General features: G+C 40.2%; 4 protein-coding genes across 7 annotated transcripts in view; all 4 read right to left on the bottom strand.

Annotated features, from left to right (window-relative positions):
* The window catches only part of abcf3 (ATP-binding cassette, sub-family F (GCN20), member 3), a 19721-nt gene extending 15722 nt beyond the window's left edge, over nucleotides 1-3999 (bottom strand). Inside the window, exons 1-2 of the mRNA XM_017713603.2 lie at nucleotides 3823-3999; nucleotides 377-521 (exon numbers count right to left, since the gene is read on the bottom strand). Coding sequence (XP_017569092.1) covers nucleotides 377-521; nucleotides 3823-3958 — 281 coding nt within the window. The 5' untranslated portion in view covers nucleotides 3959-3999. The remainder of the gene's footprint in view (nucleotides 1-376; nucleotides 522-3822) is intronic.
* A 3701-nt stretch (nucleotides 4000-7700) lies between these two features.
* polr2d (RNA polymerase II subunit D) lies at nucleotides 7701-15591 on the bottom strand. Its single transcript, XM_017713574.2, has 4 exons — nucleotides 15361-15591; nucleotides 11409-11589; nucleotides 9518-9613; nucleotides 7701-7990 (listed from the first exon to the last, which is right to left on the bottom strand). The coding sequence occupies exons 1-4, from the start codon at nucleotides 15434-15436 to the stop codon at nucleotides 7912-7914; spliced, it is 432 nt and encodes a 143-aa protein (XP_017569063.1). The 5' UTR covers nucleotides 15437-15591; the 3' UTR covers nucleotides 7701-7911.
* A 7343-nt stretch (nucleotides 15592-22934) lies between these two features.
* LOC108436858 (leukocyte immunoglobulin-like receptor subfamily A member 3) lies at nucleotides 22935-42085 on the bottom strand. The gene is made up of 11 exons (XM_017713576.2): nucleotides 41932-42085; nucleotides 37278-37387; nucleotides 31999-32034; nucleotides 29225-29521; nucleotides 28280-28579; nucleotides 27796-28062; nucleotides 26823-27098; nucleotides 26430-26702; nucleotides 24484-24762; nucleotides 23666-23899; nucleotides 22935-23508 (listed from the first exon to the last, which is right to left on the bottom strand). Exons 2-11 carry the CDS (start codon nucleotides 37306-37308, stop codon nucleotides 23381-23383), a joined length of 2121 nt encoding a protein of 706 aa, XP_017569065.1. The 5' UTR covers nucleotides 37309-37387; nucleotides 41932-42085; the 3' UTR covers nucleotides 22935-23380.
* Nucleotides 42086-46550: 4465 nt separating this feature from the next.
* cacna1eb (calcium channel, voltage-dependent, R type, alpha 1E subunit b) lies at nucleotides 46551-137325 on the bottom strand. Of its 4 annotated transcripts, none has more exons than XM_037546842.1 (46): nucleotides 136572-137325; nucleotides 131945-132050; nucleotides 127400-127539; nucleotides 104619-104722; nucleotides 103011-103169; nucleotides 102239-102429; nucleotides 100829-100932; nucleotides 99375-99490; nucleotides 97398-97451; nucleotides 96661-96735; nucleotides 94838-95047; nucleotides 93012-93124; nucleotides 92498-92610; nucleotides 92252-92383; nucleotides 90977-91046; nucleotides 90744-90861; nucleotides 90368-90441; nucleotides 90188-90252; nucleotides 85513-86241; nucleotides 83549-83829; nucleotides 83073-83211; nucleotides 82537-82666; nucleotides 79204-79263; nucleotides 79001-79107; nucleotides 76068-76079; nucleotides 74361-74457; nucleotides 73808-73968; nucleotides 72348-72485; nucleotides 71026-71227; nucleotides 69767-69931; nucleotides 68216-68326; nucleotides 65862-65942; nucleotides 65341-65460; nucleotides 65050-65115; nucleotides 64705-64796; nucleotides 62965-63139; nucleotides 62339-62466; nucleotides 59530-59626; nucleotides 59187-59292; nucleotides 57901-58008; nucleotides 57564-57664; nucleotides 55417-55466; nucleotides 51074-51179; nucleotides 49736-49826; nucleotides 49398-49564; nucleotides 46551-47847 (listed from the first exon to the last, which is right to left on the bottom strand). In XM_037546842.1, the coding sequence occupies exons 1-46, from the start codon at nucleotides 136802-136804 to the stop codon at nucleotides 47239-47241; spliced, it is 6606 nt and encodes a 2201-aa protein (XP_037402739.1). In that variant the 5' UTR covers nucleotides 136805-137325; the 3' UTR covers nucleotides 46551-47238. The 4 variants fall into 4 exon arrangements, with proteins under 4 accessions (XP_037402739.1, XP_037402745.1, XP_037402748.1 ...); XM_037546846.1 differs by having other exon boundaries at nucleotides 47239-47847; nucleotides 90374-90441; XM_037546848.1 differs by lacking the exon at nucleotides 76068-76079.
* Between the last annotated feature and the right edge of the window lie 6854 nt (nucleotides 137326-144179).

Here is a 144179-nt window from a genome sequence, read left to right as displayed (position 1 = left end):
AGGGAGCTACCAAAATTTCTTTTTACAGGATGCAACAGGATCCAAGACATCTCCCTGCATTTTTACCTGCATAAGTAAAACACCACTCGTTACGGAGGACAATTTGCGAGTTACACAAAAAGCAACCCGTTATTTGTGTATCCAGGGGCTTTATCGCTGAATCTCTCCTGAAATTTGAAAATTTGTACACTTGATTTTAATACAAGCATAGCATAGTGTATTAATATGAAAAGTATATATTTGCACTGTGATTTCTGAAAACTATTTAAAGTCCTATTTAGCAGACGTATTAGTTTTGTCTTGGCGTTTCACTTCGCTGTACATGCATCTGCGCGTCACTATGTTTTAACAAACCTAAAAGGTGAACACCACTTACAGCTTGAGTGTGTTAAACAACTGGAGACAGATACTTCGGACGTCATCTTCATTTTTGTCAGCGGCTACCTCCTGGAGAACCCCACCGACGGCATCGAACACTTCCTCTCCGTCTTCAAAATCCGAACCGCCACTGTCCAGCACTCCTGCGGCACAGCAAGACACACAGTAATCACAAGGCGCCCAGTAGGATGCACTGCCTGTAGAGTACATGAGGGCTACCTTCTGGTCCTTATGTTCTTACAAGCACAACAGACAACGAGAGTCAGGCAGTCTTGTGCTCACAAAGCAATGATGGCCCTACGGTCGTTGAGAAGTGAGGATGTTATTGAACCTTGGAGTTTCTTCTGTCAGTTAGAAAGACCTTTAAATTGTATAAACTGACTTTTGCCAGAAGAAGCCATTCATGTTCCTCAATTCTCAGTCAGTGAAGACCAGAGACAAGCTCCTCACCGGTGCCCTTTTCTTGAGAAACTCATTTAAATCGAGAAATTCAATTAAAGGAAAACCGATCCCATCAGGGTGGGCGGAGAAATCAAGAGGAAAAGGTCATGGATGTTGTTAGATCTACTGCTTGTACTCCGGACTTCCTTTATTAGCTCTTTTAAATAACTTGAATGCCACACTGTGGCCCACTGGTGACCTGATATTTGTGACCATCAGGAGCAGAACAATCGTGACATTTCACTGCAATTTCCACATCTGCCCACACTAATTTCAGTTCTGTTAATCATCCATAAATTACATAAATTCCTCACAGTGCATGGTGGATTAATCACGGTGAACTTTCAGGCACACAAACACAGCGGAGAAGAACTCAGCGCAGTTTTCATCATCAGCCATTCAAAGCTAAAAAATATTTTAATATGTAATGACGGACTTAGAGGTCCAGCTGAAAAGAATGAGTCACCAGAAAACATTGAATTACCCTAAACATAATCAATCAGCCAAGATATACTTGGTGTCTTGACATCTGCCTCTTTAGCTTCACGCTGAGGCTACAACTGTAATAAAACAGGAGTCTAATCAGATCAAAACAAGTTTACCATTAGTACAAAACTGAAAAAGCAACTTTGGATATGCTTTTTTTTTTTTAAGACATGGATTAATAAGAATAAACTTTACATTTTTTTATTTCCTTTTTTGGGGGCTAAACTGTTCCTTTAAGTTAACATACAACCCCAGTTCCAATGAAGTTGGGACGTTGTGTAAAACATAAATAAAAACAGAATACGATGATTTGTAAATCCTTTTCAACCTATATTCAATTGAATACACTACAAAGACGAGATATTTAATGTTCAAATGGATAAACTTTATTGTTTTTTGCAAATATTCACTCATTTTGAATTTGGTGCCTGCAACACGTTCCAAAGAAGTTGGGACAGGGGCGTGTTTACCACTGTGTTACATCACCTTTCCTTTTAACAACACTCAATAAGCGTTTGGGAACTGAGGTCACTAATTGTTGAAGCTTTGTAGGTCGAATTCTTTCCCATTCTTGCTTGATGTACAACTTCAGTTGCTGAACAGTCCGGGGTCTCCGTCCTCGTATTTTGTGCTTCATAACGCGCCACACATTTTCAATGGGTGACAGGTCTGGACTGCAGGCAGGCCAGTCTAGTACCCACACTCTTTTACTACGAAGCCCCGCTGTTGTAACACGTGCAGAATGTGGCTTGGCGTTGTCTTGCTGAAATAAGCCGGTATTTCAGCAATAATATGCTTACTTGCAGAGATTTCTCCAGATTCTCTGAATCTTTTGATGATATTATGGACTGTAGATGATGAAATCCCTAAATTCCTTGCAATTGCCCATTGAGAAACATTGTTCTTAAACTGTTGGACTATTTGCTCACACAGTTGTTCACAGAGTGGTGAACCTCACCCCGACTGAGCCTTTCAGGGATGCTCCCTTTATACCCAATCATGACACTCACCTGTTTCCAATTAACCTGTTCACCTGTGGAATGTTCCAAACAGGTGTTTTTGAGCATTCCTCAACTTTCCCAGTCTTTTGTTGCCCCTGTCCCAACTTCTTTGGAACGTGTTGCAGGCATCAAATTCAAAATGAGTGAATATTTGCAAAAAACAATAAAGTTTATCCGTTTGAACATTAAGTATCTTGTCTTTGTAGTGTATTCAATTGAATGTAGGTTGAAAAGGACTTGCAAATCATCGTATTCTGTTTATATGTTTTACGCAACGTCCCAACTTCATTGGAATTGGTGTTGTACAATACCGACTCAATGAGAAGCAAACAACACTATATTTGAATACAAGTAAAAACTCCTCCAGTACTGAGCTCCATACAGAACTGCAGCGGAGCTTCTCAGCACATCCAGCATCTATACAGCTCATCAGTACAAGGGCTTGAGTTTGTTAGATGGTGGTGTTCTCCTTTTGGCCTATAAAAAACAGATAAACCTCCAGAGTGAGAAGCACAGGTAACAGTAAATTAGCCCTGTTTAATTAAACCCAAAAATGAATAAGACGCTGACTGAGGAGGACAGAATAAAGTTTAAGTGTAGTTTTACAGAATCTGACCGCTCGTCTTGTGGGAGGTAACGTAATATCTGATGAAATGGCCGGACGCTACTGTCTTAAAGAGGAACTCCTATGACTTTCTTTCTTTGAGATGTAAGCGGAGTCATTCAGGGTGGTTTGATGTAAAAGGCTTTGCTCTAGACCAACTTCCTGAGCCCAAACTGGCAGAACTCTTCACACTGGTGTTGATGTGAACCAGATGTCTGAAGAGTTCAGTGCTTCTGAAAACTCCCTCACAGAGTTACTTCATAGAGTATTTAGATATACGCTACTTGATGTCTGACACGCTGTTCTATGATAAAGCTCTGGCTGTTAAATGTACTGACATGTGTAGGTTCACTGGTGGTTTCTGACAGAAACTAATAGGGCTAATCTCGTGCTGTGGACTTCACAACCTCTGGTTCCCATCACCGCCACTGTAATGAAACCCGAGTCTGAACGTTTCTCTACTATTAATTACTTTACATCGAGCCACTGTGAGCGGCTTCGTTTCCATGTCAAGTACTGCATTATTCAGAAATTTGGGGAAAGTGGTGGAATTCCCCTTTAGTCTAGTCATAAAAACCCTGCCTGACTAACCTCGTCCGGCTGCCTGACGGCAGTTACTGGCCGTTAGCGCGCTAAGGAGCTAGCCAGCTGTCTGCCAGCGCAGTAACCATCTAACCAGGCACCTCCTGACCTGCACACAAGCCACACTCCGCGTGGATTCGGTGAAACGCCGATTTAAAGACCTCCGCGTCTCTCTCGAAGCGCCTGAACGCCCCGGCGCCGCTGACTAACGTTAATACGGCCATGTAGCTTAGCTTAGCCGGCTAATCCGCGCCCACAGACCGAACTGCTCTACCGAGCCGTGCAGACTTTCGCGGCGCGGCTGAGAGCGGCCCGCGGAGCGACGCTTACCGGTGATATAGTCAAATACTTCGGTGTCAATTTCGGGAAACTCGCTCTTCAGGATGTCCACGTATGTCGCCATGATACGAACCGGTCCCTGCCGCTGTGGAGCCTCACTCAGCTGCGCTCCCACACCGCGCCGCATTGTGGGAAATGTAGTATTACCGACAGCGCAGCCGTGCTAGCTAAGCTAGCTCTCCGAGGAGTGGCCAACACACATCCTCAAGCCAAAAGTGGTGAAATAAAGACTCAAAAGTAAAAAAATAACGCATTTCTGAGGAGGAAGGCAAAAGTACCGGGCCAGAAACACCCTTTAATCGGGGTAAAATAAAATGATAACCCAAACAAAAATCTGATCTATGGCAATATGTTTTTCAAATATGCGACTTACATTTGTTTACATGGATTTCCCTTATGTACAACTAATGTTAGTCGCTTATGGACGTATATATGACGAATATGCCAAATAATCTGGGATTAGGCATTTTCAAATAGGGGCCATATATTTCAGCCATATACAGACATAGACGTACCACACATATTTAACAATATATGATAGAAAGAGTTCATATGTAACAATCAATTATTCCTGAATAGATGGCAGCAGCAGTCTAAACTCGTATGTTTCCTGTTAAGTGAAATAATTCATCTTACTAATAAAACTCATACACACTATGTCACTCATACACACTATGTTACATAAGGTTTTTAAGCACCTTCTTTCTTTCCTCCACACTCCCTAATGAAGTGAAAATTAGCATAATGGCTACATAACACCACACACACACACACACACACACTAGTTCTGATATACTGTTAGTTGTCATCGCTTTTACACAGAAGTATTCATTCCTGCAGTGCCCTTCTCCCTCAGCAGGAGAACCAAGTTTGCCAGTAGAAGGAGCCACACACCCACTACATCAGGGATACTCCCAGACTGGGGGAGTTAGGAACCGCCGGCAATGATGATACAGGGTCTTGTTGAAAAATGTGTGGTCCTCATTCTTCTTTCTCAATGTTCAAGGGTGACATCAGCAGAGGAGACGATGGCAGGCAGGAACAAGGAGTCAGATTGAGTGCCAGAAGTCATCATGAGTGGAGTGGTTTCAAGAAAAAAAAAAAAAAAGCAGCAAACTACTTAAATTGAACTTTAATGGGTTTCTCCTAGAAAAAAAAAAAGCAGCAAACTACTTAAAGTGAACTTTAATGGGTTTCTCCTAGAAATGCAATACTCTTTCAAAAAATATACTAGACATATCTCCACTAATATAAATGTCTTGAAGCTTGTCATCTGCCCATTACTCAATATTTTGCACCAATTAAACTAATGGATATATACACTGCTCAAAAAAATAAAGGGAACACTCAAATAACACATCCTAGATCTGAATGAATGAAATATTCTTATTGAATACTTTGTTCTGTACAAAGTTGAATGTGCTGACAACAAAATCACACAAAAATCATCAATGGAAATCCAATTTTTTAACAAACGGAGGCCTGGATTTGGAGTCACACACACAATATATTGGAAAAACACACGACAGGCTGATCCAACTTTGATGTAATGTCCTTAAAACAAGTCAAAATGAGGCTCAGTGTTGTGTGTGGCCTCCACGTGCCTGTATGACCTCCCTACAACGCCTGGACATGCTCCTGATGAGGTGGCGGATGGTCTCCTGAGGGATCTCCTCCCAGACCTGGACTAAAGCATCCGCCAACTCCTGGACAGTCTGTGGTGCAACGTGGCTTTGGTGGATGGAGCGAGACATGATGTCCCAGATGTGCTCAATCGGATTCAGGTCTGGGGAACAGGCGGGCCAGTCCATAGCTTCAATGCCTTCATCTTGCAGGAACTGCTGACACACTCCAGCCACATGAGGTCTAGCATTGTCCTGCATTAAGAGGAGCCCAGGGCCAACCGCACCAGCATATGGTCTCACAAGGGGTCTGAGGATCTCATCTCAGTACCTATTGACAGTCAGGCTACCTCTGGTGAGCACATGGAGGGCTGTGCTGCTCTCCAAAGAAATGCCACCCCACACCATTACTGACCCACTGCCTAACCGGTCATGCTGAAGGATGTTGCAGGCAGCAGATCGCTCTCCCCGGCGTCTCCAGACTCTGTCACGTCTGTCACATGTACTCAGTGTGAACCTGCTTTCATCTGTGAAGAGCACAGGGCGCCAGTGGCGAAGTTGCCAATCCTGGTGTTCTCTGGCAAATGCCAAGCGTCCTGCACGGTGTTGGGCTGTGAGCACAACCCCCATCTGTGGACGTCGGGCCCTCATACCATCCTCATGGAGTCGGTTTCTAACCGTTTGTGCAGACACATGCACATTTGTGGCCTGCTGGAGGTCATTTTGCAGGGCTCTGGCAGTGCTCCTCCTGTTCCTCCTTGCACAAAGGCGGAGGTAGCGGTCCTGCTGCTGGGTTGTTGCCCTCCTACGGCCTCCTCCACGTCTCCTGGTGTGCTGGCCTGTCTCCTGGTAGGGCCTCCAGCCTCTGGACACTACGCTGACAGACACAGCAAACCTTCTTGCCACAGCTCGCATTGATGTGCCATCCTGGATGAGCTGCACTACCTGAGCCACTTGTGTGGGTTGTAGAGTCCGTCTCATGCTACCACGAGTGTGAAAGCACCTCCAACATTCAAAAGTGACCAAAACATCAGCCAGAAAACAGAAAGGTACTGAGAAGTGGTCTGTGGTCCCCACCTGCAGAACCACTCCTTTATTGAATGTGTCTTGCTAATTGCCAATAATTTCCACCTGTTGTCTTTTCCATTTACACTACAGCTGTGAAATTGATTGTCAGTCAGTGTTGCTTCCTAAGTGGACAGTTTGATTTCACAGAAGTTTGATTTACTTGGAGTTATATTGTGTTGTTTAAGTGTTCCCTTTATTTTTTGAGCAGTGTAAGTTATGGGTACCTGTCCTTTGTTTCTGTTTTCCATAAGATGCCTTACCTGTTTTAGAAATATGTGTTACGCATTATCTTTTTTGTTTGGTTTAGTGTTTCTTTATATGGACTATAGTGACTGATATAGTAATTTTCCTTGTATGTATCAAACTATATACTATGTCAAGGTATTTGTGACTAACTGGATTTGTAATCTAAGGGAAATTTTTAGCTTCCTCCACTTGCCTCTTGGTACTGTGACGGCACAACGCAGAAAAATATTTCCAGCTTTCAAGGAAAAAAAGAACTGAGTATTTCTGGCACCCAAAGTTTTGTCCATGGTAGCGTACCTCTACTTTTCCTAAAAAAACTCTTTTGTAATCAGTAAGGGCATTTACATGCACTCAGTAATCGGATTTCTGCAGTAATCTATAAATCTAGTTAAGAAATCTGATAAAGAGAGCTGGATTTTAGCTCAGTAATCAGATTTCTGAGTGCATGTTAACTCTCTGAGTCTGCGCATGTGCATGGGCAGACTGCTGTACCGGAAACAAACAAGCAGCGCTGTCACGAGACGCAGCAAAACACTTTTGGAGTGGTGCAGAGACCAACTACATTCTTGACGAAATTAAGGATTTAAATATTCTTCCTCTTCTAGATGATGTATGTTCATATTTTCAGGTAAAGTGGCACAATGTTTTTTTTTTTTTTTTTTAAAGCCGTGAGTTTTACATTGTTTTCATCACTTCTTCTTCTGTGAGTTTATTGGCTGATTGAAATCTGATTACCGCCTGACTCATGCAGATCCAGAGTTTTCCATTATCTGATTACTCAAGTGCACAAACACGTTGATTGGATTACTGAAAAAAATCAGATTTTCTGCAGTTATCAGATAATGATGTGCACTGTAAATCATGCATCACCAATACAAATCCCTTGTAAGGACAGCCAATGATAAATCGGCATAAAAGTGATCATGGAAGGACTCAAACTTTATGAAAACATTTATTTTGTTAGCTATGCAAGACAGCTACCACAAAGAATGTAGAATCCAGCACTAGGAAAGAAATGACCTCTGAATGGAGATCAGGGAGAACAGTCAGTCTCTAATGAAACAACACAAAATAATAATGTCTTGACACACTTTGTGGGTTATGGCCTTGACTATACAGCGTTGGGAAACAAAAAGGGAATGATTCAATACTGAAAGCTCCGCTTCGTCTGAATATCGTCCAGAATCTGCTGCAACTCCTCGTCCTCAAATCGGCCTTCCAAGCTAGAAAAGAATTAGAAGGACAGTGAGTGAAAGCTCAAAACATTGAATTAAAATCTTTAAGGTAAGAAACAAAATCAGCTTAAAATGAAGCTGGTTAAGTCGCATCACCTTGCCCAAATTGGCATTTTTTATTTATTCAGTTTACAAATGTTCTTATCCAGAGCAACCTCCAAAATGAGAAAATAGAGCGACAAAAAGTACCTGAAAACAATGCAAGCATCCAAAACCAAAGAGACAGGAGCTCAATTGTACACTTATTAGCTCCATTGACTTGGTTAAACAAATAAACCAGGTCAACCAGGGTTTTTTTTCTTTTAAGTAAGGAAAAAATAAATACAAAAACGCAGAAAGATCTTAATCTAGGTGAGTCTTCACCCCAGCAGAAGGAACTTTGGACTGTACAATGCAGAGTTCAGGAGGAAGAAGCAAAGCAAGACCTATAGACATGGCTATAGACTGGCTTACAGTCTCCGCTCTAATATATCCCAATGGTGTTCTATTGGGGTTGAGGCAAACTCGCTCATCCATGTCTTTATGGAGCTTGCTTTGTGCACTGGTGCACAGTCATGTTGGGAGCATGAAATTGTCCAAAATCTCTTGATCTGCTGAAGCATTAAGAACTCCTTTCACTGGAACTAAGGGGCCGAGCCCAACTCCTGAAAAACAACACCACACCAAAATCCCCCCTCCACCAAACTTTACTCTTGGCACAATGCAGTCAGACAAGTACCGTTCTCCTGGCAACCGCCAAACCCCAAAACTCCAAAAGACTTGTGCATCAGATTGCCAGATGAAGAAATGTGATTCGTCACTCCAGAGAACACGTCTCCACTGCTCTAGAGTCCAGTGCCGGTGCTTTACACCACTGCATTTGACGCTTTGCATTGCACTTGGTGATGTAAAGCTTGGATGCAGCTGCTCGGCCATGAAAACTCATTCCATGAAGCTCTCTACGCTGTTCTTGAGCTGATCTGAAGGCCACATGAAGTTTGGAGGTCTGTCGCAATTGACTCTGCGGAAAGTTGCCGACCTCTGCGGACTATGTGCCTCAGCATCTGCTGACCCCACTCTGTCATTTTATGTGGCCGACCACTTTGTGGCTGAGTTGCTGTCGTTCCCAATCACTTCCACTTTGTTACAGTACCACTGACAGTTGACTGTGGGATATTTAGTGAGGAAATCTCACGACTGGACTTGTTGCACAGGTGGCGTCTGATCACGGTACCACGCTGGAATTTGCTGAGCTCCTGAGAGCGACCCATTCTTTCACAAATGTTTGTAGAAGCAGTCTGCAGGCCTAGGTGCATGGTTTTATACACCTGTGGCCATGGAAGTGATTGGAACACCTGAATTCAATTATTCGGATGGGCGAGCAAATGCTTTCGGCCATATAGTGTATATGAAAATCACAACAATGGAAATATCTTTAGATCCTGATCTAAAAACGTCTCATGTCTAATAAAAAAAAACATAAGCACTTTAAATGACGATGCTTTCAATTGAAATAAGCAAATGAAAGTGACTCACCTTGGAATGAGTGCTTTTGCTTCTTCTGCAGCCTCCGGACACAGATTGGCTAAACTTGCCAATTCAAATTTATGTAGTTTCTTTTGCAAAAGTAAGCTGTAAAAGAAGAGAAAAACTGTGTTTAATAGATGGTTCTGAAGTGGCTTCACTGATAGAAGAGCATCAGTTGCTAGGCGTCAGTAACTGTCAATAATTTCTGTGATATTACTGTGTTATCAGGAAATTAGGAAAAACCAGAACATTATATTAATGCCTTAGTGTTTCCCAGTCATTGTGAAGGAGTCTCCCTGCTCTATCAAACACATCTTAACCACAGAAAATGACTGGTATTAACCTGTGCTGGGTTTCCAAAAGCATTTTCGTGTAAAAATCATTGTAACTGGCATACAGAGCACTCAATGTGACACTCGCTCCACCATTTAAGAATCAGCTTAGTATTAAGCTGACTGCTTTATACAAAGATATGTTCCAATGCAAAGAGATTTCATTTGGTAACTTTATTTCTTTTGAATAGCCCTATTTCATATTAAAGGGTGCTCTCAGAATTTCAGTTTTAACCATTTACAGACCACCCAAGATACTTTGCTGAATGAGTGTCAGTTATCGCCATTGACTACAACTTTATTATAATGGCTGGTTTTAACCTTCACAAAGTTAATAACATGTGAGGCCCCACACTGGATCTGTTTATTTCTAATGGTCTCAATATTTCTGCCATTACGGTTGGTTTGGTTCTTTCTGATCATTTCTGTTTCTTCTCTGACTTAATGATTTCTCCAGACATTCAAAGAAGCTCTGCTTCTGATAAAAAGGAACCTGAGTGAATGTACCAGTGCCCAGTTTATGGAGGCCATAACTGTCACCAAACATAATTGCTGAGTCAGTTTATGTACTTCTGAATACTTGTAAATTTTGTTGCACCAGTAAAGGCCAAGAAAACACCATGAAAAAAACACCACTGAAAAATGAATGATGGAAACAGCCCTGAAAAATTAATGAAGGAAAGTTGATTATGGCAAAAAACGAACCTCTGAACATATAATGACTTCCATAAACAACGTCTTTCTACTCCGAGTTATGTAGGGCTAGACAGTTACATTTCTCCAAGATGATTAAGAGTAAAATTAACAACACACTCTTATGAAGGTGGTACATGATAAGAATTAAACACTGACTCATGTGAAATATCAGTTCTGGTATTACCAAATCTTGCAGTATTTTACACTATAGATCAAAGAATATATTTAGACAGACTGGAAAATGAAGGTTTGACATATACACCGATAAGGCATAACATTATGACCACCTCCTTGTTTCTATGCTCAGAGAAACAGATGGACTACAGTCTGTAATAGGAGAACTACAAAGTGCACCTATATAGTAAGTGGAGCTGATAAAATGGATAATGAGCGTAGAAACAAGCAGGTGGTCATAATGTCATGCCTGATCGAAGTACTTTGATGTTAGTGAATCATTTTTGTGAGAGACTCATAATTGCTTCTCTGCTATGACAGCAGACTGGGAGCTAGCATGCTGATGGCATGGGATTGTTTAGCCAGGCTTGGCAGCACACAGAATGTAGTTCATGCTTGGGTTGTGTTGTAAATTTCGTCTTGACACATTTTAGAATGCAATGGCAGTGCGACACCCTGTGCATGGCTGGAAGCGTCTGCAATTACGTACTCGCATGAAGTAAGTTTCTGGTCTTAAGGTGCTGGAAAAGAGATGAGTAATACTGCCCATTTCACCTTTTATGTGTATTGTTTTAATCTCAAGCTTTTGGCTTTTTCTTCTTCTTCTTTTTTTTGCTCTTTAAATTTAGTTTAAATTTAACTTAAACCGTAACGTGAACTCAAATGCAACATCCCCGTAATAGAACTCGGCCCCTGACCTGCGCACACTGGCGATGGTCTCCCGGTTCTTGAAGCGGCTGAAGCGTGCTGTGTAGTTCAGCGTTTTCATGAAGACCTCTGAGAGCTCCTGCTCGTCCTCTGCACTCTCGTTCTGTTGCTTGCGGTGCTCGAGCAGCATGTGCACTTCCGAGTTCAGGAGTGTCTCTGCATTTTCAAATTCTGTCCAAACAAATGCGGAACACACCATCAGTACAGCAGTCCAACAATGCCAACATACAAGCCTGTGCAGACATTCAGAGAAGTGGCTCAGATTAAAGTGCAGAATACTTAGCGTAATTTTTATGTCACAATATGTTTTTCTTAACATATTGTGGATGCCTGCATGCTTGAAGAGCAGTGAACAACTGCATTTAAACCAATTAAAGCAGATGAATTATGCTATCTTTATGATGAAACATGCATTGTTCAGTGCTCTTTAAGCATGAAGACATCCACAATGTTTTTCTGAACTGCATGTTTCATCTTAAAGACTGCATACTTGGTCCAGTTCAATTGGTTTAAACTCAGTACAGCATGTAAAACACTGAATAAAATCACTGTATTCATAATTTCTGACAGTATTTTTTTAAATGCAGCATAACATATTCTGCATCGGACAAGACTGGAGTCAGCATACTGTGCAGATCTTTTTTGCTATTTTATGGCATGAACAATGTGAGGCACATAAGTGCTCTTGCACTGTATGTGAACACTGCTACACCTGCACTAAAACGTTTGAAGCACACTTATACAGGCCCACTGTACTGTCAATGTAGCACTTCATCTGATTCATGTTAACAAATTAAGCATGTGACTCCACACCGAGCAACTGAAAATGCTGGTTTGGCCCATCAAAGCAAATAATAAGGTTGTTCATATTACAAGGCTGGCCTATAAAATGTCCTGATATCATGCTAGTGTGTTTCATGTGTTCATTTACTCCACAGTGTGTATAAATTGGCCCATAAAAATTGGCCACTGGTCAACTTAGCTGTAAAGAAATCAAAATCAGCCATAAAAACCCATGGTCACTGAATCCAGGTTCATTTGCTCTTAATAACATGCAGGCTTTTTTCCTTTTTGATGTGCACTACTTATTTTTGATGATCCATGATTCCACCTTCTTAAACCACATTTTGCAATTTACAACATGTATAACTGTAAGGCAAATGAACTCTATTTCATAACGATGTTCATAGTCTTTTTTATTTGTTTTCAGACTTGCTAGAGCTTTGTTATGAAGCTGTAAACAGTGTTTTGAGGTGTTGTTCTCAGACCTTTGGGGAAGACTAGCTCTACAGTCAGACACAGCACTGTTATAAAGCTGTAAACAGTGTTTTGGGGTGTTGTTCTCAGACCTTTGGGGAAGACTAGCTCTACAGTCAGACACAGCACTGTTATAAAGCTGTAAACAGTGTTTTGGGGTGTTGTTCTCAGACCTTTGGGGAAGACTAGCTCTACAGTCAGACACAGCTCTGTTATAAAGCTGTAAACAGTGTTTTGGGGTGTTGTTCTCAGACCTTTGGGGAAGACTAGCTCTACAGTCAGACACAGCTCTGTTATGAAGCTGTAAACAGTGTTTTGAGGTGTTGTTCTCAGACCTTTGGGGAAGACTAGCTCTACAGTCAGACACAGCTCTGTTATGAAGCTGTAAACAGTGTTTTGAGGTGTTGTTCTCAGACCTTTGGGGAAGACTAGCTCTACAGTCAGACACAGCACTGTTATAAAGCTGTAAACAGTGTTTTGGGGTGTTGTTCTCAGACCTTTGGGGAAGACTAGCTCTACAGTCAGACACAGCTCTGTTATGAAGCTGTAAACAGTGTTTTGGGGTGTTGTTCTCAGACCTTTGGGGAAGACTAGCTCTACAGTCAGACACAGCACTGTTATAAAGCTGTAAACAGTGTTTTGGGGTGTTGTTCTCAGACCTTTGGGGAAGACTAGCTCTACAGTCAGACACAGCTCTGTTATAAAGCTGTAAACAGTGTTTTGGGGTGTTGTTCTCAGACCTTTGGGGAAGACTAGCTCTACAGTCAGACACAGCTCTGTTATGAAGCTGTAAACAGTGTTTTGAGGTGTTGTTCTCAGACCTTTGGGGAAGACTAGCTCTACAGTCAGACACAGCTCTGTTATGAAGCTGTAAACAGTGTTTTGAGGTGTTGTTCTCAGACCTTTGGGGAAGACTAGCTCTACAGTCAGACACAGCACTGTTATAAAGCTGTAAACAGTGTTTTGGGGTGTTGTTCTCAGACCTTTGGGGAAGACTAGCTCTACAGTCAGACACAGCTCTGTTATTAAGCTGTAAACAGTGTTTTGGGGTGTTGTTCTCAGACCTTTGGGGAAGACTAGCTCTACAGTCAGACACAGCTCTGTTATAAAGCTGTAAACAGTGTTTTGGGGTGTTGTTCTCAGACCTTTGGGGAAGACTAGCTCTACAGTCAGACACAGCACTGTTATAAAGCTGTAAACAGTGTTTTGAGGTGTTGTTCTCAGACCTTTGGGGAAGACTAGCTCTACAGTCAGACACAGCTCTGTTATGAAGCTGTAAACAGTGTTTTGAGGTGTTGTTCTCAGACCTTTGGGGAAGACTAGCTCTACAGTCAGACACAGCTCTGTTATAATGCTGTAAACAGTGTTTTGAGGTGTTGTTCTCAGACCTTTGGGGAAGACTAGCTCTACAGTCAGAGACAGCTCTGTTATGAAGCTGTAAACAGTGTTTTGGGGTGTTGTTCTCAGACCTTTGGGGAAGACTAGCTCTACAGTCAGACACAGCTCTGTTATAATGCTGTAAACAGTGTTTTGGGGTGTTGTTCTCAGACCTTTGGGGAAGACTAGCTCTACAGTCAGACACAGCTCTGTTATGAAGCTGTAAACAGTGTTTTGGGGTGTTGTTCTCAGACCTTTGGGGAAGACTAGCTCTACAGTCAGACACAGCTCTGTTATGAAGCTGTAAACAGTGTTTTGAGGTGTTGTTCTCAGACCTTTGGGGAAGACTAGCTCTACAGTCAGACACAGCTCTGTTATAAAGCTGTAAACAGTGTTTTGGGGTGTTGTTCTCAGACCTTTGGGGAAGACTAGCTCTACAGTCAGACACAGCACTGTTATAAAGCTGTAAACAGTGTTTTGGGGTGTTGTTCTCAGACCTTTGGGGAAGACTAGCTCTACAGTCAGACACAGCTCTGTTATTAAGCTGTAAACAGTGTTTTGGGGTGTTGTTCTCAGACCTTTGGGGAAGACTAGCTCTACAGTCAGACACAGCTCTGTTATAAAGCTGTAAACAGTGTTTTGGGGTGTTGTTCGCAGACCTTTGGGGAAGACTAGCTCCACAGTCAGATACAGCTCTGTTATAAAGCTGTAAACAGTGTTTTGAGGTGTTGTTCTCAGACCTTTGGGGAAGACTAGCTCTACAGTCAGATACAGCTCTGTTATAAAGCTGTAAACAGTGTTTTGGGGTGTTGTTCTCAGACCTTTGGGGAAGACTAGCTCTACAGTCAGACACAGCTCTGTTATGAAGCTGTAAACAGTGTTTTGGGGTGTTGTTCGCAGACCTTTGGGGAAGACTAGCTCCACAGTCAGACACAGCTCTGTTATGAAGCTGTAAACAGTGTTTTGGGGTGTTGTTCTCAGACCTTCGTGGAAGACTAGCTCTACAGTCAGACACAGCTCTGTTATGAAGCTGTAAACAGTGTTTTGGGGTGTTGTTCTCAGACCTTCGTGGAAGACTAGCTCTACAGTCAGACACAGCTCTGTTATAAAGCTGTAAACAGTGTTTTGAGGTGTTGTTCTCAGACCTTTGGGGAAGACTAGCTCTACAGTCAGACACAGCTCTGTTATAAAGCTGTAAACAAGTGTTTTGAGGTGTTGTTCTCAGACCTTTGGGGAAGACTAGCTCTACAGTCAGACACAGCTCTGTTATAAAGCTGTAAACAGTGTTTTGAGGTGTTGTTCTCAGACCTTTGGGGAAGAGCAGCTGAGACGCGTCCTCCTCCACATCTCCGACGCTCTGAGGTCCCGCCGAGCCGGTCGCCATCGCCGCTCTTCGGGGGCAGAGGAGAGGACCTGGCGGTGCCGAGTCCGCTGGACTTCTAACGCTGATTTTAAACCAGTTTTCGGTTCCGTTTCGGAGGAGACCAGTTCAACCGCAGCGCCCAAATCCAACAACGCACACAGGATCACGATGGACGTTTCCGTTTCCGCAATGGCTACAGACCTGATTTCAAATTAAAGGTCTCAGACTTAAAATGAAAATTCACGCTTGGGCAAAATTAGATTTGAAAAGGGTATTTATCTAGGCACTGCTAATAAAAATAAATAAATAAATAAAAACACTAATATAAAATGAATTTATTTATTATTGTAATAAATTATTTGCAAAAATAGAACATTATAGATAGATAGATAGATAGATAGATAGATAGATAGATAGATAGATAGATAGATAGATAGATAGATCACTTTATTAACCCCAGAGGGAAAGTCTTTCATTCCACAGTAAAAAGCAAAACAAAATGAACAGGAGGGCAAAGTATCATCTTACAATATTTATGCATGATAGAACATGAAGATAAATAATAGAGTAAAATACAATAAAATCTACTGTAAACGATAAAAAATGATGCGCAGTGCAGAAATAAGAGGTAAATTGTTAATAAATAGCATGCAGTTGACAATGCACTACATTGTCCCCTCCAGTGAATGAACAAGTGATGTACTGTAAATGATGACCAGTGTTAGCAGTGACAGCGCAATGTGTGATATCTGAGGAGAAATAAACACAGTGACAGCGCAATGTGTGATATCTGAGGAGAAATAAACACAGTGACAGCGCAATGTGTGAGATCTGAGGAGAAATAAACACAGTGACAGTGCAATGTGTGATATCTGAGGAGAAATAAACACAGTGACAGCGCAATGTGTGATATCTGAGGAGAAATAAACACAGTGACAGTGCAATGTGTGATATCTGAGGAGAAATAAACACAGTGACAGCGCAATGTGTGAGATCTGAGGAGAAATAAACACAGTGACAGTGCAATGTGTGATATCTGAGGAGAAATAAACACAGTGACAGCGCAATGTGTGATATCTGAGGAGAAATAAACACAGTGACAGTGCAATGTGTGATATCTGAGGAGAAATAAACACAGTGACAGCGCAATGTGTGATATCTGAGGAGAAATAAACACAGTGACAGCGCAATGTGTGAGATCTGAGGAGAAATAAACACAGTGACAGCGCAATGTGTGAGATCTGAGGAGAAATAAACACAGTGACAGTGCAATGTGTGAGATCTGAGGAGAAATAAACACAGTGAGAGCTCAATGTGTGATATCTGAGGAGAAATAAACACAGTGACAGCGCAATGTGTGATATCTGAGGAGAAATAAACACAGTGACAGCGCAATGTGTGATATCTGAGGAGAAATAAACACAGTGACAGTGCAATGTGTGATATCTGAGGAGAAATAAACACAGTGACAGCGCAATGTGTGAGATCTGAGGAGAAATAAACACAGTGACAGTGCAATGTGTGATATCTGAGGAGAAATAAACACAGTGACAGTGCAATGTGTGAGATCTGAGGAGAAATAAACACAGTGACAGCGCAATGTGTGAGATCTGAGGAGAAATAAACACAGTGAGAGCTCAATGTGTGATATCTGAGGAGAAATAAACACAATGACAGTGCAATGTGTGATATCTGAGGAGAAATAAACACAGTGACAGTGCAATGTGTGATATCTGAGGAGAAATAAACACAGTGACAGCGCAATGTGTGATATCTGAGGAGAAATAAACACAGTGACAGTGCAATGTGTGATATCTGAGGAGAAATAAACACAGTGACAACGCAATGTGTGAGATCTGAGGAGAAATAAACACAGTGACAGCGCAATGTGTGAGATCTGAGGAGAAATAAACACAGTGACAGTGCAATGTGTGAGATCTGAGGAGAAATAAACACAGTGAGAGCTCAATGTGTGATATCTGAGGAGAAATAAACACAGTGACAGCGCAATGTGTGATATCTGAGGAGAAATAAACACAGTGACAGCGCAATGTGTGATATCTGAGGAGAAATAAACACAGTGACAGTGCAATGTGTGATATCTGAGGAGAAATAAACACAGTGACAGCGCAATGTGTGAGATCTGAGGAGAAATAAACACAGTGACAGTGCAATGTGTGATATCTGAGGAGAAATAAACACAGTGACAGCGCAATGTGTGATATCTGAGGAGAAATAAACACAGTGACAGTGCAATGTGTGATATCTGAGGAGAAATAAACACAGTGACAGCGCAATGTGTGATATCTGAGGAGAAATAAACACAGTGACAGCGCAATGTGTGAGATCTGAGGAGAAATAAACACAGTGACAGCGCAATGTGTGAGATCTGAGGAGAAATAAACACAGTGACAGCGCAATGTGTGAGATCTGAGGAGAAATAAACACAGTGACAGTGCAATGTGTGAGATCTGAGGAGAAATAAACACAGTGAGAGCTCAATGTGTGATATCTGAGGAGAAATAAACACAGTGACAGCGCAATGTGTGATATCTGAGGAGAAATAAACACAGTGACAGCGCAATGTGTGATATCTGAGGAGAAATAAACACAGTGACAGTGCAATGTGTGATATCTGAGGAGAAATAAACACAGTGACAGCGCAATGTGTGAGATCTGAGGAGAAATAAACACAGTGACAGTGCAATGTGTGATATCTGAGGAGAAATAAACACAGTGACAGTGCAATGTGTGAGATCTGAGGAGAAATAAACACAGTGACAGCGCAATGTGTGAGATCTGAGGAGAAATAAACACAGTGAGAGCTCAATGTGTGATATCTGAGGAGAAATAAACACAATGACAGTGCAATGTGTGATATCTGAGGAGAAATAAACACAGTGACAGTGCAATGTGTGATATCTGAGGAGAAATAAACACAGTGACAGTGCAATGTGTGATATCTGAGGAGAAATAAACACAGTGACAGAGCAATGTGTGATATCTGAGGAGAAATAAACACAGTGACAGCGCAATGTGTGAGATCTGAGGAGAAATAAACACAGTGACAGTGCAATGTGTGATATCTGAGGAGAAATAAACACAGTGACAGTGCAATGTGTGAGATCTGAGGAGAAATAAACACAGTGACAGCGCAATGTGTGATATCTGAGGAGAAATAAACACAGTGACAGTGCAATGTGTGATATCTGAGGAGAAATAAACACAGTGACAGCGCAATGTGTGAGATCTGAGGAGAAATAAACACAGGGACAGAGCAATGTGGAGCAGTTTGGCCTCCAGATAAAAACGACCACATAAGACAATTGTTTGAAATGAACTGAGCTCTTAGGCGCCGTTAGTGTGGAAACATCGCTACCTAGCGTTTGATGGAGGAACCGCACCGGCTTTTTTTTTTTAGGGAAACTGAGTTTCATTCACTTCCAATTATTTAAATTCGCGACTGTGTTTTCACATTCATGATTTTTCTTGAGGATTTTATTATTTTGCTAATGTTAGATTACGTTTAATTATATATTTTAATGTTATTATTATAACTGTTGGCTTAAAATGAACTGGCCTAGAGCAGTGAATGAACACGTTGAACAAAAATATCATCTTAAAAAGCTTAAGTTCAAAAGCCACTTTAAAGTTTCAAGCAGAATCAAGCTGTAACAACTACTTATTTCAAACCATGACTTCATGTTTACTGTTGCTTTGGCTTCCCTGCCAACTGGTGTTACTATGTAGTGTTTGTTGTTTCAACTTAGCAACATGAGTGATTAAGTGACCCTCTGCATTTAACCCATCTGTGAAGTGAAACACCCACATACACACTAGTGAGCACACATACACTGGGGCAGTGAGCACACTTGCCCGGAGAGGTGGGCAGCCTTTTTCGCTGGAGTTAGTCAGTCATGTACTGTCGACTCTGGCGACCAAAACGATGACCCTCCAGTCACATAGCTGGTTCCCTAACCTCCAGCCCACGACTGCCCCCAAGTTTAGGAGGCAGGTGACTTATTAACATGAGTTTTGTTCACTCCTCCCAGTTATTGTCCACAACTTACTTATTTAAGTTAAAATGAAGACTTGACAAGTTAAGATCATGTAACCGCGCTAATATCTCACCATAACATCATGTTTTTTCCCCACAAACACTGTATCACTGTGTTGAAACGCTGTTGCTAAGCAACGACTTTGACAGTTGTAGGAGGCCAAAGTAAGACAGGAATTAGTGCAGCGAAAGTATAAATCATGGAAAGTATCAAGAATTAATGTAACAGCCCTGAGCAAGAACAGAAATCAGACCCGTCAGACACCGTTTTCAGGTACACCAAAGTGAGGTGAGAACCCAAATTATTAAACGATCTCATGTAGACAGATTAGATGGTCCCACGCAGACAGATCTTCATGGGACAGGCACATATTTTTTAACAGGACAATTAACAGGACAATTTTCAGGGGAAGACAAGTTGTTAGTGATTTGGCCAATTTCTGTGTCAATCTGCCACAACATGCAGGGCAGAGCATCAGCTTTAGTGTTGCGTGTACCAGGGCGATAGGTGACTGTGAACTAAGATCTGGAAAAGAATAAAGACCAGTGAGCTTAACGGGGGTTAAGTCATTTATCGAAGGGCAGGTATTCTAAATTCTTAAGGTCTGGCAGGATTACAAGGGGTGCACAGCTCCTTCGAGCCAATGACGCCATTCTTCATGAGCCAGTTTGACGGCGACTAGGTCTCAATCACCAATGCCATACTTACACTCTACAGGGGATAGCTCGTGTGAATAGGAAGCAACAGAGTGGAGCTTCCGAGCTGTGCCACAGTGTTGTGAGAGAGCAGCGCCCACTGCCACCTTGAAAGCATCCATTCAACCATAAAATGTTCAGACGAGTTGGTAAAGATGGTAAAGGAAACCTGCACTTCTCTTCCTTAACAAACAGTTGATGTTCTTACAAACGAGATAACACCTGACGGACATGCTGCATGTGGGTCTCCAGATTTGGGGAATACACAAGTATATCATCAATGTAAGCTATGACAAAATGACCAAGCCTGTCCCTGAAGACATTGTTACAGTTTTAAAGTATATTGTTCACTTCCCAGTCCATAAATCCGTATTTTGGGAAGTAAGCTGCGCTGATAGGCTGTTTTGAATAAAAACCTTATTTCTAAACAAGTTGTAACACTGTGCAAAATGAGAAACAGAATGCAGTGATGAGCAAATCATTTAAATCCAATATTCAATTAAGAATAGAACAAAGACAACAAATCCAACAAATCCAACGTTACAAATGAGAAATTTTATGTTTTAAAAATTTTTTTTTATATATATGTGCATTTTGAATTTAATAGCGTGTTTCAAAAAACAGTTGGGGGAGTGGCATGTGCTGTGCTGCATCACCTCTTCTTTTAACAACACTCTGTAAGCATTTAGGAACTGAGATCAATTGCAGTAGTGTTGAAAGTGAAAGGTTTTCAGGTTGATATGGGATTTCAGCTGCTCAATAGTTTGGGGTCTCCTTTTCATTTCATAATGATCCAACTGTTTTCAGTTGTGACCGGTCTGGACTGCAGGCAGGCCAGTCTATCACTCTTTTACTATGGAGATGTAATTACTATGCTGTTGTAATTGTGGTTTGGCATTGTCCTTTTGCAATAAGCAAGGCCTTCCCTAAAAAGATGTTGTCTGGATGGTACCCCTGTACCATCACAGACGCTGACTTTAGAGCTGTGCTCTGATAACAAGCCAGATGGTTCCCCTCCTCTTTAGCCTGGAGGATACCGCATTCATGATTTCCATAAAGAATTTCAAATTTTGATTCCTTAGAAAACAGAACACTTTTCCCCTTTCTTCAGTCCATCTTAAATGAACTCAGGCCCAGGGAAGGTGGATGTGGATACGTTTCTCGGTCCTATATTTGGTTTCTTCTTTGCATCATAGAGGTTTAACTTGCATTTGTGGATGCAGTGACAAACTGTGTTCACAGACAACGGTTTTCAGAAGTGTTTCTGAGCCCATTCAGCGATTTCTACTACAGAATTGAATCTGTTTTTAGCACCACCTGAGGGCCTGAAGATCAGGACCAGCCAATTTTGGTTTTTGGTCTTGTCCCTTGCATACAGAGAGTTCTCTGGATTCTCAGAATCTTTTAATGATATTATGTACTGGAGAAGATGAAATCCCCAAGTTCTTTGCACAAATGCGTGTGGTTGGTTAGTGTAGTGGTTAACACCTCTGCCTTCTATGCTGTAGACAGGGGTTCAATCCCTATCTGGGTAAAACACCCTACACTACACCAATAAGAGTCCTTGGGCAAGACTCCTAAGTGATCCAACTGTGAGTCGCTCAGGATAAAAGTGTCTGCCAAATGCCATAAATGTAAGGTTTCTTCTTTGGTATTTTACGTTGAGAACCATTATTTTTTAAATGTTACGAACCTGTTGCCAATTAACCTAATTAGTTATGAGATGTTCCATCAGATGTGTTTTTTTAGACTTTATCAGTCTTTTGTCAGCCCTGTAGCAACTTTTTTTTTAAAAGTGTCACTGGTATCAATTTTAAAAATGTGTACATATTTTTCAAAAAACAATAAAACAATTCAATTTCAACATTTGATGTTATGTCTTTGCATTATTTTCAATTAAATACAGGACTTTAGGTGTGCCAAACATCAAATATGTCGACATTTGCGGTAAAGGGAAATTCTTAATTTTCTGTCAAGCCATTCCTCTGTCTAATCAACACATCTGATAAAGTTGATTTCTTGCACCTCTGCTTGCAAAACTGTTAGCTAGATAAGCATTATGGGATGACTGAAAACCAAATGTCACGTGATGTTTGATTAGTCAGTCTCTGCTATGTTATCTTTAGGTCTAAAAGGCCTTTCTATAACATCTACATTAGTTTTATAGGTCTGTATGAACTGGGATATTCACAAACAGTAAAACACCCCAAAAAATTGGCCATCTACCCAAAACCAGTTTTTCCCAACCACTACAACAAAAAAAGCCCAATTGTGCAAGTTTGGCAACCCTGTTAGAAAACATATAGTGCTAAAATGTTCCTACAGGTGCTGGCAGGTAGCTCAGAATGACAGTACAGAAAGACAAATAAGAAACATGAAGAGAACTGTGACTTTATTGTTATTATCAAATAGCAGGACAAGGACATAGTAGATTACACCATCAGCCCTAAAAAAATCCATCTCGGAAAATAAATATTGCTATGCCAATTAGGCCCTTGAAGTCATTCTGTTGAAAATATATATGTACTGCAAAATATAATTATACTTTATTACTATAAACACACAAGTGGACTGAACAGAATCACACTTTGGTTATTGTTTAGTCTTTGAAAAAAACAGAGCCTAGGCTTGAATAAAGGACACTTGTGGAAATGAAGTAATAAGAGAAAATGCTATAAAAAGGGCCTTTCACCAGGTATGACGTCTAACAAAACAGATGTAAATAATGCAAAAAATGTAAATAATACTAAAATGAAAACATGTATTCCAAAATTAGAACCTTTATGTTTCAAGAATAAAATGTATTCAATAAAAATAAACAAAACTCTGATAATCAGTTGAATTTGAGTGCTGAAACAGCACCACGGATGCCTCATTTCTAGTACTGCAGTTCCTGACAGAGAGAATAAATTAACCTGATTGATGTTGGAGTGGAGCTGTAATTAAAACCTCCCTAATTGACCTGCACAATAAAGTAAACCCTAATTGAGGTTTCCAGACACACATGATTAGAATTACATTCAACACTCAGGAAGATTCCGCAGCTTCTGTTGCTGCTTCTGTTCTGTTAGTTTCCTCAGGTTTAGCTGCGAAATACACCGTAAAGATAATTTCAGATGATAATTTATGATTTAGACTATTGTTTATGTTTCAGACTAAAATAGAAACCTCTGTCTCAGTGAAGCTCCTCGAAGTCTCCCACAGGAAGACTATCAGTTCTCTCCTCGAGCTTTGTAGCATTTGAGTCCCAGTATGATGGACACCAGCAGATATGGAGATGCTGCCATTACTCTACTGAGCAAACTGAGAACTGAGAATGAAGCTTCTGACCTGAGCAGACCTGACACACACACACACACACACACACACACACACACACACACACACACACACACACACACACACACACACACACACAATACAACCATTGTTATCTGGTACAGAATGTTGGGTGCATAAAAATGGTTTTTAGATGCTTTCTTTTAAATTCAGCAAACCTTTGACTGAGATCCAGCTCTGTGGAGACTCTCCTCTCTCTGGGTGTTTACAGTGGTAGAGACCTTCATCTGACTTCGAGACAGTATGGATGGTCTGAGTCTGGAGGAGTGATCCATTCTTATAGAACTCAGCTGTGAGGTTTGAGGGCTTTGGGTCATGATATAAACAGCGCAGAGTCAGAGTATCTCCCTCAGTCATAGGATGAACAGGACTGTCCAGAATCACAGCACCATCTGTAAGAAAGAGTGAGAGAGTGGTCACCAACTCTGGTCCTGGAGGTCCATCTTCTGCTAATATCTAGTACAAACCACTGCCTGCCACACCTGCTCCAGCTAATGAACTTCTTTAGAAGTCGATTGGCTAATTCAGATGCATTAGGGACGCAACATCTTTGGTGCAAATTGGAACTAAACCCTGTAGGAAAGTAGATCTCCTGGAGGACGGCTGGTGACCACTGGTGTAAGACAATACTAATATTAATACTTCAGACCAGAGGAGGACGGGTTGCCCTTCTGAGTCTTGGTTCCTCTCAAGGTTTCTTTCTCTTTTAGGGAGTTTTCTTTGCCACTGTTGCCACTGGCGACGCTCATGGGGGCTTGGACCCAGATTTTTCTTTTCTTTCTTTCTGTAATACTGATTGTTCTGTAAAGCTGCTTTGTGACAACACCTGTTGTAAAAAGAACTATATAAATTATTAATTAATAATTAATATATATTGCTTGCTTGCTTGCTAAACGATAGTGTCCCTGTGTGCAGGGTGAAAATAGATACTAAATTGAGACTAAATTGTGCTTCATTTTGAATTGAAAGAACTCACTGGTCACTGAGATGTTAACAGGATTGCTGCTCTCTCCAGATTCAGACTCACACCAGTACACTCCAGTGTGGGATGTGCTGAGGGAGCTGATGCTGCATGTAGATCCTGTAACTGATCCCCAGCCTGATGAACAATCTGATACCTTCTCACTGTGTGTGTATCGTCTCACTCTCCGTCCAGTAGAGTCACTCTGTCCCTCACAGCTCAGTGAGAGAGAGTCAGTAATAAAGTGTTGAGCTCTGCTGGGACTGACCATCAGAGAGACTTCAGGAGAGGTATCTGAAAAGTATAGAGACACACTGTGGAGGATCGTGCTGCTAATGGTGGGCATAAACAAATTTACACAACTGAACTGTTTACTGAAAGAATGGGTTTAATTAATAATATATATTGTAGGGGATGTGATTAAAGGAACAAATACATGCTCGATTTAAGCCAGAGTGATGGACAATTCGCTGGCAATGTAGGGGACATCTATGAGCTGTAATGGGGGTCCTCCAGTGGGGTGGGACATGCAGCTGGAGATATATAACTGCCTGAGTTGGTGTGTAGAGAGCTTGACATAGGACAGTGCTAGTTAAACGAAGTAACCACTATAGAAGAAAACCCTCTGCCATAGAGAGTGTATGTAGAGAGTGTATAGAGACTGTGACTGGAACCAAAAAGCCAGTCTACCATCTCTCCCCCATTCTAATCTCACTCCACTGGTTAGCAGCAAAGTTCAGAGTGAATTTTAAGGTTATTTTGTTTGTTTTTATGGCATTACAAGGACTGCCATCATAATATTATGATGACACAGCGTTTTGGGGCACTGTTATTAAAAAAAATAGCTGACTTTCACAATGAAGTCAGAATATGAAATATTTCGAGAATAAAGTTGGAATATTTAGAGAAAAAAAAATCCCAATATTTTGAGGATAAAGTGGGCTAACTGCGGCGGTGCTGCCATAACCCGTTGGGGTCTCGGTTGCTGTACTGTGACGACACAGATTCCTGCTCAGCCGTTTCAGGCACTTCTTATACTAATAACAGTCTTGTGCTGATGTGTATTTTTCTTCAAATATGACGACTTTTTTTCTCAAAGTAGTACAACTTTTTTCTCTAAATATTCTGACAATTTCTTATTCGAAATATTACTACTTTATTCTTGAAGCCTATTTTTTTATTAATAGTGGCCCTAAAACACCATCATACATCACATTATTGACTTTCTTAATTCTACCTCTGGGACACTAAAGTCTTCTGAAAAAGTCTATTCCACAGTCCTGCTTAAAAGGAACGGGTGAGCACGCATCTTCTGAGGCTGCTCTTCGTGCAACAGCCTCTTGCTCTTCATTATGTTTTCCTAACAGTGACACTTTTAAATCCTACTTAAAGACTCTTAGAATCTTTGTTCACCTTTATATACAGTTCTGCCTCAATTTTATTGCAGTATTTTCAGTGTTGTGGTTTTTCCTGTTTATTTTTTATTTTACTGTAATTTATTTTTATTGTATAGATTTATTGTTGCATTGATTTCTGTTTCATTTGGTTGCACAGAACGTATGTCAACATCAGTTGTTTTAAACAAGCTTTATTACTAAATAAAACATTCCAGCAAATATCCCATCTTTGTCAGCAAAGTGTAACATTGTTATTAAAAGTATTCAAAGAGTAAATCAGACAACTGACTAGACTTGGTGGGTGTCTTCTTCACACTCTCTGTCTACTCTCACTTTGCTACATTCTAGCAAGATCTTACCCTGCTGCGATTTGATATTGGGGTTTTACTACCCTTATAACATACAAATTATACTACATTAAATAATATTTTCCCCAAAAAAACAGCACTGGCTATATGCTGTATTAAAAAATTGTATTTTATTAAAAATATTAAAAAATGTTGGTAATCTGATCATCTATCGTGATGAAACTTTACACTGAAGATATACAAGCACTGATCTTACCTTTCACTGTGAGAGTAACAGTGTTGCTGGGTTGTGATGATGTGGGTCTGTAATCTCTCTCTCCTCTACACCAGTACTGATCCTGATCCTGATCTGCTGCTGATCTGATGGTGAAGGTGTTTGTCTGAGACTGACTGACTGCAGTTCTCCTGCTGCCTTTATACCACTGATATCTCCAGTTACTGTGAGACTGTATCTCACACTTCAGAGTCACTGACTCTCCAGAGAACACAGGACCCTCTGGTTCTACAGTCAGTGTAGCTCTGGGTAGACCTACAGAAAGAAGCAAACAGCAACGCATATTCAGAGTCAAGTCCATTACTGAAAATTAAAACATCTGTTTTCATCTGTGATACAGAGATTGATGAACACTGAAGAGATGGTCCCACTCACCTGTTACAGTCAGTGTGACAGCATCACTGCTCTGAGAGTACCCCGAGTTTCCTATGTCTTCTCCACTGCAGGTATAATTACCACTGTGAGACTCTTCAGCAGGGCTGAATCTGAACTCCTGTGTTGTGCTGGATGAGTAGAGTGTGTTAGCTTCCTTATACCAACTGTATTTGCATTCAGTGTCTCTCCCCCACTGTATGTCACATCTGAGAGTGACAGCCTCTCCTCTGAACACATGTTTATCAGGCTTTATGGACAACACAGCTTTTGCTTCACCTGTGGGAGAAAAATCACCCTGACTAAATCATGCATATCCATCAGTTCCAGTCATATGACTATTCTGTCCTGACTGCCATGTTGACAATCTAGTTACACAGCAGATAATGGCAAACAAGCAAGATATAAACCAAAAAGACATTATTGGTGGATGCTACCCCTTTTCATTTCCACTGCTTTGTTGCAGCCAACAGCACAAACTGTAGCCCCACAAAAACACTATTTTTAAAAAAGGAATTAAGTGTTAAGTTCAGACCTTAGAACTCAGGGAATTTATTAAGATAATATTAAGTTGTATATATACAAATTCAACATTTGTAGGGTATTCTGTACTAGCTGGCGGCTATTGCAAACCCTTACCTCTATATTTATCTATATTATATATACTTGTGAAGGGTTTTATATATATATATATATTATATCTCCAAAACAGTAACTTTATAGGAGAAGGAAACAGCCTAATTCACTTGTAAGTCGATGGAACCAGACTTTTTTCCAAGCCATTGTGTCCTGTTTCTTGTCCATTTATATTGAAATTTGCACACAATGTAAAGGTCAACAGGTATTATCAGAACATGTCTCAAAAACTGAAAAACAACAAAAATGTTTTTATATTACTACTGAAACATTTGGTGTACACAGTAAAGTAAAGAATGTTTTCCCCTTCTATACAAAAGTAGTAGAACAGTGATCTTACCTTTCACTGTGAGAGTAACAGTGTTGCTGGGTTGTGAAGATGAGGGTCTGTCATCTCTCTCTCCTCTACACCAGTATTGATCCTGATCTGCTGCTGATCTGATGGTGAAGGTATTTGTTTCAGACTGACTGACTGCAGTTCTACTGCTGCCTTTATACCACTGATATCTCCAGTTACTGTGAGACTGTATCTCACACTTCAGAGTCACTGACCCTCCAGTGAACACAGGACCCTCTGGTTCTACAGTCAGTGTAGCTGTGGGTAAAGCTGTGAGAAAAGAGGAGAGGAGAGAAAATTACTCATACAGTGTTAATTACCCCACCAAAGATTAAGCATTTAATTGTAGAAAGCTTATTCAAAGATTTTTTGATTAACTTTTTTTAGAGCCATCACACTTCAAAATATACATCATTCGTATTTGTGTATATGTTGGTACTGATTATCAAATTTAGCAGAATGATTATTGATGATTTAAAGACCTCACCGTTTACAGGGAGTGCAACAGAGTTACTGTACTGTGATACTTTTGGTCTGTCGCGTCTCTCTCCTCTGCACAGATGCGGATCTCCATGAATCACAGCATGTTCCCTGATGGTGAGAGTATCTCTGTTTACAGTGTAATACTCAGCCTGAGACACTAGAATCCATCTATGCTGTTTATCCTGTTTATACCACTGAAACGTCCATTCATCATAAGTGTTAATCTCACACTTCAGGGTGACTGACCCTCCAGTGTACACTGGACTCTCTGGTTCTACAATGTAGAGTGTAGCTCTGGGTAAAGCTGTGGAAACAGCAGAAAGAAGTTGAATCACTTTCAGTGCACATTTTACAGTCAGAGACCAAACCTAAATTTCCTTCGGGATCAATAAAGTATCTATCTATCTATCTATCTATCTATCTATCTATCTATCTATCTATCTATCTATCTATCTATCTATCTATCTATCTATCTATCTATCTATCTATCTATCTATCTAACACATAACATTTAAAGTTACATTAACAATCTTTATGATTTATTATTAGCTGTCAATTGTTTGAGATTTCCCCCTAAATGGACACAAACAAGGACAAATCTATGCTATTTATAAATTAATCTAGTGAAAATAAAATCTTCTTGTCTCTTTCTAGATCAGTGGTTCCCAACCCTCGTCTAGCCCCGATCCCACTCGCCCTGCAGATTTCAATGTTTTCCCTACTCTGAATTATGTCAACTTAGGAAAGGCATGTTCATTACCTGATTACATAGATCAGGTGTGTTGGGAGCACAGAAAAAATATGCACAGATCAGGGGGTCTCCACGACCAGGGTTGGCAAACGCTGTTCTAAAATACTGAAAGTATTCTGATTAACTTCAGTATTTCTATGTGGATGGCAATGCTGATGCCAATATGAAAGAAGAAATAATCATTGTTAATGAGCTCACCATTTATAGTTAATGTAACAAAGTCACTGTACTGTGATGATGTTAGTCTGTCATGTCTCTCTCCGCTACACCGATACTGATCTCCGTGAATCACAGCGTCTGCTCTGATGGTGAGAGTGTCTCTGTTTACAGTGTAATACTCAGACTGAGACACTGCACTCCATCTACTCTGTTTATCCTGTTTATACCACTGATACGTCCATCCATCATAACCTTTAATCTCACACTTCAGAGTGACTGACTCTCCACTGAACACAGAGCTCTCTGGTTCTACAGTCAGTGTAGGTTTGGGTAGATCTACAGAAAGAAGAGAAACAAACATAGAGGTGGATGGGCTACAACAGCAGACACCACACTTCCACTTCTGTGAGCAGAGAACAGAAAGCTGAGGCTGCAGTGGGCACAGTTTCACCAAAACTGGACAGTTGAAGACTGGAAAAACATAGCCTGGTCTGATGAATCTCGATTTTGGTTGAGGCTCACTTATGGTAGGGTCAGAATTTGCTGCCAACAGCATGAATCCATGGACCCAACGTGCCTTGTGTTAACAGTCCAGGCTGGTGGAGGTTTAGCGGTAGGAAAGGTTTTTTGGTACACTTTGGCCATGTTAATACCAATCAAGCATGGCTTGAATAACACATCCTATTTGAGTATTGGTGCTGACCATGTGCTTCCTGACATGGCCACAATTTACAAATCTTACCCAATGGTGAAGTGTAACAGGAGGTTTGCACACGAGGAACTGTATGGATTCTTGCTTGCTTCATTAGATATTTCAGTACTGCCAATGCTATTTCAATGTTTGATTGCAAGCCAAATTTTCATTATCTGGCTGGATCAGTCATTTTAAATATGTGTGTGTGTCTGTTGGTTGGGGCAGGGGGGTGGTGGGGGGGGGTGTTATAGCTTGTTAAAGCTACAGGATGAAGGTTTGGTGACCACTGATTTACAAGTTCAACTAAACACAAGTTTCATGTAACACTTTACTGTGCGTAAAAATGACACTTTATAAATAGTGACTTTGATAATAATGACAATATTAGGTGCTTATGAATATAATTTTTATGTAGTTTCTGTGCCAGTCTCATACATACAATATGAAAGTAGTAAATCTTTCACTGTAAGAGTAACAGTATTGCTGTATTGTGGTCATGAGGGTCTGTAATCTTTCTCTCCTCTACTGTGGTACTGATCCTGATCTGTGGCTGTAATAAAACAATCTCTCTCTGATGTATTTGCCAAGGCCTTGGTGCTTGAGTCATGTGACTGTCGGTGGCAAAATATCAACAAAGCGTCATTTAACAAGACGTGCCCAGACTTTTGCATTTGAATGTATTCACTGTCCACTACCAAGTCTGGAAAAACTGATTTCAATAATATAAAAAGAGGACTAACAAAGTATGCAGAGAAACAGATGAAGTACAAAGTGCACCTTTATGGTAAGTAGAGCTGATAAAGAGGAAACGGAGTGTAGATGCAAGGATTATACATGAAATACATGAGATCCCATGTTATCCAATCCCAAGGTACAACCCATTCTTGGGTATATGCATGCAAAGAAGATTCGGGATAAATCTGAGGTTTTAACAGTGAGTTGATGACTAAGTTCTGTAAAGTGCCTTGATATGTCCTATAAAGCAATGTTTGAAAACCACTGGTCAAGACCAGCTGAGTACAACAACAGTGACCTAACCCCGTCATGACCTGTATGTGTACTTTCACTTCTTCATTTCTTTGTGTCTTATTTCAGTAATGTTCTCTCTGTTCCATTTCCTTATGCTTTTTAGGTGTTTCCTTTCCATCACTCTCTAGCTAGCCTTCACTCTCCTGGTTGTTTTCATTATGCTTTGTTTTGGGGGTGGCAGCACACTGAGAATGCAGAGGGCCACTGATGTGTCTAGATACAGTATTTGCCCAGAACACACCACTTGTCCCATTTCTCTCTTTCTCTCTCTCAGTGGTCCACTGGGAATTTTCCCTAGAGTGCCAGTAGTTCATCTCTTGATAAGTGTGAGTGAGTGAGTGAGTGAGTGAGTGAGTGAGTGAGTGAGTGAGTGAGTGAGTGAGTGAGTGAGTGAGTGAGTGAGTCAGTGAGTCAGTGAGTGAGTCAGTGAGTGAGTCAGTCAGTCAGTCAGTCACAAGCCAGCTCCATCAGGTGCTTCACATCTCAAAAGTCTTAATGGCAGAGTTTTATGTGTAAAAGCATTATGTGATTATTGACTAACTACACAAAGGGACATTACCATATAAAGCACTGGTTTGTCAAAGTCTGATAACGTTCAACCTAAAATAGAGAGTTGTTGGTTGGTTTTTGATTGTCTGAGTGTCTGAGTGATTTGTAAATCCCTGGCCCTGTATTTCCTTCATGACTTGCACTAAAAATGGAACCACAAATGCATGTGGTAAAGACCAAGACTCAGGTTGATATTTTTAAACAGGATAGGATCAGCTACATTCACACCTGATTGTCAACTAATTAATTGAATCTCCTGAGCCTAATTAGTCTCTTTACCAAAGCAACAATTCTAGGGGTTCACATTCCTTGCCAAAAAAAAATTTTGATAATTTATTAATAAATAGATGAAAAACTAGGTAACTGTTGTTTAATGTTTTATTGAGTTTTCTTTATCTACTGTTGTGACCTAACGATGTGATCATATTTGGGTCACATTTATGTAGATATTCGCAAAATGATGAAGGATTCATAAGCTTTCAAGCAGCACTGTATGCAAATATATCTAAATGCACATTACAAAATCATGTAAATGGTTTACCTTGAGTTTGTCCATAGTGGATGAACACAATCAGCCCTAAAAGAGACAGAAGAGGTCATGTAGTAATATGCGATACAGACCACAAGGTGGAGGTGTGTGTGTTAATATAAGAGCAGATGTCTAATTTAACAAAAGGGAAGATTTAAACAATGATCAAATTTGAAGTGATGTGGTTAGATATTTTGCTACCAAAGTGTAAGACTAAGCTCTTAGCAAAAGGGATTATTTGGCTTGTAACAATAGCGGAAACAATTTTCATCCAATACCCAATTTCCAAAAAAAAGAAAAAAAAAGGGATGCACATCAAATTTTGAAAGGGAGAAATTTTATTGAATATATTTTTTAAAATATTTGCCCATTTTGAATTTGATATCAGCAACATGTTCTAAAAAAAGTTGGGATGGGGCAGCAAAAGGCTGGTAAAGTTGTGTAATGCTAAAAAAAACACCTGGTGGTTAATTGGCAACAGGTCAGTAGCATCATTAGGTATAAAAAGTGAAAGTGAAAATCTCAGAGAGGCTGAGTCCTTCAGAAGTAAAGATGAGGAGGAGTTCACCACTGAAAGACTGCACGATCAAATAGTGCAACAATTCAAGAAAAATGTTTCTCAATGTAAAATAACAAAGAACTTTTGCTTTTTGTCATCTATTTTAGATAATATCATTAAAACATTCAAAGAATCTGGAGAAATTTCTGTACACAAGGTACAAGGCCAAAAACTAGTATTTGCTGGCCATGATCTCAGGTGGCACTGCATTGAAAACAGATATGATTCTGTAGAGGAAATCACTGCATGGGCCCAGAAACACTTCTGAAAACCACTGTCTGTGAAACAGTTCATTGTTGCATCCACAAATGCTAATTTAAACTCAACTCTAAAATGCAAAGTAGAAACCATAGATAGACAGGATCCAGAAATGCTGCCCCTTTCTCTGGGTCTGTGCTCACTTGTAGTGGACTGAGGAGAAGTGGAAAAGTGTCCTGTAGTCCGACAAATCAAAAGTTGAAGTTTTTTGGAAATCATGGACAATATGTCCTCCGGGCTAAAGACCACCCAGCTTGTTATTAGTTCACAGTTCAAAAGCCAGGATTTATGATGGTATAGGGGGCATTATTGCACATGACATGGGTGACCTGCACATCTGTGAAGGCACCATTAATGCTGAACAATCAATCAATCAATCAATCAATCAATCAATCAATCAATCAATCAATCAATCAACCTTTATTTTGACTCGGAAGTACATTGAGGGCAATCCTCATTTTCAATGTAGCCGAGAATTTACAAAAACAGGGATTGACATGACAAAGAAAATAATAACTACATTTAATCGTTTTAAATTAAAAGAAATTTTAAAATAACAGTGAATAAAAGATAAAAGTAGATAAAAAATAGAACTTGAGATTTAAATGGTAAGAAATTAAGATCAAAAATAGATAAGAAATTAGTAAAGTAATAGTACAATATCACAAATAAAAAAAAAAAAGTAATCATAAAAACTTAAAATAAAATGAGAGGAAATAAATAAATAAATAAAAAGAGATAAAAAAACTAAGGAGAACTAATACAAAAATAAAAGTTACGAATAAATATAATTAAGTAAAACAGGTACAGGCTGTCTGTAGGTGGTTTGATATTAAAAGTTTAAAATGACTGAGTGACACCAGTGACCTGAGTTTTAATGTTTCCTGAAGTGAATTCCAGCTCACTGGTGCTGTGACTAAAAGCAGATTTTCCCAGTTCAGTAAAAACTCTTGGTACCTGGCAGCTGATCCAATTACTAGAGCGAGTCTGATAATTACTGTTATTTGTAATCATCAATGAAATGATATATTCTGGCAAATGACCTGAGAGTGTCTTATAAATAAAAATCAACCAGTGTGTTTCCCTTCGTACCGTTAAAGAGGGCCACCCAACTTTCTCATACAGCTCCCAGTGGTGAGTTCTGTACGGATCTCCAGTGATGAACCTCAGGGCAGAGTGATACATGGGGTCCAGTAATTTGAGAGAGCTGGAGGGAGCATATTTATAGATAACGTCACCAAAGTCCAGCACTGATAGTAAAGTTGCTTCAACTAGTCTTTTTCTGGCATGCATAGGGAAACAGGACTTATGTCTATAAAAATAACCCAGCTTCTGTCGGCATTTACTGACTAGTTTATTTATGTGTGGTTTAAAACTGAGTTTATCATCCAGCCATATGTAGGTATTTATATTCCGTGACTCTCTCAATAGTGGATCCTGCCAGGGTAGTAATATTTACAGCACTAAAATCAGTATTAAAAGATCTGGAAAACAGCATGAACTTAGTTTTCATGGCATTTAAAACTAATTTGTTATATAACGCCACCTGCAGAGCATTAAATGAGCTCTGTAATTTTCTTGTTGCAGCATGAATAGAATCAGCTGAGCAATATAAAATCGTATCATCTGCATAAAGGTGAATTTTGCAGTCTGAGGCTGAAGCAGAGGTAGCAACGTCATTTATGTAGATATTAAATAAGACTGGACCCAAAATTGAACCTTGTGGTACACCTTTAGATACAGATACCAACTCTGATTTATAATTATTCAATGCCATGCATTGATTTCTGTCAGTGAAGTAGTTTTGGGTCCATTTCAGAGCAGTTGCATCAAAGCTAATCTTTTCTAAGTTCCGTAAAAGAAGAGTGTGATCAACTGTGTCGAATGCTTTTGTTAAGTCAATAAAAACAGCTGCACAATGTTTCTTCTTGTCTATGTCTGAATAAAGATTGTTTAAAACCAGTGTCGTAGCAGAGATAGTGCTGTGACCTTCTCTGAAACCAGACTGATATTTAGATACAACAGAATTTTCATAAGAAATGATTTCAATTGCTGGTTCACTAGAGATTCTAACATTTTTGCTAAACACGACAGTTTTGAGATTGGCCTATAATTATTCAGATCTGTTGTCTCACCACCTTTATGCAGAGGAATTACATGAGCTGTTTTCCAGACCCTGGGAATTCTGCAAGATAAGACTGAAAGATTAAAAATGTATAAAATGTATTCTAAAATAATCGGGGCTGCGAGACGCAATAAAAAGGGGTCCAGCCCATTTTCTCCAGTGGCTTTTCGTGGATTAATATTAGCCAGGGCATTAGCAACTAAATATGGAGAAAATGGCTGGAGTGAGAAAAGACCATGCGTTCTAGAAACAGTAGAGCTGAGATCAGTTTTATTCAATGGGTTTGTGCTGTTCTTATCAAAGATGTGATTTAAAGGCTTGACATATTTCCTTCTGGGCAGAAATCAGCTGATGTTGGAAAAAGGGGGGAATTATTTTTTAGAGAATTTACTATTTTCCAGAAGTTTTGAGGGTTTCTAGTGCTGGTGATTAAGCTGAGGTAATATTCTGATTTAGCTTTTCTAACAGCAGAAGTACATTTATTTCTCAGCTGTCTAAAGGTAAGCCAGTGGTCTCTCTCCCCTGAGCGTCTAGCATTTGACCAAGCTTTATTTCTGGCCTTAAACAATGAGGAAACCTCACCTGTAAACCAGGGACTTGATCTGTCTCTGATTCTTGACTTTTTGAATGGGGCATGTTTGTTTACCACTGTTAGAAAAGTTTTACTGAAGTGGTTTAGTGCCCCATCAACATCTGAGACTTCTAGTGTATGGATTTCACTCATTGCTAAGTCAGAAAGGAAAGCTTGCTCATTGAAATGATTAAAATTTCTTCTAACCACCAACCGAGAGCCTGTTTTGTTTGTGCAGCTGTTTCTAATGCATCCGATGGGACAATGATCACTTATGCCATGTTCAAAAACTCCTGAGGCAGTAATTTTGTCAGCTTTATTGGAGAGTATTAGATCTATCAGGGTTGACTTATATAACAATATATACGTGTCTTGGCAACATATGTTGCCATTCAGACATTGTCTTTCTGAGGGAAGTCCTTGCTTATTTCAGCAAGACAACGTCATTTTTCAGTTTTTGACAGAATTTCAAAGGACCTGTTGCCCTTTACATTGTGTGTAAATTTCATGATGAATGGAGCACAAGAAACAGCCCAAAATGACTTGGAATGATGTCTGGTTCCATTGATTTGCATTAAAACTACAGTATGTATTTTCTTTCTCCTGTAAAGTTCCAATTTTGGAGATATGAGGTTTTTTTCCGACAACAGCGATATATTAAAGCAGCATGGCTCCGTAGTAACGGCATCCAGGTGCTATCAGACCTGTCACCACTGATAATATTTGGTGCTTCATGACATGACAAATATGGCAACTCATATTTCTCGAACTGTTGAGAACCTGAAATCCTGAAATCCTATATCAAACAAGAATGAGAAAACATTTCACTTTCAAATCGACAGCAGTTGGTCTCCTCAGTTCCCAAACGCTTACAGAGTGTTATCATGGAAGAGGTGTAAAACTGAGTGGTTAACATGCCGCCCTCCAACTTTTTTGGAACATGTTGTTGGCATCAAATTCAAAATGGACCTATATTTTTCAAAAAACAATAGAATTTGCCAACGTTGTCTTTGTAGTATCATCCTTTAAAAATATGGTTTACATAATTTGCATGTCATTGCATTTTTATTTACATTCAGCACAGCATCCCAATTTTTTCTGGTTGTACAATCTCAACATTAACAGAGCCCAAATCAAATTTTATTATCTTAGAAAAATGTAACTTAATAAATAATCTTTACACTTTTGATGAAGTAGGCCTGGTCTACCTATGCCTGCTCTTCAAATGTAAAGAGAAATATAAATCAGTAGCTTAACAACTTGCAAACTATCCTTTCAGATGCAAAACTTATGTATGTTTGGCAAGTATTTAGTCTGCAGAATATCTGAGATTTTACTACTGAAATGGACCCCTTTTCAGTAAGGGATCCTTGTTGTATAAACACACCAGGACATAAGAAGAATGTCTGGCAAGAAAATTACTGAAAGAAATTACTGCTCCCCTGCAAAATTAAAATGTGTCTTAGCTGGCTGATGATTTTTGGGGTAAGGGAAAGAGTGTGAGAAACTGTGTAAATATGATCTTTGTCACTAGTGTTTAGCCTTACTCAAAACACGGCAGCATAACACACTGCAGAGTCTCATAAATAAAAGAAGGAACTTAGAAAAAACTCTGCACACTCTGAATTCAGCATAAATGAAAAGGTTGCAAACCATCTGAGCCACATTCTATTACTTAATCACACAGAAGCTGATCATCTCAGTGCCCTCAGACTGAATATTAACAACTTCATACAGCAGCTCTCACTCTAATGAAGACATAGAGAACATTTACTCACAGAGTATCACAGAGAGAGACCTGAACTCCATACTGTCCCCGTAATGACTCACTGACTGACTGACTGACTGACTGACTGAACGATGCTCTGTGTTCAACACTCATCACTTCCTGAGAGAGAAATGGAGAGAAAGAAACAGAGAGAGAGGGAGAGAGAGAGAGAAAGAGAGAGGGGATAGAGAGAGAGGGGGGGATAGAGAGCTAGAGAAAGAGAGAGTGAGGAAGCGAGAGAGAGAGAGCGAGAGAGAGAAAGAGAGAGAGAGGGGATAGAGAGAGAGAGATAGAGAGCGAGAGAGGGGGAGAGAGAAATGGAGAGAGTGAGAGAGGGGGAGAGAGAGACAGAGAGAAAGGGAGAGAGGGAGAGAGAGGGGATAGAGAGAGAGAGATAGAGAGCGAGAGAGGGGGAGAGAGAAATGGAGAGAGTGAGAGAGGGGGAGAGAGAGACAGAGAGAAAGGGAGAGAGGGAGAGAGAGGGGATAGAGAGAGAGAGATAGAGAGCGAGAGAGGGGGAGAGAGAAATGGAGAGAGTGAGAGAGGGGGAGAGAGAGACAGAGAGAAAGGGAGAGAGGGAGAGAGAGGGGATAGAGAGAGAGATAGAGAGCGAGAGAGGGGGAGAGAGAAAGGGAGAGAGCGAGAGAGGGAGGGATAGAGAGAGAGAGGGGGGAGAAAGAGAGAGAGAGAGAAAGCGAGAGAGAGGGGAGAGAGAAAGAGAGAGAGAGAGAGAGGGAGAGAGAGAGATAGAGAGCGAGAGGGGGAGAGAGAAAGAGAGAGAGAGAGCAAGAGGGGGAGAGAGAAAGAGAGAGAGAGAGAGAGAGAGAGAGAGAGAGAGAGAGAGAGAGAGAGAGAGAGAGAGAGAGAGAGAAATTCATACTTAAGCACTACACTAAATCTGTAGCCTCTTTACCTGAATGTTTCAGGTCAGACTCACCTGAATTTTGAAGGAAAAGTGAAACTGAACTGAAACTGAATTTCAATTGGACAATAAAAACATAATAAAAAGATAATAATAACATAATAACGACATAATCCTTAATGTGCTTATATTCAAATATGGGACCAATGAGTGTGTAACTGAGTGTAAGTACTGGGTGTAACTAAGTGTAACTGAGGAAGTACTGAGATAACTATATGGCTATGTGAGCAGTGCTATATATATTTTGATGACACTGACACTATTTCTGATGCCCAGAGAGAGAGATTGTCACATTACTTGAATCACAATGTGATTTTGTTATGATTTCTAAAGATTTGTGATATGATGTTGCAAATTTGCTTACTGTTCCTACAGATTTGTTGATGATGCTGTTTCCCTTGCTCTGCACATCAGTGCACCTGTAGAAGAAAATCATCTGTGCCACAATGTTCTTTATTGTTTGTACTTCAGCCTTCAGACCACAAATCTAATCTAATGTCTGGGGCTAGCCAAGTCCGTCTGTGCCTGGAGGCCACATAAAAAAGGTAATTTACCTTCTTTTCTTCTTCAAAGCTTTAACACACCTAGTAACAGCAAAAATAATGATAATAATAACATTAAGACCTTATGATGTCCTAAAATTAACACAGTACTGTAGGCAGCTTTTGTACAGATATGATCTCTGCAACATGCTGTGGATTCAAGCAAATCTTTTTGTCTATAATAGACTTGCCTGGTGAGGGTCAGGGTGAGAGTGAATTTCCACTGGCCACCATCTCTCAATAAGGGATGATTTGGACTAATGAGGCTATTTAAGTCTTGCCTGCTTTATTTTCTGTATAATCATTTTGCAATTCAATTTTACACAAAACATCCTGCACAGATGAAAACTAGGCCTATTAAAATTATTGCATAATCACCTGATTGCAATTATTTGAGATAAACACAATTATTTCATCTAAGCACAGTTAATTTCCATAGTCATTAGATTTCATCATCATACTGTATTGCACCAAGCAGGATGTTGGTCAGTTGTTTTCATTAATTGACAGCCAAATCTTTTTTCTAACTTATCTACAGAGCCCTGCTGGTGACGTCCATACAAACAAATATAATATGCGTGGCCATGCATTAGGATCTCGATCCCACGCGTTAATACGGTGTGGCCACGACTTAGTAAGGCATGGAAATGAGATAATTAAGTCGTGGCCATGACTTAGTAAGGTGTAGGAACAAGATCATGCCTAATTTTGCTGTAGTCGTGGCTTAATTATCTCATCCCCAAGCCTTTTTAAGTCATGGCCACGCATTATTTTTTTTTACACAGGATGTCATCAGCAGGGCTTAGAGTTCTATCTTTTAACTGTGGCAAAACTTTTGGGGGAATGTTTGTTTATTAGTTTGATAGATAGTTTTAGTGTATATGCTCACAAAACAAAAAGGGAAGCTTTAGTTGAGTCTGTGTAAGTGTAGAGACTTCACTCACAGTACAGCGCACTGTATCATCTCTTGTTAGCTTCAAAGTAAAGAGCTAGTTAAGCAAGATAGCTAATAAAAGCCAATCTACTGCTTTAGACTACAACTTAACTGGTTGCATGAAATGAACAAAACAGACCATCATAATCTTAATTGCAATTATTTATACAACAATTAATTGTCAGCTAAAATTTCATGGTCATGACAGACCTAATAACAAGATCATGACAGGCCTAATGAGCACTGCTCCATACATGAAACTTTTTACATCATCAAGTTTCAGTTTCTCGTCAGGTGAAAATGTCATTGCCACTCTTTCACTGGAAGTCACACCACAGCCTCCTAAATAACACCCCAGCTCTTACATCCTGTGTCATCTTGGTTTGACCGATAAAGTGCACAACAATTCTGCACAGGACCTATGAAGATGCAACCGGTTACATACCGATAGTTTTTCTTTATCCAGCTTTTGTTGGTGTGTTTTTCTCTTCCCTGTATGTTGCTCAATTATCAAATCATTTTGCTGTGTTTCATAAAAGATTATTCACCTGTAAACACACTTCATGTTCATTTTGCTGGTTTTGCAGGTCAGTTCAAGTAGGGAAGTGTGGGGAACTTGTGGTTAAACAAGGTCAAGCAGTGTGCTCTTCTGGCCACATCACCACATTGAAAATCAATTTTAGAAAACCTCGTCTGCATTTTAAAGAGATTTGTGCCAAATTGTGTTTTCAGGGGATGTAAGTCATTTTTTTCAACACAAGTTTTTCTGGTGACTGAGTTGTTTGTGTAAATCACAAAATCCAATCTTGTATTATTGTAATCTGCATCCTGTTGCTTACAGTCTAGCAGTGTTTTAGAGCATGTGACAAGCTCACAGTAGTGCTGGTTAGGCTTAAGTACAGCCTCCGTACTGCAGGGTTAGTTATTACATGGTATTGCAACTAAGCCACCTTTAGTAAACAAAGACAAATAAAATAAATGCGCGTATTTTTTTACTTGTATATCTAATAGATGTTATTGTTTTGGTTTTAAATAAGTTGTTTGAAGGCTGATTTCAGAACGATACATCTCACTTGTAAATCATTACAGAACAACGCAGTAAACTATAAAAGGTTTAAGTGAGCATGAAGTTTCTTATTTCCTTTTACAAGTTCTCAGTGTGAACCTCCTCCAGCTGTACAGACAACATCAATGCTATGGTCAAATTCATCCCATACTGGATTGAGCATATCGGGTGTCGCCACACTCACAGCTCTTTCAGTGCGATTTTGGAGATCATTCAATGTTGTGGAACCAACAACGAACGCTCTGAGCTGTTGGTGGTTCACTGGCCATGAAAATCACATTGCACAGTTATGATGAATTCACTCTTATTGAAGTGGAGAACGCAGAACGCTTTCTGTTCAGGGGTCGCATCTCCTCGCAGACTGAAGGGAGTCATGTTCCACTGACAGTCAGAAACTTTATGACCCGCTCTTTCAATTGGTATGTGATTGGTTCCTAGGTAACATGAACGGTAGGTGCTAGGGTTTGTTTGTAGCAGAGATGTATATGTTGCTTGTGTAAAAACATTATTTCAACTTAAATATTTTCTAAATTATTTAGCAAAAAACAAAATGTGTTGGGTTATGTCCCACTCTCCTCTACCTGTTGCACGAAACAGGCAATTTAACCAAAGTAATGCTATGCAAACACATCAATGTATGTAGCTGTGAAAGGCACAAACCATTTTCCAGTCGGATTTGATTGCAACTCTTGATTATTTATACATTCATTTGTGTCATTATACATTTAGCTGTTTGTCACGCGTTCCTCCAGCTCAGTATGTCTGAGCACTCAGACCACTGATCCTCTCCTGAACTCAAAGACCCAGAACTCCCTTGGAGATCTTGTATCAGGAATTCTAGTCAGGGGACTGTGTCTTGGTCCTCATTGCAACCACCACTTTTAAGTCTTTGGTGTCTGACAAGGTCCACATGCCATCAAGAAGCTAGCATGAAGTACAAAGTACATCAGCAAGGTAAGACTTTGGTTCTTGTGTTGACTGTTGCTGGATGTACTGAGAAGTTATGATGCAATTCTGTAAGGTACTTGAGGGACTTGAGAACTTTTCTGACCTGATACTTTTATACTTCTATTGAAGCTGTTTTCGGAAAGACACTTTTATATTTACCAAACTTATTTTTAAAAAGACATTTGTTCCAGTCTGGGTTTAAGCTACACTGCCCACCTCCAAGTTTCACTTATCAGAAAGTATTTTTCTCACCAGTGACGTTTATCCAGAGAGCATCACTGTAGTGAGTGTAGTAGACTGGGGTTCCTCTCCCAGCTCTGCACCAGTACTGTCCTCCATCAGAGACACTGACTGAGCTGATGGTGTAGGAGTGTGTTTCAGGCTTGGTCTCATTCTCAGGGCTCTGTGTGTGTTTGAACCAGAAACACCTTCATCCAGCAGACTGATCCAGCTCACGGTACAGAACCACTGGATTTCCTATCAGTGCAGCTCCTTTTTGGCTTGATGTGAGTTCAGGTTTAGGTGCTTCTGCTGTTGAATATGAAGTGCAAAGTTCAGGTCAAGAAGAGTTCACACACTGATCTCAGAGTCTTTACCACCGTAATTACTCACCTTTAACAGAGAAACCCAATATGTTGCTGTCTTGTGATGATGAGGGTCTGTAATCTCTCTCACCTCTACACCAGTACTGATCCTGATCTGCTGCTGATCTGATGGTGAAGCTGTTTGTCTTAGACTGACTGACTGCAGTTCTCCTGCTGCCTTTATACCACTGATATCTCCAGTTACTCTGAGACTGTATCTCACACTTCAGAGTTACTGACTCTCCAGTGAACACCGGACTCCATTTGGGCTCTACAGTCAGTGTAGCTGTGGGTAAAGCTGTGGGAGCAAAGGAGAGGAGAGAGAATACTGTCATTAGTCCTTAACCCTGGTCCTGCGGCCAGTGTAACAGGGCAGGATATTCTTCTTAGCCTAGTTTGTCGTATGATGGTGAATTACTTTTACTGGGATTGATCACTATGATAACTTGTGCTGGACAACCTAACCTTCTCCACTGTTGCTGTGAGTCAACTTTTCAGCAGAGGAAATCAGTCGTACTACATAGATATCAAGAATATGAAGCAATTATTACTCTAATTATTACTCTAGTGGGCACCAGCACAGTGGCAGTGGCAACAGTTAAAACTTTAATTTCTACATATGTATGTAGTGTGATTTCTTTCTCCTACACTGAAAATGAGCTGCTCGACTCTTCCTTATGTTTGAAGTGACTTAATTATAGCTTGGGTCTCTAAACCTGGGTTAACAAAGAAGGTTGTTGACCACCATCATGAAGTGAGTAAACCATGACTGCTTTTGGAACCCTGGGGAAGTTAATTGTGTTTTGTGAGACTGACCACTGGAGGCCCCTTGATCTGCACATTTTAGTGTTATCTCTGCGCTAACACAACTGATTCATTCCTGAGTCAAGTGTGTGGCAGAGAAGGAAAGCCCTAAAATGAGCAGGACAAGCAGGCCTTCAGGACCTGAATTGGAAACCAACTTCCAATTACACTTCCCCACTATTTATCCATCATTAACATTACTTCTAAAAACTCAAAAGACAGGTGTAGGTTCACTGGTGAGAAATCGGTATTGTTTAACATCACCTAAAAACCAAAAGTGTGTGATATTGTTAATAATCTGATTTGTGGAAATTAAAGTACATTTATAAACTCACCCTTCACAGTGAGAGTAACAGAGTCACTGTATTGTGATGTTGTTGGTTGGTAACGTCTGAAATGTCCATCCATCATGAGCGTTAATCTCACACTTCAGAGTGACTGACTCTCCAGTGAACACGGGGTTCTATCATCAGTGTAGCTCTCGATATAGATCTACATAAAGGAGGGAACAGCAGTGCAGTTTCAATGCATTTAGAGACAGAATCATGAAAGGACCAGTAGCATCAGTGGTTTTGTGTAACATGTAAATATGAATAACTTTCAGAATCTACTATTCACTGCCCAGTCCATATGGTCCATATATAAGCCATAGACATATTTCATATTTCATATGTCTACCTTCTCAGCCTACAGCACTTTAGCACCACTTAAGCAGTGTTTCAGCCTGCTTTGTGAATGATACACAATACAGAGCAGCCAATCAGAACAGAGATCATTTACATGTTTTAAAGGCACAATAACGAAAGCACAAGCCTGTTTAATTGTAAGGGATGAAGAGAGTTTGGAAAATGGTTATGTAGAAATGAATAATGACTATTTTGGTACATGCAACCATGTAAACATTGTAACTGGACTTCAAAGAAAAAAACAAAATACAAGAGAAATGTAAGATATTGGCCCTTTAATAGAAAACACAAATTAAATGTGATAACGGCTTCACTGGTGTGTGAGTAGCGTGATGTTCCTGTCTCTGTTCCTCTACAGGTGCATGTTCCTCTGTGAGACTCTGTAACAGAGCTGATACTGTACTGCTGTTCATTACTGACAGGAGTGGATGGATCGTCTTTAAACCAGCTGTACTGCCAGTTAGAGACTCCTCCTCCCTGTATGTCACATAACATTATTTTTATAATGTATTGTGATGCTTCTGTCTGAAAACATGAAGACGGGACCAAATGACCAAGTCAGATTAGCATTCACCTCAGAACTGTCTCCAATAAAGTCTTACAGAAGGCTGAAAAACTTTCTTACATTTCAGCGCAAAATGTTTAGTTCCATTTCCAGGAGTTATTTTTGACCATTTCACAAAGTAAAGGACAATTGGAATTTTTAAGTTATGCTAAAAAGCTACAAAAATGAAGATACAATGTTACAATCTTTTGTTCCGACAGCAACAGCAGGTTGGTTCTTGTGGCGATCAGCATAACAACCTTAGTGCTGCTGACCAGCACACCATCATCTGGAAAACCTGATCTGCTCAGCATAATTAAAAACTCCAGTCACCCTTTGCATTGTGTTAAAATTCTGTGACAAATGGATCAAATATAAGTGGTCCAAATTTACCTGGAAAACAATCTTGTCTTATATAACTTCCATTGTAGTTAGAATGTAGTTAGAAACCTTAGGATTTGCAATGACATGCTGGTCTTTGCTGTTTTTTTTTGACAGGTTAGTGTGTGCAAATCATGCGTTTAATAAGCTGAAACAAATCTATCATCTATCTTTTCACCTTGATCAATGTGTGACATGCTCACAATGTTTAAATAGATTCATATAGTGCACTTGGCCTTACCATTTCCTTGGCTTTAACCATTCTACAGTCTCTAACCTCTGTTTCAGATGATGGCTGCATCCTTTCTCCTTTGTCAAACTAATCAGCTTAATATATATGTTAAGGCTTATCATAGTGCAGAAGCATAGCATGACATCTGCCATTAACAGCAGATCAATAGCAGATTTGAGACACATGAAAGCATACAAACAGATTTTATTAGACAGCATCAGAGCGCAAGGAAGTAATGACATTGTATAGCCAAGCATTGCAGCTGACCATGAAGAAAAGCCCCAATCTAGTCACATGCGCTCTTGTCTCGGTCACAGTGGCTTCTGTACATGATGAAAGATGATGACAGATCTTGACCTTCAAGAGCCCACACACAGCTTGCATTCCCATCTTACATCAACATATTGTTTTAACAGTGTCACTCAGAGAAAGAAGAATTTGATTAGATTCTAGCTGCCCTGGACAGACTTCAGAGGAAGAATAAGGAATAAGGAAAGAAACAAGAGTCAAGAAGCCATATCAGTGTATCAGTGTAAAAGGGGAATTCCTGCCTAAAATGAGAGTTTCATATTCTATACACACACCCACACACTCACCCACACACTCACCCACCCACCCACACACACACACACACACACACACATATATATATATATATATATATATATATATATATATACTTCTTTGCTTTAGGTGGAAGGGTAAAAAATCTTGTCTCTGGCATATCAATAAAGATAAAATAGCTGATTTTAATTAACCACCTCGGTAAGAGTTACACTAAAGGAAGCTTGCTTGTATTTGTCAGCATGTAGATCAGTGGCAAGGATTTGAAGACAATTGCTTCAGTTGCATGGCTGCAATACGATATTCAAATTCCTAGTTAGCCATGCACCTTCCTTCACCTGCTGACTGAAGAAAAAGAAACAGTCCACCCCCCAAAAATTACCTCAAGAGCTCAAAACTCAAAAGTTCCTCTTCCCAAGGTACATCATTCGGTTTCCTAGTTATATCACTCGAGAGGCTACTAAGCAGGTGTAGCGATTAGATTTTTCATTTGTACCTTCAACACCAGCATTCATATCAGTGAAGCTCGACTCTCCTCCTGTTGAGACCAATGATCACAAGCAAGAGCATTGAGTAGAGACACTCCAGGCTTGTCATGCTGACAGTTTAATCTCTATAATAATCAATAAGCAATGGTTGTAAATGCTGGCTTCTTGATTTACATCAGAATAGAAAGTAATCTCCAATGTCAACTAGACCACTGTAGAAAATAAAGATGTTAAAAGATAGATGACTGGAAATGTTTCTCATTACCACATAAAATTGCATTATTTTGTGTACTTCTGTGATGAAGTTTTCATGAAAAAAGAGACCCAGATTGCTCTTTCATTAGGAAAACCTGTCTGTAGAACTCAAATCTATATCTGAAATTGGGACACATAAATTTTGTGATATTCCCTGAGGTCCTCACTGGTTATAATGTCAGTGCACAATGAAGGTCTGACTTAAAGGGATATGCATTAGTAGCTCCCCTGCACTCTTCTGTGCTCTATTGAAAATGCAAGTCTAAAGAAGCATCTTGACTTAGCTTGGCTTGCACAAGCCATCGGAATATTTTACCACAATAAACGCCAAACTGTTAGTTGGTTTCTTTTATTTCTCAGATTGTACAAATCTTTAGAAACTGAAATGAATCCAATACCGTGAATGCGTTTATGCTCTAATTCTCAAACCAATGAATGAGCTCACAAAAATATCTTGTTGCATGGTTTAAAGTGAAGTAAAACAATGCTCTGCACTTCTCTGTGCATCAGTGTGTCTTTAAATTAAGTAAACATTGTTGATAGAGAAAAGTAATGTGGCAGTAGAACTGAATTCATGGAACTGAATTTCATTTCCTTACATTCAAATTCTGCAACATATAGCCTACTTCAATTTAAACAGTTTACTGTGCAAAAGAAAATGAAATCAATCAGCAATTTTCAGTTTAAACAGAGATAATCTCGGCCAAATATCTCCCACAGACAGTGAAGCTCTTTAGTCTGGTTAACGCCGGGTTTTTTTTTTTCTTCGAATGTACAGGTTTCCCTCCTTGAACTTTCATTTTAGAAACAAGACAATACAACTGCTTAAATGTTTTAAAAAGGTTAAAATCTCAGCACTCCTCCTTTTTCACTTGAACACATTGGACTTGTACATTACAGTATATTCAATGACGCGGCTCCGGTTGCTGCCACACTTGTCTTTCCATGGGGATATCAGTGTCCTTCTCGATATCCTCCAATGTCCTTAAGTGATCTTCCTGTTGTCTCTACCTTGCAGTGTCTAGTATTTGTCATCCTCCGTGTCGCTCAGAGGCTCGCAGCCGGCGACGGAGATGCTCTGGGCCAGCCGCTTGCGGAAGTGTCCGTTGGGGACCTGCCAGCCCAGACGGGAACGGGTGCGCACAGAGGCAGTGATGGTATTGGAGCGTCCCAGGCTGGTGGCCACTGCCGCCTCAAAGGTCAGAGTCTCCATGGGGGCGGAGGAGTCAGGGCTGTGCTCCTCCTCCTGCAGGGCGAGGTAGGGTTCTGAAGGGTAACGGCGGGCGGCGGAGACAAGGAACTCGTCCTGTTCTGAGTGCGTGCCCTCTTCCTCCTCCTCCTCCTCCTCCTCCTCCGCCTCCGCCTCCGCCTCCTCCTCTACCCTCACCTCCTCCTCTTCCTCCGCATTTTCATCCCACAGGGCATTGCTGCAGCACCCTAGCATGGGTGGCGCACTCTGCTCCTCCTCCTCCTCCTCATCGTCGGCCTGTGAGGAAGGGTGAGTGTGGCACACCAGGGGTGAGTAGGAGATGTGGGGGTGCGTGCGGGTGGACGTCTGAGACAGCCGGCGCTTCCCACTCGGGGTGCTCGACTCTGAGGTGGAGGGAACGGGGCTGTCCGAGCTGTTGCCCTAAACAGACACCGACCAGATGTTTATATAAATAAATGTTTTCTTTTTACATTAAAGATATTCATTCAACTTTCCCTTTAGCCCAACTGTAGATATGTATAGTGTACAAAGTTTGCTTTACTGATTTACTGATCTTATATAACTATAAGTAATGGATGTTTATATACACTAATTAGCCTAATTAGTACACATAAACTTCCAATAATTAGCATAATGCAATCTGCATCCCATCAACACGTGTACTGAACTGTGCCAAGTTGTTAAGTCATTTTAATCAGACTTGCATAACAAAACAAAAAAAGGGCTGTGCGGAGGTGAAGACATCAAATGTTCAACATTTCGTCAGACATCATAAGATACTTAAATGAAAGAAGGAAAAAACTAAACATATGTGCTACATGGTGGGATGCTGGCATGTGGTGTGTCAAGAAGATGGTATTTGACATTATATTGTCAGGCCTGCATGTGAATGACACCATAAATAGGCTAGTCTTTTATACAGCTCTTGCAAACATCCTGGTTTCCACCAGCTTCTTAGACTAACTAAGAACAAAGTCTGCGCAAATATATGTAGTTATTCACTCCTTTCCACTGGCGTGATAAAGTGGGCTTGGTGGGCTTCTGTTCTGCATTATGTAATACAAATAAGTTAAGTGATACTTTTTTGATCCCACAACCGGGGAAATTCCACCTCTGCATTTAAACCATCCGTGAAGTGAAACACCACATACACACTAGTGAACACACACACTAGGGGGCAGTGAGCACACTTGCCCGGAGCGGTGGGCAGCCCTATCCACGGTGCCCGGGGAGCAGTTGGGGGTTAGGTGTCTTGCTCAAGGACACCTCAGTCATGGACTGTCGGCCCTGGGGATCGAACCAGCAACCTTCCGGTCACAGGGCCAGATCCCTAACCTCCAGCCCATGACTGCCCCAAATAAGGAGAGCATCACAGAACCGTGCTACTGAGGACCCACATTTCTCAGCTGTAGCCTAGCTTTTGGAACGCAGCTATAGTATTAAACACTGTTATCTGTTCCCACCCCTGGTCCTGGAAAATCCCTGCTCTGCGCTTTCTACTGTGCTCCCTGTTACCTGATTCAACTAATCAGCCAATTACCATGCAAGTTCAATTAAACCGAGTTAAATTGGGTGTGTAGGAGCAGAAAGACATGAAAACGCCCAGAACAGTGAGTATTACAGAGATGGTGTGGTATGGAATCCCATAACTTGTTGAGCACCAGCTCAAAACTAAAGAACTTTGCTAATCAACTACATTTGAGGACAGAGGAAAATATTACGAACTATAAATTGGATAAATTGGATTTTTTTCCGAGCTGTTGCCTTAATATTTACAAAACATTAATGGTAAAATATACTGTATGTGTTTTTTTTTGTTAGTATTATTAAGAGTGATACTTCCTTTCAAAGACATGCTCTTCTATATAATAAAAAATAATGATAATATCAGCAATAATCATGTTGCTGTAAATAGTATAAGACAGTTTTTCACCTTTTCCCACTCAAACCTGTTATTTTCACATCTTTACCTGCCGGGTGAGGCCATGTCTTCTTTCCTCACTGGGAGACCGCGAGCAAGACTTTGAACTTCTCTCATTTGAGTTAAAGCGCGAGCTGTTCGGGGACAGCAGGTGGCGCTGTTCCTTGGACCGGCCTCGCTCCCTTTCCGCCTGGTGGGATTGCTCTGAATGTGACACTAAAGAATATGAAGCAGATTGTGTCAGAGGGACCACAGCCAAAGTCATCTGAAGTGTGATAGATGGGATGTTCATGCAGTGCAGCAATCTTCCACACTGAAGCTCCAGATGGACCTTTTGTCCTGCAGGTGGTGCTGCTGAACCGTAGATCAGAATGCATAGAAACCCACCTGCAGCTTTGTAGCTCTTGTGTCTGGGTCGGTACAAACGCTCAGGAGGCTTCTCCTCTTCCCACAATCCATTCATTTCCTGCTCATCCGCCTGCTCAACACCAAAAAGTAAAGTTGGAAAACATACTGCACAGACTTTCCTCCTGTCTATGTACATTGTCTATAGAAGTGGTTCCAGATCCTGGTCCTGTAGTGTCACTGGTGGAAAACACTGAAGAATGGTGTTCTGAGGTCAGCTCAAGGCACTGTGCAAAAGTCAGAGGCCAGCTCATATGGAAGGACAAGGTCAGAAAAATAAGTGAACAAATAGGTGTTTCCATAACTGGAATTGAAGAAAAAAAAAAGACGTGTTTCTAAGACAACTAAACACTGTTAAGAAGCCCTAACTGAGAAAAGAAAAAGATTTCTGAGATGTAGAGTAAGATTTTCTGGATTATGATTAGTCTAAATTTGTAATTAGGATCATGAGAAACACAAAATGCAACCAACTACTACAACAAAACTTTGGAGGTGGGAAAAAATTTCAGCTTTTCAAGGAATCTAAGTTTCCTGAAAAGAAAGGAAGCTGCAATAAAGGGTAAGGTAAAGGGTACACATACATACCACTGAAAAAAAATATTATTGTAGTGTTTACTGTTATTAAAGAAAGCACAGCTGCTGCCCAAGTTGTTGTAGTTGGCCACAGCCACACTGTACACAAAGATAATTTTATCTACCGATTCACTCCAAGCCTCGCTGTTTTGGTTCTTCTGCCGTCAGCATCAGACCGACTAATGCTTTCAAATCTAACAGAACCTTGCTTTCACAATAAGAGTCCTTATAGAATAACAGAGTGAATACATGCTGCAGAACTAATAGTCCAAAATTAACATTAACAACACAGAAAAACTTGAACAGACTACATCATATTTAGCTGTTGATGCTTCTTCAGTCCATGCTTACAGATGCTCTTGCTATAAATCCTCCACTTCAAGACACGAATCAAAAGGTTAATCATTTTCAATAGTTCTTTTGGGGTTAAATACTAGATTGCTGAACAGTACGGGTGCTAGGACTCAAACTGGCAAAACTCAGGCATGTGTAACCCTAGCACTGTGATATTTTTCACAGAATTGGGTCATTACAATAATGAAACCTCACTTTTAGTCAATCTAACAAAGCATGCAGAAACTCAAGCATGCACCGCAGCTTGGTCGCATTGTGCATTAGGAGGAGTCCCAGCTATAAACCGGGAATTGGCTAAACTGACTAGACTGGGAGGAAAAAAAAACATAAGCATGCACATGCAGTGTTTTGGGGAAAGCTTGCTGTACTTTCATCCACAAAACAGATTCTTACAGCAGATCCTTGGTTTTCCTCACTGTCTTCATGATTATTTGTCGCTGGCTGCATTAATAGCTCTTGGGGTGATATTGGACTCAGAGCCACGAAGCCACCACTGGTTCTATAGAAGAGCACACAATAAAAAAGTAATAAACATCCAGAACATGAACGTGAACTGAATATGTACAACAAATATCTCTTTCACTTTCTGTCAGATGTAAATGATATGGAATCAAAATAAGAATTGTTCATTATATTTACAGAAATTGGTCATTTGTCTTTGGCAGTGGTTTATGAGAAAGTAAGCATGAAACTATTTATATAGGAGTATATAAATGACTATATAAACAAATGCCACCCATAGTGCTGATGAATTGTTATTGCACTAAGATATACAGAATGTTGCAACAGTAGAAGTGACAGATGACTCATGTTCTGGCATATAAGGCCAACACAAAGCACAGGTACACAATAATAATTAAGTCTACATTTCTGTAAAATTCAGAGTCCACCCTTCATTTACTTAATGTCTGGTCAAAATCAACATTATGTGGAATTTATGCATTTTTTCATGTCAGGGAAAGTAAAAGAAGGATTGACTTAACAGAAAATTGCACAAAAAGCTCAACATCTAAATATAAAACCCTGTTTTCCACTATTTATTTTGTCCACTCAGAAGACTTGCTTTCAGATAATTTGCCCTTATTATCCCTGTCCACAGCACCTGGGAAGCAGGTTATGTGGCTTGATCAAAGGTACTTTGGTCTTATGCTCTCGGCTCAGGGGACTGAGCCGGTGACCTTCCAGTCACAAGCTTGTTTTCCTAACCTCCAGCTCATGGCTGCCCTTATAATCAATATTCAGCATCACACAACGCTCTCCAGAAACTTCACCTGGCTTCAGCAAGGACAGCTTAACAGCTCAGGTGGGATTTGAACCAAGCACCTTCTGATGGGAAGGGAAATGTTTTCATGGTGTCCCACTAGCAGCCATCATAGCAGTTCATCAAAGAAACCTGCAGGGATGTTTTTCCACATCTCCAAAGTTCTGTCTTAGAAGTTGGTTGCATTTTCTGCTTCTCACGATCCAAGTAGATGATGAGGTCTGGACTCTGGGGTAGTCAGTACATTGTTCTCAACACCAGCAGCTTCTTTGTTTGATTTACATTTTTGTTCTTTTTTTTAATCTTTTTTCTTTTCTTAGTGAGAACTTCTTAACAGCTACACATCCTTTCAGACTCATTACATTGAGTTGTCTTCTCACAGTGGAAGGATGGACAGATTTCAGATCTGAAGCAGCGTGATTTTCTCCTCTCTGTCAGAGATGAAAGCTTTAAGTGCTGTTTATGTGAGGGGGACAGCACTGGCGATCTACTAGGTCTTGCATATTTGGCCATTTTGATTGGTAATTAAATAAATTAAGGGTGGTATTTAACTTTTGCACAGTAAAGTACAGTAACGGACTACATTTACTAGGAATAAATTTAAACAGATGCTTGCTGAGAATGCTCATGGCACATGGATGTTTCATTGACACTGTGATATAGTCTGAGTAGTTTCATATGTATCCCATGGCGTAGCAATTCTAATCATACTTCATGTACGGGCTATGACTGTATACTTTGTCATTGTTGTATTGGAATTGCTTTAATATTGTTTATTCAAGTCTTCATCTACAGATGTGATACTGACTCAAATAACTGAAGGAACAGCTGCCGTGTTCACTTAGCCCTGGCAATTTTAGTGTTTGTGGTTTAATACATACATCATCTAGCTGTGGAAGTGAGCGCGGTTTGATAGCCGGAACGAGGCCACCTGATGGAGACACTGTCCTGACCTCGTGTGGGCAGCAGGGTCACGAGTGAGAGGCGGAGATGGCACGCTTACTGCTGGTCTAATGTGGGCATGCTTGAAGCTTCTGCTGCGCTAACATAGCCTTTTCTCAACTCATGATGAAACTCACATACTCCACTCCCCCACACGGGGAGAGTGGTCTCTCATGCCTTCTGTTAGGTTTGGACTTTATGGTGCTCAGCTCTGAGGTAATGGTTGAAGTATGCACTTTGGGGTGCTCTTAGCTATTGTGCTTTGGGCTACAATGGAGGCTCACTTAGTAAGGAGAACCTACCTTATAAGTATTTAACAGTATAAAGTATTGTTCAAAAGTCAGGGACCACCCTTCATTTATAGACTTTCAAGTCTAAAATGGACATTAAATACAAGTTATTCATAATATATATATATATATAAACACTGCTCAAAACAATAAAGGGAACACTTAAACAACACAATATAACTCCAAGTAAATCAAACTTCTGTGAAATCAAACTGTCCACTTAGGAAGCAACACTGATTGACAATCAATTTCACAGCTGTTGTGCAAATGGAACAGACAACAAGTGGAAATTACTGGCAATTAGCAAGACACACTCAATAAAGGAGTGGTTCTGCAGGTGGGAACCACAGACCACTTCTCAGTACCTTTCTGCTTTCTGGCTGATGTTTTGGTCACTTTTGAATGTTGGAGGTGCTTTCACACTCGTGGTAGCATGAGACGGACTCTACAACACACACAAATGGCTCAGGTAGTGCAGCTCATTCAGGATGGCACATCAATGCGAGCTGTGGCAAGAAGGTTTGCTGTGTCTGTCAGCGTAGTGTCCAGAGGCTGGAGGCCCTACCAGGAGACAGGCCAGTACACCAGGAGACGTGGAGGAGGCCGTAGGAGGGCAACAACCCAGCAGCAGGACTGCTACCTCCACCTTTGTGCAAGGAGGAACAGGAGGAGCACTGCCAAAGCCCTGCAGAATGATCTCCAGCAGGCCACAAATGTGCATGTGTCTGCACAAATGGTTAGAAACGGACTCCATGAGGATGGTATGAGGGCCCGACGTCCACAGATGGGGGTTGTGCTCACAGCCCAACACCGTGCAGGACGCTTGGCATTTGCCAGAGAACACCAGGATTGGCAAATTCGCCACTGGTGCCCTGTGCTCTTCACAGATGTAAGCAGGTTCACACTGAGCACATGTGACAGACGTGACAGAGTCTGGAGACGCCGTGGAGAGCGATCTGCTGCCTGCAACATCCTTCAGCATGACATGGCAGTGGGTCAGTAATGGTGTGGGGTGGCATTTCTTTGGAGGGCCGCACAGCCCTCCATGTGCTCACCAGAGGTAGCCTGACTGCCATTAGGTCCTGGGATGAGATCCTCAGATCCCTTGTGAGACCATATGCTGGTGCGGTTGGCCCTGGGTTCCTCCTAATGCAGGACAATGCTAGACCTCATGTGGCTGGAGTGTGTCAGCAGTTCCTGCAAGATGAAGGCATCGAAGCTATGGACTGGCCCGCCCATTCCCCAGACCTGAATCCGATTGAGCACATCTGGGACATCATGTCTCGCTCCATCCACCAACGCCACGTTGCACCACAGACTGTCCAGGAGTTGGCGGATGCTTTAGTCCAGGTCTGGGAGGAGATCCCTCAGGAGACCATCCGCCACCTCATCAGGAGCATGCCCAGGCATTGTAGGGAGGTCATACAGGCACGTGGAGGCCACACACAATACTGAGCCTCATTTTGACTTGTTTTAAGGACATTACATCAAAGTTGGATCAGCCTGTCGTGTGTTTTTCCACTTTAATTTTGTGTGTGACTCCAAATCCAGGCCTCCATTGGTTAATAAATTTGATTTCCATTGATGATTTTTGTGAGATTTTGTTGTCAGCACATTCAGCTTTGTACAGAACAAAGTATTCAATGAGAATATTTCATTTTTCAGATCTGAAGCAGCTTGATTTTCTCCTCTCTCTGTAAGTTGGAAAGCTGTAAGTGCTGTATATCTGATGGGGACAGTTTTGGGGGTCTACCATGTGTTGTACAGCTGTTAGGAGTAATTTTCTCTGTGGCTTTTAATATTTTTTTTTTAACCTCAGTTTTGGAAAGTCTTGTTTTTTTCACTCATTTCTCTTTGATTTTCTCCTTCTTTATGCAAGTATATTATTTTTTCAACAACTAGCAGTTAAAGAACTGGGTTGACCTGAAATTAAATAAAAGAAGTGTGGTCTCGGACTCAGTCAGTGCTGTATATTCAGTGTATTACTTATTTAAGATAATTTTACTGTATATTAAAGTTGCCTGGCAGATACGTTTCCCTGAAAACAAGTAACCAAATTTTATAATGGCTCAATTTCCAAACGCGCACTAGTGCAATGATCATCATAAAACTGCAGATGGAGTATGAATTTGTGTATGAGTTCAGTCTCTGGCTCCAAGGGTGATTTTTAGTGTGTAAGACGAGCTTCATTGTGTCTTAGTGCTCAGCATGTAATACTGTAAGACACTGGAAGGCAGACTTACAAGGCTGAGCCTGCACTGTGAGATATTAAAGGAAGAGCGGGGCTGCTTGACTGTAGGAGAGAAAGAGAAAGAGAATGAAAGAGGGAGATTATTTTTCATTGCACTTTCAATGTTTGACCTTCTATAAAACATGCAATACTTTGTATTTACTGGACCATTTCTACTGCTATTACTATGTGTGTTTTTGTAAGCGCTATGTAATTGTGGTACAATGAGATGAGAATTTGATTCGAGAACAACGCCCTCCAGGCTGGCCAAATCAATAAGCATACATTCAGTATTCTGGACTAATCAGATGATGTGTTTGAAGTAGAAATATAACTAGATTTGGGTCCTACACTGGCAGTAATGGTTTGATTCAGAAAAAAAGAGTTTCATTGCATCACTATTTCATACCAATTAAAGTTAACCCAACCTAAACAAATATGGACCATTCTATTAGTTATTAGTTCAAACTGCAGTCCCATAAAAAGTTAAGTATTCAGACTTTAGATGTTTATAAGGATTATGTTATGATCTACTTAAATCCAAGGCATTAATTGAGATAGTAATTTAGCTAAATATACATCAAATCATCCTTTATAGAGTACTTTATATTGGGAGGCATCTTTCCCAAACAGCAACCCCTAAATTTACACTTGTGAAAATAATACTTACCTTTTTTTCAATTGTTAATAACTGTTCAAAGCTGTTTGCTAGTCATGTAGTGGCTAGTGTTTGTGAGTTCTGCTCAAAATGATCCAAACCAATGACTACTGAGACATTGGGTAAAGTTCGGGTAGTGTTACGGGTAGTTTGGGTAGTGTTACGGGTAGTTTGGGTAGTGTTACGGGTAGTTTGGGTAGTGTTACGGTTAGTTTGGGTAGTGTTACGGGTAGTTTGGGTAGTGTTACGGTTAGTTTGGGTAGTGTTACGGTTAGTTTGGGTAGTGTTATGGGTAGTTTGGGTAGTGTTACGGGTAGTTTGGGTAGTGTTACGGGTAGTTTGGGTAGTGTTACGGTTAGTTTGGGTAGTGTTACGGTTAGTTTGGGTAGTGTTATGGGTAGTTTGGGTAGTGTTACGGTTAGTTTGGGTAGTGTTACGGTTAGTTTGGGTAGTGTTATGGGTAGTTTGGGTAGTGTTACGGTTAGTTTGGGTAGTGTTACGGGTAGTTTGGGTAGTGTTACGGGTAGTTTGGGTAGTGTTACGGTTAGTTTGGGTAGTGTTACGGTTAGTTTGGGTAGTGTTATGGGTAGTTTGGGTAGTGTTACGGTTAGTTTGGGTAGTGTTACAGGTAGTTTGGGTAGTGTTACGGTTAGTTTGGGTAGTGTTACGGGTAGTTTGGGTAGTGTTATGATTGTTTTAGTAGTGATAAAATGGAACATTCAGTCATTTATTTTAATTAAATAAACATAATTAAGGTATAAGGTCTTTTTAATCAAAAGTCCAAGTCAGTTAAAAGTCCCAAATGTGTTTTCAACTCAAACTTTTAAAAAGTTTGGTAGAATGATCCATACAGATTTTGAATATTAAACTAAATACTTGCAATGGAAAACATTTTAAATCCACCTTATAAGTATTTAACAGTGTAAAGTCAGTATATCGAACGAGAGATTTGTAAGAATATTATCCAACTTATTTCTAGACATGTTTACTTGTTGCAAGTAGTTTTATCTAGTGTAGTGTAGTGAGTAATGGACTAGGGTTCGATTCCCCACCCAGGGAATTTACACATTGCTTTAACAATACGAATCCTTGCAAGACAAATGCTGCATGCGCCTGCCTCTATAAGACGATTAAATTGCAAGTTGCTCTGGATAAGAGTCAAATGCATAAATGTAGTGAAAGTGTCTTATTGCACTGGCAGATCATTTAGCTTTTTTTTTAAGCATTATTTCTTAAAACAAGAAAAAAAGGCACTTTCCCAAGCAAGTAAAACACATCAAGGAATATATTCATTAATCTTAATACTCTTCTTACAACAAACTCATAATGAGACAGTAGATATGTCACCAAATTTAGGATCTTGTAAAAATCAGCTTGTGCATTGACGAAGGACATAAATCCCCCCTGGACATTTGATTTTAGGTGCATCTATATTCTTAATTGTTTTATCATAAAGTTCAAACTAGACATGTGATAAACAGAAGGTTCATTCTGGAATCTACCTGCTTCTCAGCTTGCTGTCTCAGCTTCTTGGCTTTGCTCTGCTTAAAGTAATCCATAATCATCATGGAGGCATAGATTTTACCAACGGTCATGTCTGTGTCTATAGGGACAAAAAACACACACACACAGATACAGACAAGTATAATTAGAGAAGCTTCCCCTCTGTATCATGAAAATGCATCTCTCCATAAACACAGGCAGGAACAGGGACATGCTTTCTTATTGTACAATCGCATGTTTAGGCTACGGTATGTGTATAAATCACAGTATGAGATAAAACAGGATTTTTGCGCTCTTTATGGTTATCAGCCTAAGTGATGGGCACCTGAGCTTCACCTTTATTGATAGGCACCAGCAGGTCCAAGGTCTTCTGGGACAGATGTGGCCAGATCACACTGATCTCCTTCTGCAGCTCAGTGTCCAACTGCACCCGGTCTTCTCCACCTACAAAGGGCAGTAAACGGACTGCAATGTTTACACCTCCTCAGATATATGTGCACTACAAAGCCTCACACAGATATACACAGATTAATTAATATTCATTATAATCAATATTCAGACCTCAAACTTAAACATTGTAAAAAATAAACAAGGTCATTTCATTTTTTCCAACCATTAAATGAAATCAATTAAAAAATGCCTAATATTAGGACTGTTATCAACAAAGAGCATTTCCTATGCAATACAAATATAACAGTAAGTGCACAACTGAAAAAACAATAAAAGATTCTGGAAATCTTTTTAGATTAAATGAGAATAAATTATGCTGGTCAAATGATTAAAATTCATCATTAATTCAATTAAATTAAAATAATTAATCCTGAATAATTACATTATTTTGTGTTGTTATTCGTAATTAATTAGCTTTCCACAAAGGAAACGCAGTTTCCAATTTTCATCCACATGCATGTTCCAATGAATGAGTGTACATATCATATCATATATGCAGTCAGTAGTTGTAACTCGTCTGTGTTGTAGCCTCTCACTCTCATTCATACAGCTTGTCGATTGTTGTTACAGTAGAGGCTCTGGAGAGGAAGTGGAGTTTTCTACTTTGTTGTTGCTTTTGTTAGTTTGTTGCTTATTGATTTCTCCACAGGCCTCCCCCAAGCATTTTCCAGCATAGTCTGCTAAAAGTGCTGAAGGTTTTGCTTTAAAAGTCACTGAAAAACCTGTTTTTGAACAAGAAGGTCAATACAGTCAAATCTCTCATAGCAACTTAATCAGTACTTGCTTCCATACTTTGGGACTGTATAGTATTTTTATTTTCACACCTGCTTAAACTCATGCAGGGCTGATAAGAAGCTGCAGCTCCAAGTATAATGACAGCCACCTAAATATATTTTGTCCCTTTTAAACAATTTCTAATATATAAACAAATGAAATTTTAATAAAAATGAATATGACTTCCTCCAGCTACCGGCATCTGACCACCCCCCCCGGGTGATGCTTCCTGCCAAAGTTTATTTCAGAGCTACGGGAAACACTGAACTGATGAACTAGGAGGAGGGAACAACTATCCTGAGCACATACCATAAAATTCTCTCTCTCTCTCTCTCTCTCTCTCTCTCTCTCTCTCTCTCTCTCTCTCTCAAACATACACAGGTTTGGTCGTTTCTAACCTCGAGCGATTTTGATCTCCAGGGCAGTGCGGATCAGAGACATCAGTGTGGAGGTAAAGTGAACGGTCATGTCCTCATCCACAGGCATGTTCATCAGTACCAGCCTCTGCATGTATTTACACACATACACATACACACACACACAAACACACACACACACACACATACAAAAAGGTGATCAGAGCAACACACAGCTCTTTTAGAGCATTGTTTTTAAAGCCAGCCTGGAAGGCCCTTTAACTTTTATTGACATAAAATATTTTAAGTAATCCATACACTTAAGTATATGCATTTTTAAATGACAGCTTAGCATAATGTAGAAGTATCAGAGTGTCTGTCTTACCTTATAGGCAACTTTTGCTGGACATTTCTTCCCAAGTCCAAGAGGGGGCGACATGTGTGTCAACATCTCGTACATGGCATTGTAATGGATTCGGCCACTAAAGAGCACATGAGAGAAGTTCTGTCAGGTGTAGCTGCTCACAGTGCAACCATTTTTTCACTCATGATAAAATTGTGGCGCATCCTAATTTATAGAGGACTAGTCAATAGTTTGGACACTCGTCAAGTATTTTTCTTTACTTTACTTACTTTATTTTCCATATTATAGAATAAATGGGAAAGGCACACACTGGTGAGAACAAGGATGAAGAAGCTTGGGAAGATCAGTAATGATTTCTCTCTACAAATAAAGATCAGAATGGTCCAGGCTGTGGTCTTTTCTGTGAGTCTTTAAGATCTGAAAGCTGGACAATAAAAATGTGGGAGAGATCAAATGTTATATATACTTTGAACTTGATGGTGTTGCTGAAGATTTTTGAGAGTATCTTGGATTTCAAAGAAAACAAACTGATTATTGACCAAATCAAGCCTCACCTCTAAGCTAAGGTAACCAAACTGAAGCAGTTATGTATATCAGGAGAAGCACCAATTCATTGGAAAAGACTGATGACTGGAAAAGCTGGAGAAGAGGACAACCAGCAATAAGATGAATGGAAACAACCAGAGGAATCATGAAAAAGCCATTAAAAAGTCTAAAGACCCAAAGACAAGGGAGGATATTCTGGAGCAACACTGTCAATATGCTCACCAACACTCAGAATCAACTTCAGTCAATAATGAAACAATAATCAAAACAATAAACAATAATCAGAACTAGGAAATATTAAGATTAAGAGACCCTTATTAGTCCTACAATGGGGAAATTTCACCTTCACATTTAACCCATCCGTGAAGTGAAACACCACATACACACTAGTGAACACACACACTTGGGGGCAGTGAGCACACTTGCCCGGAGCGGTGGGCAGCCCAATTCGCAGCGCCCGGGGAGCAGTTGGGGGTTAGGTGTCTTGCTCAAGGACACCTCAGTCATGTGCTGTTGGCTCTGGGGATCAAACTGGCGACCTTCTGGTCATGAGGCTGGATCCCTAACCTCCAGCCCTCGACTGCCCCCAAAATAAATATCACCTGGAATTATGAAGTGACTGAAAAAAAGAGGCAACAAAACTATTTATCCCCTTGTCCTCGATGCAGCTGTACACACTCTTCGTGTTCTCTGAAGCAACTTCATGAGGAGCCCCCTTTTCTATCAAACCCTCTGATAGTAAGTTCCACCTCTGCTGAGAGCTTGTTGGCTGCTGACCACTATGTATTGCATAGTCATTTCCCAAATGTTTACATTTTTAAAATAGATCCATAGACAGACATACATCTTTACTTCATATATCTGTCTTCGAGTCAAACGTAATAATTTTTAGAATAAGCCTTCAGATCGACGTGCCTTCAAAATGATGCAAAACATATACTCAATCAGACTAGATTGACTAGAATTGTTCACATTTTTTAGTAATTTTACTGTTTTCCATTTCTAGCCTCATGATATCAAAGAACTATTGCTTTTCAAAATATCTCCCTTCCCACAGTTCAAATAACCATGGCAGCAGTGGTTATTAAAAGCTGCAAAATTGGGGTTCCAACTGTGTCACTGTTGGTGAATCCCATTACGGAGCTTTTTTTGTTCTCTCTTCACGCTGTTCTCTGTAAGCATTCACATTCTCGTTTAAAGGAATCCCCCACAACTACAGGATGTGTTAACGCCCCCATCAGGAGAGCAGGTTAATCTCATTTGGTGTGGAGTGGTGCTGGCAGGTGGTGAGCCCTCACCCGTGATTTCATGCTGTCTCTCTCTCTCTCTCTCTCTCTCTCTCTCTCTCCTCCCCCTGTTTCTGAATAAGCGTCTCTCTAATTCTCATTCATCTCTTACACATACTACATCTACCGAAATCCTTACCTGTGGCCATCAAACTCTATAACTCCTGTGGTTCATCTGTGCAACACTCAATACCTAACTGTACTGTTCATATGTGTAATTATAATAATTATGCATGCAATAACTCAGAGATACAATAATTTGAACCGCCTTATACTAGATGTTTAATATTTATTACCACAGTCACCGCCAATTTACTATATTCATAAGAACTTAAATCTTATGTACATATTGCAAATTTCTCTTTATCTTTGTCTTAAATTATTAAAGTGTTTATTCGTTTACATGGTTGCAACTTTAACACCTGCAATTTCCCTCTGGGATCAATAAAGGATTCTGATTCTGACTCTGATACTACTCATCAAACGTTTGAGGGCAGCTACCTCTTCAAAGCCATTTTGTAATATATGAGGATGTTTACTCCATTGTTTTGCAGTCATTTAACATATTAAACAGTTTTAAAAGGTTTTTTAGAGAACTGTAGTGAAAGAAAAGCCATCAGCACATTTTATCACTTATAGTGTGTATGTTAGCATCCATCATCAGTCTTCAACCTTTCATGAGTTTGGGCCACCTTTTTGGCCAAAAGAGTTGCTTTTAACAATAGTTTGGAAAAGAAAACCATCAAATCATCGTGTAGACAAAACCTGCTTGTCCACAAGGAAGACACTTTGATGAACGTAAAGCTGAGTGTTGAAGCTAAGTATGTAAAGGAACTGGCAAGTATGTGTGCATGTGAACAAAACATTTCCATGTATTTTTTACTAACAACTGAGAAGTAATTGAAAAAACATAACTCAAAAACTTCTAGAAAGGCATCCTCAAACTTTTGATGGACACTGTTTACAAAATATCGCATGGAGCTGTTCTTCTTGCTTACCATGCGGCTCGATCGTACTCCCCCCAGATCCGAACAAATTCATCCAGATGGTGAGGTCCAAGAATGGAGGAATCCCGTGTCAGATACTCAAAGTTGTCCATGATCACAGCTACGAAGAGATTTAGCATCTGAGGAAGGCAGGAAGAGTGGGTGGGGTCAGCATTTTCATGGTGCAATAATGTTGAGCCCAGCACAACTACAATCCCCCACAATGTATGCATGTATTATATATATATATATATATATATATATATATATATATATATATATATATATATATATATATATACAACTTGAATGAAAAGCTGAATTTTTGAAATATTTACTTGAATTTCAATGTTGTCAATGTTTTGTGAACAATGTCACAAATTACTTACACTTAGAAACAGTGCAGAATAAAAGTTTATCCGTTTGAACATTAAATATCTTGTCTTTGTAGTGTATTTAATTGAATATAGGTTAAAAAGGATTTGCAAATCATCGTATTCTGTTTTTATTTATGTTTTAGACAACGTCCCAACTTCACTGGAATTGTGGTTGTAAATGGAGCTGATAAAATGGACAATGAGCGTAGGTACAAGGAGGGGTACTTAACAAAGGGCCCAGGGTAAGTACTCCAGTCTTACCAGGAAAGAACTGAAGAAGATGAATGAAACAAAGTAGAAATAGGCAAAGTCAGTGCCACAGCCGCCCTCATGATCAGGAGAGATGAACGGCGGGGCGATGGAAGGATCAGGCTCACACTCCTGACCAGCCAAACATGACAGCATGATCTCCTGCCAAGACTCCCCTGTTGCACTCCTGACAAAACACAGTTGAATAGCTGTGTCAATGTGTCAGTAAACACACAACAACTAAACCTCTGATCAGAGAAAGATTTTGAAACCAGTTAAATATCCATCCATCCATCCATCCATTTTCTAAGCCGCTTCTCCGTCAGGGTCGCGGGGCAGTTAAATATCACATTTCACATATCTCATAACTTAATATCACATATACACTATATGGCCATAGCCAAACACTGGCAGCAGAACTAGTCATACTGAAGAACTCAGTGACTTCAAAGCATAGCACCATCATAGAATGCCACCTTTGCCTCAAGTGAGTTTGTGAACTTGTGCCCTGCTAGATCTGCCCCAGCCAACTGTAATCACTATTACTGTAAAATGCACCTAGGAGCAAGAACAGCTCAGGCACAAAGCGGTAGACCACACAAACTCACAGAGCAGAGCTGATGAGCTCTTTCGCATCATTCACTGCATATTTCTAAACGGCCTCTGGAAGCAACACAAGATCAGGAACTTTGTTGGGAGCTTCATGAAATGGATTTTCCAAGCAGCTCCATATTAGCCTAAGATCACTATGTGCAATGCCATACGTCATGTGAAGTAGTGTAAAGTTCACTGCCACCAGACTCTAGGGGCAGTGGAAACGTTTGCTGGAGTGATGAATCACTCTTCACTATCTATTAATCCGAAGGTCTATTTGGCGGATACTCTGAGAACTCTACCCTACTGGAAATAACAATGCCAACAGTAAAGTTTGGTGGAGGGGGATAATGGTCTAGGGATGTTTTACAGTGCTGGAGACCCTTATTACCAGTGAAAGGTAATGTTAATACCATGACTTCCATGCATGTATAGTGCATGACTGTACCCATGTACACAAAGTGAAACATCCATACAGCCATGAGCCTGATGTGGAGGAACTCCAGTGACCTGCACAGAGCCCTGACCTCAACTCCCTTCAACACCCTTGGGATGAATTGGAAGGCCAATCGCAAGCCTGTTCTTCTCATTCAACACTAGTACCTGACTTCATAAATGCTCTTATGACTGAAGGGGCACAAATTCCCTCAGACACACTCCAAAACCTTGTGTAACGGCTTCCCATGTGAGTGGAGGCTGTTACAGTCGCAATGGAGGGATGGGAGGGGTTAGGTTCACATTAGTGCCCACATGAAGGTCAGCTGTCCATGTACTTTTGACAATACAGTGTATTTTCATATATCATAATTATGACCAGCATCAATGTACAGCTCAAAAGCTAAAAGTATACAAAATAGTGACTTGCACTTTATGTCTGTACCAGTCTTTCCAAGCATTCAGAGACATGCACTGCACATGACAGAAGTGTATATTCATTATTTTGTCCATAATTATCTAATAATTCATGAAACATATAGAAAGTTTTTCCAGATAGTAATCATCTCACCAATTTAAAGAACCTATAATCACTATACTGGTTCTATAGTGAGGTTTTCTGTTTCACTGAACTTTATTTGACTTGACCATAGTTTAACTTACTTCAAGACATTTGAGATTCTCACTATACATTTGATTTTATACGTCAGCTGGTGAATTTACCTGAAAAGCAGCATCAAGGCACTGAAAAAGTTCTTGAAGTTGTTATGTTGGTTTATGTGGCTCTCGTCATTCAGCTTGATGTTTCCAAACACCTACAAGTGACCGACAGGGCAAGGCACAGTGCTCAGCTCATACATACTGAAAATGACCATTCAGTTAAAATGGATTTAAGACACACTATATACTTCTTTGTCGAATTAAGGTCCTCACTCTATTTTATTCTTCATTTTTATTGTTTTTTTAACCTGAATTTCATCAAGGGACCGATTTTAAAAAGGCCATCATCTGTTAAAAGATTATAACTGCTGATATGATATGATATCATATGTTGGAACATGGTCTTACCTGCATGCCAATGATGGCGTAGATAAAGAAGAGCATAGCGATCAGCAGACACACGTATGGCAGAGCCTGAGATGAGGACCGGAGGAGGAAGCGATTTACAGATGTTTACAGAAGATAAACTCTCACTAGCTACCTACACATTCACATTATAGTAACTGTAGTAGTCAGATTTGTGAAACAGCACATCATTAACACAAGATGCATGCCTTATTCTTCATTCTGAACATTGTGAGTGAGAATAGTGCTGGGATATTTATGTACATTAAGAAACAGTAAAAATCCAGCTTGTACCTTAAAGGACTGTACAAAGGTCCAGAGAAGGATTCGGATTGTGTAGCCTTGCCTCAAGAGTTTGATAAGCCTGGCTGCCCGGAACAGCTTCAGGAAACTCATGTTGAAGGTGTTCACAGACTGGAAAAGAAAAAGAATACATAAAATACGTGTTATCTCTGCCTTTAAACTGAACATACGCAATCTGTCTGTTTTCCAGTACAGTGGCCACTGGTTTGGTCAACTTTTGTTGCAAGCAGCAAACATTATTGCAAGGTAAGTTTGTAGCCTCTAAAATCTGTCTTTTGTAGCTCATCTATCTTATTTCAAATTTGATTCATGGATCAAAATGGACCATTATGACTTTAGACCACATGACCTTTTCTGCCATGGCTAATAGGTTAGCACTATAGAAGTAATATGAAAAAGTTCGGAACAGACAAAAGAGCACTCGACACTACAAAAATTGGATTACTGATATGAAAATGATTAAGTGGTGTTAAGTGAACGTAATGTGTAAACATAAACTGTTTCATCCTCACCTGTAAATCTACAATGATCTCCGAGATGCTGCCCAGCACAGTGATGAAGTCAAAGATGTTCCACGTGTCTCTGAAATAGTTCTGTCAGAAGAGAGTGGGATCATAAATGTGCTAAGTATATATCTTTTTGCATTATGGAGCTGGACTATCCATTATTTCGAATGTAAATAGCAGCTAATGGCTTTTAGTAGACATTAAAAATGAAAAAGCTAAAATTCTAATACATGATATGCCTAATGTATGGAATTCCAAAATATTCCAGCAAAAATAGTGACCACCCCAATTTTATGAGTTGCTTGCATCTTTGCTTAGTTTTGCCATAGTTCTGTTTGTTGAAGGGGCATTACGGCCTGAAACAAGCATTATATCTATCACTGTTTTGGAAGAAAACCTTGTATCTCCAAAATGGTAACTTTACAGTAGAAGGAACAAACCTACTAATTTTAATGTAAGTCAATGGAACCAGACTTTTCCCCCCCAAGTCGATTTGGGCTGTTTCTTTTGGTCCATTCTTCATGAAATTTAAAGAAATATAAAGAGCAACAAACATTTTCAAATTATGTCCAAAACTGAAAAACAGAAGGTTTTCTTCCAATGGCAGCGATATGATATTTGTCACGTTACATAGCATTCTTTAGCTTTTCTCAGCCTCACTGGTTTAATATTTTTGTATCAGTTATATATCAGTTATATTTATTAACTGGTTTAATATTTTTGTATCCTTTTGTGTTTTCACCCATCCATGTGCACTCACTACAATACCCAGCACGCAACACGCCCCACAGTGCTTGTATTTTTCCAATAGTTTCTCCCACCTTCAAGGTCATCAGAAGGGGGTTTTCCTTCTCTTTTGACCAGAACATCTCATGCTAGACAGAGTACTGTGACACCACTGAGGTGAACAAGCATGTTTACAACAGACGTAACAATGGGTTATTTTTGCATTTTGGCCCAAGTGCCTCTTTAAAGCTAGTTATTTAGGCTCATCCCGATGAATTTATAGAATTTTAGAAAAGTGAGTGAGTTCATGTTTTGTGATTTTTGCAGGCATCAGTGAGTTTATGCTGAGAGGGCGATGCGGACATGCTGGCAAATAATCTCCTGTTTCTCCAGCTTGTCATGCAGTAAATGCAGTCAGACATTACTGGCATGATGTGGGTTCTTTTTGTTTATTTTGTTTTCATTTTTTGCTGGGAGAAATTTGCACAAGTAGATCACCTCCCCCGCTGCTTTTAATGGGAGCCAAGGGACCCGAGCATATCGGCTTCCAAAACGTAAAAAATAAATATTTATCTTAAAACGTCTAGCCTCCAGTGCAGAGACACATGCTTCCAGAGATTTAACACACGGTGGAAAACAAATCTTTATTTAAGAATAAGACCTATATTTAGCGTCTCATTGGTGTTATATGTTCTTCTGAGTCTTTTATTCTGATGTAGGTCAGTTGGCCCCTCCCAGTTCGTCATCGCAAGAGAGAGATTGGTGAAATATCAAATTTACAAAAAGTCCCCATTACTAGTTCATCAGACGTGCTCATCTGAGGCGTCGGAGGTTTGTTCCTTAGTTTTGTACTGCTGCTACATGGCTAATGTAGGCAATGGAAGCTTTAGCATTAGCATCATGCAAACTGCATCACACCATAAACCGTGTCGAGTTGTTAAGTAATCTGAAATTAACTTGCTTAAATGGTTTGTAACACTGTATGATGTACTGTTATCTATAAAAAATGATAAAATTACACAACCTAGCAAAAAAACGAGGAAATCCTGGAGCCTGAATCTTGATCATTGCTCAACTGCAGCATTCGGATAGAATAAGCAATCGATGAGATGCTTTAAACTGTTTTTGCACCACATCATGTGGCTAAAGCAGGGGTGCTCAATCCTGGTCCTGGAGATCTACCACACAGTTCAGCTCCATCTCCAATCAAAACACCTGATCCAAGCATTGAAGGTCTTCAGTGGCATCTGAGTGTTAGAGCCAGGTGTCTTGGATCTGAACTCTCCAGGTTGGCAACACCAGGACCAGGACCATTGGGCACCCCAGGGCTAAAGGTCAACCAAACTTTATAACTTATGTAGCCCAAATTAATCTAACTCACCTGTTCAAACAACCAAGGTCTAGAGAAGCATTTACTCAACTCTGGCCACGGAGGTCCAATTTCCAACACAGTTTGGTGAATTCTCTGCTCAAACACACCTGTTTCAACTCATAAGTTAATTGTCAAGTTTGGTGGGAGTGTTTAAACAAGGGAAATACCAAAGCGTGCTGGACATCGAACCCATAGGACAGCAAAATCTGATAGATTAGGATGTGAAACGGCATTAAAATTAAGAGCAGGACATTGTACTCACTATGAGGCCAAAGGCCATGATCTTCAGGATGCACTCCAAGGAGAAGAGCACGGTGAAGGCTGTGTTTAAATGCTTCAGCACTGTGTCATAGGCCGCCGGGGCAGAATGGTACTACAGCAAACCAGAGAGGATTATGTTTTCTTCATGTACAACTGATTAGTGACAGTTATAGCACAGCTGCTGCTTTAGAGAATAACTCTTGCTGCATTAATCATGTAAAACCATTTAATACTACTTTAGACAACGGCCAAATTGGATGTTTGATTTTGCCCACCGCATGTTACCCTAACCCCACTTCCTCACCCAATGAGAGAACATATTTTATACTTTATAAAAATGATCAAATTGTTATTTTATTGCAAAAGGAAATTTAATTTGTAGATAATTATTTAAATATAATCACAAAACATAAATACATTTTTAAAGCATTTTCAAACCAAAATGTAGACCAGGGGTCGGCAACATGTGGCTCCGGAGCCGCATACAGCTCCTTTTCTGCCCTCTTGCGGCTCCACAGCAGAATGTGTTGGTAAAAATAAATCAATAATCCTCCTTTGCAGTAAAATAAAGCTCTGCAGATCATTCTAACACAGTTTTAACACTAAATTAAGTTTATGTAGCCTATATCTGCTGATTCACCAACCTTTAACCTTGAAGATTGGCGCACAGACTGTTGGTCACACAGCAACACAGACAACAGTCTTGCCTAGCTAGTAGCTAACGAAATGGCAAAGAGAAAGATTTAAGACGAACATCGTTAATTTGGAGATGGATGGATTTATACATTTGCATTTATAAACACTTATAAGCTGGTTTCTTGATACGTTTAATCTGCAATGAGAGCTTCCTATTCACCTTAAATGGTGCGGCAGTTACATTCTGGTGACTCAGGCACCGTTTAAGGCGGAACGGCAAAATTCAAACATGAAACTGTCGAATGAAAAGCTGACTTCAGCCTCGTAAAAAGTTGAACGTTAAGAGATATTTTACAAGAAACTATTCTACTTTTTCGGAAGAGTGTCCTGCCAGAGATGTGAGAAAAATGGCTATAGCTGAGCTAAAGTCTGCTTTTTCTTTATAGGCTATTATATTTTTATCCTGTACTAGCACATTAGCACACAGACATATTTATGGCCAATATGTTAAAATGGACATAAAACGTTGTGGCTTCCAAAGTGATTTGATTTTTGTTGAAAGGACAAAATGGCTTTTCTTAACATTTGGGTTGCCGACCCCTGATATAGAATAATGTTATAAAATACATTTAAAAACATTTTTGAAACCTACTTGCCCCATGTATGTACAGTGTTGCACGACAAACATTACACCACTTTTAGACTATTAGTTACAATAGACATACTAAGTTATTAACGGTAAAAGAACAAACTATAAATTAAATTTTGGTGTAGTAGACGCTTCTAACTTGCTTCTATTTGGCAAAAAATTATCACAATGCTTCACAAGCAACGAATGTGGCTGCTATTGTAAAACAATTCAACAGAATACCCTAAAATTAGGTATCAGAATATCTTACTGAAACGACACAGTTACCTTCATCATGAGGACCACAGTGTTGAGTGCGATCATGACCAGAACTGTGTACTCAAACGATGGTGAAACCACAAAGTGCCAGAGTCGGTACTGGAGGGTCTGCCTGTTCTGGGGCATGTATCGAGTGAAAGGCTTTGCACTGATAGCAAAGTCAATGCAGGCTCTCTGAAACAGTGATGGAGGAAATTACATGAGAAGAAAGAACAAGAAACTTGCACTGGAATATTTCACAAACACGTTTGTCCATCTTAAAAAGTGACAATACATAGTTGCCACGCCTGCAACCAGTCAGCATACGGACGGAAACTGCATTGCCCAGAATCCGTTGTGGACTCATGAGGAGGAGCTATTCCCTTCACTGCTATTTCCGGACTCGGACTCCAATTCCCAGACTCCTCCGCAAAATCACATGACTCTGGACATCTCCTCATCATCCTATCAGCGATCTAGGTCACCTGAATTCTAATTATCCACAGCTGTGTGTTAATCACTTGACAGGTTTAGTTAGTATACAAGCCCAGGCTTTAGAATAGGTTCTCTGCAAAGTATGTAGTGAAATTACTGAGCGTTATTCCTGTTCTGATCGTGTTTGGACTTCCTGCCTGTTTTTTCGCTTGACTCTGATTTTTGGACTTTCCCTTTTGTACTGTTGCTGGCTTTATGGGATTCATGGTTTTGACTCATCGCCTGTTTTGTGGACCTTGTCTTTCTCTTGTCTGTTATGATCGCCTTTCTTGTTTTGCTGTGTTTCCTGGACTTGACCCCTGCCTGTCTCCTGACTATTCTCTGCATCTACGATTCCCCTAGTAAAGCTTCATTTTTGATCTTTAACCCTGAGCGTCTGCTTTCTGGTTGCACGTCACAATAGTTTTAAAGGAGAAAAACTAATCCTAAGTGGCTCACCATGAATAAAAGGTGGCAGGGACCTTTCAGAACGATCCCATTTCTACACTACAGTTTAATAGCACACCTACTTTCATTAAGCAATTAGCAATGTTGAGAATTTTGGACATTCTTCTGAATTTCAGCTGAGCATTTCATTCTCAGTAGCCTAACGTAGAGTCCAGTCCTGCTCCTGTAGCACAGTAGAACCACTGCAGCTTCATTATCAGCTCTAATATACAGACATTTCTGAAGACATTTCTTTATAAGCTGAACAATAGTGTGTTTGGCTTGGAACTAAACTGTGCGAACAGCAGGACTTGGAACTGTATAATTGACTGCCTCCCTGCCTTAATGAGTTTGGAACAAAGATTAACCTCATTTTTCTCCAAGCTGCACTCCTCCATCATTTTGTCCCCTTGCTCTTGGAATGTGATGATGATAAGAGCGACAAAGATGTTCACAAAGAAAAAGGGGAAGACTACAAAATACACAACGTAGAAGACAGACATCTCCATGCGGTTGCCTCGACTCGGGCCATGGTCTTCCTCAGTCACGTCTACTGAGTGCTGAAGAACTCTGAAGAATAAAAGAAGCAGGACATGACAACCGTTAAAGATGTTTCAGTAGTTTGTGCTCGTGTTATAACAGTGTCGGGTGGGCAAATTCCAGTACAGATTACTGATTCCCTGTTTAAAATCCGTAGGATTACTGTGTGCAACATATTGCCCTGCCTTGCCCTGGCTGTTGTCTGTTTTCCATGCTTGTTTATGTTCTCCATCGTGCCTCTTCCATGTGCTCGGTTTCTGTTTTGGTTTTCCTGTTTCCACCCCCTCCTCTCCTCTCCCCTCTCCAAGTGCATTTCTTTGTTTCCCTGCTCCTCCCCAGCTCTGTCCCTTCATCATGCCTTGCACCTGTGCCTTGTCTCAAAGTATTCCCAGGTGTGCCTCATTCGTTTTCTCCAGTATTTATACACCTTTTGTTTGTCCTGAGCTTTGCCTAGCTTGGTATGTTCCTTGTTGGTTTCTAGCCATAGTTGCTAACCCTAACCCTGTTCATTTACATTGTTTTGATAGTTACTTTTATGTTTTCCTACAAGTTTCCTGTTGTAGTTGTTTTGGTTCAGTGTTTTTGGTTCTGCTCACCATAGATCTAATAAAGAAACTGACCATAGAGATGAATACAAGCAAGAACATGACTATAAGTGTGGGTTTTAATGTAGTCCTGCCAGTATTCAGTATATTTAATGTATCTGTACCTGATTATTGTTTTTTTGGGGTAACTAATGGAAAAAGCCATTTTTTTGTATCCTGATTATGTGACACTGTTACATGTATTCAGTTATGACCCAACCCTGTCTTCTAATAAGTACTAGGTATTATTCTTAGTGATTAATTTAATTAAGAAAACATTGGATAAACTCAGCAATCCTGTGTCAGTCCATTACATAGAAAGAACTAGATATTGCTATTGTATTAAAAAGGTAATCTATTTCATTTTATTTGCATAAATTAAAAGCCGTCTGTCCGCTTAATTCCCTGTTGGCATTTTGTAGATCTGAGAGAAAAAAAAAGAATAATCAGCTCCCAACATCTTGAAGGTTCAAGATAATTAGACCAAAATGGCAGAAAGCCCAGAAGTTTTTCTCCTCTGCTGAAAAGTTGTTGCTTTGGTGAGTGGGCGGAGAGAGAGTACGTACTGCGGCCAGCCCTCTCCGGTGGACACAGTGAAGAGCGTGAGCAGCGCCCACATAACGTTATCATAGTGGAACTCATGCCTCTTCCACTCCCTCTTCTTCACCTCCTTCCTGTCCCGTGCATAATCAATGTAGTAGCCTCTGGACACACAAAGGGTCAGGATAGTATTATGACTAATTAATTACAAAAATACTTTTGAAATTTGATATTATTGAGTCTATTTCTGCAACATAATTATTGGCAAGAATGGTAAAAATATGGTCAATTATCTGAACCTCACACTGAAAATACCAGCAAAATCAAACTTTTAATTGAAGCAAATTAAACCTAGGAAAACAAAAACTCTTATCAAAACTCTTTCTGAAATCATGCCACAATTATTGGCACTCCTAGAAACTCTTATTAACAAAATGTACCTGAAGCATGTTCCCGTTTATATTTCACTTTTTTAACTCCATCTGAATGGAACTACTTCACTAGGGACTCTATATCTGAGGTGGCTTAGTGACTTGATTGCCTTAGATAAACATGTCCACTGTCAGAAAAAGAATGAAAAAGAATTAAAATAACCAGAGCTGTAGTGAAACTGCCTAGAAGAGGGGGCACATGTAATTCATCCACACGCAGCGAGGAGAATGGTTAGAGAGGCAAACGCTCTCCAAGGATTGTGGTTGCCAATTTTCAGAAGATGGCAGCACTTTGGACTCACCAAGTCTCCAAATCTATAATTCAATGCAACCTCAATGCCAATAAACTATGTGGAAGGCATACCAGAAGAAAACCATTTTTAGTCATCCAACCACAATTGTAAGCACCTGGGCTGCAACCAGGTTCTATGGTTAAATGGGACAAAATAGAGCTTTTTAGCAAAAAATACTCAAAGTGGGTTTAGAGTAAAAAGGTTGGTTATGCAGAAAAGAACCTAATCTCCACTGTTAATTATGGCAGAAGATATGCAATGTTGGCCCCAGGAATCCTGCTGGGATCTATGGCATCATGTATTCCAAGACATAGCAGGAGAGTTTAATTGAAACTTTTTGTGCCTCTGCCAAAAACTCATGGTTGGATCTCCCAGCAGGACAATGATCCAAAACATGCATCCAAATCTACATAAAAATGGTTCACTGGCCTCAGCTGTTGACATTGCCGTCCCAGTCCCATGAAATAAACCTCACAGCAAGTCTAAAAGAGATGATCTTAGGGAGATAGCACAAAGTACTAAATGCCAATAATTGTAACATGTCATTTTTCTGAATGAGGGTTTTTGTTTTCTTAGGCTAAATTTAGTTCAATTACATGTTAGATTTTTTTAACATACAGTATTTTACCTAAATGACCTCTTTTACCCATCTTTTCCAAGGCTGCCAATAATTCTAGAGCTAACTGTATATATTTGTGTATTTACATGCTCATTTGTTGCATTATGTTTTCTATAGAGAGTATGATAAGCAGATGCACTCACTGGCATTCTCTCTGAGTGCCCATAGACCCGTCTGTACAGTAGAAAAACTTCCCTTTGAACAGCTGCACGGCTATGACAGCGAAGATGAACATAAAGAGCTTGTAGACGATGAGGATGTTGAAGACGTTCTTCAGTGAAGTCACCACACAATCAAACACAGCCTGTGTGCACACAAACATTCATTTTCATATCTAATACACACATATATTATATTATATTATATTATATTATATTATATTATATTATATTATATTATATTATATTATATTATATTATATTATATTACATTATATTATATTATATTATTCAGTGAACTCAAATTGTTGATGCCAAATTGTTGGCATCAGTCAAACATTGCTATCTTTGGAAAATGGATGAGTTGATATCTTCCTAAAACATTTTCTCTGGACCCCTGCTGAGAAACAGTCAGAATGCCCGCTGTTAAATTCAAGGCCTGAAGAACACGGCCTTTTATGAAAGTATGAAAACTGCCAAAACACAGAACTAAGCCCAGTTGGCTGAGGAATGATCAGAGGCAGAAGGAAAATTGTACCTTCAGCTTTGGGAGCCGTTTGATGGTCTTCAAAGGCCGGAGAACTCTCAGCACTCGGAGCGACTTAATAGTCTTGATATCTCTGCCTTTGTTGTTTCTGTGATTAATCACATCTGCATTAGTCTGATTTGAAAATGGTGTAAAACATAAACATGGAATGCACACTAAACTTGCAGACATAATACTCACCCACTATAAAATACAAGCAGCAAAGAAAGGATGTATATAGAGTTATAACCTAGAGGGCACCTCTTTAGCATTGTGAGTTTTATAGTGGCAATGTCAGTGTAGATGCAATACTGACACTATACCAGGAAAATAAGCCTGCAGGCTAACACGTAGTTAAAAAAAATTGAGATATAAACTCAAGTCATTCTGAATATTTTGATGTGAAATGATTTATTGCAAGGAAACTCTCTGACTCGGGTTTGCTGATGGCAACATCAGCAAAACTCAATTTTCTGTACCTTGAGCCCTTAAAAGGCTGGTCTCCAACTCTGGTCCGAGAGAACTATATTCCTGCAGACTTTAGTTCCAACCTGCATTTAACATGCCACTCCTCCCCTCACCTAATGCTGATGCATCTGATCCAGCCAATCAGGGAGCAGGTGTTGAAGACTGTAGTTGGAATTAGACACTGCAGGAAGACAGAACTCTAGGATGACTCCAGGACTACCTCACCATCCTTATAGATGCATGGAAGACAAGCATTAAGACTCTTCTCTGTCCTGGCACCCAGGTGGTGAAAGGAACTTCCTCAGGCTGTTGAAACAGCAGAGCCCCTCACCATCTCCAAAGCTAACCGAAGACCCATCTCCTTATGAAACACTCAAATGAACACTAATCTAGCACTTGGATTGCACTTATGCTGTGTTTTATTTCTGATTTTTGTGTCTTTCTAGGTATCAACACTGAATTTTCTTTCTGGAAGTGTCTGAGCTCAAGGAATCTAACCTATTTGTACTTGCTGGGATACATTCTGTGAGTGAACAACAAAGTAAGTCACTCTGGATAAGAGTGTCTGCTAAATGTCATAAATGTAAATGTACAGTGGTGGTGATAAGAACCAGTGGCTGTGAACACAACTATAGCCATTTTATTTGTTATCCCAAATGACCAATGAGCCTGGCTTTTATATGTAAAGTAATGGTAAAGTGGTAAATCTGATAAAGTTTTAGAGGCAATAAACCTTCGTATCACCACCAACATTCCCATCACCACAACAATTCTAAGTCAGTATGCTTTTCTAGAATGAACATTTCAAATCAAACCATTTTGCATGAGTTTTTACCTTGAATGACTTTTTTTTATGGTTGAAATTTCCTCTTTACCACTAAAAAGAGCTAAGAAAAGCCACTCCAGACCTGAAGAGGGCAGTAACCCACCAATATTGGCATTCCACCTGTTCGCCAAATGTAAAAAGTAGCTTTTAAAATGGAAAACTGCCACAGAAGAGATCAGATATGTCCCCACTCTGGATTATAACTCAATGATTTGATTTACAACAGAAAGTAATACAAGATTTAAAGCATAAATTATATAAACTAGAACACTGTTTGCTACATTGTCAATCCACCACTGCTGAACACTGAATACAATAAAGAGTCACTGACAAAACACTACACAAACACTACACCAACGGAAGTTACTGACATAAATAATGTATGTATGTAAACGATATGAAGAATGAGAAACGTCTGCCTTTACCCCATAACATTCCTGGTAGCCACAATGACACAGTCCACAGAGATAACAGAGAAAGAGAGGCAGGAAGAGAAGGACAGCAGAGGAAGATTTACAGTAAGAGTGAGATTAAAAACAGAGAGAGTGCAGTTCCACACAAAGCAATATTTGGATTGTTTTTCCTAAGGAAATAAAAGCAATAATTTGGTTAATTTACAGCAATACATTAAGTAAAGGACACTTTGCAGTGACATTATCTTCACAATTTTTCACGTATATATATATATATATATATATATATATATATACACACACACTATATTGCCAAAAGTATTGACTCACCCATGCAAATCATTGAATTCAGGCATTCCAATCACTTCCATGGCCACAAATCCAAGCACCTAGGCCTGCAAACTGCTTCTACAGACATTAGTGAAAGAATGGGTCGCTCTCAGGAGATCAGTGAATTCCAGCGTGGTACCGTGATCGGACGCCACCTGTGCAAGTCCAGTCGTGAAATTTCTTCACTAAATATTCCACAGTCAACTGTCAGTGGTATTATAGCAAAGTGGAAGCGATTAGGAACGACAGCAATTCAGCCACAAAGTGGTCGGCCACATAAAATGACAGAGCGGGGTCAGGGGATGCTGAGGCGCATAGCGCGTAGAGGTCACCAACTTTCTGCAGAGACCTCCAAACTTCATGTGGCCATCAGATTAGCTCAAGAGATTAGCAAAGAGAGCTTCATGGAATGGGTTTTCATGGCCAAGCAGCTGCACCGAAGCCTTACATCACCAAGTGCAATGTAAACCGTTGAATGCAGTGGTGTAAAGCGCCACCACTGGTCTCTAGAGCAGTGGAGACGTGTTCTCTGGAGTGTCGAATCACACTTCTCCATCTGCCAATCCGATGTCTGGGTTTGGCGGTTGCCAGGAGAACAGTAATTGTCTGACTGCATTGTGCCAAGTGTAAAGTTTGGTGGAGGGAGGATTATGGTGTGGGGTTGTTTTTCAGGAGTTGGGCTCGGCCCCTTAGTTCCAGTGAAAGGAACTCTTAATGATTCAGCACCAAGAGATTTTGGACAATTTCATGCTCTCAACTTTGTGGGAACAGTTTGGGGATGGTCCCTTCCTGTTCCAACATGACTGCGCACCAGTGCACAAAGCAGGTCCATAAAGAAATGGACGAGCGAGGTTGGTGTGGAAGAACTTGACTGGCCTGCACAGAGTCCTGACCTCAACCTGACAGAACACCTTTGGGATCAATTAGAGAGGAGACTGTGAGCCAGGCCTTCTCGTCCAACATCAGTGTCTGACCTCACAAATGTGCTTCTGGAAGAATGGTCAAAAATTCCCATGAACACAGTCCTACACCTTGTGGAAAGCCTTCACAGAAGAGTTGAAGCTGTTATAGCTGCAAAGGGTGGGCCGACATCATATTAAACCCTATGGATTAAGAATGGGATGTTACTCAAGTTCATATGCGTGTGAAGGCAGACGAGCAAATACGCTTGGCAATATAATGTATGTATGTATATCCAGCGTTTGATATATACATTCATCTCATCTAGTCATTTAGTAGCAATAAGTCAAGACAACTTGACTTGCGTTGGGATTTTGTCATTTTGCTGTTCATCTGAGAGAAGGTGCTTAATTTATTCATATGAAACATCTTCAAGGATTAACGATGCATCTCAGGATCAGTGAGCAAATGCCTTCAGGTCTAGTTGCCTTGACTTAGAGCAGGTAGACCTGCTGCCCATTTCAAAGAAATTTCCCTTGGAGGAATCATCAGCACCATCTTAAGGCCCACACCATCACTTTATTTGCCCAAGGGAAGGATGGCAGATGAGCCCTCAGAGTGGAGAGTGAACACAAGCATCAACTTCAGCGGCAGAAACCAATATGATCTGAATTCCCTTTTCAAGCCAAATATATACCAAAAATAATGGCAGGCACAGCTGTTTACAGAATTAAGCCATACTAAATATAGAATTAAGCTACTAAAAAGTCCTTCAAGACATAATATTCAATTTGCTGGGCTTTAAGTTGCAAACTTCTCCATATGTTATACATATGTTCACTCAACTTTTTCACTTTAATCTGCTAGCCTGCATCTCAGCTCTACACCAAGTTTATAGCCAGACAAAGCAATTATTCACAAATTCTATGTAGGCTATGTTTGGATATTTCAAAAAAGGTTTTTCATTCAAAGTTTGCATGGCTTGCCGAGTAGCTCTCTGACACTAACTTGCTGAAAACACTGTACCTTCCTCCTCTGCTACTACTGATTGGCCCTTGGGTGACATAAGTTTGATGCACATCTGAGTGGTGAGTTAAAGTTAGCGAAGGCCAGTTAAAACAAGTGCTGAAATGGGGCCCTCATGACCAGCAGCCTTCACTGACGAACTGGAAGTATAAGTCATTTTAGGTCTACAAACTGCAAAAGCTGTGAAAAGGACTTCATCTTATAAACTAAATGAATACATGTATAGCCATTACCAGTTACAGTATGTCCTTAATATTTTCTCTGTAAAAAGTACACTGTAAAAAATATACACTAGGATATAAAATCATCTTAAATTCAGTCTGTATATCTATTTTCATTATGCCATTGTATAAGTATTACATTTGATCAATCAACCCATTTCTATACATCCAAACCTACACATCTAGAGAAATGCTAGATATATTGACGAGATTAAGATGAGTTCAATTGCCAAGATATACTTCAGTGTGTTGGCACATCCTCAGCATCATCTTCCATACCATCTCCAATATTTTAGGTCTAACTCATGTTGGACTTTCCCGGTTACAGTTCCAGTATATCATAAAATTCAGACGCTATCAGAAAGTACTGAAACCTAGGAGTTTTCCAGGGAAAAAGTCAGTATTAATTCAGTAACTATACAGCTAAACCTGTAGGACAAAGACCTTCACACTTGAGAAGGCACTTACGTGAGAGCAAAGGCAATAAGAGCTCCAACCACCACAATGAAATCCAGAATGTTCCACAAGTCCCGGAAGTATGAGCCATCATGCAGAATTAGGCCCTGGTCAATCATCTATTAATGCACAGTCAAAGAAACATAATTAATTGATATGATTTCATGCTGCAGTAATCTTGAATGAGAAAATGGTTCAAATTCTAAAGCTGGTACCTTTATAATCATTTCAAATGTAAAGACACCTGTGAAAACATAATCGAAGTAGCGGAGAACCTGCAAAAAACAAGACAACATGATTAAATCAGATTCAAACACATGCAGCTTGTGTCCTCTGTTGCTTAATTTCTATAAATATTTAAGATGCTAGAACAGCAGTGCCCAACCAGCAGATCTCAGTCATGACGAGCATGATTCATCAAAAAGGATGTGCATAGCGAAGCAAAACAGCTCAGCTCTGATAAATTCACTGACAGTTTGATCAATTTAACTGCGAGAAAAAGTGCCTGAGTGAACACGAGTGAAGTGAAGCAACTGAAAAATGTCCATTTCCACAGCGGAATGGAAAGGGAGCAAGAATATTTTGTATTTCTAAGAAACAGTTCTATGTTCCCAATGCTCTATTGGGACACTGCTCCAGTGTTTAAGAAAATTAAGAAATTAAGTGATACTGTTTTGATCCCACAACTGGGGAAATTCCACCTCTGCATTTAACCCATCTGTGAAGTGAAACACCACATACACACTAGTGAACACACACACTAGGGGGCAGTGAGCACACTTGCCCGGAGCGGTGGGCAGCCCTATCCACGGCGCCCGGGGAGCAGTTGGGGGTTAGGTGTCTTGCTCAAGGACACCTCAGTCACGGACTGTCGGCCCTGGGGATCGAACCGGCAACCGGTCACAGGGCCAGCTCCCTAACCTCCAGCCCACGACTGCCCCCTAGTGTTTATGGGCAGACTGATTCTTAATAAATTCCCTTAAAACACAATCTGGTCGTACATTTTAGTGAAGAAGAATGAGAATCTTTTCAGTGATAGGCAAGAATTAAAAGTTTTTATTGAAAAAAAAACTATTTTTCATTTCCCTATCCTCTAGATATGAACTGAATGAAACTGAATCCGCACTGTAAAAGAAGACAATGACAATTCTTACTATTTTCCTATCCATTCGGAAAAATCTCTGTACTTTGTTCTGCCAATTTACTTTCCTGTTTAAACGTTAAACTGAAATTTAGTGTGTGTCTTTGTACTTAATCCTTTATTACTTCAAAGTGAGCCAAAATGAATGTCTAGAAATCTTTTCAATCTGACACAATACTTATATTGTCTGTTTGTCCTTTAAGATAAGAGCTACACAACTGACAATAATTTAAAATAATTTAGCAAACTAAGGCATACAAAGCTAGCAACAGTGAAGAGCAGAGCACTATACTCACACCAGGCCAACAATTATTCACAAAATGTATGTATGCCACACATTGACTGCTTTGCATAATAAAGTTTGCTCAGGCCAGCCCACCTGAAGCAAGTGCAATCCTATTGTTGTACACTGTATGATCTAACCATGCCTTTAGGACGTGTATCACAGGTTTCTTGAATCTAGCATACTGATGTATGATGTATAATGTACAGAGAGGAGGCAATGTAAAGCTCTCAGAGAAGTCCCCTGGAAACACCACTCTAGGAACATTGGGACCTGGAAAAATAGGGCCCTGTCAACATTGGACCTAGAGAACATACCTCCATAGGAACATAGGAACCTGGGAACATATGGCTCTAGGCACATATAACCCTAGGGAAATATAGCCCTAGCAACATAGAGAGCTGGGAATACGTGCCTCTAGCAACATAGGATCAGGAGAACATATAGCCCTAGGAACATAGAACATTGGGAACATAGGATCCTGGGAACACATAGCCCTGGGAAAGTGGGGCCCTGAAAACATAGGACCCTGGGAACACAGGACTCTGGGAACATAGTGCCTGGGAGCTGCTATTAAGACATCCTAACATAAGATGATTTGCCTTTTACTTCTCTGCCTGGTTTGTATCAACCTATTTGTGGGGGCCTGAATTTTCGCATGTGAAAAAAGTCAAGTCAGAGTCCAGATCTACTATGACAGATGAACATCTTGAAGCCTGTGTGAGTCAGCTGCTAATGCCTTGACTATGAAAAACAAGCTGGTTTTTGGGGACAGTGATTACCTTAAGGAAAGACATTCTTTATTTAATTGGAAAACATTATTTGTTCACTGTAGCATGAATTTCTTCTAGTGTGTAACGGGGAACGAGGTAGCGGACGCATGTGCGGAGGTAAGCGACTCTTATTGAGGGCAAATCCAAAATCAGGGTCATAATGGTCCAGGGTCATAGAGCCAATACGGAGAGATCGTGGAGCAGACATAATATAAACCAGAAACAAATCAACTTACACAGACAGAGATTCAAACAACGCAAACAAACAAAGACCAGCACATCAAACAAAGACCAGCGAACACTAAGGGCAAACACATGGCTTAAATACAACAGGGACAATGAGGGACAGGTGCAAAACAGGTGGAGACAATCATGGGTGGATACACGAAATGAGGGGGCAGGACTAGAAAAACCAAAACAAATACACATGGGTTAAAGGAAAACATGAACACATGGACTGGGAGGGCCAATCGTGACATAGTGCTGTTCTTATAGCGCTGATACCCTGGTACCCTTGAATTCTAGTTGATGCTATATATAGCTCAAGGCTACAAAGTGTGTGCTAAAAAATGAGGTAGGAATTAAAATGGGAATCACACTGTTTGCTACCCCATTTGCCTTAATTTTCATATTATAGCTGTTGGTGAAGTATAACGTCAAAGCCTAAGTATATCTCTCAGCCCTTTGAAGATAAGGCCCTGAGAACCTACAACCCTAGAAACATGGGCCCCAGGCATATAGTTTAGTGCCTACCATGGACAGTGGTGTGGCCAGAACCTTTTCACTGACACAGCCTAGCTAGACTCATTTTATAGCATCAAACTTAAAGAGCACTTAATCACCTTCATCTGTACAGGATGAGTTATTAATGAACTGCATTGAAGATTATGAACAGCACATCATTCTGTACATAATTTCCAAATTATTGCTAAAAATAAACAAAAAAGAACAAGAATAACATTAACATTTTGACCAGCACTGATTTGTCAGTTTACCAAGCAGAGTAGCCTGTCACAGCGAGACACGGTAACTGAGTGCAACATCTTCAGTGCTTGGAAACTTCCTTGATGGCAGATTTCCACCACAAAGCATAACTGTTTTCAAAGAGAAGGCAGGACAACTTTTCTCTGGTTTCTGTTCCACTGATGAAACCGACTGCCCCACTTTGTTTAACTGGCCACCTCTTGGCTACACCTACAGCTTGTTTGAGAGGCATGTAGATAAATAGGCAAGGCAGTTGCCTGAGCAGTATCTGATTGAAAGCAATGAAAAGCAACTGACTGTATGGCAGAGATTCAGTTCTTCCACTGGCTATTCCAGGTGAAAAGCATTTTAAGGTGAAATGTCTCACCCGGTTGCGCTCAGAGTTGGTGCACACAGGATCCTCAGCAGCCAGTGCAATGCTGCTAGCCACAATCACGAGAAGAATGGTCATCTCGAAATACCGCAGGGTTACCACATAGTGGCATATCCTTCGAATCCTACACATGGAAACCATGCAGTGAAATATCTGAGACATCTATTTTGCACATCTGGACACTCCACACCTAGACAGCCTTTTTCATCTCAGGTCATAGATCTTATTCCAGATGTTTGTATATTTCTATTTGTATATATGCCTGTAGATAATATCTTTTCATATTCATTCTTCCTTTTATATTGTTTCATACTATTATTGTACTGTGATCTATCTATCTATCTATCTATCTATCTATCTATCTATCTATCTATCTATCTATCTATCTATCTATCTATCTATCCTCGCTATGTCTTCTCTGTGCAGTTCTGCCTCTAGCGTGAGAACTGCAGTGAGAAAAATGGATGGATTTTTTAGTTAAAAAGAATCTTTTGATGTATGCCATGTCCGCTGAGACCATGCCAACTTACGGGTTTTTGCTTTTAAAGATGAACATGCTGTCTGGTGGAACAGTTGGGACAGCTTTTGTTGGCTCATCTTCATCCTCGTCATCGTCATCTTGTCTCTCTGACTTTTCTGAGTGACCCGCTTCCACGTCCTTAAAACTGACTACATCACAGACAGTCATGGATGACCAGTTACTCCAGTGTGAAATGAACATCCAACATGCAACATTTCCTCTACAACCTCTGAAGCCATGAGAACACTAAGCTAAGCTCAGTAAATCAGGTAAAAAGTGCACCAGAAAGCACAGAGAACTAAGGATTACGCTATTTACACCTGCATCTAAATCAAATTATGCTGTCATGGTTAATATTATTAGATAAACACTGGATCATTAAAGTCATCAGAGACATGTCTGTCGTTAATGCACACACATTACTTGGAGCAGTGACAGTAAAATGTGAAGGCCCTAGACTGGAGCCTTCATTGCCTTTCAAATTACCAGTCATTGGTGTCAACTCCAACAGAGGCTGTGCCGACAGCTCTCGGATAATGCTAGTTTCCATCAGTGGTTCCCCCTGGTTTAAATAGCTGGCATTGTTCTCGTTGTCAATGGCTTCCTCGGAGAGGTAATTAAGCTCCGCTGTATTGTCTGCTCTGTGATGCGGGCAGGTTGGGGTCTCTCCCTCTTCACCCAGCCCCGTGCAGGTACAGGGCAGGCCAGACTCTCGCTCTGCTGGGTCAGATGACTGTGAGACCGTGGCAATATCGCAGCTACCGTCCCTGAAACAAAGCGTCGTGGGTGTGAAAATGTCACCGTGAGACAGAGTGAATAAAAGCGAATGGCACGACCCGCTGTGATAGTGGGTTACCTGCTACAACAGCCCTCAAATTATGTCTGCACACATACAGCAGATTTCTATAAATAATCTGAAACAATGTACATGCAGGTGTGCTTAAACGGAGCATACTATGAAATTCAGCTTGAGGCAGCCGCCTAAAGCTTTCACTGTAATGTAGAATGGAGAAGAAAGTTTTCTCTGTAAATGTAAGAGACTTGTGCAAATCTACTTTTCTCCCAGTTCTATAACATTATAGGTTCACCTTACCATTCATTACAATAGCAGAGTTTTTTGGGGGGAAAATATGATTTCCCTCATGTGCCACAAACAGCATGGCAGAGAAGAAGAGTTGGACTGAGTTGGAGAAGAATGCTTTTAAAAGGAATGCTGGCATTTTTCAGCTCCTTTCACCAGAGAATGTCACCACGAAATGGTTTAGATGGAAAAATTATAAACATAGCGAAATATAAAAATATAATTAAACACAATTTCCTTATCAGCAAGTTTTGCATGAAATCACAGATGAAAACATGTAAAAACAACTCTTTTATCAAAAGATCGAATCTTATGGGACAACAGTATCTTTTCAGTAAATGATACCATTACGTAAATCATTTTATCGATAAAAGACAGTTTAATGGGAATAAACTGCTGGGCAGAAAATAAATACACATTTTTGTTCACTTTCATTTTATCAAATTTGCACAGAAAAACTCAACAAAAATCTCCTAGGTTCCTAGTACTAGCACCACTCACATCATCGTGCAAATAATGCGTCTGTGGGCCTCATTCACCAACCGTTCATAAGAAGAAACTTCTTCCTAAAACCCACTTATGCAGTTTTTAGAAAGATTCTGACATTCACCAATGTTCTCTGACTTGAGACTTGTTCTTAGGTAAAAATAGAATCTATGTACACTTAAGAGCTCAAAGGTGAGAACAGTTCTTAGGGTTAAGAACATGTCAAGAATCTGACAGACACTTTCTGGTCAACAGTGGCCCTGTAGTCAGAAATTGACCAATGATGAACAGGGCAGAAGAGAGATGACCTACAGTCTCTAATTGTACACCTAAATAGTGGACCTACAAGGTAGGTGCACCTCATAAAGTGGCCATTCAGTGGAAATACAAAGTTGGCTGCTCTAATACAGATGGATTGATGCTCTAGACACATATTATGACTAAAGTCAAATTTCCATGGATGACTGGTGTCATTATAAGTGACCTTATATATTAACCTCAAAGCCAGTTTTTCCAATCCGGGCACTGCAGACATCCCCCATCTCTTCCAGCTCCCAAAACACCTTTTCCAATCAATGAAGAACTGTTAGTGGTATCTGAGAGCTAGTATAAAGCAATAATATGGACCTTTAGGGTCTCCCTGAGGACAGAATTAGGAACCACTGTTCTCAGTCCTGGAGAATGCCCTGCAAAGTTTCAAGTACAGTTGCACCAATATGAAAATTGTGGTTTGACCTCGATATCCCATATTTTTCAGGCATGTGTCTGATGGATCACGTGTGTTGGGTCAGAGAATACTTGAAACTTTTCTGAACAGTAGGTAAGTTCAAAAGAGTAGAGTTGAGAACTACTGCTGTAAATGTTATTTATTAGGAAGGTTTACCTTTGCTGCTCCTCCTCAAGCTCAGTTTGCTGGTTGGGCGTGATTGGCTCATTCTCGTCCATGCTTTTCCTCGACTGCAAGACCTCTGCATCATCTCCTCCTTCAGTAAACTGTTCCTCTCCACTGCCACATTGCTGAGAGGGGTCTCTGTTTCTGGACTCTGTTCTGGATTCCCGATGCCTATGCCTCCGATGCCTTCCTCCTTGAACGACCCCTGCAGCCGCAGCCGCCCTAAACTTTCGGGCCACACGGTGCCTCCTCTCAGTGTTGGAGCGATGAGGTACGGGCCTCTCCTCTACGACCGAGCCCATGAGGGTCGGTGGCTCAGACTCTGGAGGTTCTGGTAGGGGAATCGATATGGACATTGGTGGCTCCGGCAAAGGCATGACCACTGACATAGGTGATTCAGGCAGATGTGCTGGGCTGGTCTCAGGTGACATGGAGGACATTGTGTGCGGCTGGCTAACTGGGGTGTCCAGAGGGTCCTCAGTGGGGCTGCCAAACAGCACCTCACGACTGGCCATCTGGCGCCGTTTGCGCAGCTGTTTGGCTCGCTGCTCCCACACAGACATCTTCATCTTGTTACGTCTCTCGCGACGGTTGGCGAAGGCATTGACCGGCTGCTCCTCAGGGTCCGGTCTTTCAGGCACTTCCTCCTCTGCCTCAGCAGGCGTCGGCCGGCCCCTGTGGATGGCCCTCTTCCTGTACAAGTATGGCCTGCGCCTCCTTCTGCTCATGCAAAACAAAACTCAGTCACAAAAAGAAATGGTCTCATCTCAGAGCAGTCCTCACAATTACAGTAGCATTCAGGAGGGGTGTGTTTTGATCAAATCTGAGAAATCAGAGGTTTAAAATAATGGTTATTGGTTTAGGTTGAGAAATTCACAATAGCAGAAAAAAGAGCATTCAAGTGGGGGGAACAAAGGATAAAATAAAATAAAATAAAAACCCTAGAAAAAAATCTTTAAGTAGATGAAAATACAAAAGCTGGAAACAGAAACAGGAAGTGTTAAAGGTTCACGTGTGTTGAATAGCGAAGTAAATGAGACAAAAGATGAAGGTGAAGGATGAAGGTGGAACAGGTAAAAAGGGGTATAGAGAGACGGCGTTACTCACATTTATACGAATTCTTTTGTTGTCCATGTGATCAAATGAATGATTGGTTGGAAATAAGCCATTAGTGTATTTGTACAGCAGACAGACAAAACAATTTTGACAAAGACCAAAACAAGATCACCAAGATGGCCAAAACAGACGTGAGAGATTTGTCTTACCTTATATATTACTAATCCTGAAGAATGAGACTGTGGTTGACACATTATACATCATTTTTACAGCCACAGCATTTACTATAATGGCCAATTAAATTCAAAAATAAAAAGTAACAATGGTCTGCTACTGTGCGCTAACCAGTCACAGTGGCATCAGCTTCACAATTAAGAAAAACAGGTGTGTTTCTGAACCACCTTAGCAGATGGCACTATTTCATGTTGTCTATGTAGATTCCAGTTGGGCCATGCAGACATTTGTGTGTCTGAACCAACTGTTTTCCTATTGGATTTTGGCTTGGATTTCTGAAAAAGCCAATGATACAGCCAGACTGCAGGACTTAATCCAAGCCAGAAGCCAAAATCCAATAGGATCCCTTTTGAGGAAATGGTGCCTAAATGTCAGTGCACTTTCTCTCACACAGCATGCACGTTTTCTGAACATTCTCACTGCTTTTGGTACATTGCCGTGCCCTCTGTATTGCTTTCAAATGCCAGGCTCCACTGAGTAATTCTCAATTGCAGTGTGCCTCATTCTTAACCCTGTGGGACCCCTACAGTGCATAGTTCAGTATTTTACTTAGTTATTCTAATTCATCTGACTTGACTTACGGATAATTATGAAGCCCTCTGTGAGTCAAATCGGGCATGTTAGAGCAGGGAAAGCCTTATACTATGTTGTTAAGGAATCTTTCAGGATAGGAATTTAGAATCGCTGCCAATGGCAGATGTGCTGAGTGAGCCACTATGCAAGAATGTATTGCATTGTATGAAACTTTAGCTCTTGTTTGCACAAACCTCAGATTTGCCAGTGCAGATTTAGTGGATACTTTCTGCCATCTGCTGTGGGCTGCATAAATCAGGCAAACCCAGAAATAAAACGTATTTCCACTGCAAGACACCTTGCACAAGACAAACAAGCAATGTAGCCAGCAGTGGACAAGTGACTGGTCAGTAAGTCCTGGAAAAGGGCCATGCTGCATTAAATAATATATTTTTGCAGCAACTATGTTTTTAATGAGACTTGGCACACTGTTACCGAAATGGCAGAATTGGCAGTAGCTGTGTAAACAGAAAATCTTTAGTGATAATGTGAAATCTGAATCCTAGTAGTTTAGCATCAGTGATGATTTGGTCTTTGTCACTCCACAACCATAAACTGACAAGACAATACGATGAAAGCATCGTCATATCCTGATAATACGCTCTTCACGTTTTGGTGAACATACCAGGCTAGGTTTAAACTGGAACACCAGTCAGTATTGGTCTCTGGGGTTTCATCATACAAAATGCACATCGATTTTTCTTTTTTGATGTCCAGTTAGTTATCTTACTCATCTCCATGAGCCAGTTTATATTTAAAGCCTGGTGCAAACTGCAGAATATTTGAGCTGTGACAGTTTTTTTTTAAATCCTCTGAGTTGCAAGTTGCAAGAAAAGAGGCAAAGCAAGCATGCGAGAGAGCAGGCAGACAGACATGCAGGATCTGGTTGAGAAGTCAGGCTTGACAGACCAGTAAATGTGGAACAACTGTTAAAAACCTTTTCTTTCATATCTGACTTGTTTCTAGCATACATACAGTCAAAGTTTGTAGTGGAAATGTGCATATTAGGTTGTGTCTAATTCAATTTCAGAAGAAATACTTTTTTTTTTTTCTATGTACCTACACACTTTGACTTCAGGTCAAATCTCCACCCATTTGATCCCACTGATTTGAGTTTGTAAAGCTCTAAATGAGCTTTTTGTTTTCTACTGAATAACAATCTATGAGTTAAATTATATCTTGTCTTGACCTCATATGAAAACATATACATGGGTTATGGGTATTTGATTACATGACCAGGGCCTTCAAGCATGTACTTGAGATGCTCGCCGTTCTTGCGGGTGGGGAAACCTGAGTCAACTGTTGTTTTCTTTTTTTTCCATGTACAATACTGCAGGAATCTGAGACTTATTTAACTTATCCAATCAAAATGGGCAATGTGCAGCGCCCGGGGAGCAGTTGGGAGTTAGGTGTCTTGCCCAAGGACACCACAGTCATGTGCTGTCGGCTCTGGGGATCGAACCGGCGCCCTTCCGGTCACGAGGCTGGATCCCTAATCTCCAGTCCATGACTGCCCAAAATACGACCACTAATAATCACTCACCACTTTGTAGCCCTAAATTATCCCCAACAGATAGACAGAAGTTAAAACCTTCATCACTGAGAGATTTTAAAACAAAAGTTAAGAAAATTTGAAAAGAAGCTGCTGGTGCTCACAGAACACTGGACCCAAGAGTCTAGACTTCAGCATCACTGAGTGGGTTTAGGGTCATGTGGATCATTAGAAAATGCAACCAACTTCTAAGACTGAACTTTGAAGGTGTGGAAAAATATCCCTATAGATTTCTCATGAAAAGAGTGGAAGCTATAGAAAAGGTAAAAAATGGATACACTAAACACTGAAAAAATGATGTCATATTTAATCGTTGAGGCTTTTATGTCCTTTTCTGTTAAATATATGTTTTCTGCATTCTTACCTGAAACAGAAAAATAACTAAAGTGAATTCTATGGCCACGGAGTGGAAATATATGATGGGCGGTCTCTGACTTTTGCACAGTACTGTACAAGTCATATATTTAATTATATTTTCACAAACTTTCCAATATTGTCTTAAAAGCCATATTGTTTTTGTCATAGGGCTGTCCAAGGATGACAATTCATGTTTTTCACATAGTGGAGAAAAAAATTGGGAATAAATAGATTAAGTTTTAATAAGCTGCTGCATGCTCAAAGAACAGCACAGAACCTGAAATGACTTTGATTAAATTTCTATTATTTCTTTAATATGTTAAATTACAGTCTAAAACTGTCTGGATTTGTCATTTTCTGCACTCAAGTTACTCTTAAAAGGCAAACTGGGCAAACTTTTTTTGATATTTCAATAACATTTAAATCACAGCCGTGAGGTTTCTATCATAAATTGCAAGTGGTAGTCATGGCTAGACGTTTCTGTATTAAGAAGGAAAAATAATATTGGATTGTGTTTTCTCCAGCATTAGGAACCTTTTCTCTGGAAGAAAATGGAAAACACACATTTCTGTATTAGACATTCATTACTATACTCATTAGAGCAGACCTAAGACTCACTCCAAAAACGACAGACAAATGGTACATTAATAAATGGCACTAGGCTGCATGTGGTGGGTCAGAGTACCAACGTTTTGATCGAGAGGACACCTGAAGCACAAGAAAGCTTTTGGAAACGGTGCATCCTCTCAGTATCCTAATATTCACCAGCTAGCAATTCCTAACAGTTTTAATGTCATGCACTTTCAAATCAAAAGCAGGTTCTCCAAAATTAACCGGCTAAAGTAAATGCAGGACAGGGGGCATAAACTTACTGATGGGACTGGCAACACTTACTCTGAGAGGCCAAACTCCCGGCCCTTGTATCGCTGGTTAAAAAACTCCTCTTCCTCCTCTTCATCCTGAGAACACATGAACACTTCAGTATTAATTGTTTTAGGTTATTAAGATTTATGTAAATAGTATTGCAGCAATGCACTATTTTTGAATACATACAGTATGTGCTTCCGATTTTACCTGTACCTTGGTTAATTCCTGGGCATTGGCAAGATTATCAACAGCGATGGCCAAGAATACATTGAGTAAAGTGTCTGTTCAAACCACTGTCAGGGAACATGTTACGCAAGCCATATGAATGTAATGAGATTTTAAGCTAAAATGTGAGAAAAGTGCCTAATTTTGTAATTTGTTGCATATTTTGGCACAATGTTTTAAACTGTTACTAATATAAATTAGTAGTTTTTTTACTATAAAAATGAACTACAATGGAATTTTAATAGCCATTCGTTTTAATATAAAGCTGACTGGGACCGTGGAATTGAGTGTTGTAAAGCAACTGTATGAAGCAATTAAAATGCTTTCACAATTCATTTTGAACACATTTAAAGGATACAGTTCCCAAACAGTGTCAGCACAATGAAATAAATGGAGGACCACATGCCATACTGTACTCCTCCCTGCGAACGAATCCCATTATACATCACCTCATTCCAGTCTTCACCTGTCAGAATCTGCAAAAAAAAAAAAAAACACACACATCTGATCAAAGAAACAACTACAGGCCAACAAATTAACCAAGATGTAATGAAATACATTGCACATAATCTGAATGCATTTGACACAAACCTGAAAGACAGTCATGATAGCAGCTGGGAAAGTGTCAAAGTTGGCTGGAGTATAATCTTTAAAGATGAACCTAAAAGGTAAATCGAAACAGTGATCAAACCTGGAGTAAAGCAATATCAACAGCACACATTTGCTGTAGACACAAACAAATGTACATGCTTACACCACAATCTGAAGGCCGTCTGTTTTCACTGATCAGATTCAACTCCAGCACATTCAGGATTACAAGCAGCTAAACTCACTTCACAACTAAACAAAGTATTTTCATAAACATTAGAAATAAATTATAGTAGTGAAAAGAAGATTAGCTGTAAATAGAGGATCGCTTTGTTCTTCTGAATGCTTTGATGAATCATAGCGCACTCGCTCAGAGACCCGATGTGAACTTCTAGATATAAACAGATGTAGTATGTGATGTTTCTGTACAATAAAAAAATGGTGATATAATATCAGGATAAGTGGTGGATTTTGGGTTGTTTTTTAATTCAAATTAATCACTGATGCTTTGCCACACCTCTAACTGCAGTTAAGATGTCACACATCTTCTGAGTGACTCGTTAAATTTGGACTCCATGTCCCAGGATCCTCTGGGAGTTCACCTGACTTCCATGCAGCCAACAGACAACGATATTCACCTGGACTGAACCTCCCAGAACTCTCTGGGGGGTCACCTGACTCCTCATGTGACTGTGCGCTACTATCAGCCCTCTCGCTCTCCTGAGTACTGATGCGTGTTTATGATCGTTTGACAGACCAAGCTCAGTATATAAGCCTGGGCTTTAGTTTAGGAAAGTTGTGAAGCATTGCATTCTGTGAGCTACAGAGCGTTTATTTCTGTCTAGTTCTTCTCATGTGTGACCTTATGGCCTTTGTGAATTTGACTTTGCCCTTTTTGCCTTGCCCCTCAGATTGTTTGCCTGGTTGTTGTTTTTGGACCTTGACCTTCTGATTTTATTTTGACTACGTTTTTGTCTTTCCTGTTCTGGACCGTTCGCCGTGTGGTATGATTGTGGCTTTCTTACTCTGATGCTTTCTGGAACTGGCCCATGCCTGTTTTCTGACCTCGGATTGTGATGATATCAGTAAAGCCTCCTTTTTCTTTTACATCTGCAAGCGTCTGAATCTGTTTGACTTGTTACAAGAGAGTACATCCTGCTGATTGTTATGATGTGTGAACCGTTCCTGTGTTATGAAGCCTAGAATTAGCGACGCTGACAATCTGCAAAATACAGGCTTCAGGTTCTGTAGGTAAAATCGGAACATCAGCACATTTACCTCCCACCGAAGAGCTGCATCCCAAGCAGAGCAAAAACGACAATAAAGAGGAAGAGCAGGAAGAGGAGGCTGATGATTGACTTCATGGAGCTCATCAAAGACACTACCAAGTTCCTCAAGGATGCCCAGTACCTGGCAAAGTGGAGCAAAACGAATAAAGGCAAAGGCAAATACACACATTAATTAAGAGTAATAAAACAACTGCATAGACATATTTAGGTTTGCTGTTAGCAGCCAAAAACTTGCCTGGTTATCTTAAAGATTCTTAACAGTCGTAGAGCTCTAAGGACGCTGATGCCAAAAGACATTTGAGGCCTAAAAAATCCCCAAACCACTTCAAAAATACTGCCAACAATCACCTGTGCAAGAGATATGAGAGGAGTAAAGTGACAAACATCACTGGTACTCACATGCAAGTATGGTCGCTTAAGTGTAAAAGAAGCACTAACAATAATTTAAGTGAAATACAATGTCAAAACATCTAAGTACACCTATAATATTGACTCTGTCTTAAGGCTACAGTGTATATAGGATAACGTCAGCTGGCCATAAAAACACATACTACAATGTTTTTAGTTCCCGAATACTAAAATATCCAAAACAGCCACACTAAAAATGGAGAGAGACTGCAGACTACAGACTCTCCGAGCATGAAAAAACCTAGTGGGCTGTTTTGTATATAAGAGTAGCAATCTTCTCTTGACCTGAGCACAAAGTGACTCAGATACAGATGTCCAGAAGAGCTATAGCTCAAACATACTGCACAGTCGAAGCAGTTGAAGGAGGAGTGGAAGTAGAGGCGGAACCCAAGGCCGTACATCTTCAGAAACATCTCGGCAAGAAACAGTCCCAGAAACACGAACTCTGCATAGTCTGCCAAAGGAAAGAAAACATTGTCATTGTCATTAGATGATTACAGACCTATGTTTATGCATTTTTGCTTACCTATTGCAATAAAATAGGTTGCTAAGCAATCACAAAAACTTTTATTGCCCCAGACATTTTCATTCAGCTTTTCCTGGTACCTGACAGGCACAGATTTAGAAGTCTAAACACATTATTTCGGCTTCATTTTGGGGCCTAAATGTAGGTATGACTTCCATTCCACTGAAGGATACAGTGCTGTGAAAAAGCATTTGGTCCCTCCTGATTTATCCTGTTTTTGCAGTCCCTGTCCCTCCTAATTGTTGCACATCTTCAAGGAAATTGTCATACAAGACAGACAAATACATTTTGAATGACCATTCCATTTGGCAATTAACCAAATTTTGTTGATCAATTAAACTAGACACATCCAGGCTTGATTATTGTCCATGCTGTTGGATCTAAACATTAAATAGAGCCTTTCCAGCAATGTAAGGTAGGAAATCTAAGAAATTGCGGCATAGACAATATAAGATTCTTGAAAATACATCGCATTATGAAGTAATTCCTAAGGCTCTGATATTCCAATAAGAGCCATTTGCTCCAAATGGAGAAAACTTGGAACAGTAATGCATCTTTCCAGAAGTGGCCAGCCTTTTTTTCTCAAGAGCACAGTGATGAGAACTAAGATAAACCTATACAGAACTGCAGGCCTTGCTTTCATCAGATAAGGTCAGTGTTGATGATTCTGCTATTAAAGAGGGCAAAGATGTTATTCATGGGAAAGCTACTAGACTAAAGCCACTGCTATGCTAAAGGAACATAAAGGCTTGCCTCACATATGCCAAAAAACACCTTGAGGTGTTAAAGACGGGTCCTGTTACACGTGGCATAAAGTTATACCAACAGTGTAACATGGTGGTGGTAGTGTGGGCATGCTTTGAGAGCCTGGATGGCTTGTCAAAACAGACTGAACCATGAATTCTGCTTTCTACCGTCAGTCTGTGATCTGAAGCTCAAGCACAACTAGGTTATGCAGCAAGACAAAGATATGAAGCAAAGAAGAAGATCCACCTCTGAATGGAAAAGAAACAAATGTAAGGTTTTGGAGCGGCTTAGCCAAAGTCCTCACTTGAACCTCATAGAGATGCCATGGCAGGACCTTAAACAGGTAGTTCATGCTCAAAAGCCCTCCAGTTTGGCAGAATTAAAGCAACTCTGGAAAGAAGAGTGGGCTAAAAGTCCTCCATAGTGATTTTACACAAATACGTTTCATGGATTGCTTGAAGGAAACAACCACAAGACTTTGTTAATTATGTTAATATTCATTTTATTGGGAAGAAATTTCACTTTATACTGAAATGATGCCCTTACTGTAGTACCACTGACCTGACAATGATGTCACAGTCCAGTAGCTAATCAGTTTTTCCATGACAATCACTGAGCATCTGAATATCAAAGAGATGCTAAGGTCAGGAATGGAGCGTCTCTTTGATATTACGCTCCCTTTCAAGTCCTGCATTTATCTGACCATATTCTGATCTTCATTTATATTCTGGCCTTAAGTCTGCATTACTTGATGATTCATGATAGTGGCAGTCTCAGTTCGTGCATTAGTTAGCATCATATCTGTCTTAATCTCTAACATTCAGAACGAGAATGAGAGCAGACAAAACATTAGTTAGACCAAAGTGAGCCCCCAAAACCCCTCCTGGTTCTTACACTGAAGGATGGTTAGCCATTCAGGCTGGTTGTGGTGGACGATGGCCACACAGATGGTGTTGAGGGCCACCAGACTGAGCACTATCCAGTAGAAGCTGTCTGTCTTGACCATGCGGCGGATGGAGAAGCGCAGCATTCGCTCTTTACGCCTCAGGTAGGCGGCGGGACCCCGTCTTCCACTGCGGAAGTTTACAGGTGGCCGCGGACCACCTGGGACACAAAGGAAAAGGCACAAGGTTAAAATCAAACCAGCAGTGTCACACAATGGAGCAACAGAGAAAAGACACTAATATACGTGTAATATTAATATACGAAAGAACTAAAGTACTGACATACATGTTTCTTCAAAAGAGTGATTGAATTATCGAATTAGTTAAAACTGACAAAACAAATTAAAAAATTATAAAAAAACATTGAACACAGTATTAAATCAATTTACGAGTGTTATTTATTGAGATTGAGTAATATGCTATACATGTCCAATATCATCATTTGTAGGGTATTTTCGACTGGGAGGTGTCTGTCCCAAAAAAAATTCAATATTGTATTTTAAAAGTGAGTTGAAAGACTTCAAAAAGTCTCAGGACCTCAAAGTTGACATTGAGTTTCTTTTTTATATTAAAAAAAACGTTTGTCTCACATTTCCATGTCACTACAGACCTGGTTCCAGATTTCTCCTCAATGCCTCCTGGTTTTATGATGTCAGTGTGTTCATTCAGCCAAACATGTACTCATGGCAGGAGTATAAAGTGTAGTTATAATACAACACTTGGTTTGGCTGAATCAATCATTCACTAAATTAAATCAGGATTTTTTAACCAGGTTATAACATACCAACTGCTTTTTTGAAAACAGGAATTTCAGGTTACATTATACTACATTAATATTTGCATGTAAAATAGTTTTTACGAGCAAAAACGCACAAATTGCTGAGATCAAAGGTTTTAAACTATTTGCTAAAGTACCCGAGACATTCTCACAGTACGCTCTCTATAAAGACACTTGACCATCCAAGGTTTCTTTTCAAGTCAATGGTATTAATAGGGTTCTTTTTTGCCCCTGCAGTAATGATTCACTGCCTGATTCATTCATTCATTCATTCATTCATCAATTTGCTGGAGGCTTCATATACCTCTGGCTGACATTTATCACTGGGCATGGTGACAGTAGACTCCAGAGTGTCCCATTTAACTGATCAGTGCTTCTCAATGTTTTTCCATATGGATTATTGTCACTGCCCAAAGAAAAACATGCATCTCCTTTTTCGTCCTTTTTTTCGTTTTCTGCATCATTTGATCTTGGTTTTTTACATAGTGTGGAAATTCCATGATGAATGGATACTTGTAATAAGATATCTTTACTCTGACTTACATTAAGTGTTTTTGCCCTATTCCACTTTGGAGACACTTTGATCAGCGACATTATACAAACTGTGTGTGTGCATGCAGCTGAACCCCCCGTGTCAGTAATGGGTGCAAGTAACTGAATTCACTAATTATAAGGGGTGTCTGGATACTCACGAATATATAGTGCTTAACCTGTGCCAGTCTAAATAAGTTCACAATGCTGCAACAGTATCTGTAAAACATCATCCCAACGGCTTTTGTTTATCTTTTAGACCATGGCAATCTGTCTGCACTACTTCAAAACCCTGCACAAACTGCAGTGTCTCATTAGAGCTCTGTATTACACTGTCAGTGCTAAAGCTGCAGGCACTATAGCCCCTTTTCTGCTGATTTATAAAGCGCACGCTGTTTGATAAGTACAGCACTGACAGCCAGGGAGAGAGAACATATGGACAGAGTGAAAGTGGTGTCACTAACCAACTGTTGAGATTTCAGAATATTTATCCTCTCCTCGACGTCTCGCGTTCTTCTTGCTCGTAGCTCGTTTCAACACTAGATAAGAGAAAGCATTATATTACTGCGTATTGCTAGGATAATTGCAGTGTTGAAAAAAGAGTAAATATGTTGGAATTGCATTTCACATGTTATTGGTGCGGAAGTGTTTTTACTGGTTTTTTTTCCCTCTTCCTAACAGGGATTTTGCAGCAAAGGCCAAAAGCATCGGTCAAGCAAAAGCCCAACACATCAGACAGCATGTAAATAAGTGAAAAGAAATGTTGCCGTGGTAACAGAAATGACTATCCAAGGCAGGCAGTGAGAGTGAACATCATATGTGCCTTTACGAGGCGTATCCACCTACAGCGAGACTAAAGACCCTGCTGGAAAACGTACGAGGAGTAATATGTCAGAAGTAATACATCTACAGGGCTTCTGCCTAAACGACAAAGCTGTTTGACACTGTGACCCCCCTGGCACTAATCTAATCCACTGTGACACTGTAAAAATGGATGCAGTCATGTATAAGATGCATATAACCTGTATACGTCTAAGCCTGATCTTCGCGTGAGTGAGGCGGGAACGGATACTTTAAGAAGAGGAAGGTCGTGCCAGTGAGGAGAACCTTTTAAGAGACAAATATAGCAGCGACCAACAGGAAAAACATATAGGCGCTCTGGGGCCAAAGTGCTTCACCGTTCAGGGGAAAGAAATCATACCGTCTAATGCAGACCTTCCGGAGTTTTTGTTCTCCTCTGCGAGCATCACCTCCTCTGTGGGAAAAGAATAGAAAATACAGCTGTTTTTTTTCTGTTAGTACAGATAAACAATTTAGAATTATCATGAGCCATTTTCTCTGTTCATTTCGATGATTTGCCGTGAATAGTGTCACATGGCCTTTTCTATTTATACACACATGGATAATTGTTTGTGTGTAGTCCACCATTTTAAACTGTTTAAAGTTCTCTGGCGCCTTTGCCATATTTTGTACTGTAGAAAACAATGACTACACCAAGCGTGGTGTCTCTCACAAACACACTCACACACACACACACACACACACACATATATATGCACACACTCTTGCACACTCCAGTCAGTGAGTCAGGCTCACCTTTTTGCTAACCCTTCACTGCGTGGGCGAGCGAGTTTGCTGTGCAGCTCGTACAGCGCAGCAGCTTCACACAGCCGTTCTGTTCCACACGCTGCCACACTCACCTGCACTCTCTCAGCTCAGGTAGTGGGAGTGCAGGCTGGGGGAGGGACAGCACCCGTGTGTGTGTGTGTGTGTGTGTGTGTGTGTGTGGGTTCTGAGCTAAATCTTTGAGCAGGACAAGGACATACACAATTATTCTGAACTCCCACTAACGGGAAAGACAGAGCGCTCGCTGTTATGGGGATTAGTACATTGGGTGATTGATTGATTGATTGATTGATTGAGTGATTGCCTGATTGATTGATTGATTAATTTATTGGCCAATATATTTATGTAATGAGATAAATAAGTGATGTACTGATTGATCGATTGACTGATTGACTGACTGACGTACTGGTTGATTAATGAAGTAAACGATTAAGCAATTGTTTGATTGATCAATTAATTGTTTAATTTAGTTTAGTTTAAACTAAACGCTGTCGCCTCACAGCGAGGAGGGCCTGGGTTTGATTCCCCTGCCGGGTGACCGGGGTCCTCTCTGTGTGGAGTCTGCATGTTCTCCCCGTGTCTGCGTGGGTTTCCTCCGGGTTCTCCGGTTTCCTCCCACAGTCCAAAGACATGCAGTCAGGCCGATTGGACATGCTAAATTACCCCTGGGTGTGAGTGACTGTCTGTGTCTGTCTGTCTGCCCTGCGATAGACTGGCGACCTGTCCAGGGTGTATCCTGCCTTCCGCCCGAAGACTGCTGGGATAGGCTCCAGCATCCCCCCGCGACTGAGAAGTGGCTTAGAAAATGGATGGATGGATTGTTAACTGATTACCTGATTTTTGATCAGTTGATTGATTAACTGATTGATTAATAGACTAGGTGATTGATGAATTACCCAATTGCTCACTTGATTGCTTGTTTGATTGATTGATTGAGTGATTGGTTGGTTGGTTGATTGATTGGTTGATTGATTGATTTGTTTATTGGTTGATTGATTGGTTGATTGAGTTAGTGATTGACTTACTGTTCGATTGACTAGTTGGTTGTTTGATTAATTGATTTAATAAACTGGTTGACTGATGGATCACTCATTTGAATGACTGATTGATTGACTGAGAACAGACAGCTGTGAGTAATGAATTAAAAGTGACTAGAAGAAACCAAATGTGGTTGGGATTCATTGGATTGTGAGAAGCAGAATTTTAAACTATAATGCATGATGTTGCTTTAAATCCAGTCATTCCAGTGGATGATCTCTGATGTTTAAACCATTCTCAGACATTAGTGTCTGTGTTTAACCAAATCCCTCAGCAGACCTTTACAACAGAAGGTCAGCAATCCAGGTCCTCCTTGAGCTTCTTTCTATGCAGCAACCTCCTTATCCTGCAAGTAGCCTTCTCACATTCAGTCATGACGAAGTCAGTGAGGGCATCTTAAAACCAGGGCAAGACTCAAAAGGCAAGCTCATGCTCCTCTGGGCTCCATGTGAGGAGGATTCAGAACAGCAAGCGGATATGTAATGTTTAGAGTGAGTTAACATGTTTTTAGTACCAGCTCGGTCGATCCAGGCACGGTAGCCGTTGAGTTCCCTCTCCACCTGCTGCTGCCGCCTGAGCTTCATGAAGGCTCGCCGGTTCTCCACCCTCTCTCTCTCTTTAGCAAACTCACTGTGTACAATAGAGGACACACCGGACAGCAAGACACACAGACAGTTTAAAAAAATGCACGTGTTAGGACAGTTTAATGATGGGTTACTATTGCTGGATTTGTACTCTCTCATGTTTTGCATTCTATGTTTCTCACATGGGGAAACCCATGACCTCTGTTTCTGGATACTAAGAGGATTTCAAAAATACAACATGTCCCTGGTTTAGATCCATTTTAACATGTCACATTATTTGTTCAGACACACTAACAAGGACAGGCTAATAACTTTTAATGAGGCACACAGCAATTAGATGATGTAATGACTGTGGTAATGTTTTTCAGTGTTCTAAGGTTCTAAATGCAAACGACTTGGTTGAAGGGCATTTTTTTAAATAGGCCTTTCATTTTGAAAATAAATGTAACACATGGGCATCAGTGTCACTGTTCACATTTGTCTTGGAAACAAAGATCAAGCATCTAAGCACAATCCTTTTGATGATGTCTGTTAGGATTACAGAGATCATACGTTCGGAGAAGTACAGTACTGTGCAACAGTCAGAGACCACTCTCCATTTATTTTATTTCCATATATTCCACTTGCATTAAAGAAAGGGAAGTTAAAGAACAATGAGTTGGAAAAAAGCAGGAGTTTCCAAAACTGAAGTTCTCCTAAGACTCCTAACAAGTGCATAGCACCTGGTAGACCCTTCCATTGAAAGGCTCCTCAAACTGGTTCTACTGTGGCAGCACACAAAGAACCCTTTCCGGCACTGTTATTTTTAAAAATGTACTTAAATCTTTGAGAGAGAGGAGAAAATCCACAGGTGTGTCTGTCCATCCTTCCACTCTGAGAAGACGACTCAGTGCTACGGGTCTGAAAGAATGTGTAGCCGACAAGAAGCCACACTGAGAAAATGAGAAGCTGTTGGTGCTCTCAGAACAACAGACTGACCACCCCAGAGTCCAGACCTCAACCTCACCGAATGTGTTTGTATTACTTGGACTGAGAGAAGCATATAATGCAACCAACATCTACAACTGAACATTGGAGGTGTGAAAAAACGTATTCCTGGAGGTTTATTTCAAAAACTGAAAGCACGTCTCCTGGATAAAAAGGAATAAAAGTAAAGAGTGGACACTCTAATGACTTCACGACTCTGCACAACAACTTTAGTTGTTGAGGCTCTGTGTCTTTTTCTGTTAAATATGTTGTTTGTTTGTTTTTTCTTATGCTGAAACTTGTACTTAATGATCATTTTGACTGGAAATAAAACAAGTAAAGGGTGGTCTGTAGTCTCTTTTGCGCAGTACTTTATATCCAAACGTTTGAGCTGTATTATTTAGTGGAAGATTCTCACCCCGAGAGAACACCCAGAACCAGGTTCAGCACGAAGAACGAGCCAATAATGATGAGAGGAATGAAGTACATCCAGTTCCATGTGGGACCCAGTGCGTCATTAGTCTGAGGAGATATCGGACAACAGACACATTATTAGCCCCTGCCTGGAGAGTTTCTAGACAATGATGGAAGGCCTAAATCAGTAATTCGCAAGAAGGAACTATGACATCTCCAGAACTGGCTCTGAGGCCATTAACATTGCTTAAATGATGTGATATCAGGTTCTCGTGGACAAATTTGTCTGTAACAGCTGTCCATTGCGGTACCAGAGAAATGCCCAGCAGTTCCTGCTTTAAGGATGCTTAGAAGTTGAAATTCAGTCTGATAATTACAAAAGATACATCCACCCTCCCACAGTGTTCCTGATGAACCTGTGTTGGTGTAGGTCTCCTCGCAGTGTAACGGCTCTCTCTCAACATAAACAAACATCATCCACTGAATAAACATTACTACTTCTTTAAAATATAAAGAAAAGGGTTTGTCACCCACACATACATTGGCTATAGCTTTCTTGAGTACTGGATCAGAATTGAACTTAATCCGTGGTTTTGAAAACTGTTTCACTACAGTAGTTTAAATGAAAAAAATAATAATATAAGGATCACAGCTGTTGTAAAATACACTAAATATGCACATATTGCCACACTCATCGATTAAAAATGTAATAAAGCATCTGTATCATAAAAACGGAATTTGTTATAGTATGTAAACAATGTTAATGTTTCAAAATGTACAGTTTACTCCTCAGTCCATGCAGTTTAAATAAGGAAACAAAGCTGCAAATACAGTTCTGTTTTGCATTTATTGGTTTTATGACACCATAAACAAACAATGGATTTGCATCTTTACCTATTCAGCCTATGGCATTTTTGCACCACAAATTCACCCTAAAGTTATGAGAAATAATTCAACCTGAACTGTTTTTTGAATGACTGCCAATCAGAACAGAGGTCATTTACATATACCAGTCGTAAAGGCACAATAACAAAAAAAGCCTGGTTACCTCTAAAGGATAAAGAAAGGAAAGGTTATGACTGTTTTTCATATATAAACCCACACAAATCTGGGGACCTTATGGAAGAAAATAAAAGAAAATTTGCTGCTGTTTCCAAGAGCAATAAGCAATATGTTATATCACTTATACGGCCTAAGAACACCCTTTAACCATGTGGTAAAACCACAATACATGGCATCTGGTGGCTTGGTGCAGGTAAATTCCTTATTAAATTACGAATCTCTAGAAATGATGTTTGTGGAGGCTTTCTGTTGAAAACCTGTTTTAGTAATGAATGAAGTCTAATCTGAAACGTTGAAAATGGTTCTGGATAAATCTAACGTATTCGGGTGATAAAAAATGAGGTAAGCTTACATTGTAGAGCACAGCAGTCCAGCCCTCCATGGTGATGCACTGGAACACTGTGAGCACTGCAAAGAGGATGTTATCGAATTGTGTGATGCCGTCATTTGGCCCAATCCACGTCCCATTGCAGTCGTACTTCTCCGGACACTTTCGCACTCCGCAGGCAAACTCCACCTCTGACGAGTCCAGCGTTTCGTTCTCTGACCAACACAACAAGATATAATTGTACTCAGTTTTTACCAGGTTTGCCAGGTTTACAGTACTGTGGAAACATCTTAGGCCATCCTGTGAAAAAAGTAGCAAGACGTTCTTGATATATTGTGAGAAATGCTTATTGTTAATCACAATCAAGGCCAATAAATGTTTGTGATGGGGCAAACATTAACATTCCCACTTGTTCTTTTCTGATAGTGAGAGCAATTTTAAGCCTTGAGTATCTGCTGACACCAGTACTGAGCTAATATTTGTTGTTTGAAGGGCACTTTTAAAATTTTCCTTTCCTAGTGCAGACAGTCCATATCTGGAAACAAAGCTGCAGAAACAGCCTGCTTTGAACTTGCTGTTTTTGTGGTGTATTTATATATAACAGCCTTTTTAGCCTACAGCTTTTTAGCCACTTAGTGACTTATGCTGAAATCATGAAATCTGAATAAGGCAAAATAAGCAATTTTGTAACTGGCCTAAGATGCATATTACATGCATGTTTTGTAATTGGTCAGGACTGTATTATTGTGCATCAGTATCATTTTATGAGAGTGATATATGCAGGGATGGCTCTGACCGAGGATACTGGGAATGGGCAGGCAGGTGTGATGGAGCTTCCCACTGTAGAACTCCAGGCCGATGATAGCGAACATCAAGATGGCAAAGAAGAGGAGGAGGCCAATCTGTAGCAGCGGCACCATCGCTTTGATGATGGACTTCAAAACGATCTGCAAACCTGACACATGACGTCAGAGGCGGTCACACACACAGCTGTTGCTTTAAGACCTCATTACTGCAGGATTTGTCACAACACAGATATAGAAAAAATGGTGTGTAATTACATATATATCACTATACTATATTACATGCTATATCACTGATGCAAGAGCTATAAAAATGCATTGATTCATCATCATGCGTACGAATGCGGCAATTCAAACTGCATCAACTTTGTAACAATTTAACACATTTTGGCTTTTGCTCAATAATTTTAAAAGTATTTCAGCTAGATTCATATTTAGGAGTAACATGCACATCTCTGCTACAAATGAAAATATCAACTTTGTTACTAATACCTACTGAATATATACAGTTCAGCCGAAAGCACTGAGAGCGTAAATGTTTCAACTTACACCATAGGTGGGCTTAACTGTGACAGACTGAGGGGCTTTAATGGTTGTAATTGTTGCAATAGACACTGCAGTGTCCAGCTATATTGATATGAACACAAGCCAATACAATTCTGTGTTTCCAGACTAAATATGTGACTGTGGAAAGCGACTGTGTTCCAAGGCAGAAGTGCTAATATCAGCACCATAACATTTAAATATATTTTACTTACATGACATTTGTAGTGAGTTTTGATGAATCTGTGCATAAAGAGTTCCAAAAAAAATGAGCTGTTTTGATTTTATATAGGGGGATAGGGACTTCTCTCATTGATTACTTCAGGAGGCCTGCTTGTAACACTGTGTTAAAACTAACCCTGTCATGAGGAGGCTGTATTTTAGCTTAGCTAGCTCTCACCGTGAGTTATGTACATGCTTCAAAATAATGCTATATTACAGCCACTGTTACAGAGTGATTAAAATAAGTATGAATTCTGAGGTCTCAGCAACTTAAAATACATATGATAAAAAAATACTTTTATGCTACAAAACTGAATCTTAAGAAGCAGGCCTGTCCAATCTGTCCAATTTTTGTTAAATTGCGCAGATCGTATTGCTATGAAAACACATGAAGACGACGAAAAGCATGTTTAATTTTCTACCTGTAGCTGCATAAAATATCACATTTGGGTATTATGTATTTTTGAAAAGTAATATTCTGAACTGTACCAAAATAAGTGAAGTGTTGATGCACTGAATCATTTTCTAAAGAATCGTAATCAAATTTGCTCCTCTAACATTCACATAATCCTGCTGTAAGGAATTTGTGAATAAGTGAACGCAGTTAGGAACCGAAATTAAGGGGCAGTCATTCGTTTCTCTGTTTGGCCGCTGATGAAGGCACCCGGCTTATTAGGGAGATCAATGATAAGATATTCTAAGGAAGGCTATTTATAGTGAGCAGGATGTAATTGTTATTAATGAAAGAAACTGGGGAGTGAGCCGCTCGGTCAGAATTCCTGCGGTCGGTTTGAGCTCCTCGCTGAGGATTCGTGAGACTAGTTGGAGCTACTCACTGGGGATTCCTGAGACTAGTTTGAGGGGCCTCAGGACTCGCACTGCTCTCAGAGTCCTCAGATCCACCGGGATGTTCATGTGAGCTCCAGCAGTGGCCAGAATCCTGCAGTCAGAACAATAAATCACACACACACACAACACACACACATCTCATCACTGACCTACTTCCAAATATCCCCCACCAAAACCTAGAGCACAACAACCTATTGTGGCTATAGTAGAAAGGGCCTTTTAATAGAGACCAAACTCACATTACAGGCATTCATATGCTTATACATGGCATGTGGGCTCAGGAAGAGATGACAGAAAGGGAAAAGAGGATGAATACATAATTAGGCCAGTGCCAGGAGAATCACAGTGTAGTGAGATGAAATAGAGTAGTTTGCAGTAAAATAATGCTAACAAATGCACAGCATCAATTTTTTCTCCAATGCTGGTAATAACAGGTTAGCACTAATTTAGCAAAACATGAAGCTCCATATGCTTAGCTTTCAATTATCACCGTTCCAGCCAAATGGCGTTCATCGCAAACATTTCAGTCGCAAAACCAGCAGAGTGACAGCAGAACAAGGCTGCTACACTTTGTTGGAATACAGCTATTACGCATAAACATGGTCAAATATGTACACAAACATAATGACCGGTCCAAGAGATAGACAGCAACAGAGAAACAGACAGTGATAGCAGAAGAAAGAGAGTTACAGTGGTAGAGAATGAGTGTGCGCTGAGTGGGAGAACCAAGAAAAGGATGTGCACGGAGGCGTAGCAGGGTGTTAAGCCTCCGAACAAAAGCCATATGACTGAATATGCACCAGTCTCAAGGTTATGAATCCAACTAGAACATTCAGTGGGTTTGTTCTTCTCTGCGTGTACCACTGTGTACACACAATTTGTGCTGGGAACACAAAAAACACTGGATATTTGAATGATTCCTTAGAAACATCTACCCCTCCTAGTGCAGGGTAAAGAAGTGCATTCTGGCTGGTGTTGATATTGAGTATCCATAAGAGTTCAGGAATGGATATCCAGTTAACCCAGTTAACCTCAAGAGACAAACAAGAGCAAAAAAGCTGGTTTCAAAAAACAAAATTCAGGCCCTGGAAATCACTGCATGGGCTCAGGAACACTAAACAATAACTTAGAACTTTCCCATGCACAGAAGAAACCACATAATAACAGGATCCAGAAATGCTGCCACCTTCTCTGGGCCTGAGCTCATTTAAGACAGACTGAGGCAAAGGGGAAAAGTGTTCTGTGGTCACATGAATCAAAATTTGAAATTCTTTTTGGATATCATGGACACAGTGTCCTCTGGGCTAAAGAGGAGAGGCATCATCTGGCTTGTGTTTGGTGCACAGTTTAAGGGACAGCATCTATGATGGTACAGGAGTGATTTAGTGCACTTCTGTGGCATGGGTGTTGTGCACTTCTGTGAAGGAAACATTATTGCTGAACAATACATGGGTCATTCCACTAGAATGGTTCAAATTGGACTTTGACATTTTCAAATTTTTTGCTTAAATGTATCATTGATATGTAAACCTCACAGTCAAACATGTAACGGGGTTGAGTGTGACGGGGTTGTGATTTTTGCACAAAATGGCCGCTGCTCTACATACTGTATACCAGAGAGAGAGCACATGGCATGCATGAGATTCAGAATTAGCATATAGTTTTGAAATAAAAAAAACCTTTTTTATAAGTAATAGTTTTCTATCTTTTTTTCATGTGACGGTGTTGAGTCACTGAGTTTGGCGACCACAATATCACAAGATAAATGACCAAAATTAAATAAAAGAAGGAAGCCACTTGCCTGTCTTTGCTGTCCTGTTGTCCAAAAGACTTGAGTGATGTCACTTCTTGATGTATATGGATCATATGGATCATACCATTGTTTTTGTGGGGGAGATTCATTTGTGTTACGGGGTTGAGGGGTTACTTAGGTACAGAACTAAATAATGTGATTTTAATAAATAATTATCAATTAATTTTGAAAAATAATATCACAAACAATTAAACACAGACAGTTGTTTAGGTTGACATCAAAATATATGGACTTTTTTATAGTTGTATTTGGTATATTCTAAGTATACTTTCGTTGAAGGCCATGAGGGACATGACAAAATAGGTGGTGTCAGCAAAAATAAATAAATAAACAAAGTTCTCATAAAAAGATCAAATAAAAAAAAAATACACTGTATTAAAGGAGATATTTCAATGTATGTGTAAAGCTGTTAAAATATAGATTTTTGTGACCCAGTAGATAAAATACACCTAAAGAGGAGGACTCAAAATGTGCCATTTCCATGGAATGACCCACATACAGATTTTCCTGATCCAACCCAATGAAGTCTTTTACAGGGAAGGCTTGTCATTTTCAATAAGACAATGCCAAACCCAATTCTGCACATATTGCAACAGCATGAGTCTGTAGTAAAAGAGTCCAGGTGCTCAACTGGCCTTCCTGCAATCCAGACCTGTCACACATTGAAAACAATTGGATTATGAAAAGAAAAAAAAAGAACAAAGGAGACCTGAACTGAGCAGCTGAAATCCTATATCAAACAAGAACAAGAAAACATTTCACTTTTAAAACTACTGCAGTCGGACTCCTCAACACCCAATTGCTAATGGTTGTTAAAAGAAGACGTGCTGCAACACAGTGGTAAACATGCGCCCGTCTAAACATTTTTGAAATGTGTTGCAGGCATCAAATACAAAGTGGGTGCATATGTTTTTTTTTAGAAAACAATGTAGTAGAGCATAGAGCAGTCACTCATGACCAAGGTCACCATTCCCAGTATAAGACTTCAACTAGAGGGATATAAAGCCCCCAACAAGGGCCTGTGGAACGGTGGAACTGTGTTCTTTGGAGTGATGGAACGCCATTCAGTTCCCCTGGGATCAGTTGGAGTGATCTAGACCTAATCATTCAACATCAGTACCTGACCTCCCTACTGTTCCTGTGGCTGAATGCAATTACACACAGCAGCAGTTACAGCAGCAAAAGGGGACAACCTTCCTATTAAAACCTTGACTGAAGAAGAAACTTTGGATGAGGTATCTATAAACTTTTATCTTTCAGTATTACTCTATTCACAATATCTACACATATTATTTAAAATGGTAAAAATCATCAGTGAATGGTATGGTGTCAGTAAAAGTGTTCAGTCAAGCTAATGACTTGAGAAAAGACCACAAAGAAATCAATTTTGCTTCAATGCAATCACACATTGTTTCAAATCTGAAACAATAGCGCTGTTTGGAACAGCAGCGTTCGGGGACAGAGTGAGCATGCAGAAACACAAGCAGTTCAGGTAAGGCTGGGTAGAACAGCGCACAAGGACATGAGCTGAATTACTGCAGGATCCATACAAGGACAGAGGACTGGCTGCCCTCTATTCATCATCCAGCACTAAGCGGCACTAAAACTGCTCACAAGTAATTATCATATCAGTAAAACAACAGAAGACAAATTCCAATGCAGCTCTAATTCTAACTAAAGTTTAGTTCTATTTGAGTCCTAATTGATTGTTCAATAAGTTCTAATTTGTGGAAATTCCAGTTCTAAAGAGGTTCTAATTCTATGAGTTCTAATTCTAATGGAGTTTATATTCTAGTGAATTTGAATTTTATTTCTCATAGGGTTCTAGTCCTAATCATCTTGGAGCTCTCATTCTAATTTTTATGCATTTTAATGCATTTCTTATTCTATAAAAAGAAACATTTTTGATCACACTGTATTTGGATGATCCCCTATAGATGCTCTACAGCTACCCAAATCATTAACAGACTTTCTGGTGATGTTCAGTTGATTATCAACAACACTTTGGTGAGGAGCAGATGTAGGTTTAGCCTTGAGGTTAGGGTTTGGGTTAGGGTTAGGAGTAGGGATAGATTTAATAAACTCATTCACACTGAACTTGTAGTTCAGTTGCATTTAATAGATTTACTTATATAGAGACTGAGGCTTTGCAAAGCATCTACAGTGGATCCTCCAAATAACACTCACCTCAAAGTTCAATTGCATTTAACAGATATTTAGTTGAATTTGACTTGAAGATATACTGAGCATTTAATACAAACCATCTACAGTGGATCATCCAAATAAAGTGTTACCAATGTTTATTCTAATAAGATTGTAATTCTATTCATTTTGGAGCTTTATTTCTAACCATAATGAATGTGGCGTGGTGGGTAGCGCTGTCGCCTCACAGTGAGGAGGGCCTGGGTTCGATTCCCCGGCCGGGCGACCGGGGTCCTCTCTGTGTGGAGTTTGCATGTTCTCCCCATGTCTGCGTGGGTTTCCTCTGGGTTCTCTGGTTTCCTCCCACAGTCCAAAAGACATGCAGTCAGGCCAATTGTGTAAAATTTACAAATTGTAAGTCACTCTGGATAAGAGCGTCAGCCAAATGCCGTTAATGTAATTTGTATATGTATTTAATGGAATTCTGATTCTAATTGAGTTCTCGTTCTAATGAATTTGAGGGAGTTTTCACACCTGCCTTGTTTGGTGCAGACCTATCAAACCTTTTATTTAATTCAGGCCATTTTGCCAGGTGTGAATACTCCACCTGTATTTGGGCCTGCACCAAAGAACTGAACCAAGGTCCACCAAAGACTGTGGGACTCAGTCCTATTCCGAGTGAACCCTGGCTCTGTTTGCTGCTGGTGTGAACACACATTTTCAGTGATCCACACCAAAACTGTATGGTCTGCATAATCTGCCTGTTTAATGTCTGACTTTTGACAGACGCTCATATCATTCCTGCAGCATGAGCTGCTTCTCATAACAGCAGATGAGCCATAAAATAATAGTGAAGCATGATCCATTGCTTTTGGCACATGGATCATGAAACACATTTTTGGCCAATCATCAGCAACCTGATTGGTTTTATTCAAATTGGCAAACCAATCATAAACAAACAGATTTCAAGTAAGGGTTGTTATTATCACTTTCATAGTAATACACATAGACAGTAAGGGTCTCTATTTTCTATTTCTCTATTTGCATGGTCGCGAATGTGAGAGTAAATGATTATATTCCTGCAGCATTTATGACCAATTTATGAACACCCACGTGTATAATTTGGTGAACCACCGCAGTGCGAAAGTGTAAAAGATAGAATGTCACAAAAACCCAAACTCTGGTGTGGACTTTATCAACTGAAAGGAGCCTGAATTGTAATTATCTAACTGGAGTCTAATGTAATCCTATTGGAACTCTCAACTACTAATGTAGTTCTTACTGTAATATGTTTGAATTACAATTCTAACGTAGTTCGAATTCTAGTAGTTCGAGTTCTTGTTCCAGTGAGTTCATATTTAAATTCTACCCACCTTATTTTTCACTTGACCACTACATTATGCACATTGTATGGCCCAATAAAAAACATTTCATGCACCATTAAATGTCTCTGTTCCATTTCTGAGACAACACACAGATCAAAGCTGTCAGTACAGGCTGACTGAAGCTGAAAGTACAACGAAAGGAACGTTATGAGCATAAACCACTCAAGAAAGTGCAATACATAAATTGCATATTAATACTGCTGTGAACTGTGAGCTGAACATTATATGTTGCTGCTACAGACAACATTTTTAAGACTTTTACTTAAAATGTTTACTCATTATATCCTCTCTATCTGGATATTTTCTGCCCACACTGCAGTAGGCTGAGCAGCTTAGTGCAAAGCTAACTGTCTAACAGTCTAACAGACTTACTGTCACGATTGGCCCCTCCCAGTCATGCATGTGCTCTTGTTTACTTCCCAGTCCTGTCCATGTGCTCGTGTTGTGTTTACTTCACTGTCCTGCCCCCTTGTTTCATGACTCGACCCCTGATTGTTTCCACCTGTTTTCCGTCTGTCCCTTGTATTCCCTTGTGCTATATAAGCCCCATGTTTGCTCTGGTCTGTGCTGTTTTTTGTATGTATTGTATGGTTTAAAGTGTTTTGTTAAGTGTTTGGATTTCTATGTACCTTGTTATGTTTGTGCCCCGCTCTTGCAGCAGTGTTGTCTCCCTTAACCTGGACTGACCATGACCCTAGATTTGCCACGAATAAATCATGCTTTTCTCCACACCTGCATCCACATCGCTCCACGTTACACTTATAATTCAATAATAACAGACAGGCACTGAGTTCTCTGCTGAAAAAACAGCACAGACCAGCATGCATTCCATGCTGTTTTAAGCTGGTTTATGCTGATCCAGTGCTGGTTTAGCTGGCCACCCAGCATGGTCATGCTGGTTTTGCTAGTGACCAGCCATGCTGGTCTGTCTTGGTTTTTCTAGCAGAGTTCAAGCTTTAACAGTTTGAGTTCTTTTTTTTAACAGTTTGAGTTCTTTTTTTTTAACAGTTTGAGTTCTTTTTTTTAACAGTTTGAGTTCTTTGCAAACCTGCTGTGAGCTTAAAATATTGTATTCAAACTTGAGCTTATCTCAAAATCATCAATCGTTTTTTTAAAGAGTTTGATTTCTAATTCTTAGTTCTAATTCAAATTCTACAGATCAAATCAAAATGTTTGTAAACATACTGTTTGTAAACATACTGTTTGTAAACATATGGATAACGTGTGTCCATGGCAGCAGCTCAATTAATGGCACAATTTCCAATAAATTCTAACATAAAGGCAAAATAACAATAACGGTGAAATCTTGTTCTGTTTAAGATTGTAATCTCAAATGTACCCAGTTATGTAATGCATTTGCTGAGGTTTTTTCTGCTTTCCTGTGTTCAAAAGCAGTTGAATTTGCCGTAAGTAGCATTAATCCCAGTGAGGAATCCTCTGTCTTCACTGTTGAAGCCAATGACAACTTGAATTATTCACTCTTCCAGATGAAGATGCCAAGCACTATTCAGGACCAATAAGAGCACCAGAATGTAAACTAGGACAGCATGGTGATATGGCAGTGGATGTTTTTAGAATTATTACTTTGTATAGTTCAAGAATTTATAACTTGCAATTTATAACCGAAAAATTCAAATTTTCGTGTGCAATCGTTTTGTTTGTTTTGTTGAGTGTAAATTTGTATAGTGTTTAAATTATTTTATCTTATTTTATTTTCTATTTCTATTTCTTTGCACCAAGAGTGGGGGTGTGTACTTCATTTCATTGTGCAAGTGTACAAGTACAATGTGCAATGACAACAAAGTTCATTCATTCATTCATTCAACAATAGGTGGCATAAAGAAGATAAAACTACCACAGAACAAATTTTTCATGCTCGGCAGAAGCTTTGCTTGATTCTGCATATGCTGCAATTTCGTGGAACTGAATTTCACTGGAACTAAGGGGCCGAGCCCAACTCCTGAAAAACAGCCCCACACCATAATCCCCCCTCCACCAAACTTTATACTTGGCACAATGCAGTCAGACAAGCATCGTTCTCCTGGCAACCGGCAAACCCTGACTCGTGATTGGTCACTCCAGAGAATACATCTCCACTGCTCTAGAGTCCAGTGGTGGCGCTTTACACCACTGCATTCGATGCTTTGCATTGCGCTTGGTGATGTAAGGCTTGGGTGCAGCTTCTCGGCCATGGAAACCCATTCCATGAAACTACGCAGTTCTTGAGCTAATCTGAAGGCCACATGAAGTTTGGAGGTCTGTATGGATTGACTCTGCAGAAAGTCGGCGACCTCTGTGCACTATGCACCTCAGCATCCGCTGCCCCCGCTCTGTCATTTTACATGGCCGACCACTTTGTGGCTGAGTTGCTGTCGTTCCCAATCGCTTCCACTTTGTTATAATATCACACTTGACTGTGGAATATTTAGTAGTGAGGAAATGTCATGACTGGACTTGCACAGGTGGCGTCCTATGACGGTACCATGCTGGAATTCACTGAGCTCCTGAGAGCGACCCATTCTTTCACTAATGTCTGTAGAAGCAGTCTGCAGGCCTAGGGGCTTGGTTTTAGACCCTGCGGCCATGGAAGTGATTGAAACACCTGAATTCAATGATTGGGATGAGTGGCTGAATACTTTAGGAAACATCTCTCCATGTTACAGAACACACTTTAATTCAAAATGAAATGGTGCTACAATGTAAGTTACATTTCATTACGCATCATTACTGCTATGTCTCTCAAATGTGACAAGCTCAACCAAACCATTCAGCCCATATTTCTTAAGGCCATTTAGCGAGCTCAGTCATTTTTCCAGCATTTGCTGAAGGCTTTGACGAATTAAGGATTGCAGAGTGAACGTGCGAGCTGTGATTGTTCCGAGTCTCTCATGGTAACATCAGCCAACAATGCTGCCTCTCTTTCAGAATCCGAATGGAAAAACAGTGTACCTGACACGTCCAAGCCTCAATTCCTAACATGAACAGAATTTGCCCTCTCCCACACACATACACCTACACACCGCACAGCAATGAGCTGTGAGAGGCCAAGGCAAAATCAGGAGGGAGGGGGGGAGGATGGTAATATCAACACCAAGTGGTGAATCATCAACATAACTGTAGCAGATGCACCGTATTTGCTATATTTTGTACTCGAAGGATTGAGTTTTTAACATAGCATGAACATTTAATGGAGACACACTTCACGCATGGCTTTCTAATGAGGGCTATCTTCAGACTAATTGGCCGCCACCGCCGCCAAAAGGCTCCCGTTTTAGTCATTTTGCAGGCTCTGCACAAACAGTAGCACTCCATTTGCTCTTTAACAACGCTTAGCGCGAAGACTTTATTTATTTCAGCTGACTGCGGAACACTTACTCAGATTCGCAAAAATGACTCAGGCGCTCAGTTCCAACAGAGAAGTCAGTCAGCTCCTTCTCTCATATTCAGCTACAGTCTTGGAAGAAATGTGAACGATATGATAAACAAGGTATTTGAGATAACAACGCCACTGCTTTCAGACCTAAATCTCAGAACACCTTATTTTTCCCCATCTCCTAATTATTTCACAACATCTAAAATGTCAGCTGCCCTTTACATTGTATAAAGACCCAAAATCAATGGTCCAGACTTTACTTCAGAACAAAATCTCATTGTGTTTCATACATTGGGCCCGTCAAAATGTAGCCCTTGCAACAATAAACATTATTTGCATGTCATGGCATTGTTTAAGGGCCTTTATTTAAAATGAAGGGGTCACTAAAGCATAAATAAAGCAAAATTGGTCTTTTAATGTAAAAGGTTTTACAAAATAAAATCGATAATGATAAAATGATAATCCAAAAAGGTGGAATGGTAAATAAATTTCTTTATTTCATTAGAGAGGCTCAATTATTATACAATTTCCTAATTGCAATTATTTTAGCTAGCAGCTATTTTCCACAGTTGCTGGCCTTTACAAGGACATTACAATGCTATTGGTTTGAGGCAAATCAGGTTAAATAAAAGAAAGCAGAAAACGCCTTTGTTGTGACACATCAGAGGTCAAAAGGCAACAAAAGTTCACTTTTCTGACCGTTTTTTACACCATCAGAGGGCAGCACTGAGTGATGTTTGTGTATTTGAGCTCAGCCTCTCATCAGGTTGGGAGATACTAAGCATCAACAGGTAGGAAGTAAGACTTGACTTAGGCCTGCCCTTTAACAGCCGCTTACAATGAACAGAAAACGACGATGAAATGGTTGATCACAATTATTTATATCGCAATTGTCAGCAAAAATGTCATCGCTCTGGTGGACAACGCACTTTAAATCGGCCCAACCTTCTGTTGCTATGTCCACTAAACTTTCAGCTCAGGCAAAGTTCTGTCCACTTGATGGCCATCTTGGCCACACTCCCCAGTCAGTTATTTCCAGTCATACAAGACGAGACTGCTGTCTCTTTGAGTGGTGAGAGACCCATAAACCCCAAAATAGCCATGTTAACATTTCCAAAGCATATTAGTTTTTGAAAAAAAAAAAGCGTGAATAATTTGTGCCATATGGCTTAATGCACATTGTTTTTTTAAAGCTTGGCTACTGTTTGGCTACTGTATAGCTACTGTATTGGCTACTGTTTTCCTGCTTGTGGATCAACCAGCAAGCCAATGGCTAATTTTACTGAAGGACAGGATTTTTTTAATTGCTAGGCAGCTAAAAGGGCAAATTTTCATGTCTAGCATGGAGGAGGTTTGAGCCACGGCAGATAAGCTACCCTTTCAGATGAGCTCATTTTAAAGCTAACACTAGAGCTATTTGGTGAAATGCTGGATGCTAAATCAGACACATTGTCCTGTATACATTGTTTTTATGAAATGTAAATAATTACACACATATGAGGGCATTCAAATTCATCTTTACACAGCCAGTATTATATATGCACACAGTGCAGTCCTGTAATCAGTTAAGCTAATGTATCTCACTACCTGATATTAGTATTGTTCTGTAATATTATTTATCATAGTAAAATGAGCGTTAGAATACTGTAACATCAGCGTAGAGTCAGAGTCAGGGGAGACCATGATTTCACTACGAGAAGTGCTCTTTATTAAATACCAGGGCAGAAAGGCACACACAAAGCACTGAACTGCCAGGGGAGGTTACTGCCAGTCAGAGGCTTCACCCTGATAGTCGACCAACCCCAACACAAAACACACGAACAGCACACGTCCCCCAACAAAGAAAAACACAGTAAACACATACCTTGACTGGCAAACAACAACATAAACAACATTTAAGTCCCTCGTCCGGAGGTGCCCACCTCTCACGCCTCCTGTCAGTCACTGTTTTCCAAGCTTGATTCTGTACAGTCAGACAGATGTGATGTCAAAAGCAGTAGTTTTTCAAATCAGCTGAAAGAATCAAACTAAAGGACCATTTGTGTATCTACATTTTATATCACGGTACATATTATTACAAACCCAAGTGTAGTCCAGCTTGGGAGAGATGCTAATAGATGCCAATAAACTGGCCTAGTTGCAGTGATGGTCACATAAGACTGGTAGCCTGTGCTATAAGAGCCTTACCAAAGCTTAAAGTGAGCCAAATGAAAGAATCGTATCTTTAGCCGAGTTTTCATTGCAAAACTGTTCAAGTATTTTCTGCCATTAGGAACAACTTATCAATTTTTCAGCATCAGGAGAAATGAAGAAAACATATATTTAGGGAATAAAATCTCAACAAGTCAGTATATTGCTTTTGTCATTTATTTATGTTGTCCACACTTTGCATTAGCTGCTGTGCTTTGGGCTACAATAGAGGCTCAGTTAAGTAGCACCAACCTTATAAGTATTTAACAGTGTAAAGTACCGTACAGAAGTCAGAGACCACCCTACATTTATTTCACCTCTGCCTTTTACACTGTAGACTGGGGTTCAATCCCCACCTGGGCAAGCACCCTACACTATACCAATAAGAGTCCTTGGGCAAGACTCCTAACACCACCTTGGCCTACCTGTGTAAAATGATCAAATTGTAAGTCGCTCTGGAGAAGAGCGTCAGCCAAATGCCATAAATGTAAATGTAATGTCTGGTCAAAAATGGCCATTAAATGAAAGTTATTCATGTTTTAGAAAAAAAAAGAAGAAAAATAAGAAGAAAACGTCACAGAAGCCTCAGACCTGAAACAGAATATCTAGTTTTCAGTATTTTTTGTGTCCAATCTTTATTTTTATTACAGCTTCCACTCTTTTTAGGAGACTTGATTTCAGTTTTTCATAATAATCTGCAGGGATATTTTTCCACAATCTCAGAAGTTGCATTTTCCGCTTCTCACGGTCTGAGTAATCCCACACACATCCAAAGATGTTGAGGTCTGGACACTGGGGTGGTCAGTCTGTTGTTCTGCGAACAGCAGCAGCTTCTTTGATTGATATGAAACTACATCTTTTTATCTGTTTTCTTTTCTCCACTCTCTCGAAGATGAAAGGTTTAGGCACTGTTTATCTGATGGGGACAGTTTTGGTGGTCTACCAGGTCTTCCAGGTGGTTGTTAGGAGTCCCATTCCCTCTACCGCCTCTAATCCTTTTTTTAAAACTCCAGTTTTCACTTATTTTCCTTTGACATTCCACTTTGTTGTGCGAGTAAATGATATAAAATCTAATCTCCTCAGAAATATCTCCTGAAAAATGAGTAACTTGGACTTAACAGGCTTTCTGGCTGTACATTAAATTGATGAAGGCTGGGATCAGAATTTTGTGCAGTACAACGTAATTCTTTAAATGTCAGGGGGTTAATTTACTGAAACTGTGAGCCACACAACAGCAGCAGAAGACAGCAACAGCGTAGCAGAAGTGCCTGTGCAGGCTTTGCCCTCATTCTAGGCTCTCCCTGATGTACTGCCATGCACTAAATATTCTAGAATCGACCTTGCTGAAAAACCTCCCACAAAGCCCAGCACACCTTTTAGCTCTCAGAGCCAAACTTTACTAATTTAAGAACATTTCTGAAGCAGGATCAGCTGTTTTTAGTAGCTTATCAGTCTCACACTCTCCAATAGGAAAAGCATACTGAAGAAAAATAGCTCAGCCCACCCAAGGGAAACCCAAACCACCATCAAGGGAGCATTTAAGCAAACGCAAGTTGTGCCAATAAAAGGCCATTATCTTGAAACGAGTCGTACGGTATACCAAAATGTGAAGTTTCTTCACATGCATTCCCCTCAGACCTGAGAGCGAAAAAATATCAAATTAGCTCTGCGTCTCTGCAGATTTGCTCGCAGCGATTCATTAATTCCAGATGAAATGACAGCCGCGAGCTGTGGCCCACTGGCCTTGTTTCTAGTCCCAGCTGACTGGAGTGACACATGTGTAGTTTTCTTTTAAGTCTGACTTACTTTTACTGTGTCGAAGGAGGGCGAACGTGTGGTAGAAGAAAGTGTGTCAAGCTGTATACGGGGGAAATTGGGTTAGATTTCAACGCTGAAGGATCATGTTAATAAGGGGCACATGTGAGATTAGAGACAAGGGCTCTGAAACAAGGGGACAAGTGGACACCTGCAGTGCCCAGGTAGATTTACATTGATTTCACAACAAATAACTGAGGGACAGGACTTTATAATAACATTGTTTAATAAACCATTAACTGACCATTAACGGCTGTGAACAAACCAATAGTTAGTCAGATTCTGAAAAATGAACAAACATTTCTAAACGAGGGTTCACGTAGTTGTTGACATGTAATTTCATGTTTATAAATACTGTACAAGGTGCACCCCATTCACTAATAACATCACTGTACAACATCAGTATATGCATACAAATCCTTGCAAATTACTGAAATGTTTAACTTTTTAAAAGCCACATAAGTTTTATATATTGTCCGGTGTGTGTGTGTATGTATATATATATATATATGTATCTTTGTATCTCCAAAATGTTTTACAGGAGAAGGAAAAACCTTCTTGACATATAATTTAAGTCAATGGAACCAGATTTTTTTCCAAGTCATTTCTTTTGGTCCAGTAAATGTGACATTTACAGACAATACAAAGGAATATTATATATACACTGCTCAAAAAATAAAGGGAACACTTAAACAACACAATATAACTCCAAGTAAATCAAACTTCTGTGAAATCAAACTGTCCACTTAGGAAGCAAAACTGACTGACAATCAATTTCACAGCTGTTGTGCAAATGGAACAGACAACAGGTGGAAATCATTGGCAATTAGCAAGACACACTCAATAAAGGAGTGGTTCTGCAGGTGGGAACCACAGACCACCTCTCAGTACCTTTCTGCTTTCTGGCTGAGGTTTTGGTCACTTTTGAATGTTGGTGGTGCTTTCACACTCGTGGTAGCATGAGATGGACTCTACAACACACACAAGGGGCTCAGGTAGTGCAGCTCATCCAGGATGGCACATCAATGCGAGGAGCACTGCCAGAGCCATGCAAAATGACCTCCAGCAGGCCACAAATGTGCATGTGTCTGCACAAACGGTTAGAAACCGACTCCATGAGGATGGTATGAGGGTCCGACGTCTACAAATGGGGGTTCTGCTCACAGCCCAACACCGTGCAGGACGCTTAGCATTTGCCAGAGAACACCAGGATTGGCAACTTCGCCACTGGTGCCCTGTGCTCTTCACAGATGAAAGCAGGTTCACACTGAGCACATGTGACAGACGTGACAGAGTCTGGAGACGCCGTGGAGAGCGCTCTGCTGCCTGCAATATCCTTCAGCATGACCGGTTTGGCAGTGGGTCAGTAATGGTGTGGGGTGGCATTTCTTTGGTGGGCCGCACAGCCCTCCATGTGCTCGCCAGAGGTAGCCTGACTGCCATTAGGTACCAAGATGAGATCCTCAGACCCCTTGTGAGACCATATGCTGGTGCGGTTGGCCCTGGGTTCCTCCTAATGCAGGACAATGCTAGACCTCATGTGGCTGGAGTGTGTCAGCAGTTCCTGCAAGATGAAGGCATTGAAGCTATGGACTGGCCCGCCTGTTCCCCAGACCTGAATCCGATTGAGCACGTCTGGGACTGTCTAGGAGTTGGCGGATGCTTTAGTCCAGGTCTGGGAGGAGATCCCTCAGGAGACCATCTGCCACCTCATCAAGAGCATGCCCAGGCGTTGTAGGGAGGTCATACAGGCATGTGGAGGCCACACACAATACTGAGCCTCATTTTGACTTGTTTTAAGGACATTACATCAAAGTTGGATCAGCCTGTCGTGTGTTTTTCCACTTTAATTTTGTGTGTGACTCCAAATCCAGGCCTCCATTGGTTAATAAATTTGATTTCCATTGATGATGATTTTGTGTGGTTTTGTTGTCAGCACATTCAACTTTGTACAGAACAAAGTATTCAATGAGAATATTTCATTCATTCAGATCTAGGATGGGTTATTTGAGTGTTCCCTTTATTTTTTTGAGCAGTGTATATATATATATCACTAAAATTGATGTATTTATGTTATTATTCAGTTTTTTATGAGGCACAATACATGGCTCATTTACATATATCAGTCTGAACAGCACAGTATCAAAATTCTAATTCTAAAGGGATAAGAAGTTAGACATAGGATATGTGTAATAATGGATTATGAGCGAGACAGAAAGAGACCTTGTTATCTTTTCTGTTCATCATTTGAGCAATTGGCCTTTTCAAATTATGAAAACATTGAAAAATGGCCAAAATGGAGATAGGAGGTTTTGTCTAGATAGATAGATAGATAGATAGATAGATAGATAGATAGATAGATAGATAGATAGATAGATAGATAGATAGATATTTCATGTGCGAAGTTATAACTCCTATTCACAAGTGTTAATCTTAGTTGTAAACCTTTTTGTAGTAGCTAAAGTAAAGTGAAAACTACAAACAACAGTTTTAATTAGCTTCCTTTGTCTTGTATAGTACTGTAATGCTCCATGCAAGGCAGTGTCACTTAGACTGAGAACTAAAAATCTTACACTTACTGCAGTTTGGTGACTTGCTGACCTGACCTGACAGTGCACGTTGCACAAACAAGGCTCACCTTCTCTGTATAAATGCAAAAAATCTTTGATACAAGAAATAAAAGTATTAGATTGTATTTTCACACATTGTCCTACTTATATAGAGGAATCTAAAACTCACCTGATTCCCAAATCATAAATGAAAAGATGTGCGATAAGTGACTGTCATGTGTAATGGATCAGAGCGCTGTTGCAGTTGCTGCACTCGTTTGGCAGAGTCTCTCCACCTCTTCTCTTCTACACCCAGTAGCGAGACCCCGTGCAATGCTGAATATTTAAAAAATTGCATAGATCAACAGCACGTCGCTCAGGCTCAGTCACATGTGCTCTGCGCCTTTGTTCATGAAACCTCAACTTGTTATGAACAGTTTCAACTTTACTTCAGCAGCTGCAAAAGGTCCATAACTAAAGAATGCATATTTGATACCCGTCTATTAACAGGTTATAACATCACACCTGAGTTATCTACTTACTGAGCTACACGATGTTCATTATCATATACACATACTGGACAAAATACAAAGCTTTCGTCACTAGAAAAGCTATACATCTCAGTAATTCGTTGTGATTTATGTACATGTACTGATATAGAAATCAATGTTTATTAATGAAAAGTTGTGTCTTAAAACACCTTGTATTCATGTGGACAGTCATTTCTAAACATTTGTAAACTTTCAAATTCTAATTAACCTCTTAACAAGTGATGGGTCTCCTGGCAGGCCCAGAGTTTTATCACACACTTCTATAACCTAAGAGTAGCTCAGTCAGTTAGTACTGAGGTCCCTGTAGTAACAGAATTATAAGCTTTTGTATAAAATGTTAAAGGGTTAAATGATTTGTTCACAGCTATTAATGGTCAGTTTACGATTTTTTAAACAAAGTTATTATAGCCCCTTAAAATGCAGGGTCCCTTACTACAAATACACTACAAACTATTCAATAACTCTCAGATCTTTCTTTCACACATAGAAACACAAAAAAGCAATAATACACTGCATTGTGTTCAAAACAGCCAAAACTAGCTTTTCCTTCATGTTGGATGAATGACTGACTAAACAGGGGGCATACTTGCTATTGACCGGTCAGCTGTGGAGGATGTATGGTGTATTTTCGAGGCGCTTAGCGGAAATGTTGACTTTTTTATTTATATACACAGTTTAAAAATAAAAGTGCATTGCACAGGCTCGAGGAGAGCTTCTCAGTCACAGACAACAATAAAAAGAAGTGTGCTTGAGAAAGAAAAGGCATCATTTGAATGCTCCCTTAGGGAACCAAAAGTGGTTGTTCTATGGCACTATGCAAAGAACCCTTTTGGCACCTTTCTTTTTAAGAGTGTTCAAGGAAACATTATAGACAAACTGTGAAAATAACATCACTTATGTGTCATTAAAGCAGTCTGCCTACCCGAACACTTCTAAACTGCATTATACGAACAGAGTGCCTTCAGCCTCACAGTCAGGGTTTTGGCTGAGTTTCGCTTCATCTCATCTGCTGCACGTCTGACATGACTAGACCTTTGCCAAAATTTTGTTTGGAAGGCAAAAGCCTCTCTTTCAAATCAGCTCCGTCTAACCTTGAGCAGCTTGCAAGCTAAATTACATTAAAATGGGTCTTCACAAATGTACTAATCCTTAAATTTACACAAAATGGGCCTACCATGAATCAAATGGAGCTCAAATGGAACTCATGGGTGAAGATCTCCATAATGAAATCTGTTCGATGTCAAATATGCCATCACTTCCACTACATATCCAGGAATGAATGGACACCACCTAAAGCCTTAAGTGATCATTTATTCACAAAATGTCCAGATTGGGCTTTTAAAGGACGCTTCAGTGATTTCTTCATGTCACCCACCTCCACACCTCCACCAACAGTGCAATGGCCCCATATGTGGAGAGTTCCCTCAGCCTGCCCGGCCAACGCCAGCTGTCATCCTCTCCTACTTGAAGCCTCCATCGAATCAGGAATTTTAAGCACTAATAAAATCAATCACCACTACTGATTTGATGTGATCGACATCAGTTCTTCATCCAGATCCCACAAAAAACAGTGAGTGTGTTTACATGTACTCAATAATCTGCTCATAATCAGATTTCTCCTGTTATCTGATTATTCAAATGGCCATGTAAGCAGTATAGAACTTAGCTCAGCAATCAGATTTCTCAGTGCATGTAAACTCTTACTCTGATTTCTTTCAGATTTCATGTGTGAAAACAAACAGCGGTACTGGAAATAAGTGAACAACGTTGTGGTGAGATGGCAGCAAAACACTTCTGGAGCGACAATGAAACCAACGACATGCTTGACAGAATGAAGGATTTAAATCTGCTTGGTGTATGTATGAAAATATTTTCAGCAAAAGTGGCGCGATGTTTTAAAAAAAGCTTCATCATGGAGTTTTACATTATGTTTATATTACGCCGTCCTCTGTGAATTTAGTGGCTGGTTGCAAAGCAGAAATCTGATTACTGTCTGACGCATGTAGACCTGGAGTTTCCCCATTATCTGATTACTCAAATGCATGAAATCGCATTCATCGGATTACTGTCAAAATCTGTTTTTCTGCACTTATCGGATTATTAAGTACATGTAAATGCACTCAATGTTGCCTTTACAGCAGTTAGGGCAAATGAAAGCAGCTACACAGTATTTTACATCTACCAACACTCAATTCAGCTAATTATGTCAATGATTTCACGTGTTAAGGAAACCTAAAAGGCTTTGGAAATCCTTAGATGTCAGCTGAAACATTTCCAATTCATAAAGCACAAGGAATGCAAATCTCTGAGTTTGATACCTCAGATCAAGTCTAAAAGCTCACTGCTTTTACGGCTTGCGGCTTTTAGACTAATTATGTAGCACTTTATAAGAATATTTAACTCTAAGGCCCTGTTTATACCTGCTGTTAACATCTGTCTTGAGTGACCAGTGGCCTATCTCACGAAACAAGTACAACTTAGACGGGGTTGCTGAGTTTACTATGCAAGCCAACCAGTAAGTCCTCATAGGCCTTCATAATTTTAATATGTAATGACAACGAAGGTAAAATAGTAAGGAAAAAAAGCTTTAGTGTGGACCATTATGCCTAGACATGTACCTCTCCACCATGAATAAATGAAAACATTTTTTGTTTAAATAAGCCTTCCCTCACACCTGTCATAAAACAATGTCTCAGACCTCAGGCAAAGTATTCATAACCACTTAATGTAATAACTTTCTGTAAAGTCGCTCTCAGAGGCATTAAACTCTTCAGATGTCTCGCTCCTTTCACCACCACCGCGAATAAATCTGACTTGGTACATTTCTTTAGAATGAGGCATTTCACATCAAGCTGCTCTAAACGATTTTGTTTTGATCTTAAACATTTGATTATGCTTATTATTTATTTATTTATTTATTCATGTCAAATCTGTGATATTTGCCTTTAACAACATGATTTGTTTTCTCTACTGAAAAGCGATATTTTTAATGTGACTCACACCACAAACATCACAAAGACAAAAAAGTGACCCAAGAAACGACTTGAGGGGTCTGACACTGCCAGAAACTGGGCCTTGATTGGGACAAGAGCTTCCAAAATCCAGAATTTAACCTGCCTTACAGCAGGTTAGTCCTGCAGCATAAGTTGCCATGGTGATGCAGACCACGATCTACAACAGAAAATCCAGGGATGGACTAAGCTTAAAGTTAGCGGGGTAAGAAAGGAATGCAACCCTGATTAGTGAGACAGGCCCTGATCACAACTGGATGTACAGTGATGTGTGCAGCCAGTGACACTTAACGCTTCCATGGGTCTCGAATGCATCTCCAGTGAACGCTTGTCATTGAATCTGATCACCACTGAAGACACACTGGACCTTGCTTACACCCGTCCTGTACTCAGCACAGTCTCCTTATGATCGGAACTCCCAAGCTGCTTGTTAATGCCAGGCATGAATGGGGTCTAAGTGCGTTAATAAGCTCATTTGTAAAGGACAGTCAAATACTTTAATACGGTTAAAAAGTGAGAAAGGCCGCAACCAGCTTATTATTTCATTTCATCAGTGACAAACTGTATTCTGCAAGAAGTTATATGTGGTCTGTTTTAGCTCATAAATTGCAAGGCACACTAAACTCTGGGCAGTCAAGTTTAATGAATAAAACGCCAATGATGGCTGCAACGCTCAACCCAAAAGACCTCTAAGCTAAAAAAGAAGCACCCCAGTAGGTGGACAGGAGCACTCACTCAGAGCACAGCCATACCTTGAAATGCACCACTGTTTATTAAGCCATGTCATGAGCCATGGTAAAAATAAAAATCCACAGTACATCCAAAAGTATCCAAAAAAGTACCCTTTAAAATCTATGAATTCAGCTACTTTAGTGTTCACCCATGGTTGGCACAGCGGTTTAGTTGCCCTCAAACCTGTATAATCTTCATAGAAAAGCACTGACCAATAGAGTGAGATGCTGTGGATGGGGAATGGACAGCCTGACCAAGGCCAAGCATAGCCTAGAGGAGTGTAAAGCTCCCCAGCGTTGGGCTGTGGAGCAGTAGAAGTACGTTCTCTGGAGTGACGGAGCTCCATACAGTACCTTTGGGATGAGTTGGAGGGATGTTTGTCCAGAGCCTATCATCCAACATCAGTTCCTGACCTTACTAATGCTCTTGTGGCTAAACGCCATCAAATCCTTGCAGCAATGTTCCAGCATGTACTCTTCCCAGAAAAGTAGAGGCTGTTATTGCATCATCGGAGGAACAAACTCCTTCACAACTAAACATCAGTATACAGAACTAACAGGTCTGCACCAATCAATGTTGAATTTGATTGGAAAAAGTCAGACTTTATGTGGCTTACAGCCAAGCAGACTGCAGAAAATCTGCCCTGCTTAAGTCAGATATGCAGAAAAATCAGATTTGAGCTGCCTGTCTGAATAAAACCTCATAACTTTCTAACCAACCTGCATTCCTGGTGTGAGAAAGTAATGAAGTGAGGATGAGGATGGTGGCTGTTGTGGCTGTGCAAAAGAAAAATTCAGAAATAACAAGAAACTTCCAGCTAGTTAAAGTCAGGACCCCCTAACTTCCCTAACCACCCCCCCACCCAGGAAGAAATCAGTGCAGCTGGCAGCTCTGAGTACACTAACAACCTTCCAATAACGCCCCCGCTGAAAAAAAACACTACCAGGTGACAGTGCTCTTCATTGCCAATTCCTAACTGGTGAGGTACGAAGGGGATTATGGGAAGGACAGCAAGGAGAAACTTTTGGATAGGAAAGCAGAAAAGGATCATAAGCCACCGAAGCCGGACTTCCATACAAAACTCACAGTGCATGACAGTAAACAGCAAATCAACAAACTCTTGGAAGCCCCAGTAGTTCTCACTCTGCATGAGGCACAGGTAAAAAACCACTTCCGCTTTTAGAAGCCTTGATCAGACAGAGATAAAGAAGCGACTGCATTATCCAAGAACCACTCTGGTAATGATCCAGCCATATTCAGAGCTACAGCAGCTTGGTCTGTCGCATGGATACCGGCAGAGCCCTCTGATGATGTCGCCTTTATATAAGCCGATGGAAAAGGCGAGGAAGGGAGGGCAGGGTTCTGTGGGTGTTGGGGTGAGGTGGTGATGTCAAACTGCTGAACGCTTCTTTATAGCCAAGTTTGCATTTATCAGCAGAGAAAGAATCTCTGTATGAGCGGAGGAATATTTACTTGGCACGATTCCTGTGACAAGATACCAGAAGTTCATCTGAAGCCAGAAACCCTTCTTAGATTCTCTGCTAAATGAGCTCACTGGATTCAAATGTTACCTCTTTTCCACATGAGTAGAAAATATACTACATCAAGAAAACTGACCGTTTGCAGAATAATGATAGACTTGCCTCTCATCCAATCACTATCCAGCTAGAAAAAACAGCATAGACCAGTATTGCTGGTCACCAGCAAACCAGCATATGTTGAGTTTAAGATGCTGGTATGTTAATATGCTGGTTAGCAGTAACAGAGATTAATATTGATGTCGTCATAAAACCCTGTTTCTCTGTTTTTATCACTTTTCACTTTTGACATCTGAAAATACCTGTTGCCCTTTACATTTTGTGTAAATTTGAATGAACGGACTAAAAGAAATGGCCCAGAATTACTTGGAAGAATTCTGGTTACATTGACTTACATTAAAAGTAAAGAATCTCTATTCCTTCTCCTGTAAAGTTACCATTTGGGAGATGCTTCGTTTTGTTCCGAATGCACTGATATGATGATCACCAGCATAAACAGCACATCATGGCTGTCCAAAGAAAAAGAAGTAACTCCAAAATGGTAATTTAATAGGAGAGGACAAAAACTTTAATTACTTTTAATGTAAGTTAAAGTAAAAACAGGTCATTTCAATCAATTTTATACAAGTTGGCACCAAACCAGCACTAGACCAGCATAAACCAGCTGAGACAAGCTTAGTCCAGCACAGAATGCATGTTGGACTGTGCTGTTTTTTTATCAGGGTGCTCTTCCAAAGCAACTTCCTCCATCAAATGACTGAATTGGTTAGAATTATTAGACTAAGAGAGGTGAAAAGAAACATTACTGAGGAACATGTCATTCAGACTCACCACATCCCGATCAGTTTATAGATTAAACTCTTTGGAAGACCAAACTGAGAGGAACTATACCTGTTTGCTCTGAGGTAATGTTAAGATCGGCTAGATAGCTAGCTAAGTAAGCTCTGATCAACTGCTGTCAGCTAGCTTAATAAACATGATTGTACAGTGTTTGTATTGGAAATTAAAACATTCTGTGTTAAGATAAATATTAATGTGCTCATATGTGAGTATACGTTCGTGATGTTTCATAAAAGTTCACCTAAAAACCTTAAGCGTCCTTGGGTTTGTGGAAGGCATTACATAAGTTGAACTTTTAATAACAATAATAATAATAATTATTATTATTATTGTTATTATTATTGTTGTCGTTGTTGTTGTTGTTGTTTGTGAGACGAGTCTTCTTCAGTATCACAGAGTAGCTCCAGCATTAGCTTTACAGTAGCTCAGCCAGTTCATTTTTGAAGAACAAAGCATTTTGAAATGCGTCCTTACAGATTTTCTTCTGTGCTACTAAACTTCTTAGCCTGTAAGCACAAGGTTAGTCTGTGAGCGAAGGCTTCCAGGTGGCCTGAGCTAAAAATTTGACAAACAAAGAGTAACTAAGTAAGGTGGGTCAGAATTTCGCAAAGCGTCAGGCATTACCAAAAGTGGACTGACAAAATTGTCTTTATATACTCTTTTTTTTATTCATGTGGAAATGATGTAAGCATTCGAATCACATACATTCAATGCATTGTTGTTTTTAAAGTTCTAAACTTTTGCCTGAGGTAAAAAAAAACACTTCATTTGATAAGAGTTGGAAATGCATGAATGGAATCCACTTAAATATGAGCCAGATATGACTTACCCACTCAGCACCACGATAAAATCCATGACATTCCAGCCGTTCCTCAGGTAGGAGCCCTTATGGAAAACAAACCCCAGGGCCACCAGCTTGATACCAGCTTCAAAACAGAAGATTCCAATAAAGTAGGGCTCTGTCTTCTCCTATTGGGGCGTAGATAAACAAATATAAATAAACAAACAAGAGGGAATGGAATGAAGGTTCATCTAGCATATGATATCTGACAAAGCTGGGTGCCTTTGAGCATATGTTTTTGCATTCATGATGCATTTCTATGCATTTATTAAAGCAATAGCTCTGTTAGAAGCCAATGTTGCTGACAATAAAACAAACAAACAACCACCAATTAGAATTATGCAAATGACATCATGCTAATTGGTGGCTAGCTCCCATTCACTTGATTGACCGTGCTTGAATATCTTGACCAAACATGCAAATGCATTAGCTGCATTAGCATAATTGATAAAGCAATTATTTTAACTCACAGAAGCGCTTCGTTCTTAAAGGGGCTCTCCGGCCTAAATTAAGAACTTAATCATCACTGCATGTCTTGTAAACGTGCTTAATTGCCTTGGACAGTGGTGTTGCAGTGGTCTCTAAAGCAAGATTTCTTGGTTTAAAGACTAAGTAAGTCCCCTTCTGATGATGTATCCTAAAGGTAGAAGTATATTTTGAAAGACTGTTGTTTTTTAGGATGGATGCTTTGGGACTCCAGCTTGCTAGTCTTTGTGGAAAGGTGTAAATTGTTTTGACAGCAGGGGGTTCTCACCCCTCCTCTCTCATACCTCTTTATTCACTAGCAGCTCAAAAGTATCTTAGTTTATCTGATAACAGAGTTAGAGGGATAAATATTTTTGGTCAAACATATAAGATTTGATTCCTATTCTTCTAACCAGAAAAGGGTTAACATTTCCATATCCTAGAAATCCTAATTTTCTTTGCTACTGTAAAATAATAGAGCTATATATCGCTGTTCTAGGAAGAAAACCAAACCTCGTATCTCTATTTTTGTCATTTTTCAGTTTTTGACATAATTTGAAAATACCTGTTACCCTTTTACCCTTTACATTGTATGTAAATTCCATGATGAATGGACTATAAGAAATGGCCTAAAATTACTTGGAAAAAAGTCTGTTTCCATATATATATATTAAACTCTTTGGAAGACCAAACTGATAGGAACTATACCTGTTTGGTCTCAGGTAATGTTAAAATCAACTAGATAGCTAGCTAAGTAAGCTTTTATTAACTGCTGACAGCTAGCTTAATAAACATGATTGTACAGTGTTTGTACAGTCTGTTTCTATATATATATATATATATATATATATATATATATATATATATATCCATCCATCCATTTTCTAAGCCACTTCTCCGTCAGGGTCGCAGGGGGATGCTGGAGCCTATCCCAGCAGTCTTCGGGCGGAAGGCAGGATACACCCTGGACAGGTCGCCAGTCCATCGCAGGGCAGACAGACAGACACAGACAGTCACTCACACACTCACACCTAGGGGCAATTTAGCATGTCCAATTGGCCTGACTGCATGTCTTTTGGACTGTGGGAGGAAACCGGAGAACCCGGAGGAAACCCACGCAGACACGGGGGGAACATGCAAACTCCACACAGAGAGAACCCCGGTCACCCGGCTGGGGAATCGAACCCAGGCCCTTCCTCACTTTGAGGCGACAGCGCTACCCACCACGCCACCGTGGAGCCCTATATATATATATATATATATATATATAAATAAATTCTGTCAGAAGAAAAACATTTATCTCCAAAATGGTAACTTTATACAAGAAGGAAAAAACCTGCTTTGCTTTTAATGTAAGTTAATGGAAACAGACTTATTTCCAAGTAATTTTAGGCCATTTCTTATAGTCCATTCATCATGGAATTTACATACAATGTAAAGGGTAAAAGGGTAAGGGTATATATATATATATGCCCTTACCCTTTTACCCTATATATATGTGTGTGTGTGTGTGTGTGTGTGTGTGTGTGTGTGTGTGTGTGTGTGTGTGTGTGTGTGTGTGTGTGAGTGTGTGTGTATGTATGTATGTGGCTCATTTACATATATCAGTCTGAGTGGCACAGTATTAAAAACAGCCTGTTTAACTCTAAGGGATAAGAAGAAGTTAGACAAAAGTCATGTGTAAAATGGATTATGACACAAATGTCATACATGGACTTAATAGGACAAAATAAAACGCCATAAAATGTAGAATATATACGCCTTCACAGCGCTGCTAAGTGTAAAACCCAGCATGAAGATATGATACCAGGATTTCTCATTACGTGACGTGGAGCGCATGCATATATTTGCAGTTGCCGCCCATGAATCATCTGAGACCAAGAAGTGTGGGCTTCACAGATATGACGTGTGATTGTATATTAAGCAAATGCATCTCTGCTTTTGTTGATGAGGAGGTAGTCATAACTGAAGAGTTCACACTTATCCCACCTGGGCATTTAGACCATAAGCTGTTCTAGAAGAACTGACCCTATGACACTCCACCAGTGACTAATGCTGAAGCACCATACAGTCTGTTGATATTAATACCACAGAGAACCAAGCCCAGTCAATGTCCACATAAACATCTATATGTCCACACAGCACTGCAGAGATTACAACCTATAAAACATTTAGTACCATCATTAAAACTCCTTAAACTCTATTGAGTTAGTAGACTTTTGCCTCTTTGTCCAGTAGCTACAATAAAATATTCAGGAACTACTATAAAACTATCTTGATATTGACAGAAAAATGTCTCAGAAACACATCACTGATAAGTTTGCTCCCAAAACAAATGAAAAGAGCAGAAATGACAGAAAGGGGCTTTGCAACCTAAAGCTAGATTTAAGTATGCTGTTGGTTATTATCCTGTAGTGTAGCCTTCAGCCTCATCCGTTAGACAGAATTTCCAATTTTATGTTGTTTTCATGTTTTGTCAATGTTCTCTACATCCAAATAAATCATAAAAACATTGGGAATCCCGGTGGTGTCAACCAATCCTGGCTGCTGGCCTAGACACTGATCTATAGAAAACACTAAACTAGCATTAGTGTAACTACTACAGTCTACTGTCATTCAAGTTTGAAGAAAAGAGGAATCTCTATTAAGAGTAAAATGACTCCATATACAAGTTTTTACCCTTTCGGAGAAAGAAAAATGCTGAAGGCAGGTAAAATATCTAGATAGCAAAAAAGGCTGCCTTGCTAACTTGTAGTATGTTAGCTTTTAGCTTGTTGTGCCCCTCATCTGACAAGTCCTTTCTGTTGTTAATACACTTTTACAGTTGCAAGAAGTTATTCAGCCTCCTAGAAGTAACATAAGCTAGCTGCCTTTCTTCTGCATTCCCCAAGAAAACCACCACACAACAGCTGTCATTTTTTCAGAAGTTCCTCCCAACTTCAAGATACCAGTCAAATTGGGGTTTTCCAAATCGTTAAACCAAAAAATCTCCCATTAGAGACTACTGTGGCACTGCTTTTTCACTTACATTCACCGGCCACTTTATTAGGTACACATTGCTAGTAGAAGGTTGGACCCCCTTTTGCCTTCAGAACTGCCTTAATTCTTCATGGCAGACTTTCAACAAGGTGTTGGAAACGTTCCTCAGAGATTTTGGTTGGTTATTTGAGTTACTGTTGCCTTTCTATCATCTGGAACCAGTCTACCCGTTCTCCTCTGACCTCTCACATCAACAAGGCGTTTTCATCCACACAACTGACCGCTCACTGGATATTTCCTCTTTTTCTGACCATTCTCTGTAAACCCTAGAGATGGTTGAGTGAAAATCCCAGTAGATCAGCAGTTTCTGAAATACTCAGACCAGCCCGTCTGGCACCAACAACCACGCCACGTTCAAAGTTCCTTAAATCCCCTTTCTTCCCCCATTCTGATGCTCGGTCTGCACTGTCTTGCCCACCTCTACATGCCTAGTGCACTCAGCACTTTAACTTTATACTCAAACTTTGCACAATGTAAGGCTTACAGGTATGACTGTGTGTGTGTGTGTGTGTGTGTGTGTGTCTGAGTGAATGAGGTTGGAATGCAGGTTGTATTTTATTTTATTTTGTATTTATTTTATGTTATTCCCTACCTGTGAATGTCTGTCTGATACTGTGCACTGTGAGCTCCTGTAACCAAAACCAAATTCCTTGTATGCGCAGCACACCTGGCCAATAAAGCTTTGATTCTGATTCTGAAATACACTCATGTATTCGAGTCATGGCCATGTGATTGGCTGATTAGCTATTTGTGTTAACAAGCAATTGAACAGGTGCACCTAATAAAGTGGCCAGTGAGTGTATATAAGAAATGTTATATAAGAAATGTGATTGTTTGAATATTATTTTTCTGAGTAATTGCTGGTTTACTCTGTTGACCCTAGCATATATTAAACTTGATTATGCATTGATAAAACATTAATCCATTTTTATCCTTACAGAAAAAATACTATCACTGGGGTGGGTGAGGGTCTCTTAGGGCCCTCAGATGTTTAGAAATGGTCCTGGATCTGATAAGTAAAAGCCTCACCAGTCTTTTGGACATGGGCGTCTTGTCCTCTCCAGGAAGATGCTGTTCCAGAGCCAGCACGATGCAATTGGCGATAATGGTGGCCAAGATCATGTATTCAAATGGAGTAAAGTGAAGTTAAGGGCAACAAAAATCTGCTTATTTAAGATGACGGGCATAATATAGCCATTGAGAATAGACAGCATGCATACTTTCACATATGATTTACCAACAAACAAACGATCTGTCCAAACAAAGGACAAATCTCGAGTGATTTTGCTTCGCTCTTAAAAATAATGCCAAAAAGAGTTCTTTGGGGAACCACTGTTGCTTCGTTAATGAACCTTGAATGTTTCTTTAAAGAAGAATTTTGGTTAATGGGATATATGAGTGTGAAAAACCTCCAATTAAAGGTTTTGTTTGTTTTTTTTTCCCCAAGAACTGTACATCCAAGCCAAATACCATTTTGGAACCTTTTTTTGGGCTCTGGCTGGTCTAAAGGCATTTTTTCCACTGCACAAAGAACGAGAATGTTTGATAAGAGGAACCGGGACTGTGCTTTGTCAATTGGCCGTTGATGCGTTACTGAAGGTTCCAGTGTTATGGTTTGCGCACCTGCTCAGGATTAGTACTAACAAGAGCTGAATCTAACAAGTTTGTTATGTACGGTTTCATGTAAGCCAAGTAAAGCTCCCTCACAAGCAAGGTAGCTTGATTATCAATATTAGATACTTTAGAGAGGCTTAAAATAACAAAAATAGTTCATTGTTATATGACTGCTTAAGTTGTATCTCAAACTAGTGGAAAATGAACTAGAACTAGAACCATTGGTCATTCACTGAAATTTCTAAAGTAACATTGGCATTGCTTAGCCAAATGGTCAGTTGTTGAAATCGCAGTGTCACATCACAATCTGCACTAATGGTTTATGATGGATCTCCACAAACCATTTGCGCAGTGGCCTTTGTGCGTAGGCAGCAGTACTGCAAAAATCTAATACAGCTTCCAGGCCTTATGCTGTAGTCAAAAGCTTCTCTATGACTCTACTCTTAAAAATAAAGGTTCTTGGCTTGGAGGTATTGTTCTAGGAGAACATTTTGATTGGTATAAAACCTTTAGGTACTTTAAACTTTCAAAAAGGTTCTTCGCTCTTGCATGTCTCATTTAGAAAAGGGTTCTTTAAAGAAGCATCCTTTGAAAGGAGGTTTTCCTGAGTGCTGGCAAGGAGAGCAGTTAATGCTGCGTTCCCAGTGGATTAGTTTGATAATTCTGTTCATATTTTAGTTGTGACTCGCTGTGTCTCCGGATGATCTTCAGAGAACCAAAAGTGGTTCCTTTACGGCTCTACTCCAAAGAACTCTCTATTTTAAAGAGTGCTGGATGAAAGGCCATAGACCTACAGCACGACAGAACTTCATGTAATGAAATAAGTCCAGCTCATATTATACAATTCATCCTCTTATGAATTCCAAATGAGATTTTCGCAATGCTGAAATCCTTTGGATGGAACATGATTACTCGAGTGTGGAGTGTCTTCGGAGACTGAGTAATTCTCCCCTCCATTATTAATTTCTTGCCACCACCATAAATGGTGTCATGAACCCACAACGGACGCCATGATGAGGCTGTGGGATTTTGAGTGATTCACACTGAGAGGACGGCGTCCACACAACAACGAGCCGCTATAAATAGCCCTGGTAGAAGAGAACTTCCCACATGCAGTTCATTCTTTACTCCATCTTCAATCAGCTTTATGTAAAAGGGCTTCATAAAGGCCAAAAACAAACATCTCATTAAGCAGCAGAGGAGACCATGGTCAGCATCACTCGCTGCAGCTTTTCATTTTTCATCATTTGTGGCAAAAATGATCAAACACATGAAGGTTGGGAGTGTCAGACAGATCAAACAAAGGGAATGGCATGTAGCAGTCAGATGTGAAAGAGCGCTGTCACAGTGTCAGCTGTACAGAAAAACCTCACTGTGAGAGACTGTCAAATGCCCAAAGACATGGCATTGGAACTCTAGGCTTTTCAGTCATACTGTGCATATCTCATTAGAATTGGATTTGATCACTAGCTAATTAGTATAAATGATTATCTGGCACAATCCATCTAATTATACAGTCCAGACAGTTTCCTGGAAAAAACATTAAGCCTAGTTCTGGACTGAATTACTCTGATAATGGTTGTTCTCCACTGAGTAATCCTACATCCTAATCCTGAATAATTATCTGGAAATGAACTGGGCACCCTTAAAGAGGAAATTCCATCCATTTTTCCGCATTGTTGGGACGCAATCAATACCATTCAGAATGGTTTGGTGGGGAAATGTTACATTACAGAGAGTTTCTTAACAGTGTAAGTGAATCAGGACTCACAAGGTCTACAATTGCTAATGCACTCATTTTTATTTAGCATCAAAAATGACCGGTGAACCTGCCTGGCTTCATATGTAATGTTGATAATGGCAAAATAACGGTCTCTTTTGGGACTACTTTGCCTCAGCACCTCGCATATAACCTTCCACCATGAACCAATTAAAAAAAAAAATACATTTCAGGTCAGAATCTTAGGTCAAAGCTATCGTAAAACAATTTTTCAGCATCAGGCAGTGTATTCATGACCTTCTCATGTAATAACTATAATGTAGCTTTTATAAGCATTAAACTCTTCAGATGTCCAGTGCCTATCACCACCACTGTGAACAGCTCTGTGTTGGCAAGTTTCCCTAGAAAGGAGCATTTCACATCAAACAACAAAGGACTTTGTTTACATCCTATTCGTCTAATTATGCAAAGATTTTGAAAAGAAGTTGTTCACTGGAGTGATGCTGCTTTGGGTTCCCTAAAGAGCCCTTTAATGGATGGAACCATGCCCAATGAGATGTGTATGAAGAACCTTTGTTACAGTTTTGAGAACCTCCATATAATATAAAAACTCAATACAAACTACAACTGTACATCCAAGCCAAGAACCATTCAGAACCTTTATTATCCTGTAAATAAATGGGATTGTCTTGCATCCTATGATAGGCTGTAAATAAAATATTGACCAGTATTTATGCATACAACATCTACAAGCAGAAGTGCTGATGTAGGCTTATGTTCCTATTTACTCAATATTATGTTTAGCTACAAAAACCTATTCTGGGTCAACAGCCCAGCTTCTATTTGCTGCTACATACAGTGGTTGCAAATAGATGCTGGAAGCACCAAAACAGAGCCAGTCCCCCCACAACTTGCTCTTTGTTTGATAATAGTCAGCAGGGTATCTGTAATAAGCATATCCACTATGTTTTAGTGGTTTAGCCCTGTTGTAGTACTGAAAACAGGCCTGACTGGGGCTTTAAGTTCAGTCTAACTACCTGTTTCAGCAGAGAGGGACAATCACCTGAACGTCTCCGGCTTAGAAATTTGCTCCAACAACTGAAACTGATGTCTTAAGTCAACAATATGCACACAGAGCTCTGCATGCAGGAATGAATGTCAGGCTCAGTTTATATAAACTAGTGTTCTTTTTCAACTTGAGAGTTCAGAGCTGATCTCAGTAATGAGCTAATATGTGGAGTTCTGAATCCATATTTGAAAGTAAGCCGCTAAGATGACCCCAGCATAACCCCTGACTATGGCCCTAACATCCAAAGCTCTGTCCGTGTCAGGATTACCTCTTTGCTGCTGTAAAATCTTGTAAAAGCTGTCTTTTTTACATTTTTGCTGCCTGTAAGTGAAGTTATGCATGGTGTACCTATCAGTTTTACCAAGCTCATAAGCAAAGTATTGTCTTCAGTAAGTCAGTGGGCGTTTCACAGGCTACCATAAACAAAAAGTGTTTACCAGTGGTGCAGTGCGAATTTTAATCCAACAAAACATGGCAACTTTCTGCAATCGCAAACAACTGAAGCTCCAGTGTATCCAATGGCCATAACCAATGAAACAGAACCCAAAGTAAATGACAGCATTTTCCCTATTCACGACTACTGTGGCCTACTTTTCTGTCTCCTCATAACAAAACAAACATTGGGCCTCATTCACCAATATCTTCCTAAGTTCATGAGTGCTGGCAAGGAGAGCAGTTAATGCAAATAAATTTGCCTTGAGGTCCCTAATTCAGCTTCATGACATTCATTAAGGGCAGAATCGTTCTTAAATGTGCGTAGATTATTTTCTGACTTAATCTCAACTAAGACTACATTGGTGTCAGAATAATCGTAAAAACTGCATAAGTTTGACCACACGTGTGCCTGGTTTGAGACCACATGGACAATTCTGAGCTTCTCTGTGATCAAATAGACAATCACAGCTCCAAAATCCGAGTCCAGTCTCAAAGCTCCAGTGTTCTCGCAAGTGATCCCACCCACCCACACCACCACCTGACCCTAGTTATGAACGGCTTGAGAGTCGGATCAGGTAAGCCGGGAACACTTACAGCTGTGCAGGAAAAGTGGGTTCTCAAGAGCTAGAGCTGAGAACACCCTTAGAAATGTTAATGCGCTGTCCATGGTACTGATGCTGACCACACCAAAGCCACACACAGCAAAACAAGCTTAACAGCCTCTAACCTCCAAACCCAACAGTCAGAGTCAGCCGTGTTTAAGACTGCTACATTGTGAAGAGCATGAACGCGTAACGCGGCGCGTAACCAAAGGATATGGCCACTCTATGATCCTCCTCGCGTACTTTCTGATGATGTTGTTCTCGGCGAAGATGAACAGGGACCTGTTGACGGTGAGGCAGTTGTGTCTGGCCGGGGTGGGGTTGTAAAGCGCCATGGTGCGCGCGCGCTGAGCCTTGGCTTGCTTCGCCTCTCCAGCGCTCGCCTCGGCGCCGTTCCCCTCGCGCTCCGCGCCCATCTCTCGAGGCGCTTCGCCTTCAGGCTGGCCCATGCTGCGGACGTGGACGACGCGGGTGCAGAAACGAACGCAAAACGTCCCACCTTCACTCCATACCAATGTCCCCTACGCTGGACAGACGATGCTCTTGCAGTCCAGCTGCTCACATTCCATTCACTTTTCTTTCTTCCTTTCTTTTCGGCTTGTTTTTTCAGGAAAGTTGACCGCGTGGATGTTGACGTTGGATCTCCAAGAAGCAGCGCGGGGAACAAGGTCGACGTGGCACGTGCATCTCCAACTGGACCCTCCACCTGGACCGGAGAAATGAGAACTTTCAGCCGCGGCGTCCTGATTCAGGATGGGGTTCTTCAGCAACCGCGGCTCATCTCGAACCTGCTTCCTCTGGTTCTTCCTCCCAGGTTCTTGGCCGTCGTTTTCTGTCCTTGCTGCCCTCCACCGCACGCAGGACAAGCAAGGGGGTCGCCGGCCAGGCGCACGAAGGCAGCGCAGGAGAAATCCTGTGCGTTCGGTTAGCTCTCACTTTGTGGGCGCGATCATCAGCAGCTCAGAAATCCTTCAACACTCCACCCCCCAGCCCCCCACCCCTCAGCACCACCACCAACACCACCACCACCCCCCCACCCCCTACCACCACCACCACCATCCATCCACTACCTTCTCCCACGGATTTGAGCGCAGCAATTCATTTATTTCCCCCAGGCACATTGGGACATAGGAAAATCAGTTACCATGGCAATCTGTGTACTCTCAGCTTCAGTCTCAGTACTGTATTGAGTGCATGCAATGGGAGTAAACAGCTCTTGTACATGTATGAACTAGGGTGGGAACAAAGTGAGATGTTAAGCTGAACAAGGTTCTTTTTTCTTTTTCTTTCTTTTTTTTTTTTGTAGGAGGTTAAGTTTCCTTGCGTGCATTTGTAGGACGCAGAACCTTTAAAAACCCTATCCCGGGTTCTTTCCGTCTCTAATTAGAAGGAGCATTATGCAGGCAGATGCAGGCGTGATCCAGCCTGGTTGTTGTTATATCATCTCTGTGGGTGCAACCTGTTGGCTGTGTTCCTATCCGCTTTCTTACGCCTCTATCCAAAGGCAAATGCGAGCAAATCAGCCTTTGATGGGAAGATGTTAACGGATCAGATCATCAAAGGGTGGAGGGTTTTTGTGTCTTTGTGTAGCTCCAGTTCATTAATAATACCTCTTTTGTTCCCAGTTGGGAAAATAACCTATTTAAACCACCTATTAAGTGAAAGCCCTGCGTGTGCAGTGGAGTCAGATCACGAGATGCATCATGACTTGCCGTGTCATGTACCTTAATCTTGGTCTTATGAGCACAAGATGTACGTTTACACTGAAAGGTCTGCGTCTTCCTGAGCTCATCAACGCAGGTCAGGACTTCTTATGTTAAAGTGATGGTTCAGGTCTGCATTTACACTCCCCCCCCTCCCTTACCCCATATCACACTTTAAAAGCATGGTGCTTCAAGGGTTCTTTAGTAAAGAAAATGGTTCTGTATAGAGCCATGGACACTCAAAGGGTGTTTGCATGATTAAAAGGTCCTTTGCGTCATGAAAGGGTTCTTCATATTTACTGAGAATGTGCTGTAGATGGTTCTGTGTAGAAGCATTTTGAAAAGGATTCTATGTAGCATCATAAAAGGGTTCATTCTTGTTACAAGCCATAGAACCCTTTTTTGGTTCTATATAGAACCGTTTTTAAAGTGTAAATCATACTTTAAGAGGATGGTTCTTCAAGGGTTCTTTACAAAAGAAAATTGTTCTATCTAGTACCATGAATACTCAGAATGTTTGCATAATAAATAACCTTTTACTAAGAGTGTGTCACACTTTAATGTTTGCATGATTAAAAGGTTCTTTGCATCATAAAAGGGTTCTTCAGATTTACAGAGAATGTGCTGTAGAAGAATAGAACCATTTTGAAAAGGGTTCTATATAGCACCATAAAACGTCCCGCTCTTGTTTCAAGGCAAAGAGCCAAAGACCCCTTTTTTGGTTCTATATAGAAGAGCCCTTCTATATAGAACCAAATAACATTTTACTAAGAGTGTACATCACACTTTAAAAGGATGGTTCTTCAAGGGTTCTTTAGTAAATGCAATGGTACACTCTTGAAAAAGATGGTGCTTCAAGGGTCCTTTAGTAAAGAAAATGGTTCTATATTGAACCATGAACACTCAAAGAACATTTTGCTTGATTGTTCTTCAGATTGATGGAGACTGTGCTGTAGATGGATAGAACAATTTTGAAAAGGGTTCTATATAGCACCAAAATAGTTCCACTGTTGTTACAAGTCAAATAACCCTTTTTTTGGTTCTGTATAGAACCATTTTTGCTGAGTGTATATTACACAAAGGATGGTTCATCAAGGGTTCTTTAATAAATAGAATGGTAAATTGTTAAAAATATTGGTTCTTCGAGGGTTCTTTAGTAAAAACAATGGTACTATATTGAACCATGAACACTCAAAGAACCATTTGCAAGATTAAAGGGTTATTTGCATCATGAAATGGTTCTTCAGATTGATAGAGAATGTGCTGCAGGCAGTTCCATTGGTTCTATATTGTATCAAAAAAGGGATCCACTATTGTTACAAGCCAAAAAACCCTTTTTTTTGCCAAGAATGTGTATCACACTTTAAAATGATGGTTCTCCAATGGTACTTTAGTAATGAAAATAGTTCTGAATAGAACCAGGAACACCCTTTGCATGATTAAAGGGTTCTTTGCATCATGAAATGGTTCTTCAGACTGATAGAGAATGTGCTGTGGATGGTTCCATATAGAATCTTTTTAAAAATGTTCTATATAGCACCTAAACAGGTTCTTCTACTATATCAAGCTTCTAAAAATAAAAGAACCCTTTTGAGTGCTATAGAGAACCCTTTTAGCCAAGAATGAATGTCACACTTTAAAAGTATGGTTCTTCAAAGGTTCTTTAGTAAATGCAATGGTAAAAAAAGATGGTGCCTCGAGGGTTCTTTAGTAAGGAAAACGGTTCTATATAGACTCAGGAACACTCAGAAACCCTTTGCATGATTAAAGGGTCCTTTAATCATGAAAGTGTTCAGATTAATGGAGAATGTGCTGTAGATGGTTCTAAATAGAACCTTTTTGAAAATGTTTATATATAGCACCTAAAGGCATTCTTCTATTGTTACAACAACATAAAAAAAGAAGAAGCCTTTTGGGTGCTATAGAGAATCCTTTTCAAAAAGGTTCCATCTAGAACCATCTTCAGCATATTTATGCACATTTTCCATCAATTTGAAGAACACTTTAATGATGCAAAGAGCCCATTAATTATGTAAAGTGTTCTTTGAGTGTTCATGGTTCTCTATATAACCACTTTCTTTACTAAAGAACCCTTTTTTAAAAGTGTACTATGTAGAACCAAGAACACTCAAAGAACTTAAAGGTTTCTTTGCATGGTGAAATGGCTTATCAGGCTAATGGTGAATATGTTGTATGTCGTTCTATATAAAGTCTTTTTGAAATTTGTTCCATATAGCGCCAAAAGTGGTTCTGCTACTGTATATATAGTGCCAATATACCACACATACAACACATTCTCCATCAGTCTGAAGAACAAGGTCACCCTACCAAGAACCAAATAAGCATGAAATGGTTTTATACCATTTATTTGGGGCAGTCATGGGCTGGAGATTAGGGAGGTTAGGGTACCAGTCTCACGACCGGAAGGTCGCCGGTTTGATCCCCAGAGCCGACAGCACATGACTGAGGTGTCCTTGAGCAAGACACCTAACCCCCAACTGCTCCCCGGGCGCTGCGGATTGGGCTGCCCACTGCTCCGGGCAAGTGTGCTCATTGCCCCCTAGTGTGTGTGTGTGTGTGTGTGTGTGTGTGTGTGTGTGTGTGTGTGTGTGTGCTCACTAGTGTGTATGTGGTGTTTCACTTCATGGATGGGTTAAACGTGGAGGTGAAATTTCCCCATTGTGGGTCTAATAAGGGTCTCTTAATCTTAAATACACAGATCTCATGGTTCTATATAGCACCATTGCCCTTACTAAAGAACCCTTGAATAATCATCTTTTTAAGTGTGGCCACAGTGGATGGCCACACACAAAGGCTCATGGCACCCTCTGACAAAGGGACAGACTTTGTTGTTTATGTTCATGTTGGTCAGTTGAAGTAGTGTGTACATCTTTATTTGTGTAATTTGGTGTTGGGACTGTTGGGTTATGTGTGTGAGGTGGGGTCACCCAGGGTGAAGAATATGGCTATTTGTGGCCTTCATGGTTTCAGTATCCTGTATGTACTCCTGTCTGCCAGTGTGTTTCTTCTTCTGCTGAGCCTACATTATGTAAAGACAGTCATTTAAAATGTGTTGAAGAGAAATGCTCCACTCTAGGGGAACTTAGTGAGTCAGAATTGTTCACAGTGGTTGTGATAGGAACCAGACGTCTGAAGCATTTTAAAGCTCCCTCACAGAAAGTTGTTGGCAAAATAGTTGCAAGTATGCTGCTTAATGTCTGAGACGCTGTTTTACAATACTTTGGAGATTATACATATTCTTAAAACATATTCATAGTGGAGAGCTAAATCTAAGTATTTGCAACAATTTTTATGGGGCAGTCATGGGCCATTAGGGAACCAGCCTTATTACCAGAAGGTCACCGGTGCGTTCCCCTGATGCCAACAGTACATGACTGAAGTGGCCTTGAGCAAGACACCTAACCCCAACTGCTCCCCGGGTGCTGTAAATAGGGGCTGCCCACTGCTCCGGGCAAGTGTGCCCACTGCCCCCTTGTGTGTGTGAATACTAGTGTGTATGTTGTGTTTCACTGCATGGTTGGGTTAGAATGTGGCGGTGAAATTTCCCTGTTGTGGGATTAATAAGGGTCACTTAAGTCAAAATAGTCCTCAAAGAAAGTATAGTTTTTAGCTTTTATCAGCATTACATATAAAAACTCAGAAGACATGAGTATGTTCGCTGGTTGTTTTGGATAGCAAAAAAAAAAAAAAAAAAGCTATATTTGTGCTATTTGTGTCATGATACCTGTAAACACTGTGACTCCTGGTTCCTATCAACACCAATGTAAATCTGGGTCGGTAAGTTTCTCTTTCATATCAAACCACTTTAAATGACTCTGTTCACATCTTAACGACTGAATTCTCCTTTAGGTAATCTCAAGTACAGTTGCTTATGTGGTTTGTGACACTATATGACTTTCAAAAATTCAGATTCCACTGCTGTTTTTAGCCACATTCTTTTCTCCATGTTTGTAGATCACAGTGTTATACAGTGTCCAAAACCACCTAAGTGGGTGTGTTTAAGACTTCTTAAATACTTTAAGCAGTTTAAGGCAAGTGTGTGATGATTAGACATGTAGTTTCCATAGTGCTAATTATTTTTTTTGGTTGAACCATCGCTTTAAAATAGAATTGATGCAAGAAGAGATTTTTGAGTCACTGACTCACCTTCTTCTTCTTTCGGCTGATCCCTTTAGGGGTCGCCACAGCGGATCATCTGCCTCCATCTTGCCCTATCCACTGCCTCCTCTACTTTCACACCAACCATCTCCATGTCCACCTTCACTACATCCATAAACCTTCTCTGAGGTCTACCTCTTCTCCTTCTACCCGGCAGCTCCATCTCCAACATTCTTTGCCCAATATATCCACTATTCCTCCTCAACACATGTCCAAACCATCTCAACCTAGCCTCTCTGGCTTTATCTCCAAACTGCTCCACCTTCACTGTCCCTCTGATCTGCTCATTTCTAATCTTTTTGAGTCATACTTCTTTCTAAGGTACTAAAATTGTTTAAATCAGAAGAATGAATAAAGAGAACTACAGTGGTGACTGCCCACAGCACTGGACTGCAAGGCCTTCTGATTCCCTACACATTTAATCCTTATACACACAGATTCATACCGACTTTGGTTTGGTAGCGACTCGCTCATTCTATCCAACACAAACTGACTGGCAAAATATTTCACTGACAATAACAAAAAAGTGGTCCATTACATTAAGTTTCCTTAAGTAAAGTTATTTATGGCATTACCCAGCATACAGTACTGTGCAAAAGTCAGAAACCACCCTGTCACGATTGGCCCCTCCCAATCATCCATGTGCTTTTGTTTTGGTTTTGGTCTGGTCCATGTGTTTCTTTGTTTTTCTTCCTGGTCCTGCCCCCTTGTTTCCAAACCCTGCCCTTAATTGTATCCACCTGTGTTCATCACCTGTGTCTTATTAACCCCTTCGTTGTCCCTGTATTTAAGCCCTGTGTTTTTCCCTAGTTGTTTGCTGGTCTTTGTATTGTTTGAAGTGTTTGAACTGTTTGGTCTTTGTTTCTTCTGGCTTCTGTTGTGTTTATCCTGTGTTCCTTTGTTGTCATGTTTGTACCCTAATCTCTCCGTGTTGCCTCTTTGATCCTGGACTGTCTTGACCCTGATTTTGGATTTGCCCCTAATAAATCTCGCTTCTCTTCGCACATGCGTCTGCCTCATCATCACTCCCCCACGTAACACACCCTTTATTTATTTAATTTCCAGTAAAAATGGCCATTAAATGCAAAGTCAACTATTTTTTTCTGCATCAGGTAAAAAAAAAACAGAAAATAACACAGAAACCTCAACAGCTGAACATGTAACTAAATGTACTTTATGTGTTCACTCACTACCTTTATTATAGCATTATTATACATCTTGCAATACAAATAATGGCAAAAACATTCAGTGATGTTGAGGTCTAGACTCAGTAGGGACCACATCACTCCCATTTTGTTGTCTTTAAACTGGCTTCTCTATTGATGCTTTTAAGTCTAGATTAAAAAGCTATTGTTATCAATCAGCTTTTGTCTCTGTAAACTGATCATTGCTGTATTTTTGTTTTGTTACCTTTTTAGCTTGGGGCAGTCGTGGGCTGGAGGTTAGGGAACTGGCCCTGTGACCAGAAGGTTGCCGGTTCAATCCCCAGCACCGACAGTCCATGACTGAGGTGTCCTTGAGCAAGACACCTAACCCCCAATTGCTCCCTGGGCACCATGGATAGGGCTGCCCACTGTTCTGGCCAAGTGTGCTCACTGCCCCCTAGTGTGTGTGCTTACTAGTGTGTGTATGTGGTGTTTCACTTCACGGATGGGTTAAATGCGGAGGTGAAATTTCCCTGTTTGTGGGATTAAAAAGTGTCTTTTAATCTTCTCAGTGAGGCTTCTTGAAGCTACATATCCTTTCAGTCTCATAGCACTGAGTTGTTTCCTCACAGTAGAAAGGATGGACAGAAACACCTGTGGACTTCTGAAGCAAGAGTGGCACTTGATTTTCTCCTCTCTCAAAGATGAAAGCTTTATAGGTTGCTTATCTAAGAGGGTGTTGGTGGTCTACCAGGTCTTGATCAGTTGTTAGAAGTCTCGTTTTTTTTTCCTCAACT

This window comes from Pygocentrus nattereri, chromosome 2 (genome assembly GCF_015220715.1).
Source record: "Pygocentrus nattereri isolate fPygNat1 chromosome 2, fPygNat1.pri, whole genome shotgun sequence".
Lineage (NCBI taxonomy): Eukaryota > Metazoa > Chordata > Actinopteri > Characiformes > Serrasalmidae > Pygocentrus > Pygocentrus nattereri.
This window is presented reverse-complemented; position numbering and strand designations above follow the sequence as displayed.

Excerpts from the sequence above, each read along its gene's own strand:
- LOC108436858 (XM_017713576.2), bottom strand. The coding sequence starts at position 37,308 with ATGGAGTTCAGGTCTCTCTCTGTGATACTCT. Across the intron at positions 28,063-28,279 it reads TGTTGCACTCCCTGTAAACG|CTTTACCCACAGCTACACTG; the intron begins GTGAGGTCTTTA and ends CTTTTCTCACAG. Across the intron at positions 26,703-26,822 it reads TGTCACACTGACTGTAACAG|GTCTACCCAGAGCTACACTG; the intron begins GTGAGTGGGACC and ends TTCTTTCTGTAG.
- cacna1eb (XM_037546842.1), bottom strand. The coding sequence starts at position 136,804 with ATGGGCCAGCCTGAAGGCGAAGCGCCTCGAGAGATGGGCGCGGAGCGC. Across the intron at positions 96,736-97,397 it reads CGGAAGGTCTGCATTAGACG|TGTTGAAACGAGCTACGAGC; the intron begins GTATGATTTCTT and ends TCTCTTATCTAG. Across the intron at positions 69,932-71,025 it reads GCAGCTTGGAGAAAAATGAG|AGAGCCTGCATTGACTTTGC; the intron begins GTTAATCTTTGT and ends TCACTGTTTCAG.
- polr2d (XM_017713574.2), bottom strand. The coding sequence starts at position 15,436 with ATGGCGACCGGCTCGGCGGGACCTCAGAGCGTCGGAGATGTGGAGGAG. Across the intron at positions 11,590-15,360 it reads TCAGCTGCTCTTCCCCAAAG|AATTTGAAAATGCAGAGACA; the intron begins GTCTGAGAACAA and ends TTGTTTGGACAG. Across the intron at positions 9,614-11,408 it reads ACCATCGCCAGTGTGCGCAG|CTTACTTTTGCAAAAGAAAC; the intron begins GTCAGGGGCCGA and ends CTTCTTTTACAG.